The 144,179-nt window shown below is 40.4% G+C and overlaps 6 protein-coding genes across 18 annotated transcripts in view; 4 read left to right on the top strand and 2 right to left on the bottom strand.

Annotated features, from left to right (window-relative positions):
- The window catches only part of LOC126388326 (vasodilator-stimulated phosphoprotein-like), an 8,595-nt gene extending 1,839 nt beyond the window's left edge, over positions 1–6,756 (top strand). Inside the window, exons 3-14 of one of the 9 annotated variants that reach the window (XM_050041395.1) lie at positions 1,589–1,769; positions 2,355–2,403; positions 3,093–3,444; positions 3,636–3,739; positions 3,837–3,885; positions 4,016–4,058; positions 4,405–4,447; positions 4,918–4,970; positions 5,011–5,044; positions 5,728–5,794; positions 6,146–6,203; positions 6,374–6,756. In XM_050041395.1, the coding sequence (XP_049897352.1) occupies positions 1,589–1,769; positions 2,355–2,403; positions 3,093–3,444; positions 3,636–3,739; positions 3,837–3,885; positions 4,016–4,058; positions 4,405–4,447; positions 4,918–4,970; positions 5,011–5,044; positions 5,728–5,794; positions 6,146–6,203; positions 6,374–6,417 (1,077 nt within the window). In that variant the 3' untranslated portion in view covers positions 6,418–6,756. The remainder of the gene's footprint in view (positions 1–1,588; positions 1,770–2,354; positions 2,404–3,092; positions 3,445–3,635; positions 3,740–3,836; positions 3,886–4,015; positions 4,059–4,404; positions 4,448–4,917; positions 4,971–5,010; positions 5,045–5,727; positions 5,795–6,145; positions 6,204–6,373) is intronic. The other 8 variants (XM_050041393.1, XM_050041391.1, XM_050041388.1 and 5 more) reach the window with 8 other exon arrangements.
- Positions 6,757–13,296: 6,540 nt separating this feature from the next.
- On the top strand, positions 13,297–63,187 carry amot (angiomotin). 3 transcript variants are annotated; one of them, XM_050040698.1, is made up of 15 exons: positions 13,297–13,629; positions 27,959–28,249; positions 30,117–30,184; positions 30,975–31,035; positions 33,339–34,371; positions 43,321–43,954; positions 45,135–45,279; positions 48,148–48,240; positions 48,492–48,637; positions 53,563–53,712; positions 54,053–54,249; positions 54,878–55,006; positions 55,957–56,195; positions 56,333–56,587; positions 57,228–63,187. In XM_050040698.1, the coding sequence occupies exons 3-15, from the start codon at positions 30,173–30,175 to the stop codon at positions 57,359–57,361; spliced, it is 3,228 nt and encodes a 1,075-aa protein (XP_049896655.1). In that variant the 5' UTR covers positions 13,297–13,629; positions 27,959–28,249; positions 30,117–30,172; the 3' UTR covers positions 57,362–63,187. The 3 variants fall into 3 exon arrangements, with proteins under 3 accessions (XP_049896655.1, XP_049896656.1, XP_049896657.1); XM_050040699.1 differs by lacking the exon at positions 30,117–30,184; XM_050040700.1 differs by lacking the exons at positions 30,117–30,184; positions 30,975–31,035.
- A 3,699-nt stretch (positions 63,188–66,886) lies between these two features.
- Positions 66,887–81,193, bottom strand: LOC126387946 (mitochondrial fission factor homolog B). Of its 3 annotated transcripts, none has more exons than XM_050040758.1 (8): positions 81,059–81,193; positions 79,140–79,372; positions 78,289–78,413; positions 77,495–77,601; positions 74,858–75,055; positions 71,695–71,778; positions 69,130–69,199; positions 66,887–69,021 (listed from the first exon to the last, which is right to left on the bottom strand). In XM_050040758.1, exons 2-8 carry the CDS (start codon positions 79,360–79,362, stop codon positions 68,890–68,892), a joined length of 939 nt encoding a protein of 312 aa, XP_049896715.1. In that variant the 5' UTR covers positions 79,363–79,372; positions 81,059–81,193; the 3' UTR covers positions 66,887–68,889. The 3 variants fall into 3 exon arrangements, with proteins under 3 accessions (XP_049896715.1, XP_049896716.1, XP_049896718.1); XM_050040759.1 differs by having other exon boundaries at positions 74,858–75,049; XM_050040761.1 differs by lacking the exon at positions 74,858–75,055.
- A 4,567-nt stretch (positions 81,194–85,760) lies between these two features.
- Positions 85,761–100,111, bottom strand: LOC126388076 (transmembrane gamma-carboxyglutamic acid protein 3). The gene is made up of 4 exons (XM_050040968.1): positions 100,010–100,111; positions 96,644–96,692; positions 94,290–94,450; positions 85,761–90,836 (listed from the first exon to the last, which is right to left on the bottom strand). Exons 2-4 carry the CDS (start codon positions 96,651–96,653, stop codon positions 90,291–90,293), a joined length of 717 nt encoding a protein of 238 aa, XP_049896925.1. The 5' UTR covers positions 96,654–96,692; positions 100,010–100,111; the 3' UTR covers positions 85,761–90,290.
- A 6,864-nt stretch (positions 100,112–106,975) lies between these two features.
- mpp1 (MAGUK p55 scaffold protein 1) lies at positions 106,976–119,897 on the top strand. Its single transcript, XM_050040672.1, has 12 exons — positions 106,976–107,316; positions 111,979–112,107; positions 112,188–112,266; positions 113,245–113,330; positions 113,451–113,519; positions 116,264–116,460; positions 116,600–116,703; positions 116,797–116,877; positions 117,095–117,175; positions 117,263–117,465; positions 118,951–119,025; positions 119,106–119,897. Exons 1-12 carry the CDS (start codon positions 107,194–107,196, stop codon positions 119,280–119,282), a joined length of 1,404 nt encoding a protein of 467 aa, XP_049896629.1. The 5' UTR covers positions 106,976–107,193; the 3' UTR covers positions 119,283–119,897.
- A 4,457-nt stretch (positions 119,898–124,354) lies between these two features.
- Positions 124,355–139,379, top strand: vamp2 (vesicle-associated membrane protein 2). Its single transcript, XM_050040674.1, has 5 exons — positions 124,355–124,741; positions 130,317–130,416; positions 130,740–130,898; positions 131,137–131,188; positions 134,404–139,379. Coding segments are annotated over exons 1-5 (330 nt in total). The 5' UTR covers positions 124,355–124,739; the 3' UTR covers positions 134,421–139,379.
- Positions 139,380–144,179: the final 4,800 nt, after the last annotated feature.

Genomic DNA, 144,179 nt, shown 5'->3' with positions numbered 1-144,179 from the left:
GACAATCACCTTCAAGTGTGCTGGTTGTACACACATAGCACAATCTCTCTGATTGAATATCAAGCCCATCAAACCTCTGAAAGGTCATTAAACACATAAAGTTTGCTCACTCCAAGCTCAGAATTATAATCTATGAAACCACTGGACTTCAAGTGGAGAAGTTTAGTCTCACCACCTTCTTGCTATGAGCTGATCATTTCCAAATATGAGAGCAGGTCAACAATAGACATCAGATGCTCACTATACTTTTAAACAATAACTCATCACTGAGAAAAGTCACAGCTTGTACCTGCACTTTGAAATCTTGTTCTGTAGTCAGGCTGAGACCAGTACCCCATTGTGGCCTCTTACTTCCTACTAGACTCAGACACAGACATGGACACGGACACGGACACGGACACGGATACAGACACGGATACGGACACAGACACTGACACAGACACAGACACACAAGGAGGAGTAACATTTGGGGCGGCAGTAGCTCAGTCCATGGGGACTTGGGTTGGGAACCGGAGGGTCGCTAGTTCGAGTCCCCATCCGGAGCGTGGACTGGTGGCTGGAGAGGTGCCAGTTCACCTCCTGGGCACTGCCGAGGTGCCCTTGAGCAAGGCACCAAACCCCCCCAACTGCTTGGGGCGCCCCACCAAGGGCAGCCCCCTCACTCTGACATCTCTCCACTTTGTGCATGTATAGGTCCTGTTTGTGCGTGTGTGTCTTTCGGACCTGTGTGTAATTGACAAGCAAGAGTGAAAACATTGAATTTCCCCTCAGGGGGATTAATAAAGTAAATAAACTTATAAACTTAAACTTAAAAACACACACACACACACACACACACACAAACACATCAGCACATGTGAGCACGCACAAGCACAAACAAAGTTGATGTGATGGTTTTTTTCTGTTGTTATCAGCTGGAAATGATGTTTTTGAACAATACAGCATCATCACCATCTAGTGGATTTTAGTCACGTTGTAGGCAGATGCAGAGAATAACCAGCCCGTTCTCATTTCAACAAGGCCACCAGTGTCAGATCCTGATGCACAAGGCACTTGGATTATTTTGTGCCATTTTTTTCATAGTACAGGTAGGGGGGGCAGGGAGGGGACAATATGCAGCAAAGGGCTGCAGGTCGGTAAACCCATCCACAGCAATGATGTAGTATAACGAGCTAGAAAGTCTTCATAAGGTGGCAGGGAGGGGTGGTGGTTGGGCTTAACAAACATAGGACTTTCACCCAGGAGATCATTGTTTGTATTTGTTATTTTAAAAAGACAAAATGCATGAACATCAAAGACTAACACTGAAGGAGTACCTAGAGAGCATCATAGTTTGAAGCAAAGGGCTACTGGCCAAGCAGCCATATTTGTTAAGGTGGGACCGAGAACGTGTTGGAACCACATATAGTATATTACTTACAACTTACAGTCTGATACAAGAAAGCGTGAAATAACACATCTGGCCTCTCTGTCTGAATTGCACTGAATTGCATTGCATTGTACAGATGTTCATGAACTTATAAGCAATGACCTCCAAAGTCTCAGATTATCAATACAGTCACCATGCTGTGCGTCCTGTTCCTGCCAGGTGGTGATCAACTGTCCCATTATCAAAGGGATAAAGTATAATCAAGCCACACCAAGCTTCCACCAATGGCGGGATGCTAAACACGTGTGGGGGCTGAACTTCAGCAGTAAAGAAGATGCTACTCTTTTTGCCAACTCCATGATGCATGCATTAGAGGCTCTCAGTGCACCAGCAGGCACAGGTAAACATTACAATGCAAGAGGGTGCATTAGATTCAGGTCAGGCAGTGTGAAGTGTTTCTGTGTTAGTTATGTTGTGATCTTTATGTTGTGACTGTGCATGATTGTCTTTTTAACAGTAACAGCCTAACTCTGAAATCATAAAAAGGTCACCAGAGGATTTTGCAAATGTTTCTATTTTTGTCATAGTCCTGCTGTGTTAATACATTTTTGCTATGTTATGATATAGCTGTTACTGAAATATGGTTAGAAAAAACATCCATCATCAAGCATTATGTTGAGTGCTGTGCTCAATTAAAGGAGTAATCAATTATTTCTAGTCAGTGACAAATTACCGTGAGCTAAAATCAAATCTGATTATTTCTTCACATCAAAAGTACTTGTACATGTTGAAATTTCATCAGCTTGATTTCACCAACTACAGTGTATATAATAAATGTAATATATGCTCTCACAGTGGATGTGATGCTCTAGTTAAGTCTGGTGTTCTCTGGACTCCAACCCTGCTGGCATCTACTGTTTTCATTAAATAGTCTTGATTCAGAGGAACTCGCTTGTCAATTACACACAACAATGTTTTTGCTCAGGCCCGGCTCAGAATGGACCCTCTGCCCAGGAGCTGGAACAACAGAAAAGGTACTGTTCATTATAAATGACACTGAGGCTACAGCTACTCTTTATTTTTTATCATTATCATTGATTGTTGTTTTGATGTTATTTTCTTCAACTAACTGTTTAATACTTTGAAAAAAGCCACCATGTTCAAAAGACAGAAAAAGCCAAATATACACACAAAACAGCTTTTAAAGGAACAGTGTTTAAGATTTAGGGGGATTTAGTGGCATCTAGCGGTGAGGACTGCACATTACAACCAACTGAAATCTCTCCCAGTTAGAATTCCCTCAGTGTTCATATTCAAGGAGGTTTATAGTGGGAGTTGAATTATCCACAGAGGTCTCCTCCTTCCAAAACAAATGCACCCGGACATTTAGACCAGAAAACACTGAATAAAGCAGTTTAACAAAAAAAAAATCTGGGTTTTTCCAACGCTCTTGTCAGGGGGGGGCTGCTAACTATGGTGGTTGATGGGGTAACACAGATGGCCCTATCTAGAGCCTGTGTTTGGCTTGTCCGTTCTGGGCTACTGTAGAAACATGGCAATCTCTGTGAGTGAGGAACCAGGATTATATTTTCAGGTGATTATACACAAAAGAAAACATGCATATTATATCATATTCCATTTCTGCCAATACATCTCCCTAAATCCTACACACTGGGCCTTGCTGGGATTTTAACAAAAATTAGAATTATTGGTCTCTGTCCAGACTGGAGCAACAGAGGCAGGAACAGCAGGAGAAGGAGCGCCTGGAGAAAGCCAGGCAGGCCTCCGCTGCCGTGTCTGCTCCACCCGCCCCAGCTGCCCCACCGGCACCCCCACCACCTCCAGGGCCGCCACCTTCCTCAGGACCGTGCCCACCTGCACCTCCGCCACCACCAGCTGGGGGTGGGGGTGGACCTCCACCTCCGCCTCCACCTCCACCTCCACCACCTGGGGGTGGAGGTGGAGGTGGAGGTGGAGGTGGAGGTGGAGGCGGAGGCGGAGGCAGAGGTGGAGGCGGAGGTGCAAATGATCTTGCTGCAGCTCTGGCAGGAGCCAAACTACGTAAAACAGTCAAGGTAGTGTACACCACCAGTGCAGTCACAACCATGCACAGCTGCTCAGTATAAGACTGAATAAAAAGATGTAGCTTGGCACAAATGACGGAGGTTTTTGGTTTCCATGTCTACATTAATGACAAACTGAGTAAGCTGATCAATAGAACAAATTCTTTTCAAAATAGTCAGTGGAGGTGTTTATGTGTATCCAGGATGAGGGAGGAGCAGGAGCCCCACCCCCCAAACCAGCACCCTCATCTGGTGGAGGTGGAGGAGGTTGTCTCATGGGAGAAATGAGTGCCATCCTTGCTAGAAGGTACGTTCTTACTTAAAGAGACAATCTGTATAAGACAAATATGTCTGTGATGATCTGATTGGCACTTTTGAACATCTATAATAAATGTTTTAAATAGGAGGAAAGCTGCTGATAATCCTGCTGAGAAAAAGGTGGAACCTCCCAGTGTAAGTTTCCTGTCAGTGATTTCATGAACATTGATTTCCTCTCATTATTCTGTAATATCTGTAGAATGAACAGTGAGATTTAAGATATGAGTGGATGATAACCTTGGTTCATGTCTGTACGTGACTACAGGAGGATTCAGACTCTTCAACATCAAAATTCTCAGGACCAGCAGGTGAGTAATGTCACTTCCCTCCTCCTACAGGACTGTAATAAGTGCTGTAATAAATGGGCTTTCATTTATTAGTATCTCCTCGTTGTCACACTACATAATACTGTGAACAGTTCTCAAAAAACAAAATGAGCTATTCAGATTTAGACTTTATTGTCCCTGGGGGAAAGATTCTTTTTCCCAGCACTGTACATTATACATTTCTTCTTTGTCGACAACCAATACATTGACACAACTTTGGAATAATGTATACTTCATATATTAACAAATCTTCTCTGGTATGAAGACTTGGAATACATTTTAGGATAAAAAATGTGCTGTACTAATACATATATTCGTATTTTATCAGAAACCAATGGAAAGCCCAAAGAACAATCTGCCACCATTCCAAGGTGAGTTCGATCCATTACGCTTGCTCTATCCTGATGATGGATCATTACATCACATTATGTTCCACAGACACCCATCATATTTCAGCCTAGTCTCATAAACACACAAACTAAGTATAAAGAGCAAGAAAGTGTGCGTAGGGTGTGGACTTTCTACCAGGAGACTGCTTTTCATGTCCCATGTGAAACCAAAAGTCATAACAGTTATGTGACGTTATGGACTTAATGTAACTACACCAAAGTCTTTACATAGGAGTCCTACCTTACGTACATTTATGTCACTTATGTCCGATAGTTATTTTAACCAAAACCACTATCATTTCCAAAACAACTTCGGCTTTGTCCATTTTATGTATTTCTGGGAGACTGCGTTGCATATTTGGAGCTGAATAACAGCCTCCCCTGAGCCATTCATGCAAATTTAAAAACCCAATCACAAACTGCTTTAAAGGACTTGCATGTTTTTACAACAGGCCCAAATCCTTAACCAACAATCAAAAGGACTCCAGTCCCAGCTCCTCCACATCTCCCTCCTCTAACTTCACCACTAACCCCCTCCACATCTCCCTCCTCTAACTTCACCACTAACCCAGTGTCCAGGTATCACTCCCCTCTCTGTCCCCACCTGCCGCCAATGTTCTCTACTGTCTCGAGGTGCTACTTCTCAGCGCTCTCTGGTTTGTACGCTGCTGCCTACATTACAATATAAACCTGCGAAATGAGCTCTGTGCTGGTATGACCGATATTTTCGATTGTGGTGTGCTGCTTGCAAATGACTCGCTACAGCAAATTTAGCACTCGACATTTGGTGGTTTTTATCTGAGGCTGCAGTTAAAGAGACTGAAACTTGTTTCTCAGGTGCTTTGGTGACAGTCTTATGCAACATGTTGCCATGATAGAACCCTGCAACTGCATTCACTAGTTTTCTTTCTTGACAGCATGAACATAAATCATTAGGTCTGCCTAAATTCTAACTGCTTCACTGACGTGTTCAGATGTCTTTATAAAGACTTGAGGAAGTGGTCAGTCTTACTAAAGTATGAGCAGTTGTTAGGATGATGCAAGATTACATTTACTGTTAACTGTTGACTGCTGCTGCTCTGTCTCTGCCCTTCTCTCACTTTTATACTCACTTTTTTCCAATATGTATTAAGTGCTTTTGGTTGTTTTTGTCTGAAATAAAGTATGCTGCTGCTCCTGGCCCGCTCTCATATGGAAAAGACCTTCTTGATTTCAAAGAGTGTGTTTGGCTGACTGTAAACGTGGGTCTTTTTCTTTCTTAGAATGAAGGTGGTAAAAAAGAACTCCGACGGTGCGGGAAGTGATATTGATATGGAAAAAATCAAACAGGTTGGTTCCTCTACTTGAACACACAACAATATCCAATATCAGTAAAGATCTGTGTTATGACTTTTTCACAGCAGAATATTAACTTTTCATCTATGAAAAACACATCTGTTGTGGCTTCTGTGTAAAATAAAGAGAGATGTAAGCACAAAGGAGTAATGTTATCAAAGGCAGAACAGGCTGCAGTTAAAAAAGTCGTAACTTTCTTCCCAGGATGTCACTGTTGTGTCATGTTACCACATAGAGCTTTCAGGCCGTTTGCTGAAATACTGATTGGCTTCAGTTATGATGTAGGATTTTTTATGTAAGAACATTTTAACACCAAGGTCTCATGGCATGTATGTGTGTTTGAAGGAAATTATTGAAGAGGTGAAAAAAGAACTTCAAAAAGTGAAGGAGGAGATTATCACAGGTGAGTTCTAACTTGTATGCTGCCTATTGTCATTAGCACAGGTGAGTTCTAACTTGTATGCTGCCTATTGTCATTAGTTTATAAAGCTTGTATAAACTATTAACATTTTACGTTGTTATGTCATGTCATGTTATGTTATACCTGTGTATTACTCTTCTCTTCTTTTCCAGCACTGATCCAGGAGCTGCAAATGCAAAAGGGTGAAGACTCTTGAAGACTTCAAGAGAATAATAGATATGAATGTTTCATCGTGCATGAGAAATTGTGTTTCATTGTTTCTTCTTCATATGTTCGCAGAAGAGCTCAATGGATACTGGATTTTTTAAGGCAAATACAGATATTGATATTTATAAGTAAACTGAATCTGGTTAAGATATGTTGGCTGATGTTAATTTTTTTTTAAATGAAGACATAATATTCACAATAATATTTGAGAAGAATATCTCATGTTTGTTCGGATTTTCTTCCTTTTTTTTTTTGGTTTGGTTTGGGTTTTTTTTTTAGAGAGAATTGTGGTTACAGTGTGTACTAAACCTCTAAATAAAAAAAAAAAAATAAACCTCTAGTGTTCTTTGGTGGACAGGAGTAATGAAAACATGGTTTCTAAACAAAGGAATGCAATTTCTAAAGAACAGCTTCCTCCCACAGGCCATCAGGCTGCTGAATAGGTGACCCATCTCACTCTGACTAGCTGCAGCTTAACTTATAAGAGACTCTTAATTAGCATATCTTATCTGTGGACACCTGTAATGTATACATTGTATATTTTTTCAAACAGATTTTTTACAACTTCATACTACTGTTATTTTTATTATTATTTTAACTAGTATGTCATACATCTCAGGTATGCAGGCTTAAGGACTGTGTTGTGCTGTATAAATGTTTGTGTTACTGTATACAGTGTTATTTGTGTTAAGAGACCGTCCTGACCTCCCTTAGACCAGAAGCCAAATTCAGTTAAGTGGCCCTCCTACCTGACCGGTGAACCACTTGCCATCACCACACTGTCACAGCTGACAGTGCTCCCACTACAGTTCTCCCTCCTTTATAACAGTTTGTTCCATCTGTCGGTCAAAGAATAAGAAGACCCTTAACAGAACAGAATAAGGCATAAATAAACAATATTTATTGAATAGAACATATCTTCTATATAATCCTAAGAAAAGTGAATATTAACATTAATATAAATAAGAATGTTTGCTGAAGCCGGCTGTACTGGTTGGTCTTTTTTAGTGGTGGCTGAGGCTGGATGTGGATCAGCTGAGTCTGTACTTGTTCTGCCTGATGATCCAGCATCTCCTCTACTAACAAACTTAAAGCCACAGCAAGTAACGTTTTCAGCAGACAAAAAGTTATTTTTGAGAACTGTCACTATATTCTGGCAGTAATGAGACAGATAATCTGGGGAAATCATGTTCCTCTGGCTCCTCCTAGTGCTCCAAACAGCACTTGCAAGAGTACCTGAACAAACAAAACCAACCACAGAGCCAGAAAGAGTATAATGCAGAATCAATCACTGCTTGTGCACACATTTTCCTGCCAACAACAGCAGCAAAGACGATTATAAGAGAGAGACTGACGACAAAAAGCTTACTTTCACTTTCATGAAAGACGCACGCTGCAGGACTAAGAGGAGCCACACAGACATGATTTTTTTTAAGATTTTCTGTCGGACGGTTATAAACTAGACAACATCTTGTGATCACTTCAGCCATGCCACGCAACTTAACTAAAAAACGAATGTCTCACTATCTCAACCACTCCAAATGCTGGCTGTGTGGATTGAAAATCAAGCCATCAAGGCCACAGGGTGAGTACACAGACTGTAAAAATAATGTATGGAGCTACAGTGACATCACCCCTTGGTTTGTGGACTCCTGTTTTGAAGCCTCGAGTTAAGCATTTTGGCTATCTCCCTCTTGATTTTTTTTGGAGACAGAAGTGACCATATTTGGGCTAGAGGCTGGAGCTGTGGAGGAGCGATCTGACTGAGAAGGCAAACACACTATTGGCAGACAGCCTGTCACTCAAAACTGATGGCCCTTAATTATTTGTAACTTTAAGCCTGGATAAACTGCCTCAAAGGGTGAGTTGTATAAAAATTCACCCCCTGTACAGTTGTTATGAATGGAGAAATTAGCCATAGAGACCAAAACTGCTTTTTTGCACCAGGCTGTAAATTTGTAAATTTCTGCTGTAAAGTTAGGGGGTCTATGGAGAATGACTGGCTTCTGGAGCCTCAAGGGGCCATACAAAGAATTGCAGTTTTTCCGGCACTTTGATGTTGGCTTCATTTTTCGACTTCCCATTGGTGGTGTAATTAACATTTTTCACCCTGCAGTCCTCCATTGCTGCCTCAAACTCCAAACTCCACCTCTCCTCATTTTTGTAGTCTGCCTTGTTCCATTGAGGATTCTTTTTGCAAGAGACTCTGCAGAGCTTGCCCCATCACAAAACACACATCTCTAAAACATGAGGAGGTGAGCCTTGGCCTATGGAGCTGATGCCACTCCTGGTGTGCTGCCTCCTCTTGTGTTGCTGCCTCAATCTTACAGGCCACGTCCAGTGTGACCATCAAGCTTTTGAGGTGGAAGTGCTCTTACTCAGTGCACACATGCACATACTCAGTTGGGGCAACCCTATACTCCCTAAGAGGCAGCAGTGGGTTAGGTGGAGGATCTTTGAGGATCTCAATGAAAGCTCTCGATGTTATGGAAAAACGACTAGTAGCATGTGTTCCAGTGATGAGAAGGTCACTGTTGTAACCTTTGAACTCCCATACTGCCCACAATGTAGGTCAAGATACACCAAGTTCCATCCACAAGACCCAGCCCTGCTTCTATGGGAGTACTGCAGGATGAAGAATGTCAACTGTACATCCTGGCTGCGGTGTTGCCATGCACACTGATGCCCCTTGGCTCGGTATGTTACTGCTGTTCTAGGCTTGTGCCGTTGCTGCTCTGGCTCAGTGCAGGTGTGGACAAGGGGGCACACCCTGCACATTCACTTCCGATAAGTGTGCAGTTTGAAACAGCAACAGTCAGTGAGCTTGAATGTCTAGGCATTCAGAAACAGCTGATAAACCATTCGTTCTTCAAACATGTTATGTCAGCCCAGCCCATTCTCATTCCGAACTCATCAAATACCTTACGCACCTTTCGCGGCAGTATAATATGCACCCATTGAGTGGATATCCGCGCGAGATACAGACGTACAAAGCCATCTGTAGTAAAAATCCTTATTCTCTTTTAGTTTCTCATTCCTTTCCTCACTCACGTCACTTTCTTTACCTCACTTCCTTTCTCCTCCTTTCCTCATTTCTGATTGGCTTTTGTTTTCACCTTGTGTCACTCCTCGTTTAGCTGATTGAGTTCACCTGATCACTCCTTATTTAAAGCCTGCACTCCCTCTCACCAGTCTTTTCTTCCTCACCTTTGCATGGGGCGGCAGTGCTGGTAAGAGTTTAAGTTATCTGTTCTTTAGTTTTGTCCCATGTCCATGTTAGTTTACTAATAACCTTATTTCTTTAAGATGGACATGTAACCTTATTTCACTTATTATAATATAACTTTTAAGTTTTAATCTTATTTTTGCTTTCTTCTAGATTCACCACCCATGTTTTCTGTACCCTTTATTGAATTCATCATTTAAATTCAGTCAAACTCTGAAAAATAAACTTAAGTTTGAAAATTCAATTCCTGAAGTTTCTGGCTCATTGCATTCTGACCAATGCCCATGGTGATGGTAAACATATCATTTGAACCTCCTAATTAACACCACCATTAATGGTGTTATGAAATGCACTGGCTGCTGCCGATAACAACGTAATATAAAAAGCTGGAAGTAAGGAGTATAAGGAAGTGGATGGGTCTAACAAACCCTGGACTTTCACCTGGGAGCCACTGTGTGAATGCTGAACCAAACCATCATGGTTTTTCTAAACCTAACCACATACTTTTTTTGCACAGGGAAATAAACATAAATATGAGGTGTTTTACCGACAAAGTACATTTATTTTGAAAGACTGTATGCGCATTATATGTAGAAGTGAAAGTACTCTGACAACGCGGTGATACTTGAGGAATTCAGATAAGAACATGTTGGTCAGTCTCTGAAGATACACATCGAATAAGTTCATGCATTAGTAAACTAACAGTTAAATATTGTCTATTAAGAGGGGTTTGAATTCAAATGTTTTTTGAAAACATTTTTTTGAAATTTCGTTAGCCTCATAGCGTAATTGCCAAAGCCAAATTGTGATATCTGCCTAACTCTACTCTCCTAACACTGCTGATGTGTTTTTTCTTTTCTGAAAAACCTTAAAATATGACTTAGGCAATTATGCTATGAGGCTAACGATTTATTGTCTTAGCATAGATTACAAAATGTTGCCTGGGAATAAACCAGTGTTAGTGCATCTACTGTGGTGACATTCTTTAAGGGCAAGACTGAGCTTATTTGTTAGAAAATCCTCAATTAACTGAAATAATTACTACAGAGTTTTGATAATGGCGATAATTTGTTGTTGTCCACTGATGTTTGAGCAACAATATCACTGCAAAGCTACCTTCCGAACATACTGTAAAAACCTGATTAAACTTTTGCATAAACTCTTGAGTGCTTTACACATGACAGATCCTTTTTAGCCATAAGCCAGTAGCTCCCATGACCTTCACTACATTTTCTCATTTGTTGTAGGGCTGGGCAATATAGGCCTATCAATATGAAATCGATATTGTAATATGAAACTACACTATCTTAGATTTTGGATATTGTATGCAAGTGTTTGTTTACTAGTTTATACTGTAGGCTGCATTCTAGTAATATGATGTAATTTTCTGAACTTATCCGACTGTTCTAGCGGTTCTCTTATTTTCCTTTACCTATAGTCATTACATCCACATGACTGATGATTGTTCCTCAAAGATGTCATGATGTAAATTCAAATTCAGTCATAAATGTTGTGATTTCATTTTCTCCATGTTGGCCAGCCCTAATTTGTTGTTTTTTCCCCTTTGTTACTGGAGAGTGTATGGCCTATGATAGCAATACACTCAACACTGGAGAAGTAAGCACAGGGGCTAGACTTGGTCCCCCACAAAACCCTTCAAACCCCAACTAGAGCGTCCCATTTGACTTATACATGCACAGTGTGTTCAGCACAGAGACGAGATGTCAACCAGCAGCTTGCCCGACTAGCATGTGGGCACGATGGGCATCCCTCTTCGGCCCTGGAGGGTCAAAGAAGGAGGGAGGGAGGGGGAAGCACCAACAGGAAGTAAACAGTACACTTTTAGAATCGAAGAGCTTAAATTGGGAGATATATGGGAGAATTGTGAGGAGGAAATGGGAGTCTCCTGGGAAAAACGGGAGGCTTGGCAAGAATGGATCCACTAAGCAGCCTGGCTGATATCCAGTCACAAGAAAGTGAAGTGGATGAAATAGGACTCGGGCAGGCCCATCAATGGGAGATCAGAGACTGTTGTGCCCATGTCTTTGCAGAGACCTGGCTCCATCGTGGAATCCCGGATTGGGTCATGGGCAGGCCATGTTTTGTGCTGACAGAGCGCTTGCTTTGTCCAGGTACTTTAGGTGCACACAGATTTTTATTTTGTCACTTTCTTAGTGGTAGAGACCACAGTTGGGCTCTGTGCTGTTGCTGGCTGTGTGACATCCCTGTGCACTGAGACCTAAGACTGCTTTAACTGATTGTGGTGTGTAACATAATTAGCTCAGAATGGTGCTTTTTGACATGCTCCCTCAGTTACTGGGACTTCTCACATCATTTAATGAGAAGATACCACAAAACAACATGAATGTCTTTCTATCTGCTTTGATAAATATAAGTAGCTGTACAACAATGCGGCAGCTCTGCCATGACACCCCTAATAAACTTACAGCTTTCTTTTTCTGTGTTGCTCCAGAGATGATGGGAAATGTACTGCAAGATGTCAAGACACAGGCCTGACTGTAGCATTAAGATTTCTCTTAATTCAAGCTAACTTCCAAGCATCACATACTTTTGACCATGGTGTGGTTCTAGAGCAAGACACTCAACTTATCTGTGCCCATAGGCCACTTGTGCAAAACGACACGAGACCTGTTACTAAACAAATATTAATAATATAATCAGTATATACTGTATAATGAATGAATTGCCTGCTTTCAGCCTTTCAGTGTTTGCTGTTCTCACTAATCTTTGCTGAGAGGCAAATCCAGTGGCAGACCTGAACAGATCAGGTGTACGCAAGGGTGTTTCTAGGAATTGAGAACATTCGGGGTAGCCTGGACCTGGGGTCTGCCGGATCCTCCGCTGGGATTTATTTTTTAAATTAAGAAGCTTTTTGTACACTATTGTGTCTTATTTACATTCAAAGTCTAATAGTCAATTTCTTTTCATTGTGAATTTAAAAAAAATGGTCAGTGGGTCACCTGGCACCCCATCTGGAGCCATATTTGGCCCACTCCTATTGAGTATCACTACTCTAAAACAATCATCAATCAATTGGCACATGCGCTGTTTCTCGAAATTCCGACATTTCCGACAGCACACAAAGGCAGCAGAGGGGCCGACAGTCTGTGCTCAAACTTACAAAAGCCCCTTTGTCATTTTTCTGTTTTACTCCTCCTTCATATTCCTTTTTCATCTTTTCTTCTTGACTGTGAGACAGACCTAAAAACCGACAGTCACCACCTAAACTGTACAAACCGACTCACGCCAGATTTGTCACATCTCTGGGATTTACTGTTAGAAAGAGCACGTTAAAACACGTTAAACGTTTGCGTCCATAATTAGCTTTTTTGTGTAGAAATGAGCTATAGCCTACTGAAATCTGACCATAAAACGCATTACGTTATTTCACATTGAGGCTTTATGTCTGTAGTTTAGACTACATTGTGCTTAAACCCACCCTTGTCTTATGCTTGTTACTTCAATGTGCTGGGCTTCTACGCATCTGTTTTACAATAATTAGATTTATTCGGTTTAAAAACAGACTAGAGAAGAAGGCAGGAGGAGGAGGGATTACTCTGCTCCAAAACTTTTTCGTCCAGTTTCCATTAGCTGGAGGAGGGCGACGAAGAGGAGGGGGGAGGCAGGACATTCCTCTCATACTGCAGCCCAGGCAGGGTGAGCTTCCTGCCACTTCTCCTGTACCGCTTCTTTTTTAATACGGTTAAACATGAAAGTTACGGGGAAGGACGAAGACTTTGTGGCCGCTAACAAGGTCCTTTTCCCGGAGCAAGGAATAAAACTCACCGCGAGAGCCTCCATTGACCGGCGGCAGCGAGTGTTGTTGTAGAGGCAGATTTTGTGCAGCCAGAGGAGCCGCTTCACTCTCGCAGGAAAGGGGAAAAATAACACACAGAGGGATGTTTCGCTGAGTTGAAGGACCGGGAAAGTAAACGGAAGAAGCTCCATACAAAGGTAAAACTGTGTGTTTACGAGCACATAACGTTAGCACAGTTAGGAAGTTAAAAGGTTACCGACAGTACACCGGCCCACGCGCGTGCCTTAAGTGAAAACTTTGAAGAGCAATAAAAAGAGATGTCACAGAGAAAACTCTGTGTTCCAGTAGGATGTCATTTTTCTTTTGTACCATGAAGGCAACCAGAAGAAAAAGTTGCTTCAGAAAACGACTGCGCTTTTGCAACTACCTAACCTTCATGTCAGTCACACTGCTTCCACAGCCTACTCCACTCTGTGATAGGTGCTGTGAGTTAATGACTTAAGTATTTTCTTCAAATGCCGGTAACTGAAGCCTGGATAGTGTGAAGTGTAGCTGGGTGTATCGTATCATCCCTGTCTATGATGTTTCTATTAGCTGCTTTTTCAGCTTCAAGTTTGGATTTTCCAGTGTGGGTGCCCCACATGAGGTAGCCTACTTGAAGTGGTTCCAGGGGGGTCCTTAGGGACATGGAAAATCATTTAAGTTGTCACTGGTGTTGCAAACACAAGGTTTCCCTGAGAATGTTCATGTGCTCACTGTAATCTACTTAACTGGAGATTTCTATCACTGTGTTCACATGGTTCACAGTAACACGATTTTATCTGACAGGCTGGTTACAAAGGTTTGGTCTATACTGCAACATGTTGATGAGTTGGTTAGTGCAACATCCAGTTTACCACATCAGGTGACCTTCGACCCGAAGACAAAGTAATCAATACCACTGGTTAGGAGAGACAGAAATTCCATGTCTCTGTGTTTGTTAATTGCACATATGACATTTAAATTTGGAGAAATATTCTTTGTACTGTGATTTTTGGTGAAAAAATTACACAATTTGATAATTGAGGGCACCAAAAGTTTCAACGTGACAAAAGAAAGGAAAATATAGATATGAATTTAGTGTGGTATTCAGACTGGTGTGTAGAGGTTGATTTGTGAAATTCAGACAGTGGTGTAGTGGTAGTTGATGAGGTGGGTGTGCTACTACGTAGATGGGTACGTTACTGAAGAGGAAGTGGGTATACTCTCCCATATCTTCCAATGGCTTTGTAGCTGATACTGTAAACAGTGTTCCCACAGTCATGGAAAACCTGAAAAAGTCATGGATTTAGTAAAAAAATCATTGAAAGTTTTTGGAAAAGTCTTGGAATTTTGATGCGTACTGAAATTGTCACTGTAATCTTCCGTGGATAACCACCCATGTAATATAACATAACGGCAAATTTATTTTCTGTAGCTTTTGGCGTACCATAGCTCTAATATGTGATTCCTTCACGTATGCCAGCTAGCTGTAGTTATGTCTAAATAAAGATTGAATCTTACATGTTTAAAAATGTGGAGCAAGTGAAGCAAAAATATATTTCGGGTCATTGAAAAGTCATGGAAAAGTTTTAAAATTTTGTCCATAAAATGTCTGGGAGCCCTGTGTAAACAGCCAGAAAAAGAGGTGGGTATACCTGCATATACCCTCCAGTACACCCCTGGTTTATATTCAGTGACCAAAAGAGACTTTACTGGCCTGAAATCATGACACCAAGTGAAGAGGTTGTGTGACAACGAGGGACGCCTATGATATATTTCATTAATAATAAGGGGAATTTTCCTGGTAGTTTGCTGTCTGATAGCTACACTAACAGTCTTTATTTATTTACTAGCCTGTCCTGGTCATGATGCTTATAAGAGAAATGACATAACATGTTTTCATGTAACATAAGGTGAGAATACATGGAGTTCTCTCTTTTGGACCCTGTCTTTGTAACTTATTAAACAGAAAGACATATAATACACATAACACAAGACAGATTGTACGTGGGAACGTCAGTTAAGGCAGGTATTTTCTCAATAAGCACCATGGTTACTGTGGGGAAGAAATTCCGGATTCAACGTTTAAAAGTTCAGGTTCAAGTTGATTTTCCTCCAGCTCCATGCTGCCAAAGTTAGGGTGCAGTTTTAAAGGGAAATTTCAGTTTATTTCAACCTGTCTCCTATCGTCCTAAATTTGTTTCAAGTGACTAGTGACATAAAAATAATAGTTAGCATGTTAGCCATTAGCCTAGATACAGCAGGGGCGCATAGTAGCGTCAGACCTGTTAAAACGTAAGTGAACGGGCAACCTTCAAGTGCAAAGTTAGTCCACTAAACAAGATTTTTTTCCACAAAGACCGCCTCATATCGTTAGGATGAATGTCAGAGAACATATAGAAAACGACATGTAAACGTGTTGTCTTACCTTACCGGTGTGCTGCCATGTTTGTTTACCATTTAGCTCTGCTTTCCAAAGCGCTGGGGACATTCCGAGATTCCCATTCTGAAATAAGGGAGGCTGGTCACGTGAGACTACAGTTGGCATACATGGTACACTGCTGACTATTTACTAAATTTTACCATAGGTTTTTAGCACTAATACTAAAGAGCTAATCTGCTAGCATTACTACTGACTGACCATTATTGGCTGTGCAAGTGATTACTACTATGATATCTTGTTAGAGCACACAGGCTGCAGACTTTGAGTTTTTATTTAAATAAATGTTGCAAAGCATGCATTTTATTAGGAATCTCTATCTGTCCGCAGCTAATTTCACAAACTACTGAACCAACAAGCCTAATATTTTGTATGCACATTTATAACTGTGTGCTGAAAGATCTTGTGTGGTTGCGGGTATTCACATTTGTTGACAAACCTGTTTTATTTATTGTTTATAATCCCTCACTCCTCGGCTTAAAATAATAAGTTTTACCTAGTCTGTTGCAGATGATGTCGGCCTTCATCCTGGCTCAAAAACTGACATCCATGAAAATGTTTGGTGTCATTTTGAACTGGAGCATCTGTTATGATCCACTAAAGTTAGGCGCGATATGAGATTAATAAATCACAATTTATTTTTTAATCTTCGCCACAATCCTGACTGTAAGGGAGCTGTGAGAAACGATTCCAGCGGGCGTAACTGCGCCACATCCCAGCCGCCATTGCTGTGACACACCAGGAGCATTTCAGAAGAGTGTTTTGCCTTCTTGATTTTGTTGATTTGGTCATTTTTCCTTGATATTTGTGGTTCTACCATAAGAAAGTAAATTGGCGGGTTTCTTTTTTGTCTGTTTTGGGCACAGCAAGTTAGGGCCTGGTGGAAGTCCTATGCTACCCACACATTAAAGAATAAAAAAAACTGTAATAATAGAATTGTGATCCAGACATTGGAAAGTATCTTATAGTGATGGGATTTCAAAAAGGTTTTCTAAAAGTGATTAAGTCATAGTTGCATTTATTCTCATGAAGGATATAATGCCACATTTTAGAGGGTGGTTGCTACAAGTCTCTGTAAGTTTTACAGCATTTGTCCCTTAGTCTTTGACAGTGTTCTGCGCTTCTTCATTGGCCCCTCAAGAGTCTCCCTGTATTTCCATGTAGGAAATATTTTAGTGTGAATGAAAACCCTGCAGATTAGAGACCAAAGGGCCCACTGGGTTTGACTCAGAGCCTAGAAATTCCTCTCACTGCTGTGCTTCTCTGTGATATAAACACTCCTCACTCTACTTTTACCACTTTCTTCCAGCCCCTGCCTCTCCCCCTCTTGTTTTCTTGCTTCCCCCTCTCCGTTTCTATAACTTCCTGTCATCTGCTCTGCCCATTTTATTTTTTGTCTGCCTTGCTGACTTAACTAAATCTCACAGTGGACAGAATGGGACTGATGGGACAAACTTTTGAATATCATAGCATTCAGGGATGTGCATTGCATTTAGTTGAAAAGCCAGGAAATATCACATGATTGTACTAACCTTTTGAAAAATAGTCCAGTCGCTTGTGGTGGTTTTCTTTCTAGTTAGTTTTCCCCAATTTAAAGGACCATTAGGAAGCAAAGTCTGAAAGTTGCTCTGATTAATTCACGGAAAGTTGTGGAAGGTAAAGTCACATTCATGTGTGGGAAGGCTGGCAGCAGCAACAACATTCAGGTTTCCATAATCCCTCTGAAGAACAGCCAGTGAAGGCTGTTATGACTTTCATAGCATACCTCCTAATGTGTGTGTTCTGAACTAACACAAGATGGACACAGGAAGTGGGGTGCTGTGGGGACCGCAGCTCCCCCTAAAATCAGGCATGATAAAAGCCATTAGTTAATAAAAGAGTTTAGACTTAATGTTAATGTTTAATAGTGTTTCCTCCTTTTTGCTGGTATATAAAAGGTGTAGTCTATTGGTTTTTTGGTGGGAATGAGTTATTAGAGTTTTTCAATCTGGTCATTTTAAGCATTTCCATCTTTTCAGATCAGTTTTTGATACTAAGTGATTTGACAGGTAGCAGGTTTGAGCTTTTCTGTCATGTGCGATCAACACTGAGATGTTTTTGGAGTGTTAAGAATTTTTCAGTGTCCCTTGGAATCAAAAGCCCCTTTTACACTGCCTGTTCAAGGCAGAAATATTGTCTGTTTTGTATGTAAGGTATGATCGTGGAATAGGAGGACAGAGTTGTCTTGCCTCTGAGCAAGGAACGAAATGAAATGATGCCTGTATAAATGGGACAGCCAGCAGGATGTGATCATGGGAGGCATGGGCGTGATGTTTTGATTATGTGTTATGCACGTGACCCACCACGGGAGATTTAAAAGGGAGCTAGTAGCAGCTAGCAGCTAAGAAGAACAGCGTCTGAAAATGTCCGCAAATTGGGAAAACAATGGGGTCCGGGAGCTTCTCACCATCTGAGCAGAGGATGAGATCACCCGCCAACAGCAACGGTAAATGATTGTTATTGTGTTGTAAGTGCTGCTGACATGTGTGCTATATGTCACACCAGATGTCATCACTGTTGTGTAACATGTCATACCCATCATGCCTCTTTTGATTCCATGAGGCTGGGATGCTATCTAAAATGACACACTGGAGTGGCATGATGCCGCCATTGTTTGGTTCTGTGTAAAAATGCAAATGTGGCATAAATAAGGGACTTTTAGCTGCTCTGTTGTGTGTAAAAAGGGTAAAATTAACCAAAAAGGTCAGGGTCACTGTTCATCCTGTCAGACAGACCCCCGGAGAGAGTTTAATCTAGTCAGCTACAATCAGAGTACATAATGTATAACATAACTTCAAATACTGCCACTGTACAGTGACAGTCATGACTCATTTGTACATTATGATATGTAAAGCATAAACTCAGCTTAGTAAAGAGCAGCATCGTAGAAGTGCTATTTGCAGATTCTGATGGCAAAAACTTTGACACTCGTTTGCGGACATATCAGTAGTCCAGCATCACAGCTGTCTCTGCACGCTGTAGTCTGTTTACTTTTGTCTGTCACTCAGCGCTACGTCACGTTTTGTTACTTTGATAGGTTGTAGGTGTATCCAGTTGTGTCCAGAGGCATTTTGGTCTATGGGTGTTAAAAATGCCCCTTGGAAATCATAAGTGAACTGAGAGGTTAAGGGCTCAATTGCATTTGAAATTTGGTCTAGCAATGTCAGGCTATTAGACCAGTGCATTTCTGGCAAGGTTCTAGAGGAGCTGATAATTGAATTTTGCACACTGAAAAGCATGAATAAGCAAGATGGACAATAAAGATGTAAAAGAAGATAAGTGAATATTGTTCAGAAAAATTATAGCCATACTTTGTTGACACAAAGGTTGCTGGTTTGAATCTACAGGTAATTCCCTCAGCATTGACCGTCAGTGCGGCTTCTAATCAGCTAAGCCAAAGCTGCTCGGTAAAGAAGTATTAAACTGTACTGGGCAGCACCCAGGACCTGAATATGAAGCTGGGTGTTTCCTGAAAGAGAAAGTAGAAAGCAACTGAACTTTCCCTGGAGAAGAATGTTTTTTATTGTCAGAGCAGCATCATTAACTAAATATGTGGCGGGACGGGATCTTCATCCTTCCCATTGTGTTGAATTTCGGGAGTTTTCTAGTTGAACCTGATTTCTGCCTCTTTTATCGGTCAGTCCAAATACCTGAGGTTGGGTTCCTATCTGTGTAATTTTGTAATTACACCACCCAGTTTGACTCATATCTGTGTTTCTACTTGCTTCTGTCACTTCGTCACTACGTCAATAATGAAGACTCTGCACTCATCTTGACGTCATTTGTTAATGCACTCTAAGAATGTTCCTACTTAACACTTCTTGTGTATTTCTGTACATGTTTATTATCACATCATTATCACATTACCAGACCCCTAGAGCCTTAAAAGAACATTTTGATTTAACCTCAATTTAATATTCCTGATTATTATGTCTATATCATAGCATCTTGTTGACATTTTTTCACCACGGTTAATAAAATAATGTCGGTTTTCAAAATGTGGTTTGTTGCCAGAAATACCAGTTTAGTCTCCATATCCCAAACAGTGCAAGCACTGAAAATATGCCTGTGACTCTGGACTAATCATGTAAGAATTAGTGGGATTAGAGAATAGAAGGGATATTTTTATGCCTCTGCACCAGTGTCAGCCATGGCTGGAGGCATTGTTTTCAGGTTTTCTGTTTGTTCTAATGTATGTAGCCTACATCCCATTCTTATGAATGTAGTATCTTAAGAACGCCTTGAGGGAATTTCCTGAAATTTGCAACAAACGTCCAGTTGGACTCAATGATGAACTGCAGCGTTTCCCACAGAATTGAACTGTATGTGTTTGGGGGGGCACAACAGTGGTGGGCCACCACAAATAAATGAATGTGGGGGGAAACCCTGAACTGACTAGATTTTGGTGGAAGGCCAAAGGTCACTGTGACCTCCGTCCTATTCTTGTGTATGTGATATTTCAGGAACACCTTTAGGCACAAACATCCCCTGGACTCAAGGACGAACTGATAAGAATTTGGTGGTCACTGGTTCTCAACCAGGGCTCCTTGAGGAAGTTCCAGGGGGCGGGGCTTTAACAATAGGGAATAGTTTATTTTCACTATTTTATTCACTGCAGAAGTGAGCCCAATGTGAGTAAAAATTAAAAGACTGACTATTCAAATCAAAGGTTTCTCTTCCTCCATGCTTATCTCAACTGAAGGTGACAACTATCTGGTCTTAATAATATCTACAACCAGTGTCGTCTGGGAACCACTGGTCAAGGTCACTGTAGCGTTACAGAATACATTTTTGGCCATAACTAAAGAACTCATATGCTGATTATGGTAAAACTTCACACAAAAGTTTAATAGGATGTAGTGATAAAGTGATGACATTTTACATTCAAAAGGTCAAAGGTAAACTTCACTGTGACATCATAATGTTCTGCAAAAACACTCTTCTGGCCCTTATTCAATGCTGCCTTAACTCAAAAACAGAAGGGGAGACATTTGGTCAGATACTGAATTGGTGACACTGATCTTGGGTGCCCACCTTGAAACTATGATAATTGTATATATCCTTTATGCTGCTGGGGGGGAATTTGTGTGAAGCACCCACGTTTTAGAATATGTAGCCTCTTTGCAGCAACATCCATATTTGAAGCATTGTTCCCTGTTATTGTGACATTTGAGTCTGGCAGAGGCATACAACCTCGAGGTGGTAATACTAGTCTAATTTAAGCAAGTAATGGAGCATATTGCTAATACAAACTGAACACTGGTTGCATGTGAAGATGTTGTTTACAATGTCAGTGAGATGAGCTATAAATTTTAACTATAAATAAATTCTGATATAGCCTGACTGGCGCTGGAGTTGTAAGACCAGTACAAAGAACTTGAGGCAGCTTGGGAAAAAAGAAATGCAGTTCTGCAGTTTAGCGGGTGTGCTTTGGTTTGTGAACACAATGAAGAAAAAGATGCAGAGGTGAAGTGTTTAAACAGGTTACAGAAGCCTTGTACAGATTGGGCAAACCTCCAACATGAATTGAAGCTGATCCAGGGCCATTTTCCTCTGTCACTGTCCCACTGACATACAGAGAGAACTGTGCCTGTTACATGAATAACACTGCAGTAGCTTTGACTACTGTATGTGCCTAGATGACAGTATACATAGGAGCTGCAGGTCATGTGACTTGTCCCATGTTTTCCTGTCATGTCTGAATCAGCTGTCTGTGTCATCATGTTAAGGTTTGGTGACTGTCTCAAACACATGTCTAGACACTGTGTACTGCGGCAGATCACAGCACAGGAGACATGAAGAGACTAAAAAGTTGTGAGTCAACACAAGAGTGCTGATACCTCCTTTTGTTGAACTGTTGAATGCCCTCCATCCAAGATGAAAAAAACACAAGGAGAGTATTTGCTTAAGGAAATTCTCTACAGTGTAAAAAAGCTGAGGGGAAACTCATATTCTGCCTCCAACGTATCTTTTTATAATCACAGAGAAGAAGACGGAGGAAAAGATTACCTAAGAGTGCACCCTGTTGTTGTTTAAAGTCACAATCAGTGAAAGGGGAAGTAACAGTCTGGAGTATTTATACCATTGACGGTTGGCAGAGTAAATGCTGGTAAAGCAGTTACACTAGAACGCAGGTATGAGGGAGTGGCTCAGGGCTGAACGGTTGCCAGATCCACCTGTCTCTACCTCCTGGCCCCACCTGTTGGAATGAGGGAAAGGGGAGGGGGGTGTGGGAAAATGGAAAGAGAGGTGCGCCGCCTCAGATCTGTACAAAGCAGGTAGATGTTCAGTGAGAAACACAGTAACAGACAGACATTGGAGTACTTCCTAGTTTTTTACTCAGGAGTTTATTTTGGGAGAAGATACAATTTTTTTTGAGGAAAACACACAGGTAGGAGCATTTATAAAAACTTCTGAGCCAGTTTTTCACTTGTGATTCTAAAAGAGAACATCAGGATAAGAGCAGAAATCAGGTTTATGCTGTGAAAAGGAAAACAAGGTGGGAGGCGTTATTTAGTTTGGGGTTATCTAGGATGTTATTTATCTAAGGTCTTCATGGGAAGGAAATGAAAAAGCCCTAAATTAAGTGGTTTGGTCTGTGAAGAGGAGATAAAAACAATATGCATAATGCATTTCAACTTCAGCTTTCACTTAAGACAGAACTTTGTGCTTTCCTGCAGAACTGTTCTTTTCCAGCAAAAAACACGAGGACATTAACACCTTGAACTCAATTCAAGTGTTCATAGTTATGACGCTCTAAAATCCTGCTTGATTTCAGTACATTCACTTCATCTTGTTGTATCTGTTGTTACTGGGGTATTTCCTCTCCCATTCCTTCTTTGTCTATTTTCTGATTCATAAATTGAATCTTTTTCATGAGCAGTCAGCAATATGTTCTCAGTTTGAGTGTCTGTTAAAAGACAAGAATGAAAATCTACAAAGTTTTGAACAGGAACAAGAACAACCGAATAATAAGCCAAAGATTAAATGAGTGATGACCAAAGAATGTGGCAGTGTGGAAAAGCATGTGTGTACTTGCAAGTAAAGACTGCCAAACAACTGACATTGGTTTTACATATTAGATTCTGAATAATGCTTACCATACACAAGAAGACTTTGAAAAGACTTTAAGACTTAAGTCTGACACCCTTTCACATCTAGCAACAATGCGAGTACTTAGTCACACATTATTAAAATGTAAGAAAGACTGGGGATCTTGCAGGGTCACTATTTGCAAAACTACAACTAGATTCCTTTGAAAATTATTTCCCATCTTGCTCCTGTTATATTTCTTAAAGGGATGTTGGTGTAATATTATAACATGTTAATAATTCCTTATGTATCTGCAAAAACACAAGATAAAAGGTATCATATGTTGACAGTATTCTTGTTATTTTCGGCATCACTTTAATCCATAAAAAAACTATATTTGTGTAAAAACTTTTCATTTTGGTTTTTATTACCTCAACTCGCCACCAGTCTCAGTTGGTTAGCAGCACCATTTGAATGGGAAAAGAGCATGAGAATGAGAGGCTGACCACCTGAAAAATTAAGCTTTCTCACTAAAGGTAGAGCACTGTGGTGGATCAGATACACACTGAAATAAACACGGACTCTTGGTCACTTCACCAGTTTCTTCTTTTTCTACAGTCCAAGAGCACCAAGACTTGTTCACGTTCTTGCACCTCCCCAGAGTCCCCTCCATGTTTACAGTCCACCGGTTTGCTATTTGTTTGGTGCTGAAGAGAGAGCACCCATTCGTTGTTAGCAAAGTTCATGTCATTTAACTTCAGTATTTACATGAGCCAAGACTAAAAACTTGTGACGATATTAAATAGGTTTTGTCCAAACTCTAAGACGAGCAGAACTGATTAAGACAGGCTGGAATGAGTGTTCTGACCACCTTACACCAAACGATTGAGATCACAGGAGCGCCCACCAACTGAGGTAAAATTTTCATGATTTTATTTTGACACTGAATTTTTTTCTCTAACAGTAAAATTGCTTGAAAAGTCATTTGGTGTAAGGGCGGCATACGTTGCATGCCAGTTCGTAGTGTCAGAGTTTAGAGTTACAGAGTTCAGTCTTCATGCCCACCAAAGTCCATCCTTTAGAAGTATACTTCCACAGGATTAATGTTCTTCCGTTGGTTGGATTACAGAGACCATATTTGAGACCAGTGTAGATCCCTTTTAAACTCAAAATCAATGCTGGTTCAACCCTGGTTGAGCCCTCAGTGTGAAAGGGGTATTTGCTGCTCTGATCTCCTTTGTCAGTGTGTTTCTGGCCCGGCTGTACAGGATCCTGTTCCCACTTCTGTAGGCCTTCTCCTTGGCTGGACCAAGCTGCTTGAGTTTAGCTGTAAACCAGGGTTTATTGTTTTTGTACATGTAGAAGGAAAGCTGATATAAGATGTCAGAGACTTCATCCAGGTCTGTAGCAGAAGCATCAAAAACAATCCTGTCAATGCAGTGAAAGCAGACCTGTAACTCCAGCTTTGCCTCGTTGGTCCATCACCTCACAGAGCGATATAGGTACCCTTTAATGTATATCTATCCCTGCTGGAAACAGGACCTTCACTATTTGGATTGGGACTGGAACAATATCAGATTTACACTATGTGATTACCTTGGCCAAAAGAGTTCACAATACAGATATTATTGTGGGATCTAAAGAAAATTTGAAACATAAAAAAGTTATCAGTCATATTCATCTTTAATTTTGTTTATTGTGTGTTTTGTATCTTTTTTTGTCTTGAATTACAATCAAATTATGAGTATAGGGAGGTGGAGAGAGTGTATAACAGTAACTGTAGGAAGGAAATGAAGGAAGGCAAAGCGAGAAAAGGAGAAAACTGACATGGTTTAAAAGGTGCTGGATTATTTACACCGCCCCCCCCCCCCCCCCCCCCCCCCCNCCCCCCCCCCCCCACCCCCCCATATTATCATTGTGTATTAGTAACATAATATCAATATTCTATTTTTAAATATCACAGTTATCATCAATACTGGTCTATCAAGACACCCCTAATTTGAATCAAGCATTCATTCATTCATACATTCATTCATTTCCGTAACTGCTTATCCTGTTGGGGGTCACAGAAGGCTGGAGCCTATCCTAGCTGACATTGTCAAGAGTGTCAAGTCAACAATTAACCTAACCTGCATGTCTTTGGACTGTGGGAGGAAGCCAGAGAACCCCGACCTCTTGGTTCAAACCCCCAACCCCAGGTTCAAAGCGGTAATCCTTTTGCTGAGATGATTATGCTACCACTGCACCACCGTGACATCTGAATCAAGCATCTCATGCAAAATAAGACAAGCTGAATTCAGTAGTCTACAGCTGTAATTTCAATTTACCCAATAGCCTAATGTTAAATCAACATTTATGTATATGGAAATATTGGTTGCCCTTAACCCTAACCCGTGTTCTCCAATCAGGGCCAAAAAACTTGATCTTGGATGTTCCTTATAATACTCAGACAGGATTGTATAACTCTGGAAAGTTATCACAGCGACAACTGATTTTATCTTTCATCTTGACGGTCACAAGGTTAACAGTAGAAATACAGTGTTCATGTTACAAAGTAATGCTGTGCAATGCACGTCACATTGCAGCAAAAGTGGAGCATGTTTCAACTTTTTTGCAGCGTGACTCAGCATTGTTTCGACAGAGCACCCTGTGTTGGCACCCTGCTGTGTTGTAGGGGTGGCGCCATTAAAATAGAACTGGAGAAATTGATTTTTTTCATACATGACTTCAGAGTATTACTACGAGTAGAAAGGCTGTGGCTGTTTAACAGTAAACTAAATGTTTCTCCCAAGAGCCCATCTCAAATTTAAGCCACAGCCATGGAATAAAGATAGTGATGCACTGTTATATATCTCATAAATATGAATATTTAAAAATTTACATCATTTAAGTGTGAAACAGTCTTTATGAATTGTTTACCTGTTCAAGGTTTAATTGCATGAAGCAAGAAAAGGTGCATGTTATTGTTGTTCCCTGCATCTTAAGTTCATGCCATAGTGATCTGAACAAGCCTCATCTCCTCTGTAACAGATTCAGTTTAAGGGTTTAGAGGAGAGAGAGCAATCATGAGCCCCTTTTAAACAGAGATTTTGCAATACTGCTGTAAAGAAGATCACCAGCTGTGCTTTTTTTGCCAGGGGTCAGTATGACTCTCAGTATGACCCCTCTACCTCTGCTGCTGGTTTACTAGCCTAACAATAGCCCCCCATGTTTGTACATTTTGTACAGAACGACAAGATGGAATAATGGTGCCTTAAACAGCACCTGACAGTATAATGGGCTTTGGACTGTGGCATCCCGATACTGAGTATGTCAGTGAGGTTGTTGGACTGTCCTTTTTGTAGCGGCACATTCTGAGTGTAAACTTTGCAATATAAATTGTGCTTGAATTTGGTCACATTGTCAGAAGCAGTACATCCTACATCTCGGTGCAGGACAGCGCCCCAGTGTCTGGTATAAATATAATAAAAACTGTGTACTGCGTTCCAACTGTACAACCCTCCAAAGTAGGAAGTGATTTCTAGTTCAACATCACTTTTCAGTCAGTATAAAACTAGTCAGATACAGCATGTTGTACATACTCCCAAAGAAAGCAGTGATAGTGGCATGAATGTGGATTTCTTCAAATCGCTGTTGAAAGTCTTCTCAGTGTGTCTCCACACTGTGACCTCTTCATGCATAAGTACACCCAGGCAGAAATGCAGGTTTACATTCACAAACACACACTGTGGGTATCAGCATAGTATATCATGACAAATGTATAGATACAGGAACCTTGAGACGTTGGTTGCTGAGTAAACTGTTTATATGAAGGGGAGTGTGGAGACACAGGGGGGTCAATGGGGGAGGGGATGCAGAGAAGGTAATACATCTGGAAGTTAGTATTTTTTTCCTTTACAATGGGACATGGATTAGTTCTGTTGTCATACTGATGTCAGGATGTTTCATGTCACCCCAACTTCTACACTTGGATTTTGCAATATGTCAAATAGATTGTCTTGGACAGTGACCGTATGTAAGACATACATGAATGTACCAGTGACACCCATGAACCCTTTGTGATGGAAGACGTACCACGAGGAACCATTTTGGGTTATTGTCACTAAGGTGCTCTTTTATGATATGTGTTAATGGTTATTATGTTACGAATGTGGTCACAGGGTACAAAATAGCATGGAAATCAAAAACAGATGGACACGAGATGAGAAAAAGCAGAAGAGGGAAAGAGAAACAAATGACTAAAAAAAAGAAAGAGGCAGTGACCAATGGATAAAGAGGTGTGGTGGTGTGATTTGTCAAGAGCAGAAGAGTTGTAATCCTCTCCCACTGCTCTGTTTAGAAACAAACATGCAATCACAGACCTTCAAACTGTGTTACATGTCTTGCTAACAGCAGGTGGCCATAACATAAAGCTGTAGAATTATCCAGGGGACTTGTGTGTTTCAGTGTTGAGTAAAATTAAGTTTAGGTATCATTAAAAGAAAAGTTTGAGGGGGGAAAATGTTCCTGGAACGGCAGCTCTTCCGACTTTGCAGCTCCATTGTGCAGCCTGAAGTGACACCAGTTGAAAGCTAATGCTTGCTGAGCTTCCTTCAGATCACAGTCAGTGTGTTTACATGCACTGCACTAATCTGGTTACTATAAACGCATATTTTATTCATACAGCACGTCAGTATTCAGATTTCTCCTCTACCCCAACTGTATTTTGGAAGCGTGGCTCTCTGATTTTAACAGAAATATTGAGACAGGACGCACCTTCCCTCTGTCTTTGGTTTTTTAGTGTGTCAGACTGACAGCATTGTGAGGACAAAAGGTAGAGACACTGAGCACAGCTCGTCCTTCCATCAGTGTCTGAATTTAAAGTTGAATGTTAAGCAGTGGAAGCTGACTTGTTAGACTTCTGCAGGCTACTTAGTGTGTGTTTCGATTTCAGTCGGTCATTGCATGCAGTTATTTATCTAAGATGAATAAAACCACACTTATTTCCTCTGCAGAGTGTTTGGCTCCTGCTGACACCAACCAGTGCCTTTACACCTTGGAGTGCCTTGAGGACCTGCTGAGCCTGCAGGGAGGCCAGATTCTGGAGTTGAGCCACCTGCCACCACCAGGCTACAACTGCCTAAAACTGGCCCACCTCCACCCACAACAACATCATCCTCCTCATCTTCCTGCTTACCCTCACCAAGTCCCACCCTGGCCTGCCGGTGGGCCGTCCACAGCATCACAACATGAGCAGCTGTTGCCACTGAAGCTGCTGGGGGAGCGCAGTGAGAGCAGCCATACAGGTAGGTATGAGAGGGGGAAAGCTTGTGAGATTTGCGAAAGTAAGTCGGATAAGGGAAACAGATAAGGAGGAAGACAGGCAGGAAGTAAAGAGGGGAGTCAGAGATAGATATGTTAGGGAGGAAGAGGGGAGGTAAGCAAGTAAATAGAGGGACAGACGAGAGGAGGGGAGAAGAGAGGAAGGGCAGAAGTTGTGTTAGGACAAGTCATATGGCAGAGAATATTTAAAAATCCATGCAGATGCATTGTTAAACCAAGGGCACAAAAAACAAACCAACCGCTCAGTTTAGCAGTCTGTGTGAAACAATTTATAAACAGTGCACACAGATCACTTACCTGTACACACAGTTTAAAGGAACAGTTTGTAAGATTTAGGAAGATTTACTGGCATTGAGCGGTGACGATTTCTGATTGCAACCAGCTGAAACTTCTCCCGATTAGAATTCCTACAGACTTTATTCTTTGGGAGGTTTTGGGAGCCAAATTATTGGCAGAGGTTTTTTATCATTTTGTTTATCACTTGACATGCACAAAGGCATACATGCACATGTGCATGCGAATGGTTTCACACTTTTCCTCTGATCAACAGGTGGAGGTTATGTGCCCCGAATCAAACTTTGTTTCTTAACAAGAAAACTCAACAGAGCACCTTTTAATAATCAAGACTAAAAGACTTTTCACAGTCAGTATATTTACAAGACATTAGAGAAATTCGATTTATTGTGTTAGTCTGACCAAAACCAGAATTTTAAAATAAATGTTAACCAGTTAGTCCGACTGAAATCATACCAAATCGAATTTCTCAAAGGCGGACTAACACACCCAGATAATACGATTAGGAGTCAAATTACTCCAGCATGTATGCAGTCAATCGGACCCAAACTGGCTTAGTTTCTTTGCACATGCTCCACAGTTTCCGCCCCGGGCTTTGACGCGGAAGTTGAATAGCATTAAATGGCTACGAAAAAGTGTACAACACGTACAGAATGTACAGAGCTGTAAACCTGTCCACCATGGTACCAGTTTGTTGCTAGCTAACCGTAGTGAACTTGTTGGTCAATTGTTTGGTCTGTGACGTAATAGTTCAACTGGTTCAAGGTCCAATACTAACAAGCTGAAAGGAGGCATATTGGCACCTTTCGTAGCAGTGTCGGACCTACTTCGGTAAATAAATCGATTCCTTTCCCGTGCTGGTATACTTGGACTAGGACAGTAGTCCAATTAAATGCGCATGTAGATGTACTGAGTGTCTGATTTATACTCTACTCTGATTGGAGACGACAGATGTTCAAGTATTCTAGTTGTCTGACACCAATGACTAATTTATGCTTTCATTCACTGGATATAAATAACAAATGACATCACCTTACCAGCATACTATCTAACCTTCCATTTTATTTTCATGAGCTCAACTTGACTCAGCACAACCCAAATATTTTTTTCCCCTTACAATTTATTATACTATGCGCTTGGTAAATCGGTCTGTGCACTCTAAATTTGTTCTAAATGTATTTGCTTTGTTGATTTTTTTCCTACCACATGACCTCTGGCAGGCTTTATAGTATTTTAGGATACAGCACATAAACAGGGCCGCTTTAGAGTTGTTGGAACGCTTTTTTTCACCTTTCACGTCAGTCTTTGTGCCAAGATAGGCTAGACACATCCCAGACCAGTTTCTATACTGGATGCATGGAGCCTGAACTGGTATCAATGTCAGACTTTGCCACCAGCATTCTGGATTCACTAAATAGATTACACAGAGGAAATTACTGCAAAGAATGAAGTCATGCCATCTCATCCTGTTTCAGCTTTCTTTATATTCTGTTGTTTTTGCTATTCTTCTCTGTTGTCCTGTCACCCTGCTGCTAGCTGTCTGTGCAGAGAGCGAGTCAAAGAGAGAAGATTTTGGGGATGAACTGCAGGAAATGGCAGTTGAAGTATGTTGGAGAGAGTATACATCTACAGTCTACAGGGCTGGGTAGTGGAAAAACCATAAACATCAGGAGCCAGATGTATAAAACTGTTGATTTACAACTTAAACTGTGTGTATGCACAAAGACAGAAATATGCATTTGCATTCTTTTTGTTAGATTTATAAAATTGTGTGTACACCTGATTCTGTTAAATAAATCGTGGCATTGGGCACATGTGCAGGATCATCATTTCTACACCCACAGTTAGCCATAAATGGATGTAGAAATGCCCTTAAACATCCATTTGCATAGTGATACTTTTACTATAGTAAGGTATTGATGTTGAGCCATTTGGTCATATAACATGAAGGCTAGAGATTATTAAAATATATTTAGAAAGTAGAGGAACAAATAAGATTTAATTTCTATTCAATTGATTGACTTGATTTGAATGCCTTGAAACTGCAGAACTATCTATAGAAATATCTGAGCAGCTGAGCAACAGCTATGCGAAGAAAGACCACAATAGTCCAGCCAGCTGAACACACTTGCATAGTTGAAAGTGATGGCTGAAGGAACTGTTTGTAATCTTGGGTTTTTAGTTTAGTTTTCTGGGTTTTTGTAATAGGATTTTTGTGAAAGTCATATAAGTTTAAAATGAGCTTTTGTGCTTCTGATTTCCACTACCCGGCCAATATTACTCCATCAATACCTTTTTTCCACTTCTTCAGCTTGAAGTGAATTGAACATTTGCTGACATCCCACCAAAGCTAACATTTTTCCTTTTGTCTTCAATGGTTTTATTCACTTACAGATGTTTCGGAAAAAATCATCTTCCAGCTTGAGAATGAGAAGAATAACAGAAAACGCTAGATGTAATAACTTCTTTCTTTACTCTGTGGAAAAATGTGTAAAACAATGTAGTTGGTAACATTCAGTGTTGTCAGAAGAAACCCACCCCCCCCACCCCAAAAAAAGAAAGAGACAACAGACAGATCAATGTGAAAACATGTTAAATGCATACAAATAAGTCAAATTGCTAGGGCTGTAATCAACAAAGAAAATCTTGGTCGACTGAAATTCTACCTACTCTTCAAACAATCCACTGGTCGAAAAATCTGCACGTTACTTCGAGGTTAACTAAATGGCGGTATTGCAGCAAAAAAATCCCCTGCAGCCCATTATAAAAGATGAACACCTCAAACAGCAAACAAGGTCAATTATGAATCTTTCTATTCTGAATTTTTGAGCAGTGGTTGTTATATATTTGTAAAAGTTTCCTCAAGCAGAAAAAAGTGATTTAAAAATCAATGACGTCTTCACAATGTAAAGTCTACGAGCTGAGTGGGAACTAGTGTGCAGGGCCAGCAGGAGAAACACTACTGCGCATTAGGAATGCACAATAATATTAGCATGTCATTGGTAATCGGACAATATCGGATTTAATATCGTGCATCCCTACTGCGCATATTCAGTGGGCCTCGTACTGCATAAGTAAACCTGGAAGCTAGTAAACTTTTTTGGCATATGCACCAGATGAGCAGCTCCATTGGACTGTGCCATCTTGGGGTCAATTATCTAGTTATCATTAAAATCCGTAATGCTGAACAACAAATGTTATTTCCAGCTAGGAAAAGTAACATTTTTGTGGACACAGCCTCATTAAATCAACATCAGCGAATGTCTGACCAATGAGAATTTGGTTGGACAGTAGCATATCAACCAATCAATCGACCAACCAACCAGAAGGTGACAGCCCTACAATTTTTTTTTTTTTTTACTTTTTTCCAAGTACTGGAAAAAAGACATTATAAGCAGGCTCCTTTAGAAGAGAAGTTTGACTCAGATTATGACTCAACTTTACAGCAAATACATTCCAGGTGGTTTCAACTTTGACAACACTGGATGTGCAACTGAGAACACATTTCTTCTGTCTTTAACACTGTATGAGCATTTCCACTCAAATTTCTTGGGATCAGCTCTGAGAGTTTCCAAATCACTGGGTTTTGTTTCCATGCAAATGTGTATAATCCTCTATCTGTGTCATAGCCAGTGGATTGCAATTTCATACATTTTCAGTAAAAATGGTTATTTTCACTGTGATTGTGGGTGATCCTCAGCGCTTTGATTCTGGGGTTCAGACGCACGTAATCACTTAGTTCAAGTAAGCCCATAAAGCTTGAGAGAAAGCAGTGTTTTGTGACTGAAGTGGTGCCATACAGTCATATTTTGGCTGAAAACATGAAGGACTTGCTACTTTCTCTGCTTTATATCATTGTAAACTGAATGTTTTTGTTTTGGGGCTGTTGGTTGGTTTGAGGATTTTATGTTGAGATTTTGATCTGCATTTTTCACTGGTTCTTGCCATTTTATAGATCACATGAAAATGGTTAATTATCTAAAAAAAAAACATTACTTGGAGCATTAGTGGTGAAGTAGTGAGTGCAGATTTTACAGAAGTCACATTGTTGAGATGCTTCAGGCTAGTGCTTGAAGTTTTCCTTTTGATCCTGTGACACTTAAAAGTTTATGTAACATCATGTATGTGAAGTTTCTACTCTTGTCCTTTACCAACCAAAAAGGTCTTTGCCCTGTAAGCATTTTCCATTAGTACAATCCACAGATACTGTAGCCATTGTTTAGTCATCAGACCACAGTTATTTTAGTTCAAACAATGCTGATCTGTTTTCTGCTACTTTGTGTAGCTGCATTGAGACCTTTTCTTTTCAGTCTCCCAATGGCCAAGCAAACAATAGTTAAGTTGAAAATGTCAGTAAATCTTATCAGGATCCATGTTAGGTTGTCACACAGCAGTCACAGTCTTCCTTCTTTGGTTTAAATAGTTGATTTTTGTGTTGTTTGGGTTTGAGGCTTCAGGGTTTTGCTGATGGTTTGTCTCCTCAAGTTTTTGAGAAATGGTTCTTCCTCCAGTCTCGTTCTATAAGGGGTCAGGGATGGTGGTGGATGGTCCATGTGCATCTTTGACCTTAATGCTTTCTGTCCCTTTTGTCCTGTCTTTGTCCCCTGTAATTTTGTGATAAACTCACTCTTTGTGTCTTTTTAGTCACTTTCATGGATTGTTTCTCTTTACTTCACCCTACACTATTATAAAACTCTAATTCTCAACTCTGTCCCACTGCTTCCTCTTCCTCTTTCCACTTTCTCCTCCTTCTCTCAGGGAGTATTGACCGTGGGCGGAGCTTATCCTTCCATGAGGTGCGTAGCCAGCGTGAGGCAGAGATGAGGGCAGCAGCTGAGGAGTCGTCCAACAGCAGCAACAGTGTAGGAGGTGGTGGCAGCACCGTCCTGCAGCGCCTCCTGCAGGAGCAGATGAACCGGAATTACGTGCTGCAACAACAGCAACAACAACAACAGCAACAACAAGGAGGAGGGGGACCAGGGGCAGGAGGTGGAGGAGGTTACTCAGGACAGGGACAGGTAGGCCCCTCTGATGACCACTCCATGACTCCCCACATTGCCCGTCAGGAGCCCCAGGGACAGGAGCTGCAGACAGACAACGGCCTGGAGAAGCTGGGCTCCAGCAGAGTGGGAGGAGGGGGTGGGAGCAGTGGAGGGGGAGGAGGTTTAGGGACTGGAGGTGGAGGAGGAGGCAGCAGCGGAGGTGGTGGGAGCAGCCAAGGGCAGTGCCCGAACCCTGAGGACCTCCCTACATACGAAGAAGCCAAAGTGCAGTCACAATATTTCCGTGGCCATGGTCCTCCTCCTCAGCCTCAGCAGCAGAACAGTCAACCCCAGCAGCCTCCTCTACCCGCCTCGGTGGGCACCGCCTTCTACGTCACTGGTGTGACTAACGCCAAGGTGCGCACTGAGGGTCGCCCCACAGTGCAGCGAGTGAGCGGCACTGGGAGGGTGCACCAGGACGATGGGCTGAAGGATCTGAAACAAGGACACGTTCGGTCTCTCAGCGAACGACTCATGCAACTCTCTCTGGCCACCAGTGGCGTGAAGGCCCACGCTCCTGTCACCAGCGCCCCCCTGTCCCCCCAGCTGCCCCCACCTGGGCCACCGGGCGACTACTACAAGCCGCAGCATCGCGGCCCGCCTCCAGACTACCCCTTCAAAGGAATGGGCTCGCCTACCAAGCAGCAGGAACCTGCAGGCCACTTCTACCAGGAGCAGAGAGGGAGGGAGCACTCACGGGAGGTGCTCCACGTCCGATACCAGCCCCCACCTGAATATGGCTCCTTCAGGTAAAGAACACCTGCACTCACAGTCCTTTACCAACAAACATGTACACACTTTAAGATACTTGAGTAATACATTTTTAGAATATACAAATGATATACTCCAACAGTGAATCCAACATCTATAATGTGAACGGGATCTCTCGGAGTGACAGACCCAGTGAAGAGTGACCTAACTCTGCTTAAGGACTTTGTGATAAAACAAGACAAGGTCAAAATCCAGTATATGGCTAGACCATGTATGAAACAATGGCTTTTAATTTGAAACAGGAACTGGCAACATTCACAATGTTGCAGTCCAGCCAAAACATTCATGTAAATACATCTTAAAATGAAGTACAATACACTTAGACACACTTGCACAGCAGATGGGACCTGCTTCTTTTGAACCTGTACCCACTGATCAGCTCTTTTTTGCTCAATTTACCATAACCCTCCTCTGTTCAGCTCCGGTCGGTGATGTAAAGGCTGAAGTCATACATAGGCTCTACAAAGAGCCTACACTGTGGCCTGTACAAGCAGCCAACGCCATTGTCAGCATCTGTACCACAATTTATATTTGTGTGGTAGTATGTCTGTGTCGCTTTGCAATCACACCTCCAAAACGACTAGCTGGCAGTGCGGTTTCCATGTAGCTGTGTTGAGTTTTTGTGAAGTGCAGTAAAGTTTGATTAATTCAACTAATACACCTAAGATACATACAAAACATAGCTTACTAGAGTGCTCCAGGGATGACATTTTTCTGTAGTCACGGAAGTTAGCCTGCTCTGGTTCCCTCATCATAAAGCCTATGGGATTTTTCCACTGGATTTTGGATTATTGCAGAAAATAAACTCTGTGGCGAACAAAAGCTTATGATACTTAAATGTTTTTTTTCCCGCAAGACAATTTTCACAAACACTTCTTTTTTAATTTTTGAAGCCAAAATGCAATCGCCAGACATAAAAAACTAATGTTAGCTTATAAATGAACTACACTGCAGTCACATGATTTAACATCCCTACCAGAAGGATGCTGTAAAGCCATGTTCAGCCTGATGACGTTCGGTAGTGTCATTTAGCCGCTTGTCAGCAACTGTCTTTTATTTGACACTTTTGACAAATTCACGAGTGTGCTATTTACTGACAAATTTTATGTTGTAGAAAAGCGTGAAAGTCTCTTAAGCTTGAGTTAACTACAGACCTTATTTCAGGCATCTAACCAAAAACCCATTCAAAAAAATCCATTGACCTTGAGACGAGGGAACCAGAAGTGCAAAAATGCTAACTCATTTCCGGATTTTAGGACTCATTTCTGGGGCATTCTACAGTGACAATATTAAACAAAAGCACAAAATTTGTCTCTCACAAGATCACCAACAATAAAACAAATGTCTTATACCAGACAAGTTTTCCCCACTCATACAACATGCTAACATTATTAGCATGAACCTATGACCTCTCCTATTGCATAAATTAGCCTAGCAGCTAGTAGACTTTTCCACTACTCATATGAAGCCAGGATAAGTCACATACAGGACATCAGATGCTATTTTGTGTGGGTTTTATTAGCTTAACAATTTGTGTCAAATAAAAGTAAATTGAATCTTTGTTTCCACTGAGGGAAATGGTTTTCAATTCACTAAAATAAACAGGAGTTCTGCATTGCCATGATGTGTAGTTACATTTCTGAGGAGGTGCACATCTGTCCCCGCTGACTGGCAGCCATCGGTGGCTATCATAGTGTGGGATAGATTCGGGATGAATAAANAAACAGCAGCCAGAAACAGAACAGAGGGAACCAAACCCCCCCCCCCCCCCCCCCCCCCGGACTTAAAACAAGACTGTCAGTGCCTAATAATTTCAAAAGAGCAATGGCCAATGGAGAAACACAAAACACTCATGTCTTCACTGACTCTGACCAATGATGTAATTTCGTCACTCACTCACTCACTCACTGACAGACTCTCCTGTGCATAATGCTGGCCCAGCATTTTGCAGTTTAGCAAAAAATTTAGTTAGGTGTTGTTGTACAAATATTCCTACATCCTTATAATACATGATTGTAGCTGCTAAAAAGAATGTTAAAAATTACAGTAACCTGCCCGTCACCCATACGTGTTGAACACACACAACACTGCACTGTCACATCATCTTCAGAGCTCTGTCAAACTATGATACAGGAGCTGAGCCATGATAGTTAAGATGAATACAACAAGGTATGTCTGTCTGTGCATCATGCAGAGATGTGTTGAGACCAAAACCACAGAAACAGATGTTAAATTAAATCTTAAAATCAGTGTGTATTTGCTGATGTGCAAATGAATATCACAGATAAATTTAGCTAAAACTCTCAGAATAATTCAAGGTTGCTAAAAAGAGTTTAAACAGTTTGTACACTTGCATGCAGGCATTCAAAGAGCTGTGCTCAATACAGTATTACATGCTGTTTATAGTATTTCATAACTGTGCTGTATGCAGACACTGTCTGTTTGTCCATAAGACTCCTTGTATTTGTTTTACATTCCATTGCTAAGTGAGTCACAAGTTTGTTTGGGTGGTTACTTACAGTAAGTGTAACTGTTGAATAGTTTTACATCATCATGAAGCGAGAAACAATGAGCAATACAAGAGAGAATAAACTGTGCTTGAGCAACACTTTGAATCAATGCCAACTGCAGGAGAGCCATTCGGACGTCTGGCCTTCATAAGCGGGAAGGATCTCAGGGGAGATCATTAATAAATTAGCAATTTTTAAGCACATTTTTTACAGAAATTTAAAATGTTAAAAAGCCTTTTTAGTGGCATAAATATTCAATCTTTTGTTATTTAGTTTGTGTCTCCATACCAAGTCATCTGAGAGGTTTCCACAGCAACTACAGCAAGTAAATGACCACACAAATTATGTGGAAAAATGAGAAAAGCGCTGAGCTTGAGATTATCCACAAAGACACACATTCATTATTGCCTTCCCGTGATTATCACACAGCTCTGTTTTGACTTCTCCAACTTATGAACTCAAATGATTTCCAAACAGTGTCAGATTGATATGGACCCACAAACACACATACAGGTTCATGTGAAGTTCCATTGTTCAGTGAGATGTAAAAGCTGCCACAGGGTTTGTTTCCATGGGGATGCGCAATGTATTGTTTTTTAATCATTCCTGTAATGTTATCTTGCATGTTAAACACATTGCGAAAGACTGTTATGCACTTTAAATACTGGAACTACATGACATTCTGTCTGTAAGTGCTATTTTGTCTGATACATGCCATACTTTTTACTCTTTGGCCAATCAGAGAGCCCCCACCTTTAGGCAGGGCCCAACAATAAGGATTGCCCGATGGCCTGGGGCCGGTGAAAAGTTACATTGAGTCGGTAAACACAATCAGTTATCTGCCCAATCTGGCCAGTACCTGAGAAACTGAGCGAGCGACGTTGGTATGACTGCTCTACTCTCTGAGATGTCCCTTTGCTTATTCATTGCGCCCCTGAGAAAAACATCCGACTGGGTTGAGAATAATAACTGGTGTTATAAAAGTCCTTTGGGGAATAGCTCAGTGTGTAGCGAGTGTGTGACAGAGCGTGAGAGAGACGTTGGGGGAGCTCAGAGCAGATAGGTGTTGGCGATCAGAACAAAGTAGAAATTAACAGTGAAGTTGTCGATTGGTATTAATTGAATAGTGTAGGTTTCATTTTGTCCATCAATAAACACTGCAGCTCCTCAAGACCCAAGTAAAGTAAATGTAAATATACAAGCACACGTACTGTGCAAGTCTGAGTCAAGAACTGAGTACACTTTAATATCTGTTTCTTTATGGCAACTAACATTGATATCGCAATATTCAACAGCGTTATCTCATATCACATATTTTCCTCATTATCATGCAGCTCCAACAATGACGAAGACAAAATAATGTCAGAAACAGAATGCTTTTAATTTTCTTGATAAGCAAGTTGAAAAGAATAAAAACACACATTTAAAAAGATGATATGTGAGAACTTTTCATGGTTTCCCAATAGTGTTTTTCCAACTGGTGAGAAGGAATCCCGTCGGGCCTGTTTCACACGAGTCTATTTACCTCAGAGGAACCAGATTCAAACAGCCATGAATACTGTAGAATTTAAATCATCAGCACAGGACAAGTCGGGACATGATATACTTGGCTTTGATGACGTTCCTTTGAGGGCTAAAGGCAGGAATGTTTGCTCTGCAAAAAAGCCAGTTGACAGCTGGTGTTTTCCCACCTTACTCAAAAACAGGTTCCGCTCAATAAGCACACAAGATGAATCAGACTGATATAAAGGTAATTTATGTTAAATTGCATTCATTTAACACATTGTCAGAAATTAACCACAGTAGCATGAAATCTCTTTCACTGTTTTAAACACCTACTGGTGGACATCTCTCTTGTGTCTCTCCTGAGAGACAGCCATTGTTTGGAACAATACTTTAGTGATATCTCAGATTGTAAAAAAAAAAAGTGATATTAGCTTTTTTTTCCTGATGAGGATGCTATAATTGTGGCTATGAAAGTATAGTGATCAAGATATGTAGTGAGCTCGACATTTTACAGTGTAAAAATCAATGTATCACTGCTTTCTATACAGGGGCAGAAATTTCAAAGGTGGTGGGGGGCATTGAGATAGAATAAAATAGTTTTTTTTTTTGATTTATTATTTAATAATTTTTTTTGTCCCTTTCATATAATGGATGGTCGTAACAGCAAAATATGCAAAAGTGATTAAATTGTGGGTGGGGGACTAGTGCATTAAGTTTCTCCCTTTTTTAATATAATGTTAGTTTTTGCACTGTAAAGAGTGGAGGGGTCCAATGAATACTTCCTTATGAAAAAGTACAGTGGACATGTCCCCCTGTGTACCCCCCTGCACTGCAGTTTCTTGCAGTAACTTATCAACTGACATTTATGTCAATGAAAATCATCTTTGATAAGATAAAACGGGCCAATAATCTTTTTTCCATAGAACAAAAGTGGACAAAGTTGTCAAATGTTACAATAAGCAAACACTATCAGTTGTGAAAATCCCTTAATCAAATACAGTCAGAAATGAGAAAAATGCTAATTTATATTGGGAATTATCTGACCACAGAATGCGTTAGTACGATTCGATGCCCCAGACACATTTTAATATGGAATGCAAAGTACTGAGGTTTGATACCCAGCTGTAATATTTAGTTGTGCATCTGTTCCTGCAGCAGTTTAGGTGTATATATTAGATGGATTTAAGGCATGGGCAGGAGGTCATATGGTTCATATTCCAAGACCATCTGTGGACATTCCTGATCAGCTGCTTCTGTGGTTGATGGAGAACTTGTACTTCGGGTCAGTCTTCACTTAGATGAAATAGAACAAACTTGATTGGCCTCAGTTGTCCTTACTTGAATATGTAAGTTTACCACAACACAAATCAGATATTTCTGATATCTTGGTACAGCTCATATGGATAGACACAGATATACCAAAAACATTTGCTCAGCTTTATACAGTATGTCCCACCTCATACAGAATCACGGATAATCACACCACCAGGGAAGAGGAAAAACAGTGTGTGTACACTTGGTCCAGACTGTTTACCATTGGACTTGGGAACACCATCAAGGTCCTCATGTTATCTTAACCCCCAGACACTAAGAGCCTTCTTACAAGGACTACGAGGCCTCTCAAAATACCAAACTATGACAGTAACCAAATCATACATTCCTTCATGTCTAATCATAGTGGTGTTGTACCAGACTTCATTCTACTTAGTGGTATTCCTAATTTTTTTCCTTCCCATTTGCCACCACTCATGTATGAGTCAGGCAGAATATGAGAAACACCTCTCAGTATAATGCAGTCCAGTACAACACTACCACTAAGCAGGACCTCAGTACTAAAACAAGTGAATAACCGCCTCTATGGCACTGTCAAAAACATTGACAATGGCAGACGTTGGCAGGGGTGAAAAAAATTAGAAAGGGCACAAACTGTATATGGTGAGACACCATTCTCGGAACCCATCGGCTATATTTGGCGTCTGACTTCCGGCAGATGGCGATACAGCCTCTGGGAGCAGACCCCCGATTTTTTGGCAGTCCGGTTTGAGGAGGCGAATTTCCGTTTCTGACTTCCGTTTATATATAAGTAAATATGCTGAACCATTGCGATGGATTCAGATTTTTCAGTGATGCCAATTATGTTCCGCCTCGTTAATTCAGCGCACGGAACGTTTAACCTGGCAACAACTGCAGCTGGCTCAAACGTTATTGGTCAATATCACTACAAACAGCCTAGCACCGGAAACCAGGGCTCTTCCACTCTTCTTCCGGAGGCAAGATCTCCAGGGTTTGCCTACAGACTCTACATTCACTGAATGTAGAGTCTGTATATAGAGACTAGGTGAGACACTAGCACACCCAAAGTTTTTTAGCATCTAGGGTAGCCTACATGGCACTGCATCATGTTTTCTCCACTCAAAGTGGCACCTTATAGGGTACCTTATCCTGTTTTCTCCTCTAGAAAGCACACTGTCACATTTTCTTTACTGTAAGTTCATCTTAGAGGACACATTATCACATTTTTCCACTTTAAGGTGTACTTGAGAGGGCACATGATCAAGTTTTCTCCACTAGAGGGCACATTATAATGTTTAAGTTTTTAAGTTTAAGTTTATTTACTTTATTAATCCCCCTGAGGAGAAATTCAATGTTTTCACTCTTGCTTGTCAATTACACACAGGTCCGAAAGACACACACATGCACAAATAGGACCTATACATACACAAAGTGGAGAGATGTCAGAGTGAGGGGGCTGCCCTTGGTGAGGCGCCCCGAGCGGTTGGGGGGTTCAGTGCCTTGCTCAAGGGCACCTCGGCAGTGCCCAGGAGGTGAACTTCTTTTTTCTGTTTTCTCCACTATAGTTCACATTATCACATTTTCCCCACTATAAGGGCCCCCTAAAGGACACATAATCACATTTTCTCCACTGGAGGGGCACCCTAAGGGACACATAATGACATTTTCTCCACTAGAGGGCACATTGTAATGTTTTCTCCACTGTAGGTCACATTATTACATTTTCTCCACTGGAGGGTACATTATCACGTTTTCTCTACTTGAAGAGAACGCCCTAGAGGGCACGCTATCACGGTTTCTCTACTGGAAGGGCACCCTAGAGGGCACGTTATCACGGTTTCTCAACTGGAAGGGCACCCTAGGGTGCACATCATGATGTTTTCCACTAGAGGGCACATTATCACGTTTTCTCCACTAGAGGGCACATTATGACATTTTTCCACTGGAAGGCCATCCTAGGGGGCACATCATCACGTTTTCCACTAGAGGGCACGTTATCACGTTTTTCCACTGGTAGGACACTGCAGATGTCATTTTATTACCAAAGGAGCATCCAAGTGGGCACTGATGCTGTCATCCTTATCATAGACATCATGAAAGTAGACTGTGTATAAAGGACATTTTATTGACGAAATTATTAATTGATGATGAAAAGAGTCATCAGTAGCAACCCAGTTGAATATGTAATTCACAGATATGCTTTGAAAAATCCATGTCATGCTTGCTTCTATTTAGTTATGTACAAGTTATGTTGTTACAACTTTCACAGCCAGGCCAAATATGAACATCAGGTTCACATTTATTTGATAGTAGGCATAGGTGGTCTCAGAGGTACTTGTACACATGGCAACTGAAGAGATCAAGTTATAATTTCATACCAGGTCTTTGTTTGCTCCTCTAGCAGTCATTGCACTATGCCAAGGTCTAAATTAAGCTGCTTGATTGCCTGCTGCAATGATCTTTAGCCTTGCTTTTATCAATTTACTTATTAATGTAAAGCCTGAAGGTACAATCATTAATAAATTTGGGCACCAGACGCACAGTTAAGTATGGCATTAATAACTTGGGTGCACTTAAGGCCTAACACACTTCAAAATAAATAAAGGGTGTTAAGAACATTTAAGGGATAACCTCATTAGAGTGATGATAAGGAGGTGAAATGTAGTTTAAAGCAGATCGTATTTCATTCTCTTCAAAACAATTTTAAACAAAAATTTGAACAAAAGAAATCAATCTAATCTTAACAAAATCTCAAAACCATGTCTGTGTACACTTAAGTCCATTCACATTTCAAAAGAAAAACATTTAATCTGAACAAAGAGTTACAATTTCCCATTAATTATTCTGACATAGTTCTTAGTTATATCAGAGTCTCCTATACAAGTGTCAGTGGTCCAAATGTCCTAAAGAAAGGTGCTGAAACTGAAGGGTTCATGTGTGAGAGCGTATGTGCATATGGGGAGTTGGGTCTCAGTTTGATGAGACAGGAGTAGTTGCTGAACAGGGGAGAGTCCAGGCTGAGAGAAAAGTTAATGTCCAAAATAGAGGGCAGTTCTGTGTTCTTTAAGTGGGGAGAGCAGAGAGGGGTTAATTCTTCTTAGTAGTCTTCGTTGTTGTAGAGTGTGATGCAGCTCAGGAATTCTTCACTCCGCTAAAAGCTTGCTATGACTTAAAACAGATGTAAATCAAAATGGATTTAAACTTGCTTGGCTTTTAGTTTAGATTTGGCTCAAACACTGGCTTCTAAGTCATGCCACTCTTCCCCACAATGTGTCTGTCCTCTCTCAATAGCTATATCACTCTGTCCTCTGCTGTGCCACATCCACTCCCTCACAGGAGTCAGCAATCTGCACTCTGCAGAGTGCCTAGATTATTAAGGATTGTCAATATGGGGCATTTTATGGCCAAAGACACACCAAACATTTACCTCTCTATCAGTAAACAGAGAAAAGGCATCCGTGGTTCATTTTAGCCAGCTGTTCCCTCTTAGAGTTAAATGAATAAAAACCAAATGGTCAGCCTGTAACACTTGGAACATATTCAGGATTCTGTACATCGACATGAGACACCTGCTGAGGTTGAGAATTGTGTAATCACACGCCGTTGATCTCTCCTCAGGTCCAGTAAGGAGGGTTCAGCTCACTTCCAGAGGCCCCTTCATCAGCACAGTCCCACCTCTTCCGTCACCTCTGTGGGCTCCTTGTCCCGCACCCAGTCTTCCACCCTAAGCAGCGTGCTCAGTGCTTCCCACTCCTCCCATCCCTCCTTCCCTCACCAGCACCCCCAGAGCCAGGGAGAGCCCTACCCTGGCACAGGGCCCCGTAGTCCACAGGGTCCTGGCTCCCACCAAGCAGGCGAGCCCTTCCCATTGGGGCCCATGCACCCAACACCACAAAGAGGTTATGGTTTCCCTCATGACCCCTATGGCTCCACCCCAAGGATGCACCAGCAGCAGCAGCACCATCAGTATCAACAGCAACAACAGCAGCAACAGCAACAACAACAACAACAACAACAACAACAACAGCAGCAGCAGCAGCAGCAGCAGCAGCAGTTCCAGGGACCTCCCCAGCCCCAGCTGCCAGTCCAGGCAGGACATTTGCCCCACCCGCACTCCTACTCCCACGTACAAGGGGAGTCCTTTGCTATGATGGCACGCGCCCACCAGATGGTGGATATGCTGACGGAGGAGAATAGGATGCTGAGGCAAGAAATGGAGGCCTGCCGCGAGAAGGTCACAAAGTTGCACAAGGTAACATTCACTGCAGAAGAGAAGCATAGCTCCAACAATTAATGGCTTAGTTGTCAACCATTAAGTCAGTCACCAACTAATCTGATAATTGATGAATCCTTTCGAATACATTTTTTAACGGGAAAAAAATCTAAATTCTCTTATTGCAGCTTCTTAAATGATTGTGTTACTCTTCTGTGACTGTGACAGTAAACTGAATATCTTTGGGTTGTGGATAAACCAAGACTTTTGCGGATCTCATCCCAGACTTTTGAAAACACTCATAGACATTTTTCATTATTTTCTGACATTTAATAGACCAAACAACTAACAGATTAACTGAAAATAAAAATAATTGTTAGTTACAGCTTTTCTACAGAACAGCATTAAAGGAAAGGTTAAAATTTGATCAGGACTATCTGAAAAGAATGCTGATCGCCCATATGTACACAGTAAGGGGATTTAATTGCTGTCATTGCATTCTAAAGTTCAGCTGAGGCTAATTTGAGACTTCAGCAGAACAAAAGCAACTGCTAAATGTGAAGCTAATACATGTACGCTACCTAAAGGCTAATAACACATGTTCTTACAAACTATGAAAAATTTTGAAATAACGCTGTTGACACATTTTTGATTTTACGAAGTAGAGTGGAAAAAAGAGCTGCATGAGAGACATGCCATCTGTGTCCTGCAAAGATATTTCAGCACTACAACTATCATGTAAATTCACTTTGACTCTGTTGGTGTTTTTGCACGTGGGTTGCTCATCATGGAGATGTTGATGACATATTTTGCAGTGCAAAGCAGTGTGCAAAAGAAAGGTGGGGTAACAGTTTAAGTTAAGTTGAATTGAATTAACAATAATTCACTTAACAATTTTGTTAGGACAACAAATTTTGTTGCTTGTGATCTTTTTTTTGTGCTTTAGTTGTTTTCTGTTTGACGTTTAATTCTTAGTCTTTTAAGCCCAAACATAGTGACTTGGCAGGGTGACCAGGAAAGAGCTCACCTTTTTGAAGCTGAGGCTGTAAATAGTGTTAAGATGAAACCAGTTTTGACCAAAGTCAGTAGTTAGGTGTGAATATGGATATCCAGCAGTGAAATTTTTTTTATACAACATTTGGATAAAATTTTAATGCATCTACTTTGCTCTCCCTGTCTCCACTGTGTTTGACTTTATTCCCTGTGTGTCTGTGGGCAGTTGGAAACAGAGATCCAGCTGGTGTCAGAGGCTTATGAAAACCTCGCCAAGTCCTCCTCCAAGAGGGAGGCCCTAGAGAAAACCATGAGGAACAAGCTGGAGCTGGAGGTGCGCCGGCTGCACGACTTCAACAGGGACCTCCGAGGTGAGAGAGCACGGAGGTGCAATAACCATGTAATTACTTTAGGTATTACAGTCCGTCTGTAACTGACTGCAGATTGCAGTGGAACCAGCCTCCGATATGCTTTGTTTTTAGCAGAAATTGAAAAAATGTATTGGGGAGAGGGTGACGGGTTCATTGTGCCAATATAAGAAAAAAAATCCACTGCAGTCACCACTAAAAAGCTTATTGGGAGGTTTGTTGGCATGTCATTGTTATAACAGATGATGATAGAAAAACACCATAGTTTCACTGAGTTTAAATGCACATGCATATTTTATTAAAAATAGTTGATTTAGGCTATTTTATCGAAAGTGAAAGGTTTATTTTCTTGTGAAACATTCATAACACTTACTATCCCATTCCTTTCTTTCTCAGTATCTTTTTAGCTATGTCCTGCAGTTGTAGGCTACATGTGCTGCTTGTGCTGTATTTGTGGGACAGACTGATGACAGAATGAGTTCAAGTAGCTGCATCTACACAGCAAACTAATCTGTGTGACACTTACAGGAGAAAAAAAGCTGCACCAGAATCCAAATACCTTATATAAGAAAGCACAAAAATGCAATATATTATTTTATTCTACCCATAGTTGCTCATTATTATTTAGGAAAAAAATGACATGTTTGTGCATTATTTTTATTTATTTTTTTTAAACTTTATTTATTGAGATTATCCATGAACACACAAGACAGTAACATACGTTGTCATCTCAAGTTGCAGTTATGTGCAGAAAAATAAATAAATAAATAAATTAAAGAATACTGGAGACTAACAACAACCAAAACAAAGAGATCATGTTGAGAGAAAACAAAAACAAAAACCTACACATAGACAAACGAGCATACATGAAGCAAAACAAAACAGTACTAGTGCATCATAGTGTTTTCACACCTCAGTCAGACAGTCCAGAGTTTATTGTTCCAAGCCAGGTAAGCTGTTCGCTTTGTCTAATGGGTCCCAGGTTGCATTATGTTTTTTTAAACTGATTCATATCATTGTGATGGCCACAAGATAAAAGTACCCACTCTGTTTGCAACATAGGACTCTGATTTCACTAACTAGCCATTTCATTTACTGCACATTATTGAAAAGTGATGGCTACATTCTGATGGCCCCGCTGAGTCAGCGCGCAGTGGGCTGAGAGAACATTAGGAGGCGTCATGTGTAGTGATGGAGTAGCGAGACAAAAGCCCAGTGTGGCAGCTTCCCCCACAAATTATACATCAAGATAAAGCTCAGAACCTGTCGTTTTTATGCTTCTGCGCCGGTGATACTCATGCCTAAAGGCATTATGTTTTGAGGCTGTCTGTCCGTCTCTCTATCCATAGACACTGACATATGTCCCACTCTTTTGAGTGTGATATCTCGAGAACACCTGAGAAGAATTTCTTCAAATTTGGCACAAACATCCACACTAAGTCAGAGATGGACTGATTAGAATTTGGTGGTCGAAGGTCAAAAATCAGTGTGACCTCACAAAACATGTTTTTGGCCATAATTCAGGATTTTATGACTATTTGCTTTAGATTTCTTACATACAGCTCCTTTAAGAAAACAAATGTCAGATAATAATTTGTGACCTTAACACACAAAGGTCAAACTTTTTTTTTTTTTTTTTGTATTTTTACTCAGTAAATGAGAACAAGTATTCAGTAAATCAGATAACTTCAAACTAAGCACTCTTGCTCATAGCTGAACTTGTCCTGCATCTCAGCTCTGAGTAATGACTTCAAAACTATTGTTTAAAGGTCTGGTTTGCAGATTATAGTGACACCTAGTGGTGGGGTTGAAGATTGCAACCAACTAAAACTTCTCTAGTGTCCCAAGTGTGTAGGAGAACTACTGTGGCTGATGCGAAAATGTGAATGGCCGTATCTAGTCAATGTTTGGTTTGTGCGTTCCGGGCTACTGTAGATCAACAGGGTGGACTCCGTGGAAGAGGACCCGCTTTGAATATAGACATAAGCGACTCTTTTGCGGGTCACAAAAACATAAGATTCTTAGTTTTACGTGATTATACACTAATTAAAACCTAGTTAAACCTAGTTAGATTTCATTTCTGCGAATAGATGCTCCTAAATCCTACACACTACACACTTTTTTATGATTTACTGAGCAACCATCCATGTGTGAGTGAGATGGGCGGAAAGGAGTCAGAGAACAAAAATAAATAAATAAATAAATGTGTGTGTGTGTGTGTGTGTGTGTGTGCGTGTGCGTGTGTGTGTGTATTTGTTTTAAACTAAATGTTATTAAATAAATTAAATATGATCATACTTTATTAAATATATTTGCATTCTTATTATTTATTTATTTTTCACCTTTCATTTATATAATTTACACAAATATATATAATTTTATAGCTCTTTATATTCTGATTTTATTTTATTTTATTACACTGTATAAGTCTTTTCTATTTACTATTTAACATTTTTCTTGAGTGGAGCCTCCCAGCAAAAGTATTTAACACGATTGTACTTGTATAACTGGGGTGACAATAAACATCTTGAATCTTGAAAACCTTCCAGCTCCAAACAACATCACGACTGCACCTTCAAAATAAAATCCCTCACATGCAGTGGAGGTTTGTTAATGTAAAATAGTTTTATGGTTACAAACGGACACATTATCTACATGTAAAACTACCGAATGAGATTAAAGCTTACAACAAAATCACAGTACGCTGAAATTTTCTATACCTTTTATATGCAAGTAATTTTTATATTATCATGGCAAGTAATGAAGAAACGTTACTGGAAACTCACACAGATGTGCTTTGAGAGAACAATCTTTATTTTTGTGTGTTTGTCCACTCTGAACATTTGTGTGTTGTGTGATGTTGTTTTAAAGAGCGCATGGAGACGGCCAATAAGCAGCTCGCTGCTAAAGAGTGTGAGGGATCAGAAGACAACCGCAAAACCATCTCCCAGCTGCTTACACAGAGTGAGTACCACACACACACTCACACACAGCCTGGGACATTTAACATGCCACCCCCAGCATTCCTTAGGCACGATGTCAGTCTGGACAACTTTATCATCCATCTTACTGAATATTTCTGAAAAAACACAAAACATCAGAAAGTTCTCAAATCAATTTCTGAAACATTTTAAACTGTGCAGGGATTGAAATGTAATCTGAGTGATCTATTGTGTGCATGCAGTTAAGACATTGTGTTTGTGAATGTGTTAAAGACAAAGAGACACTTCGTGAAAAGGAGAAGCTGGAGATGGAGCTGAACGCACTGCGCTCCACCACAGAGGACCAGAGGAGACACATCGAGATCAGAGACCAGGCACTCAACAACGCCCAGGCTAAAGTGGTTAAGCTGGAGGAGGAGGTAAGAGCTTCACCTGTCAGTCATACTGGTTTTGATCCTGTTTGTTGGATTTGGGTTTGTTGCTTATTGGCATTATTAGAACCAGAAAATCCTGATTTAAATATAGAAGCCCAGGTGGAGCTGAGGTGGGACAACCAAGCAGCAAACAGCTTCCCTGAATGTGATGAGTCAGTACATGAAACATTTCACAAAGCGATTCCCACCATGATATTTTAATTAAACAAGACACAGAATCTTAACAGTGAACAGCAGCACTGACATCTCAGGCTAGTCATATGTTACTGACTGTATCTGAAGTTTTAGAATAAAGACGACAGATTCTTCTTTCATAGATGGCAGAAAGAGCCTCAGCTGTGAAGCTGTAAGAGGAAGGCTGTCACAAGGACTGTAAAAGTTGATTGATAGAATTGTGTTATGGCGTAACTATGGAGCATACACATGTAGCTGCACTTCAGGCTACACTGTAGCTGACACACTTCCTGAAAAATATAAATACTTGTCAGGGCTAATATGGCGATGGAGATGGCAAACACTGGATTGGTTGTTTTCTGCTACTAGTTTCTGATGCTGGTAGAGATTGAAGGGAGTAAAATATAGATCAGAACTTCTGCTGAAGGGATCTATGGCGGGACTCCTCGTATCGACTATAAATCCATAATAACAATAACAATAATAACTATTTTATTGAGATAAAATTAAAGGTTCTAGAGCATTAACACAGCAGCAAATCACTATGTGCCGTGTAAAGATGTAGTGGACAAATGGCGTCCAAAGCAGAGAATAAAGTCACACTACCTCTGTGTATGTTGTAATCTAAGCTTCTCTGTGGTTTGTTGTCCTGATATGATCTAAGATATTGGTATCAGAGCATATCAAGGCTTTTATTATTGCTTCACGATCATCTATATTGGGCTATATAGAGCCTGATCCAATCCTTTGTTTTATGATTTGACTCGCAAAGCTTTCATGCACAGTAACGCAACTAGTGCAGCCTTTGGTCACTCTCCAACTCTCCATCTCTTCTCCACTCTGCACAGTTCTCTTGTGTGTAAGAGGAATGGGTTAAGCCCCGTCCGCAGTGAAACACCACACACCATTAACGGCAGTAAAATGCAGTGTGAGGCTGTTTATTTATGTTATTTACTGAAGTTATGAGCACTCCTTTCATTTCAGTTCAGAGTGAGAGTCTCTTGCATTTTTCTGTCGTCTGTGGTGCATGGTGTTTTACTGCCTTTCTCAGAGGAGAGACAGACAGTGGTGAGAGCTTACGACACACTCACCACACAACCTGGCCACTGCAACTTGGAGTGGCTGGTTTCCCCCAGGTTAACACCATTAGCTCTGTCAGCACTGTTGTTGTTGTTGTTTGGTGCTGGTTATGGAGTTAGCACCATTAGCTGCTAGCAGCTGGTTCAGCCACTTCCACGTTAAGAACCGTGTGCAGACAACTCATACACTCTGAATTTAGCATAGAGCCCCTCTAAGAAAATGAATCGTTTGAACTCTAACTGAGGACATTGTGGTTCATACCTTAACTCCTGACAGAAGGATTTCTGTAGTGAGATGATTAAAACTCAGTAGCGACCTGCAATAAAACTCCCATCAGACTTGCTTGGACCTGGTGAGCTCCTTGGTAAAATGAAATAGCCAAAAGTTAATGAAACCTTTGGTTGGCTGCGGACTGTGGAACGTAAACAGGTGCGTGACCACACATGTGAGATCCAGGTAAACAGTAATTCCAAGCTGAGAGCAAAAGTAGCATGTGCATGTTAACACCAACTGCTCCAGGTTGGCCGTGGGTGCTTAAAATGTCTTAAAATATCTTAAATACACATTTACTAAAGTATTTTTGACAGACTTTGACACAACACCTATACACAAAGCCCTTATTTTCACCCCTCTATGCATTTAGATCATGCAGTATGTCTGCATCGTTAGCCAGCCTGCTCATTAGTTTATTTTCTTTGTGCTAATAGCAGTTAGTGTCATTTTACCTTTTTGTTCATGTTTAACTGACATCAATGTGTTTACTTGAAAAGAATATATTTCATTCATACTAAGGTCGCTCTTAAACTTCATTTAAATGGTATTAAAAATATCTTTAAAAGCCTTAAATCTAGCTTGTTTATACCTGTGGATACTCGGTGCTCTGTAAGGCTGCTTTGTCATCTAATTCTTTGGTTTTAAAGACTGAAGCACACTCGCCTGCTCTGTGTGAAGAAAAGCTGAAAATCAGGTCACTTTATTGTTTGTTTTGATTCTTGGCGAGTAGCTTGTGTCTCCTGGTTACCGATGTTTTACTTTAGAGGAAAATCTCTCAGTGTTCTGGCCTGGTGTCGGCCTGCTATCTGACACCAGTGTCTGTTTGACTTAGCGGATGTGCTGCATGCTGTCGTGTCCCCTGGTGGCTGTGGATGGGAACAGCTGCAGAATGAAATAAACTGACTGCTCTCAATCTCAACATCTAACGTAGAGTGTTTGGTAAATTTGTCTTCTCATGACTTTCACGTATTGACGTCTGGCTTATTCATCAAATGCACTAGAAATCTGTGATACTGGTGCAGTTGGCACACGCTGTGAACACTTTGGCTGGAGACATAAAACATTCAGTCCTGTGATGCACAGAAGAGGAAAAAAAAACATACTTTATTGTAAACATCTTAAACATACAGTTTTACACAACTGCCACACCTTGATAAAAACTAAAAATCTCCAAATATATTTGTCACTCCATGACACATGAGGTTATAAACAGGTTATAAACAAACCAGCAATTAATCACAGTTATCTAAACCACTTTATTTGGAGGTCAAAGTAAAAGTGAGTGGTATAACGGAGGTCCCGCACAGGACAGGAAACAGGCCAGAGCCCGAGCCAAAGCCGGCCTCTGACACACAACGCCTGCTTGTTGTCAGAACAAAAGAGCTGCAAGCTTTTCTCCTGAAAAAAAACTGAAAGAGCCTTCAGAGTCTGGGCCCTTCGCCTGCCTTCTCTCAGCTCCTCTCGGCTCTGTCCTCCTCTCCTATATTCTCTCCACCCTTTTTCTTTTCTTTTCCTGCTTTTGCAGATAGTCACTCAGTCACTCTAAATCAGTCTGCTGAGGTAAGGCTGCAGTTCAGAGCGATAGGAGAGACTTTAGGGACACAAAACCTGGATTAAGTGCTGTGAGCACGAGAGGAGTGTCATCTGTAATCTGTCCAGCAGGTTTGTGTTTGTTTGGACACTCAACAGTTTAATGATACTGTGCTGATGGATCTTCAAAAACGTGTCATCAGGGCAGATCTTTCCACCACAGTCATTCAAAAAAGTGTACCAGGTAACTATATATAGATTAATGATTACCAACATTTGCTTATTGGAGTTTATATATATGTATAATTATATAGATAGCATGTAATGAGGCAGATTATTTTACAGTTTAACATGGTTCTCACATAAAAAATGACAGTACCAGTAAATATAAAAGACAGTTAACTTCACAGTAAATCGAGTTACTCATTAGTATCTAATAAAACCAAATAAAACTAAAAGATAAATAAAAAAAGTCAGTCAGATCTAGTCAGTTATATGAATGCATAAATGTGTTCGTATTTCTTTTTTTGATATGTGTCAACATGTACAGCAGTGCAATCTATCTGTAATAAGCAAATATCCGCTCATGTCTGCAAGTGTGACAGATGTGTAAAAGAGATAGTTGATTGTAGAGTCTCATTCTCAGGTCGTCAAATACTCATGCTTTGGGTTGGCAGTTCGATCCGACTACCAACCCAAAGCATCGGTATTTGATGACATGGGAATGAGACTCAACAACCAATCAATCATCATCATCATAATCTTTCTCCAGATCATACTGAGCCTTTAAGTATATGTTCATATTATGTTTCAGCTGAAAAGATTTTTTTAATAAAGGAAAACTCAATATTGCAGTAGATTTCTGTTACATCAGTAATATCTCTTAAACTAAACCTCTGATGGCCCTTACAGACCAAGCAGGCAGTTGGCAGTCAGTCAGTGTCAAGCTAACGGTGAGCATCCGTCGCTTCAGTTTTTGCGTTGTGTCCCGCACTGTTGGTACTAGTCAGCTCTAGTCAGCTGATTCAGCCTACTAAATCAGCAGCAGAGCCAGAGGAACCTGTCACTGAGAGAAGTCACTCTGACTGACAGTTCAGCTCAGCACATGAGAGGAGAAATGGAAGTGAGGAAAGTAAACAAATGACTCAAGTCAAGAAGGGGAGATTATTTTAGGAAAGGCTATTTTTTAAGCCATTGAGCTCTTTAGCAGAAATGATTCATAATTGTTGGTGTAATTGTTCACCAGCCCACTGTAAATATCCTTTGTTCTTTGGACTCCCACCACCTGGTGCTATGGATAGTCATTTCCTGTCATGCAGGCACAGGACGTATGTGTTGGCCATTGCCTGTAGTCCTTGTGGTTTGTTCAAGTGCAACTTTTTGGCCAAGACACAGGTGATGTGAGGTGACCCAACAGTCGGCCTTTGTTACCACTAGTTCTCTGGTGTTTGTTTGGTGTGTCTGGTCCTTAAAGGATTATTAATAAAAAGAATGTGATGTTTTTTGGAGCTCCTTGAATAGACTGTCTGTGGATATTTGCTGCACTGAAACATGCTTTTGTCCAGATTTGGTCATCAAAGGAACAAGTATACTGGTTATGTGATAGCTGTTCCTGCTGAACCACTATGACTTAGGAAGTTTTTGAGATTTCTCAGTCTTGAAATAACTTGAACCTTATAATAACTTCACCGACAACAGGGGTAAATGCATCATTTTCTAATTCCTGAGATACAAGACCATGTCCCTGATGTGTTTGATATGTGGAGTTGGCTATTTGGTCCTGTGTGAAGGTGAATTAGCATAGCAGAGTTACGATGGTGTAAATCTTGTCATCTCTCTTTCTCTCTGTGCAGCTGAAGAAGAAGCAGGTGTACGTGGAGAAGGTGGAGAGGATGCAGCAGGCCCTGGCTCAGCTCCAAGCGGCCTGTGAGAAGAGAGAACAACTCGAGCATCGACTCCGTACCAGACTGGAGAGAGAGCTGGAGTCGCTACGTATGCAGCAGGTAACACCTCAGTCAGGCCTCTGCTGACTGACCATCATATAGACTATCAACAGATAAAGAGACCATCACTGTGGCTGATGCCCCTGCCCATGCTAATACTATTTATTGATTTATTTGGCAGTGAATTTATGTATTTATGAACTGTATACAGAATTCCCCTCAGTCTGTTTTGGTAATCCACTAGTAACTGCTTAAATCTAATGCTGCCCTAACACAAAATGACTACATTTGGAAGCTAGTGCCGTATTAATTTTAAATCCACAAATGACAGAGTCCCTCTTCTGTGTTCTGGCCCCCTCATTCTTTCCCCCCTTCTTCTTGTCTCCTTCGTCCCTCCCAGCGTCAGGGAGGAACTCAGAACAGTGGGGCAGTCCCATCAGAGTACAACGCCACAGCACTGATGGAGCACCTGAGGGAGAAGGAGGAGCGGATTCTGGCTCTGGAGGCTGACATGACCAAATGGGAGCAGAAGTACTTGGAGGAGAGCGTGATGAGGCAGTTTGCCCTGGACGCCGCTGCCTCTGTCGCCACTCAGAGGTACTCGTGCATTACAGTTATTGATTTCATACTCTGTGCCGTTGACTCTCATGTCTGTCATATGTTTATTAATAACTGGAACATCAGTAACTTATTCTGATTTTTGTTGTTATGGTTGCTGAAGATTCATAAAGTCGAAGATATTTAGTTTCTGAGGGAACCTTAATCGATTAAAAATTCAAATTCAGGTTTGAGCAATGAAATGAAGCCTAAACTGAGTTCAAGCCCAGCAAACTGCAGCCACAGGGGTCTGATGTTTCCTACAAACTTATAATGAAGTGTCTACCACCTAGTGGTCATTAAATGAACTGCAGCTCATTGCATTTGTTCATCAACTCTGCTGTGGTGGTACTGCTGTCTTTAAATGGTCTTTCCAGTTTGTGTTTTAGCAGTTTCAGCATTCAGCAGCAATAACCTATGTGTTCCTGCATTGAAAGGCTTTTATATTTTATCATATTTATTTTGTCATTATTGTATTTTTTAATTATATTTTGCATGCACTGTAAATGCCCTGGTGTACGGATATAGTATCCCACAGTGAGACAAGTGTTTAGAACAGGTCAGCAAGTTCGTGTTAAGTGCTGTGGGTGAACCACTTTTGAACTGCAGGTTCTGTCTTGTTTTGCAGGGACACATCTGCAGTAGTAATAAGCCATTCTCCCAGCAGCAGCTATGACACGTCGGTAGAGGCTCGAATCCAGAAGGAAGAAGAGGAGATCCTCATGGCCAATCGGCGCTGTCTGGACATGGAAAGCAGGTAAGGCACTCCCCACATACATGCAGCCTTGCTGAGACCAGGGCTTGTAAATATAAATGCATGGAGTCTAAATAACAGCATTGTAAATATTCATTTTACCTTGAAAGGTTTAAAGAGGTATGTTGTGTATGTTGGCACTTTACATAAAAAGTACAAATTCCTCGTATGTAAAAGCCTCCTTTACAGTAAACTGGATTCTAATTTTAGTGATCACACAGTAATATTACAGCACTAGATGCCTCTTTGTCATGCTGGTTCTACCTGCCTGCTGAGATTTGCAGTCTGAATGTATAATGCTCATTATCCAGTATGTCTTTGTGAGCTCTTTTTGACACCAAAGAAGATAGATAAACACATAAAGGCCCAGACACACCAAACTGACTTCAGAGAACTAGAGGTGACAAACAGCCCTGCTGCGTCCCCTGACGTTGCCTGTGTCTCGGCCAGAAAGTTGCACATGAACACACAGCAAAGACTACAGCCAACAGCCAACCAAACAGCATATATGTTCTGTACCTGCATGTGAGGAAATAACTTTCTCTCTCACCAATAGACAGTGGTAGTCTGTATTCCTCGTTAAAAAAGTGAACCTGGAAGACCGTCTTGACACAAGTTAGCCAGTTAACACAATCCAATTGATCTCTTTACTTTGATCTCTCCTCCTATGCCTGTGAAGTTCTGATGATGTAGGATCACAAAAAAACATTTGATAAATGAGTAACCTGTCAGTCCATATGACTTCATGTTGACTCATATTTGTAAAAGGCCAGCATGAACATGAAGGAGACCAGAACTAAAAGGTGACAATGTGTCATTTCTTTCCTGTAGTCCAAACCAAATGAATATATGATATAAAAGCAGTCACGTAGCTCTCATGGTCTCCTTGTCCAGCAGTAACTGTTTTCTGTTCTCCATGCTGGCTCTGTCTAATGTTTTTTTGCCTAATTCAGGATAAAGAATCTTCATGCCCAAATCATAGAGAAAGATGCTATGATCAAAGTGCTTCACCAGCGCTCCAGGAAAGAGCCCGTCAAGTCTGACGCACCGTCTGCCATGAGGCCCTCCAAGTCCCTGATGTCAATCTCCAACACTGGCTCCAGTGGTTCAGGACTGCTCTCTCACAGCCTGGGCCTCAGCAGCTCGCCCATCACCGAAGAACGCAAGGACACCAGCTGGAAAGGCAGCCTGGGTAAGAACCAGCAGTCCTCACAGACTATTACCTCATATAAGAGCAGCAGCCGAACAGTTCTGTGAGAACTGGGGATGTACAGTCACTTGTAACTACGGTGCTGCTGTGTTTATTGCTCTCTTCTCATGTTCCTTCAGGGGTTCTGCTGGGTTCCGAGTTTCGCACAGAGTCTCTCAGGACAGAGTCGATCTCATCATCCCCGTCACCAGTGCTTCCTTCCACCCCGATGACTGCAGGCCACTCAAAGACAGGCAGCAGGGACAGCTGCACACAGACCGAGAAGGGCCAGAGTCAGGACACCAGCAAGCCCAGCACTCCAGCCCTGCAGAGCATGACGCTGCCCGCTCGCCTGTCCAGCCCCAGCCCAGTCTACATCCCCGACCGCATAGCAGGTCAGTACACATCGTCTGTCAGGCCTTGTTTCCACTGACTATTAACATATGTCTCAAGTGATCGACAGTGGACAGCTTTAAGTCGGGTGTGAATGCACCCAATGTGTCCTCAGTGCGTCTTGGGATCCAGTTAAGCCATTAACATTTTTTATCATTTCCAGGAATTGACTCAAAAATATTAGAAATACAGAACGACTTTTTTGTCATTATTGGGCCAAACACTGGCACATGGGTGACAATCAGTGTTGGATGTGATAAAAAACAATCTTTTATGACATCTTGGCCAGTTTACGAGCATTTCTTTCAAATTTTACACACGCCGACGCCAGAGGTCCAGAATGTTTAATTGGTAATGCTGTAATAAATCTGGGCAAATATATCAGAATGAAGCACACACAACATGTTTCAATATTAAGGTAACAATGTTTAAAAAGAAAAAAACATTTTAATGTGATAGAAATTTTAGGTCATGTGGTCCAGGCCTGACACATCGCCAAGGATCCTCTTCACTGTGCTGTATAACAATCACAGGTTAAACTAAATTTACAAAACAGACAGGGGGGCTCATCATAAATGCTGACTCATCATTTTTTCTTCAAATTTGGGCATTTTCTGATGTTCTTTGTTCGTCTCTGTGCAGATGTGCCAGTGTTTCACAGCAGCACCCTGGAGCGAAGGCTCCCCGTCCAGTCCCACCCACAGCAACAGCTCCCTCCCCCAGCCCCGCCCACCCAACAGGAAGTGGACAACGACATGGTGGAGATCCTCATCTGACCCTGTGACCTCTGGAAAAAAATATCATCTAAACAAATGATCAGAGGGGGGGCAGCTCCATCAGATAAACAGAGCGACAGACGTGTTAATCACTCCAGCTCGTCCTCCAAACCTGCAGCTGCTGTCTGTGTGTCACCGAGCTGAGGGAGAGTAATTATACGCACATCACGCTGGTGCAAGGCCGTCAGAAACAGCGTAAACGAAGAACAAGCAACGCCTGCAAACTTACTCTATGCAGCAAAAATTTAATACACAACATTTTGATCCTGTTTGGATCTTCGTCAGGTCAGAATGTTTGAAAAGTAGAAACCAGACCCATATTTATACATACTGCACACCTGGGTGACAACCTCTCTGATGGCATCCAAACTGCCCGCACAAAGAAAAACAGTAATAAAAAGCCATACGTCAATATATATCAAACATTTATACAATAATATCAAATTCATCAACCCATTTATCTACATCGCATTCAAAAATAGATTGTAATAAGTGAGAGGCAATGTACAGAAATTAAACATCCCTCTTAAAAAGTTAGATCAAATCCCAATAAGGGAAAGAAGACACACCTGTTGTATTTATATACATTAATTCTTGTTTGTCTGTTTGTTTTGTACAATTATATGCGTGAGGGTCCAGAAAGATATACATATTTATATATAGGGAGAGCCATCATGATACAACCCCCAATATTCATTTCGAGAAAATGTTTGATGTAGATCTCTTGGTGTGGGGAGTGAAATATATAAAAACATTTCTTTTTGGAGCACGAGAGTGATTAAATCACCTTCTCTCTCTGATCTGTGTTTGACTGACCCACACCAATTAGACATTTTCATGCTCTCATGTTTACATGTGCATTTATTCAAACACTCCCAGCCTGACTGGACTTTTCCCAAATGTCCTTCATTCATTCATCCTTCATCATAGGAAAAACCAGACATCAGAAGCAAAAAGCAGAAGAGCCCCGCCCCTTCTTGTCTCATCTCAGCTTTTGCAGTTCTCCTAGATGCATGTGTTAATATGAAGTGGTGACTGGAACTTAAAAATAGAAAAGTTCATTGCCTCAAATTTATTTTACTGATGCAACTTTGGAAGTTGTCTCAGGCACTTTCTCGTTCACAGAGATGGATTCAGCTTTGGGGACTGATGCTTGAAGCTGAAGGGAAGTTTATTGATTGAGGTGTGAGACAGAACTTGTTTCTTTTTAATTCAGTCTTTCAGTTGACATTAATGATAGAAAAGTGAGCAAACCTGAAAGCCAAAATCTCCCTTGAATTAAAATTCAGCAGAGAGAACATACACATCCATACATACACACATGTATTTTTGACTTTAAGGTGAAGGATTTCTTTTTTCTTTTTTTGTCACTGTGTTATGACTCACTGTGGTCAGTGACTCAGGCTTTTTGTTTAAATGCACTATTTTTTGACCTGGGGGGGGGGTTTAGTGGCGGCATGAAACTGCAGCACCAACAGCATTTCAGCACATTTGGGAACATTTGCAGAGCTTAGCATGTGCATTTTTCCTTTCCAACATGCAAGCATTAATGAGGACCAGAACTGGCCTTGCTACAAGAGTTCAGCTGTGAGAGGAGCAGCTTGTTACTTTGACTCGTGATACAGACATGTTATCTCTCCCGCAGTGTTGGTGGAGGCTGGTTGGACCAAATGTATTGGCTACCTTTTTGTTGCATTTATTGCACTACTTACTTTTTAAGTGTGTTTCTTATATTACTTTAAGATATCTGACATTAGGTATTGTATTTATGTGAAATGTTTTTTTCTAAACTGTAGTTAGACATGGCACTTGGGTAATCATAAAGTATGTAAACTATAAAACAATCTTAACTATTGACATAGTGTATGTATGTACTGTAATGGCCTGTGTGAGAGGAGAGCTGAGCCATTCAGCTGTGTTACATTTCCAGAGCTGTTGAGTTATTGAGTTGGGATGTTGCCTTTTTGAGAGCAGACTTGTTGTGGTGCAAAGCGACAGGCCTCTGAGTAGCCCTGTTTTGTACTGGTGCAATCATCACATGGTGACTAGTACTGGGATTTTGGACGTCTAGTGTTTGCAAAGTTTGTGGCATTTTGACTTCAGGCAGAGTAAAACTGCAAAATCCGATGAGCTTTCCCTTTTTCGTCTCCCCCATCCCATTCCAGATAGATGTAAAAAATATGTTGTCATTCCCTTCAACGGGGATAAAATGATTTAATTGCGTGGCTGTTCTAAACTTTCCAAACATTATCAGACCAAACAGATCAAATTCTGATAGTGAAACGAGTCATTTTGTGGGGATTGTGATGCTTAAAAAATGTATCCACTGATTTACAGGCATCTATTTAGCCATGTAAGTCTGGGAAAAAGTCTTTTTGTGCTGCAGGACTTCATGAGTTCAATGCAATTACACTGAAAATTGGCTACAAAGCCCAGCATTCTTCCTGCGGACCTGAGTTATCCCTAGAGACTGACCTCTGGTGGCGCATGATGTGCACTACATACATTACATCAGTAATACAGCATCTCTGTATGAGTTTCATAGAGAGAGGAGCATCTCTATTTTAGACAAAATCATCCCGGAGGGATTTCTAAACACCCATGCCTAATTGGCAGTAAATATAACGGCAACATCTGCTTTAAATGACAACTTCAGACAGATATGAACGGATGAAAAAAATTAAAATATGTTCAATTTAGGTCACAGAAAAGGGTTCAACAATTTCAGAAAGATGATCAGATGATCAAACTTTCTTCTTGAAGCCTCGGCCACCTGAAGTCAAAGTGCTACATGGCTCGGTGAGAACACACAGTTCACAAGCTCTGTCTGAAACCTCCCTGGACCAGTACACCTGTGCAGGTTGCGCTAGACTACCATTGGACCGTATTCGTGTTTTGAAAGGCATTCTTTTGAGTTTTAGAGACATGGTGGCGACATGCTGTACCAATCTGGTGTTGGGCCTCAGAGACAAGAAGGGAGCGAGAGTCTGACAGTTTATGTTAGCTGCCTGGACGACCCCACTGGTTGGGGTCACTCTCTGATAGCAGAGGTCTTAAAGTCACTCATTCAGCATTTCATCTCCCGTGCTTGAAGATGGAAGGGCTTTATCTTTTAGTATGATGCACATCATGTCATTAGATTGACATACACACATATTTAAAATTGCAGACATTTGTATCACCATACCTACTATCCATCTGACTCGATATTAGATCAAAACAAGCCATAGAAAATATTGCAGGCCTCATTTAGGTGACTTTAGGTTTGATTGGAAGTTGTCCGTTTGGATGTGAAATTTATGCAACAATCGACTAAGTCTGCTCTTCCGCTGACCTGTTAAGTATCATTTTGGTGAGTTAATAAGGCTAGCACAATTTTGCATTTCTATGCATAGTGAAGTGTTGGTATCGACTGTGAATGTCTCCCATTAGAATACAGAGGTAGCCTCTCAGATCGACATCTCTTGCTTTTGACCAAAGGTGACAGAATAGATTGCTACTCATCCCTGTGAACAATATCAGTGTGTGAATTTGAGAAAAGCTCAGTCTTAAAAAGACACCACATATTCAGGCTTAAAATGAGCTGTAATAATCTTCAAGTGGGGTAAGGTTATTGCCCATATTTTTAATCTCTCCAATCATTTCAAGATATTGGCATGTTCAGAAATTTGATTGTTTCAATGGAGTGTGCATGAGAGTGTTTATGGTGGAGACAGGTGTTGCTGGTTCAACCTGTTGCAGCAAGACAAAAAAAACTTTACTTTTAAATCAAGCCACATGTCCAGAATAACCCGATTTTTTTTTGCAAAAATCAAATATTTTTTTGACTTATGTGTTTAAATATTACATTTCCAGCAAGGTTATTAATAGAGTTAGATTGAAGATGTCCACTGCAAACCAAAAATGTTGGACCAAAGACGCTAAGAACGGTCAGCTAACCAACGTTATTGCAGAGAGTCTTTAGTTTTACGTCACTAAAGGACTGTGTTTCATCAGAGGAACTAAATAAGGAATGCACTGATATTTTGTAACTACATGTACCTGACATTTTATAGAGGAATAAGGACTTCGACCACTTCTCAACTTCCAAATGAATGGTGTTATTTTTCTCCACTACAGAAATGTACAACCCTTATGTGTGTGAAATCATTTGAAAATCCAGTTGCTTTGCTTCCTGATACAGAACAGGTAGCACTCTGTATTCTGACTGAAACCTGATTATAGCTGCCGACATATTTTGGTACACTTTTCGTTTTCCTGTCAAATCCCATGTTAGTATTGGTGGATCCCTAAGGAGAGAGTTCCTGGTCAATGTAAACATGTCATTCATGGTTATGTGAAAAAGCACAATGCCAGTGTTAATAAATATGTTCACTCATTTTTTCCATCACCAGCACATTATTAAGTGTCCTTAATGCTGGTACTGTAAATTATCTATCTGCCTGTTGTCGTGTGTTTTGGTGGGCTGAGCTGAAATCTCAAAGACAATGGACCCTGTGGGAACTTAAAGGCTAGAGATATACTTGCTTTTTAACCACGTTTGCGGATAAAAACCAGCTGTGTCATGAACGCAGTTGATCACATACTTGCCTGTGTACTACACGTGTTCCTGGAGGATGCCACCAGAGAACTCAGACAGTAGAGAACTTTCATATTTGTATGATGTAAACAATAAATTGGCGACAATGGCAACGGCCACTGACACGTTATCATGGATCCCACTGCTTTTCTTGGCAAGTCCCTTCCTGTTATGCTGTGATTGGCAGTTGTCGAAAAGCAGTGGAATCAACAGTTAGCGCCTAACGACACTTTAGGAGGTTACTTTATTTATAATTCTGACATCACAGCAGAAAAAGCGACAGCATAGATGGTATGTAAGGCCCCTAAATTAAGCACATCGTGACAATGGCAAGTTTCTCACACTGTGGGTATTGCATCTTACACTTTGTGTTACTTTCTGAGGACTTGCACAACCAGTGCTCCGATTGGACGCAGGATTCATAAGGCAGCTGTAATGTGCACGTGAATGTGTAGTTAAAAGCATGTTTATCTTCAGCCTACGGCCTCAGGTGGGATCGCTGCAGATTTCTGTTGATAGACTGACGCTAGTCACTGGTTTTTAAGTTGCATTTGAATGGATCTCATGAGCCCAGTAACATATTCATATTCCATTTTAAGTAAATAAAAATACTCAAATTTAGCTGCAAAAAGTAATCAACATTTCAGCTGCTGGCATTCCCAGCCATCAAACACACATTTCACAGAAGGTTCTCATGTGACTGATATTTCGAGGAGTAGCCTTTACTAATCAGACCAGAACATTTCAAGATACAAAGATGTTTTTTAGTTGGTTGCGGAAGATGAAATGCCAAATAGCAAAAGTATGAGCAGTTGGAATCAGTTCTGTGTCATTTTATCCAACACAGTCTTGCATAAAGTTGGGAATTTAAGATCTATTCCTACATGAATCATTTAATAGTTTCTACAAGGCATAGCAAACATTCTTGTAGGTAAGGAAATGTGTTAGTACTGGTACTTAAATGAGCTGCTACATGACATTCAATCAGGAGGTCCATTTATTGTGCAGTGTTGATGATGTCTCTTGTCAGATTAGTTTTTTGAAACCACCTCAAAGTTTTAGACAGGTACTTTTTGTAGCTGACAGATTCACGTCTACATCATCCCACCTGAGACTCCCCACAGACCTCGGTCCTGCCTCTGGCCTGCACCAAAGCCCCCCTCAGCCTTCAGTCCACCATGCACACACAAACTGGAGTAACTGCTCTCTGTGTACGGATATACAACTTTGAAGCTGTTTCTCCACTCCTATGCAGTCAGTGCTTCAAAAAAAGACAAATCATGTGAACAAGCACCTCTATACCTGCCACAGTGTGTCTTATTTGTCTTTACCAGGCACTTGTCATCACATGTTTCCGTACTGGTACTTCAGTCATTAAAAGCATTGTTGTCTGTTAGCATGTAAAGCTAACCATGACCTGTCATTGCTGCACTTCGTGGATGTATAAACCGTTTTCCCGTAATGTGACAAATGCCTGGCAAAGAAAAGTTCAAATCAAACTGTTCGAGAGGACTGACCTGAAAATATAAAATTGATGCAGTTTGCAATGTTTACTAGCTGTAAAAATGACAATGTCTATTGTAGTGATTCTTGTTTAAAGCAATGTGTTTCCAGTCTGTTCATGTACATGCTGTTTCATGTTGTCATTGCTGTACAATCACAGTTCATGTAAAAGCAATTCTCTGATTAATCATCTGTTCTTACAACATTCATCTCATACAGTTTCTTATATTACGGTATGAAGTCATTTAGTTTTCTTTCTGTATATCTTTTCTGACAAACTCCCAAATAACCAGTCAAATGAGTTAAGTTAGTATTCATGTAATTCTTTTGTTAAATAAATTAATGCTGAGACTTAAAGGTTGTTCCTGGTGTTTAGTTACATCTACATGAACCCACCTACTGCTCAGTGTACATTAGTCCCCACATTACACACACTGTAGGGATACACTATTGGGAGAAAGGAAAGAAATTTGTGCTGAGTATACAATGGGTTGGTTTACATGCACGCTAATATTCTACTAATATTCAGAATATGACATTCTGAATTTTATACTAGTCATGTGTAGTCTGTTAACATATTCCAAATGTATTATTTTCTGAACAATCAGATCAGATATGACAGTTTTAGGAGCATTCTTTGGATATGTATGCAACACTTTCGCAGTTTGCGACACACAGCCTCTGCATTGTCATGGATACATTGTACTCAACCCAACCTGCCAACAAGGCTGTGAAGTAAAGATGTATGCCCAAAAGAAAAGCCAACATTTCTGATCAAAAGAGGAAACACACCTACTTTGAAACATGGTTTCAACATGGAAACAGGTTTTTGGATATGTGCAAATATCACAGCACCGACCTTTTCAACAAGGAGGCTTTGTTTGCATAGTCCAACAAGTCTGCCACTGACGGGAAACTTTGAAAAAATCCTGGCACAAGCTCCAGTTTTTCCACTTTGCCATATTTTGATGTGATAAACAAATTCATTGGCGTATGCACGGCTGTATGTAAACAGGGATGTTAGTGGAATGTTGAGTTTCATTAGCCGTGTAAACAGCATATTAGGAATATTGTCTTTTGTGGAATAAGGGCGAAAAAACTGAATCTCATACTTTTTCTTTTTACTTTTAGTAGATATTGCAGCTGCCCTTAAAAACTGTGCTGTTGGATGCAGAATGAACACAATCGGGACATGCTACTTCCTCATAACATTATGCCCTAAACTTTGACCCTCTTACTCATATATCCGTTACCATGGAGATAAAACAAAATACAGTGTAACTGAGCTTTTTAGAGACAGAGGTCAATGCAGAACTCTGATGCTATTTTGCAATTAGTAATAACTGCATACCTTTTAGATTCCAACAATTCAGTTCAAGACAATTCATTTTTGTCCTCTGTGGAGGACATTAGTCTAACTAGTGTAACTCAAGTATTCTTTATGCTATCCATTTGGGTCAAACTGTGTTCTGAAGAGGACATCCAGGGCTTTCTAATGATGTAGACATTATGTGGGTGGGGTTAACAGGGCAAACACACACCCTTTTCAAAATGGCTGCCATTACGTTTTTCTTGTTTTTTGCTGCCAGAGTGGTAATTGATCATTTTCTGGCAAAAGTTATGATTATTTTGTTAATATTTAATTAGTTTCCTGAATATAAGGGTCTTAACTTTAATTTAGAGAGATTTCAGAAATCCAGAGTAATTTTAACCTTTTCAAAATACACCTTTTATTCAGTGTCCTCTGTAGAGGACATCGGGACTTAGTATCCCCTGTTTTTTAACCAGTTTCCATGATTCAGCAGGCAGAAGGCCGTTAAAGGGAATGACGTTTTCTTTCTCATAATTTCTAATACATTTTAAAGGTTAGTCAGTGTGAAAGCATACATCTGGCTTGGAGTGAGACTCTGAAGTAATGTGTATGCAAGAATTTGGAGGTTTATTGGAAAATAAGAACACCTTAGGTGAACGTACATTCCCATGCATCTATGGTAGGATACTACCTAAGAGGAGGATTTCGAGAAACTTCTTGCTTTATTTCCTTTAAACAATGACAATTCTTGCTGAGAGTGTATTCACACATACAGTAGTATCTATAAAGCTTCCCTCCACTGTTCTTTACCCTTCCTAGGCCACCACACACAATAAAGTTTACCTGGTCTTCGGGGTCCGTCACATAGGGGTCATGGGTCAAACTATGGGGCTCCCCATCACTTCTTATCATAGATCATCGATAGTGAGGGGTGAGTGCAGTTGGACCACTAGGCCCTTAAACCCAGTGGTATCCTGCACCCTGACCGCAACGTCAGGCCCATTGGTATAGCTATTAAGAATACACTCTACCTTACTACAGATATCCATCATAGTGTTAAGCATTGAAGACAGCCACATAATAATTCCAGGGGAGTAAAAGTCCTTTGTAGCTCATATATTTAGAGATAAAGCATAAAATACCCCGTAGTCCCATTGGAACTCAATTGAAACTCATTGACTAACTCTGGAAATTTAAGACCTGACTAAGTCCCAATGTCCTCTACAGAGGACATGTGATAAAAAATAAATAAATAAATAATATTTTTGATTTTTTTTTTTTGATGCAAAATGTTTCTTTCAAGTCTAATACTTAAATTACATAAAACAAATCCTGTTATAAAAACTTTTTTCTTCTGGGTCCCAGGAGGATACTGCTAGTAAAGTTACATAGGCTATACATTTCTCTGTCATTGTTTTTTATTTCTAATTACTTATGCCATTTTGTTGTTGGTTATATTTAGGATTCATTTATTCAATTAAACAATTAATATTCATATTTTTACTAATCGAATGGTCATCAGTCACCTTAAAGTGTTGTCACCCATCATTAGGACTTCTGACAGTCAATGTGGCGTAGCTTTCGCTGCAAAGGATTGTGGGTCAGAACAGCCTGAAAAGCAAGCTGGCTTGCATACTGTACAATCGGACCAGATGTAGTAGGACATCCTGGCATTTTTGGCTGCATTTGACATGCTATGTATTGGGACACACTAACACTATATAGTATGGCAGTATGAGTATTAGCACACACAGAATATTTTGTGCCTTTATCAGTCATTGTGTGCCTCTATGGCAGTGCTTCAGGCAACTGGAGCAGGGGCTCACTGGTACTCAGTGTCAAGCACTCAGGCTCAAGCAGCAAACAGGCAACATGACAGCCAAAGTGGGTCACACCTCTGACTTCCTGTGTTCCACCATTAACTATCAGGCTGTCCTTTCAACCTTCACTGCTTTATTTTAGTGACCTCTCCTTTCTTCATCCAGTGAGAACACTGTCACAACAGGACAAACAATCCTCTGGCACAAGAGAACTACCCATTTAAAACATTATGTCCTGTCTGCACTAAAATCTGAACTGTTTCTGCATCAAGTTAATGCAACCATAAAAAAAACACACCACAATCACTGAATTTAATTTAAATATAAAATCTACTTTTATTAAATAAACAGCAATAATGGCACCGCTTTGAGAAAAATAACTACACAAACTTAGCAAGTGATGTACATGATGAATAATCGTAAACTGAAGACCAAGTGAACAAAAATTACCACCTCACGGTAGTATGCCTTCACCAACCCGTCAAGTTGCAGTTTCAACCATGTCTGTCCAGACTCATAAAATATATTTGGTATTTCCCAGATCTATACAATCAGAACAGTTTCAAGGTGGACACCCAACATTTGAGTCACAAATTCAGTATCTGACCAAATGTCCCCCTCTGGTCCTGTATGGCGCTGACTATTGGACAGAAAAGTGTTTTTGCAGAACATTATGATGTCACAGTGAAGTTGACCTTTGACCTTTTGGATATAAAATGTTATCACTTCATCATTTTATCCTGTTAGACATTTGTGTGAAGTTTTGTCATAATCAGTGAATGAATTCTTAAGTTATGGCCAAAAACGTGTTTAATGAGGTCACAGTGACCTTTGACCACCAAATTACACAGACATTTTAAAAGAAGGAAGGGTCATTATGTCATGGTGACAGCATTCAAATTTTGCATTTAGCTACACAAAGTGCACATGCTAACTTTGTTCACTGACAAAAAAAAGTAATGTTACAGGTAATGTGATAAAGGTTCGTACAAACTGTTGGCAAATAACGCCACCTGTTGACAAAGCAGGAAACATTATGGAGAGAGCTGACCAATGTTTGCCCTACTGAGTATTATTAAATATCATTGACAGCTTTAAGGTTGCTTAGTCTTTGATAATCAAAAACATGCACAATACTACTTGCTGTCTGGGGAAAAAAAGATTGACACTGATGTGCCATTGTATTCATGTCCTACAGAGTGACCTAATGACTCTTCCCTCTTTTAGTTTCCTTGCCAATTTCTAATCAGTTTATCGTTGAGTCCAAGTGGACGCTTGTGCTACATATGAACAATATCCCTGAAGGCGTTCCTGAGATATCTTGTTCATGAGAATGGGACGGACAAACAACCTGAAAACATTATGTCTAACTGCATAAAAACTGTATCTTGAGTGTTTGGGCCAAAAGCTTCACACAAGACGTCACCTCAACCAATCAAACGTGCACTGCAGACAGAAAAACACAGCAGTCTCCAAACATTATCTCCAGGTACTGAAATAGTCACTGATTTTCATGTACTTTTAGATTTGGACAATTAAATCAGTGTGGACTGTTACTGAGGACAACAGTAACATCAACACTGTAAACTGTGTTATCACTCCTACATCACACTGTTTATACAACAATAACAAAAACAACAGACTGTAGTCAAGATTACATTTACCTTTCAAACTGTGTATCTGTGTGAGGAGTGTATTTCAATGTGTCATTAGCTCTGACAGTCACTACAATGTGTCTGAATACATGACTGTCATCAAGTGGGAGTGATACACAGACATGAGGTTAGTGTCTGTGTTGTGGGAGCATTACCTTCACACAACACTGTATTTGAAAAGATCTCAATATTAGGGCAGCACAGTGGTGCACTGGATAGCCCGTCGCCTCACAGCCAGAAGGTTTTCTGTGTGTGTGAACTGACTGTTCCTATGTGTCAGCCCCATGATTGATTGTCGACCTGTCCAGAGTGTAACCCACCTATTGCTCCCCCCCGTGACCCTTTAAGATAGGCAGGCATAGGCCACATTTACAAAGTGCTACATGTAAATATGTGTGTGTACACCTGTTTGGCTGTTCTTGTGAGAACCCAGTTTTGTCACCTACAGTGAGGTTATGTTTACTAAGTGAGGCCATTTGGGCCAAATATCATGGTGATGGCAACAGTCAACCAGTTTAACACAAAAGTCTGATTTGACTTTGCTAAAACATTCCTTGAACAGCTGCTAAAATTACATTAAAAGACAATCAGTCTATTAATTAAGTCCTCACAAGTTCAGCCAAACCAGTGTACAGGTGTGTAGGACAGTGAGTTGAGTGTTATCTGCGGATCCACAGCCAGACGTTGAGCAAGCAGGCGGAGAAAAGCAGCGAGAACAGGACAACTTCAGTATTCCTCCTGTCAGCGTTGTGCCTCTCAAGTGCCGCCAGCCGGCGACTCATCTTCATTACCTACACAGTCAGAGAGAGGGATAGACAGAAGGACAGAAAGACAGTCAGAAGGATGGGCAGACAGGATGAAAAAAAGAGGAGGGGGAGACCAGACTTTTGATGGTGTACCTGTCTCCTGAGGATAATGAACTCAACTGCAGCTCCTCCCTCTTCCTCTGGGCTCCAGTTCTCCATGGCCCTGGACACAGACAGGATGAAAGAAAGACAGAGAAGAGTAAGAGAGACCATACAATGACCATACAAGCTCCGCCATAATAACCAAAGTTTTGATATTACTTCAGTACCATTACACTAAAAGCTAAGCATGCCCACTGACACAAAATGTGAGGGAGTGAAACTTCACAGGGGGGGGGGTCCATTGTGTTTTGAGGTTTTTATATCATCCTGTAGCTTCCAAATAGTGTTCCTTATCAATTCCAATCCTAACATTCTTTTTTTTTTTTTGGTATGTTTTAGTGTCGACCAGCAACTCCCCTGTGCTCTGAGGTAAAGTTACTATTTCTGTCCACAAGTCTGAGAAAATATGATATAAAACAATACAAGATGTGTGAAACAGTAGTCAAGTAATTATTTCGAATTGCAAATACACCTGATAAACATATAAAAGTAATCAAACTAACAGTACAGTGATTTCTGTGGCAGCTGTCCACGTGCATTATCCTGATTACACCTGATTTCTGAAACACAGAAATGTCTTGTGTTGCTGACAGTCAGTATTTACTACCTGTAGTAAAAAGGATGACTAGCAGAAGTCTTTTACATTTTCATAGTCAGGATGTTAAATGGGCTAGCCTCTTTGACACTTCTGCTTGCATGAAAAAGTTTTTCATTTCAACAATGTAATAAAGTCAAGCCTTTGTGAAAGAATATGATTGATTTCTCTAACAATAGATCCTCACATTTAAGATTCAAAAAAGACAAAACCCTCCTTGAGAATAAAGCACTTTATTCAGTCAATGACATGGAACTATAAATTAAGTATACATAATGCACAGTAGTAGCAACTTAAACTTTGATGTAAACTGTCAGAATCATTTCCTCCACAGGATTAAAGGTTTTCTTAAATACTGACATTTTATCAGCAGGTAATGGAGCTCACAGATCACAGTGTTCATCCTGACACTTCTTCCTGTGGATACTGAGACTTTACTGATGCTGCTGCCTGCTGTGTCGTCTTCCTGATTAAACCATGACACTTGCCCACCTGAATGAACACCTCATCAAATACAGGCTCCAGGACAGTGCACCAGGTCAAACAGATGATCTGTAAAACACGTCAGATTCAGTGTTACTTTACACTGTAACATTTTGTCAGGGCCAACAAAGTCCAACTGCAGATACATTTGGCTTTTATTAACAAAAGGCATGTGTGGTGTGTGGTGATTAAAGTACCAATATTAAGGTGATTACAGGAAGAGGAAAAGTTACAGTTTACTAAAACATCATCCCAAATCTGTAGTTGTGGCAATAGCTACAATGCAAGATATAAAAAAATCAGTTTTATGGAGAGAGAAACTAATTACACAGAACATTTGACTTCGAGTGAAATTTGTATTGTGATCAAATCCTTGTAAATTCAGTATAAGCTCCCTGCGCAAGTGAGACTCAGAGTTGTTTGAAACGCATGGAGAATACACGACTGTGACAGGAGAGACCTGGAGCTGCTAACAGTATTCTTTTATATATTACCCTGGAACTAAAGAGCTACAATAGTAGCTACTAAGACTAGAAAGTCCCACCAAATGTTCCACAAAAGGCAACATGAAAAAACCCACATCCAGCCATTCTGTCGCTATTTAATTGGCTTCAAGTGAGGTTTAATGTTCCCACAGTCTCTCTCAGTATTACTACCTGTTACTGCAACATGGATCCAATCTGTGGGCCTACAATCAAAGCTAGCTGCACAAAATGCTAATGCTAACTTCAACAGGCTGGCCTGCAGAATAAATTGTACAACATAAAAATGGAAAAACTTACAGCTTCCAAGTTTGAAGTTGAGCCACAAACAGCTGGTATCGATCCATCATTGAGCTTCAGTTTTTCTTGCTGTGCACTGACCCTCGTTGAGTTTGTGGGGGCATTTCAGTCAAAAATAAAGTGAATCCACTGAGTCTTCACATCCTCAGACAATGGGAGTACATGAAGGCTTTTCTGTTGGTTATTGCGGCAATAACAGAACAAACTGCCATGTCTGTGATTGCGAGGAAATCTATTATACACGTTTTCTGATGGATGGGGCAGGAGGAGCAGGGTCTCTATACACCCAGGGGAGACATAGTTATGTTGAAAAACCATTAAAAAGTGCTTTTTGCATGTCACCTTAAATAAATCATTTATCTTTGCTGGCTATCAAGGTGTTACTTCACTTGACTTAATTAGTTTTAATCCAGATGTTACAAGTGGATGCACTGGTGAAAGTTTCAACTAGTTGTCACAAGACAAGAACTTTGTTCACAAAGTGACTCAGTCATGTGGCTCCACAACAGTACGATCCCACATACTGTACCCAAAATGCCCCACAGACGTTAAAGCTGCAATACAGAGTTTACTTCAAAACCTAAGAGGGAAACTTAGTTGTTTTTTTTTTTTTTAAACTCTTAAACGCTAAGTATATTACGGCACAAACGTGAGGTTAGTTTTGACACATAATCACACAGTTTTCCTTTCAGTCACCTTTTGCTGCTGTGCTCCACAAGTGCTGAAGCAGGGACCTCGGTCACGACTCTCGCTGGTGGCAGCTTCTCTTGGCTGGGAAATCTTTAGTCCGATAAGATAGACAGAGAAACTGCAGTCTGCTGTGGGTCTCCAACAACATGACACGTAACCAATTGGGACCGTGCACAGATTTGGCAGCTAGTGAGGGGCGATATTAGCTGAGAGCAAAGCATGAGGCACACGATGAGAGCGGGAGGTAAAAGCTACCAGCAGTGAGTATAGACGCATCAGTCCGTGAAGCAGATATTGGTTAGTATAGCAGACAGGTTTTACAGAGTTTATCCCTTACAAAAATCTGTTGACACCACTGCATAGGGCTGAACGTTGCAGCAAATAATGGCATTCCCCCTCATATTGCCTACTAAGTAATGTGTAAATAAGTAAACTGCACTTTAACCAAGCTCTTGACCATTTTCACACGTGGCATTTTACAAGTTGCTGTCAACATCTACTCTAGCTCGCATGTGTCATGTGGAGCATGAAGCCCACAGGGCTGGGTGTTTCTGATCCCCTGGTTGGTTAGATTTTGTATATTTTAATTAACAGCAGCTGTTGCAGTTTCAAAACTGTATTTGAATTTGACTCATTGTTCAGCCCTACCACTGAGCCACATGAAAGGCATGCTACAGCAAAGCAGGTGCATGTTGTTTTTTTCCATTTGCACTTGCTGGTTAATTAACTGCAGAAAATTAGTTACAGATTTCTGAGTAAGTTATTCATCAGCGACCAAACGTCTCCCCATGCAAGAACTCTAAATCTACTGTAGGGGGGAAAGCTGTGACTGTGGATCTTTGCCAAAATTCCAAGGGAGAAAGTGTTTCAGAGATGTTAGCCAAGGAAATGTATGAGTAAGAGCATGAAGCTGAGAGTTGAAAAAGTGACAGGAAGCCAATAAGAAGCCACGAAAGAGGAAACATGTACAACTTTAAAAGTTAAAGCCAAACAAAGATGGAAGCAGGAGGGAGGGGGAGAACTCACTTAATGACAAAAGAGAGAGCAAACATTAAATAATGACTTTTTTTAAATTGTTTCTCTTGGGAAAAAATATTTGTGTACTTTGAGTGTAGAACTATTCAACACTCATTCTTGAGAATCTAGACAAAACCCTTACTGTTTTGGGTTTTTGATTTGTACTCTTCAATTAGGCTGGGAAAACATATTTTAAAAGATAAAAGTCTTGACTAATAAACCTTGTAACGGGCCAAAGTCCCAGTGATTTAAGTTTTCTTGAATATCAAACGTAATGGGTGTCAGATGTAAGATCTGATGGAGCTGATGTCTTATGGAGTTGATAGAAAGTTACATATTTATTCATTACACAGCAGTCGTAGTGAGCAGCCATTTTTTTTCTTTTCTTTTCTTTTTTTTTTTTTAAAGTTGCCAAGAGTTCTCTCAATGCGAATCTTAATCCCTTTTTTTAAACCATAATTCTTTTTTAGTTTAACACTTTTTTAGTTTGGATTTAGGAGGGCTACAGAATTAACCTGATATGGCTGAGACACACCTGATAGCAACATTATTGAATGAATTAATAAAAAAATAGAGAGCTCAGCAGTGCTTTAACAGTATTCACACCTTTTTAGAAACCAGGAAGTGAGACATGGGTCCTTAGGATGTGGCTAACCACTTTTATGTCTGATTAAATGATGTTTTTATAAAAATCTGAGTTGACAAAAATCTGGGACACATTTATTAAGGGCCAACATTTTCACAAAAAGATGTATTTTAAAACAAAGATGATTATAGCAGTACATGTTTAAACTGATGTTATCAGTATGTATTGTTAGTTTTAGATTTTGAAGGTTTTTAACACATTTTTTAATAGTTTTAGGTTGTGAATTCTTGTCTGGGACAAAGCTGTTTTCCGGCACAGGGTGAGTTTAGAAGTTAAAAAATGAAAGCTATAGGAGCCAAATATGTTATTGGGAGGTTTGTTTTTAACTGTGTAATTCACTGTGTCGGCATTGGGGGGCACTGTACTCTCACCTGGTGAGTTCAGGTATTTTAGGATGTGACCTCACTATGGTCATCAGGTGTTTGGCCCGTAAGGGCAAATGGTTTTTGACAAATATGGATGTAACAGATGGACTTTGCCATGCACACGCAAAATAAATGTTACGGTGATGCAACGCAAGAAGCTTCATGGACTCTGATTCAGCATTTGGATAACGAAGGTAGCATAGCGTGTCCAGCAACAGGCACGTCAACCCTGGTCAAATACCTTAGTAACTAGTAATAGACTTAGCTCCTTTAACAAAAGCTGATCAAATATTTTACAAATCATATTCATTGCACATATATAAATCCTTTCAAATTAATGTATCATCCAAGAAACGAAATTAGTGTGTTAATAAGTTATAATTTTAAGGTATTTGTTTGGTAGGACATGATTTGTCCCATTTCTCAAGAATGGGTGTTAAATGTTTTACTCATGTCATTAAGTTAATTTCAGTTTGTGATCAGTCTACATTTTGTTTCCTTCTGAATAGGACAAAGGTTGAAACTATAAACTTTTATTTGTGGCATCCCAGCCTGTTAAATGACCTGGAAATGTCCCACAGATCCATAAATCTGGGACATTATGACTGTGAGTTTATGGGTTAGGCTAAATTATTTTAATATATAATTCATGCCTTTTTGCACCTCTAACTGACACAGGAGTTGTGTTTATGCTGTTTAATTATTTTAAAGGTTCTTATGTGACTTTCACAGCATTATGTGGTGGTTGAGGTCCAGCCGTACATGCATGTTAGTGTAAGTGAGGCCCTGTGTGTGTGTGTGTGTGTGTGTGTGTGTGTGTGTGTGTGTGTGTGTGTATCCAACTGGCTAGCAATTAGATACAGCAGTAACTGCTGATGGGATGGCAGTGGCACTAACCCACCCTCCAGTTTCCCATCAGGTTAACAGTGTTAGCTCTGTCAATACTGTTGTCGTTATTAATGCTATTAATGGAGTTAGCACAGTTAGCTGCTAGCCTCCCGTTACATATTTTGCTGTTGCTACCCAAGATGTAGTTGCTATACAAAGATCATGCCATCTAATAAAAGGTTTGGTCTTTTTGGACTCACAGTGCAGTAACTTGGCAACATAAGTTAGGGGCTCATTGACATATGAGTCAGACCTGTACTTCTGGCTGACTGTCTGCAGTAGGCGCTGTGAGGCCTTCAGGCCCAGCTGCTTGGCTGTCTGCAGCATGGAGTGTGGAGACAGGAGGCTGGGGGAGGTGTCAGGGAGAGCCTGGGCCTGATGGTCAGTGGTCTGTGTGGAAGGAGAAGGAGTGGAGCGCTGGTGGAGTTGATGGCCTGAACCTCGACTAAAGCTAGTGCGGAGAAGTGAAGTGAGGTGGGGAGGAGGGAAAGCATGCAAATATGAGCAGTGGATGACGTTGACAACAAGAGACAAGGAAGAGAATAAGTGAGCAATGTAGGGAGGGATAGCAGGGATCAGACGGGTGGAGGAGCAGTACAGAAAAGAGGAAGAGAGAAGTAAAAGGAAAGGTGGAGAGAAGAACAGAAAGGGGAGGGTTGACAGTTTGGGACATGGAGAGAAGGGGCAAAAATTACTATGTGGGAGGTATAAGCTGATGGTATACAGCACAAAGAACTGCTGCTCATCAGCCACTGTAGCTGCTTAAGATTTCTAAATGAGTTATGACAGTTAAAACAAACTGCAGATCACCAAGACACAGTCAAACATCTGAAGGAGAACACACATCAAACCTCTCCCCTTTATGTGATGCCTTTCAGTTTTAGAATTGACCTCTACAACAGATATCAACAGATATCATCTGAACATTTGATATCTGGGGACCCTGAAGTTTAGTCCATAACAATACCAAACATCTTTTTGTTATCTAAGTTAAACATGTTGTAAGCTTTTTTCCATTCAACAAAATTCACCGTGTTGCTCAATGTGTCTTGATACTGAAAAGAATGACAGGTTGCAGCCCTAAACAAGCCCAAGAGTCTGACCAAACTTTCAACGCCAACATTCATGAACTTGTCATAAACATTATTTACATGTCATAAACGTTTGTGACTGCTGTCACTGAGTGTCATTCGTTTTTTGTCATGACAAGTTGACATTGTGTGGGTTGTCTTGATTATGACAACTTGACATTAACCAGGATGACATTACCAAAAGATGTCTTTATGTTGATGTCAAGCTGTTGTTACAAGGACATCCCAGGACATCCCAAACAAATTTAATGTCAATGTCTCATTACAAAAACCGAATGACACTTAATGACAGCAGTCATAAACGTTATGACATGTACATAATGTTCATGACAGGTTCATGACCGTGTCATGTCATAGTTATGACAGTGTCATGTCACCCTTATGTAGATACCTTCAAGTAAAGTGTTACCTAGTTTTCACATGAATATCAGTTTCTGTCATAATGGGTACAACTCAACCTGTGAAAACAGGTCTTTGGTGGCTCTGGAGAAGTTTTTGTCAAGTCTGAGAATATATTCCCTGAATGTCATTAACATCATCTCAAATTTAGATTGACAGTTCACATTTTTAAGAAAAAGCCTGTGTTATAAACCGGGGACGTGGAGTTTGAAAGGCGTGTGCTTTGACTAGGCAGAGACGGTCTATTGATAGATACTACTGAGTTGCACAATGGAAAGTACTGTGTTTTTTAATCTTACTCTAAAGCGTTTTTGAGGACTCCTAAAAGTGCTTCACAAGTGTGACTTACTGTTATTATTATTATTATTATTATTGTTATTACAGAATTCACACTAAAACTGAAAATAGAACCTGACCTTACTCAGTTGTTGCCAAACATAGCTAAAATTAGATCTTTCTCGTCCTTGGCTGATGCAGAGACCTTTATGCCACATGCTGGATGCTGGTACTTTAAATCTTTGACTGGTTCAGAATACTGCAGCTAGAATCTAGAAAATTCAACCATGTTACACCAACTTTAGCTTCCTATCATTGGTTCCTTATCCATTTCAGATCAGACTCTAAAGGTTCTTCTGACGGTTTACGAAATTGATCTGATCTTCTAAAACCTAATATTCTATCCCATGCTCTTCCTTATCAGAGCACTGTCCGTTGCCAGATTTAAAAAGTAGTCAGGTGGCTGCAGGGCCCTTTCCTTTCGTTCCCCTTTCCTCCAAAATAACCGCCCTGCTGTTATTAGATAGTTTGACACTGTTGAGGCCTTTAAATCCAAAAACTCATCTTTTTGTCTCAACTTTCAGTGAGCTGTTTATTCCTCGTTTGATTTTATCTGTTACCATTATCCTTCCAGTGGGTCAGTTTCAATCTCAATGAATCTATTAATCCTACTACTACAGTCCTTGTTTGTCCTGCCGATGAGAACACTGTTAACTTTCTGAAATCCACTGCATCTGTAACCTCTCTGTTTGACTGTTTTCCAACAAGCAGCTCTAAATGTCTGGACCTGGATCTTTGTCCTCCAGAAATACAGCCTCGCTATCTCTCTCATCTTCCCTGTCTGTCCCATATAAACTGCAATAAAGCTGAGATTCACTGACATGATACAAATGGTTAAAAGCCAATAGGCTTTTTGATTCTGATTCGGTCTTCTGGTTACTGTATCACTCCAGCAGCCTCACTTAATTTAAACTCACAGCTAACATTTATGCAGTCCATGAATCTGACTATTTATAGGGTTCTGTTCCTGTATAGTTGTAACACTAACAATGTTATCTACACTAAAAAATCTCTGGTACCATGGTCTACCACTGACACAAAGTGTATAAGCTTAGAGTACTTACGAGCTGGACGGGTGTCTGGGCAGTGCCAGTGCCTGTTTGAGCTGGGTCGGTGTGCCAGGCGGCGTTCTGCCAAAGCTTTGGTCACTGTAAGATCTCCGTATGGGACTCTGTCATACAGGAAGTGGCATCAGACAGGGAAATGTCTTAACAGCTGTGATATATCTGTAGCATTTAAAAGAAGTAACACCTGCTCTTTATAATTAATAATATAAAGCAGAAAATAAGATGTGGCGTCTAGTTTCACAGCAAGTGTGGGCGGGAGAATGGCAGAGAGACAAGCAGCATTCTGTGCATGTAAGAACAGTCCTTTTCCAAAAGGTTTCTCAGAAGAGGGACCCACATTATATGGAGACATTAAGCTCAGAGTACAGGGAAAATTAATTAAAGACAACTGTTTTGTTGTTTCTGTTTTCAATATTTTTTCTCTTGAATCAGTGAATGAATAAGCCATTTTATTTTCAAACACCATGCACAATGTCTCAGGGTAGCCGTAGCTCAGAAGGAAAAGCAGGTCGTCCACTTATCAAAGAGTTAGCAAGCACTTTGCATGATAGCTCGCTGCCATTGGAGAGTGTGTGTGATTGTGTGAATGGAAGGCAAATTGTAAAGTGCTTAGGATGAAAGCACTATATACTGTAAATGCAGCCATTTACATTTTACTAGAGCAATTAATTTTGTTGGAATAAAGACCTACAATTTCCTTTTGCATTTTCCTCACTCATCGCAGAAACCACTTTACCTGGAATCATTACAGAGGAACTCATATTCAAATTGACTGAGTGAAAACTAGCTACCTGCAGCACGTCTCTGAAGAAGACCTCTCCTGAAGGACTCTCCCAGCACGGTTCAGCACCCAGAGGGCCACAGATGGTTGGTTTGGACTGAGTGAACAGAGGTCTGGGGCTCATATCAGGGGCTTCTGTGGGGGACACATTAAAACAAATGTTTAAAAAAGAAAGAAAACATTTATCGTCACCTTTTAAGGTAGCAAAGTGTTGCTTTTTTGGTTGTTCCACTGCCCACCATTTCTGCTACTTGGAGATAACTGCAATGAACTTACATTGATACTCTTCGGTAACAGGGGGTAGCTAACAATAGCTCCAGAGGAAAGCAAAAGCACTATCCTCTTCCTGTTTTGGTTGCAGAATAGTTGATGCATTTCCTTTGCACCATAAATGTAACTGCACTAAGTCTGATCTTGAGTACACAGCTGATAGGCACATGCTTTGTTTACCTGATGTTACAGAAGTGCATATAGAACAGATTCAGTGTTGACAGAGAGCGTCTGATGTAAGGACATGATGTAAAGCTGAAGGAAATTCTTTGTGTTTATGTGTTGCTGTTGCCCCAAGGAACATAGGCTAGTGTAATATTTATTTGTTAAATTTCTAATATAGTGTTTAATGCATGTGAGTCTATTGACAGGACTTTTATTTGGAATTTTATGTATAAGCAAAAGTAACCTACTTTTGAATAAAAACTACTATTAATGACGTAATTATTTATAAAGCCTGCTTATCATTGTTTAAGCTCAATAAACACAGATAGTATTTGACTGGAATTTCTCCTATTTGTCCAGGACACGGGGACAGGAAACCTTGCTCTGCACACCAGTTTTAAAATACTGAGAGAAGTCAGAACCTACCTGTGTATGTCAGCCTATCAGGGACGTGCATGGTGTAAGCAAGTGGAGGCTCCTCTGGCCTCCTCATGGCCTCCTCTCCACCCTCCTCCTGCCACTGCTGCCCCGGGGTAACGCTCAGGCGTTCTGGGACACGCATGTTTTTGTTGATGCTCTCTATGAGCACTGGATCCCGTCCAGGGACCTGGGACATCTCGCTTGGGTACAAAGTGAACGCCATCATCATGTGAAAACACCTGTCCAAAAATAAAATTTCTCATTTACTTTGCAGGAAATCTTGAGTGTCTTTCACACGCATTAAAAGCATATTGCTTGTTTGGGTTTTATGTTGTTTTAACAAATGCTTTTAGTAACTGACTAAGGGACATTGAGACACTAAAGATTCCCTATGCACTTGCATAAGTAACTCTGCGGATGTTAATTTAAGTGTGTTGTCTGCTGTACTGAAATAAATGGGATTGGACAGGTAGGAAGATTAGGCTGGTTGTAAACACAGCTCAATCAACTGTTAAACACACATCCAGGTGGTTAAAGAGACCACAGAAGAAAAGGACAGGCTATAATGTTACATAATTAGAGTCTGGCTATAAACCCACAAACAGCTCTTTGTGTAGTAGGGGAGACCAGGTGGGTTGGCACACTTTTCACTGTGCAGGATTTCTCTGTCATAATTTATCTTAGAATATTATAACCAGCAGCAAATACAAGTTTAAGGTCTCAGCTAAAGATACATTTGTTTTATGGTCACAAATGTTTTCTATAATTAGGTGTGATTAAAGTCATGTTGGGGGGTTGGTAGGTGCACGTTGTGGGGTCGGTTGGTGCTGTGTTAAAATGCTGCAGTTACTGAAAAAAACATGAACATTTAATTAAATATCTGCCCATTTCAAAAAAACAATTTCAAGCAATTTCTTAATAGAAATCTATAATTACTTTTGCCATTGACCATTCAAAATAATAACAACTAACATTGTTTTTAATCTTTAATCTTTTAATCTTTTACAATCCTGCTCAGATTTGACCCACTTTGTGATGCCAAGTAGTGTTAGCCATCACTCATCACAGACTTTAAGATCATTTTCAAAATCTCACAGTCACAGTTCTGTAATATTTTTAGTCCACAAACCACTTTTTTTAAACTATTGTTACTACAAAACTGAAATCTCACCCTCACCAAAAAAAGTTACTTTCAGATGTTTCAACAGTGCAGGGGAAGAAAACAAACATTTTGATCTATGTTTCTGTGACCTCCAAAGGACCAGTGAATAACTACGTGCCAACCAACCCCAGTCTCCCCTATACATGTGTGTTACGGAATGATATTAAAACATTTCTTCACTGTACATTAGATGATGACAATGGTGAATTTAAAGTCGTTTCATAGAAACTTTGCTAAACATGAAACATTCTTATATTCCACCAACTAACTGCGATGCAACCACAGCAGACATCTTTATACCATTATACACAGCAGCGTCACAATGACGTCACTTAAAAACATTCAAATATGACAGTTCATGTTCTCTTTAACTTTTCTTACTCAAGAAACACACGTAATCACTGAGGCTTTACAAAGTTACTGGCGTTACGTTATTTTAGCCAAAAGTTCATGAGAACGTCACTGACAGCGTTTCTTAATCACTGGGAATGTAAGTTACCGCCCAATGCGACATTTCTAATTCGCGCAACAGCTCTGTTTACACGTAGAAACGCAGCTGATGCTAATATCACCCAATATAGCTGATTAGTTTAGCTAACTTATCTAACGTTAACGCTAGTTAGCCAGCAACCTGTTGCAGAGGATAGCTAACAGGAGGTCAAACCCCACAAGTTACGACAGAACACAGGCAAGTAACGCTGTCATGAATAAGTATGTTTAAAACTTCGTAAGAGGTAAAGTAAATCGATATGGAGTGACAAACCTTGACAAGACTTGGTCACTGTGTCAAAGTAGCTGGGAGGATATGCTTCGCTAACATGCTTCCACTCTCCGCCGGTTATTTCTGTACCTCCAGTCTCACCGGTCACAATCAGGTCAAGATCCTTCAAAATAAAAGCGTAGTGTCCGCGACTCTTCTTCTTCTTCTGTGGCGTTTAATGGCGGTTGTCATCCATATAGTTACATTACCGCCACCTACTGGAAGGTAACAGTTTCACAGCGCAAACTTCAAGTGTCCCCTCAGTGTTATGGAGCTACTGTAACATTCAGTGATTCCATTAACAACACTGTCCACACTATCACCCTGTCTGAGTTGTTACAAATCCTTCCCTCACTGTTATATCTAGATCTTCTCCAGATATGTCCACAATGTCCAAGAATTTCCGGCCAGCTTCCAGCAGCATCTCTTCAGGACCAGAACAAAATTATACTCCAAAAACAAAAAATATAATGCAATTGAAGATTAAATTCTAAATGCACTCATATATCAAAAAGTGGCAATGACAGTAAATGGACTTATCAGACCTTTTTCAACAAAAACATGAGTTTAATTATTTGCATGAATAGTTAACTCATATCAATGAATAAAATGATGCTTTAAAACACACAACATATATATTTTGTACTGTAATTGACATCACGACTCAAAATATCCTCAATCCCAGGGTACCTTCAAAAAACAGCATGTTGAAAACTTCCTGAGATTAATATTCTATACCTAAATAATAGGATGCATTATAAGCTGACTGTATCATTAGGAAAATCAAAACAGATCAGTATTTCCCTCCTCATTTTCCACTGACACTCAGATTCTCAGACACTTAGATAAACCAGTATGTTAAGTTTAAGAAATATAAAAATATGTATATTTGCCACAATATTGAATACAATACATATTTCAATAGAATAAAAGTAAGAAATATGTACAGTATGTGCATTACATGTTAAAATATACATTCAAGAGGTGTTGGTGAGAATAAATTAGTATACTGAAGAATATTGCACAGTTGTTGTCCAGAGCACTGTGGCACAGGAATTATTGCACCAGTTATTACACAGTATTGCATAATTAAAGGATAACTTTTTATATGTCAACGTGGACCCTATTTCCCCATGTAAACTGGTCAAAGAGACTGATGTGAACAACAATTTTTGTTATTGGTCCAGTACTCGGCAAGCGGACAGGTGTCATGCCAAGGTGGTCAAAAGTGACATCTCGTGACATCTCATGATATTTCACAATCAGACTTCCACTTAACGGGACAATAACAAACAGACTGATGACAGACTCTGACAGTTTGCGAGACAGTCTCCCTCCTTCACGCTTAGCTGTCCTGTCAATTAAAGCCTAAAATGCCCCCAAAAATATTATAAAAACAAAAAAATAGTCTGATAAATTAGGCTTCTCACTTGTGATGACCTACCCTAACAAAAACATTGTTCAATAGCTACTTAGATTAGATATGTGTGAAAAGAAGATAATCTACCTGTATAAGTTAAATATGTTTTTTTTCTGCTCTGATCTTTCTTACTTTCACTTCCTTTATTCTCTTTGGACTCTGTGCTGATCTCACATCATGGTTTCAGGAACTGTGCTAGTTCTGTGTCTTCTTTGTACTCCTCCTCACAACAATTTTCCTTCCAACATCTCCTACATTTTCTAATTCCTCTACATAGTGCAGCAACACATCTAGAAACAAAAACCACAGCCACACTCTTTGCTTCCCAGCTCCTGATCCAGCTCTGGACCTTGGGTGGCAGGGCTCTTTCCATACCTATTTCCTTCCTGTTGAACTTTCTCCCCAACCACTGACATGACTGCACCAATATTTCTGTCTTCAACAAGTAACTCAAAACTCATCTTTTTAAAACAGATTGTCAACACAGCATTCATCATTTAATCACAGATTTATTATTTTTTGTGGGTGGCATGATGGTGCAGTGGGGAGCACTGTTGCCTCACAGCAAGAGGGTTCCAGGTTTGAGCCTGCTTGGTGGCTTGGGCCCTTCTTCGTGGAGTTTGCGTGTTCTCTTCGTGTCAGCGTGGGTTTTCTCCTGCGTCCTCTCACCGTCCAAAGATACTCAGGTGTGGTTGACTGTAAATAGCCTGTATGTGTGATTGTTAGCATAAATGTTTGTCTGTGTCAGCCTTGTGATGATCTGGCGACCTATCCATAGTGAACCCCGCCTCTCACACAGTGTCAGCTGAGATAGGCTGCAGCCACCCAATGACCCTGAAGAGGACATGCAGTTACAGATGAGGCTTGTTTGCTCTTTATTCCTTGTGGTCGTGTCTGTGGTGGACATTTATCACTATTATTATATTTATCATTACCTGCAACACAAACTGATTATAGTGAATTGTTTTTTTTCTTCTTTTTTTTAACAGAATGTAAAATAAAATCCCCACACTGTTAAAATATTATATCAAACATCAACTGTAGGTATCCTTTATTCATATGCACCAATACAATATGGATACATTACATATGAACACTGAATATAATAATGGAGATCACTGAATGAGAAAGACTTTCATGTGGAGGTGGACGTGTTTTTAGCATGGAGACAGTTGAACAATGTGCATGTTAACACACACATTCTAAATGCTTTATTTGAATCCACTAATTTCATTACAACTGTCTACAGGACTGAAATATAAACAGAGGTCTTCTACATTCTCTGACACTCAAGAGGAAAGAAAACGCTGCCTGCACCACACAGCTACTGTACCCGTTACAGCTGAGATGGATTAGAGCTTCCCCAGCTGTCCAGCTCTTTGTTGTAAGCCAGCCAATCATAACCCACCAACAGTCAGTTTGTGAACGTGTCCAAGGCTGCAAAACACATTTATATCTTAGCTCAGTGATGTTTGTAACCAGGGACTGGTACTTGATCAGTTTATCAGAGAAAGCTTCGACCACGTACAAGTGGAAAACAATGACATTAAACATCCTGACGCTTCCCTGACAGCAGCACGCACACACACACAAACTCTCATAAACCTGTACACACATAGTGATTCATTTTGCTTTGTGAGCAAAGGTGAGAAACTGGTGGCTTTAGACTTAGAGTAACAATCAGGAAGAAGGAACCACAAAATTAAAGGTCTACAGTAAGTGACTGTGAAAAGCACTGAGGATTTCTCCTGAAATACAATAAGAAACAGTAGATATGTCCAGAATATAAAGGAAGACTACAGGGCACATGCCAGCTCACACATCACACACCCAAAGAAACATGGACACAAAGTGCCTCCAGTGTGCACCCATCCTCATTCTCTCTCTCTCTCTCTCTCTCTCTCTCTCTCTCTCTCTCACTCACACACACACACACACACACACACACACACACACACACACACACACACACACACAGAAAACAATACTTTTAACAAATTGAGTGCTGGAATAAACCCAACAATCTATTTTACTTTCTTGTTGTCATTACACCGTGTACATAATTAACCAGTAATTATACAAATACACTACACATAATAAACCAATCTTACCAGGAACATTAATCATATTTTACCCTTTTGAAAGGTAAGTAAGAAATATTCCTCAGCCAAAATCTGTCCATCTTACATTTTTTCAGTTAGGTGTACAAATTTTCCAGTGTTAAAGCTCTGATGTTAACTTTAGGGTGGCCAAAATTAAAGAAACATCTTTTGGATGTCACTGTATGCACTGCAATAGAATCAGTGTCGGGGAGAAACTAGTTACATGTAATTAAATTACAAAATAAATGTTACTATAATCTGATAGTTACCTAGCAAACATGTAAACTACAGTCACTAATCGAATTTTTGGTGTTTACAAAGGGGTTACATCAGAATATATTCCCCTCGGTACAAAGTTTATATGTAGAATATAACATTCATTGTGTTGCCTTGCATCTTTTGCCCTGCAGGAATCCCCTCTTCTGGCAGAGCCTATTTCTGGACTTTTTTTTAGCTTTAACTCTTAGTCAGTCTTGACAAAAATCTTAAAGTTAAAAACCTTCACTGTGTTAGTATTGATTGCAGGATTTGGGTAGCATTTATGAGCCATGTGTGCATGGGGCGAAGCTTTTTCTGACGACGCTACAGGCTGCCCACTTTGACATATTAGAGCAGAGCAGGGTGTTACAGTGGTTTGACTGACAGAAAAGTCACTGGTTGGATCCCAGTCACGTTGATCTTTTTGTGAGGTTCCTACATACTTGGCGGTGCCAGAGTCCTGACACTTTCACACATACTGGTTCTTTGTTGCATCTAAACTAGCTTGCGGTGCAGTAAACTATACAGTGGTAAACACCCCAGACCATCATGCTGCATTATATGCTGCATTTGTACACCTAGATTTTAAAAAAAATCCCTCTTGCGCTTAGAGTGACAGTAAAGCAGCAGTGCAGGGGGGGATATAACAAGATGGTGTTCTTCGCTGGTCACACTAGAATCTGTACTGAAGCTGGTGATGCGGTCTGGCTAGACCTGCACAGACAGCACAAAGTTGGCTGCTTGTAAAGGTGGATGAAGTACAAAATTTCATCCACACAGCTTTGGCTGAAAAATATCTAAAAAATTAATTTAAGTTTTTAAAAAAAGGCCAAGTGAAAGTATACAAGAGAGCGGTACAGTTATATTTAAATATATAATACATCCATTTTGGTAGAAAGAAAAAATCAGTTTTAAGTGAAACATACAGAATCAATCACTCATTTATTATATTTGAAACAGTGAATACTTGGTTTTGGAATGTGTTAAAACAAAGGCTCATGTGAAAGAGTTGCAGTCTGTAGAAAAAGGCAGTGAATAACTTAGCGTACAATAGGATACAAAAATAAGCCACTGGCAGAAAGCTGTAAGTGCACCTTATCAGACTCGGTGAGGTAAAACTCCACTAACATGTCACTATAATGTAAACATCACTCGGCAAAATATGAACACTCCTTGTTACTGAAGCACAGACTGAACATGTGACTCTTAGTGAATGTGAAGAATAGGGAACCATCTAGAAACCATGGCAGTGTTGGTGCCTTGCAAATACAGCGTAAACACAACTAATCCTGCTGTAGAGCATCATTTGTTTTTCAGTCATATACATCCATTTTTCACACATCAGTAATATTTAAAGCTGCAACAGGAGCATTTTACATTTGTATGCAAAATTATACCATACTGCCTCTCATGATTTATGAATGAGGCCTAATCATGTGTACTTTTCATCATGGCTAACCATTTTGCAAACCATGCTGCTGTTTTAGATTTTTTTATGTTTTTTTCTTACCGCTCCCTGCATGTATTGGTTTCTATCAGCGGGCGGAGTTAATTAAGACTTCGGACCCCTGAGAATGTTAGAGGATACGACTGAATATGAACAGACAGGAGACGTAGCCTACACTGGTGCTGCTGCAGATACACATACCGGGAGCGGCTGTTATTCTGTAAACTGTTCGGCTACAGGTCAAATTATATTCCACTCTCCTCCATATTTAACAAACCTCATTGATGTCTTATATCATTATTTATCCAAAGCAAAAAAAGTCTTGATCAATCCTTCAAACTAGAAACAAAATACAGTTTTGAAGATCTGAAAAAGTGTGTGTCAAAAAATTCAGTGTTGCAAAAAAAATACAGTGTGAAATCAAAAAAACATCAAAAAATCTAAAACTGTTCAGCTTGAATGTGAAAATGGCCTGCAAAAATCTAAAGAACACATTATTTAAATTTTGTAAACACTGCAGGAAAAAACTTACATGGTTCTTGAACAGTGTTAATCACACAAGACAAACCCTCCCTTCCTTTTAGTATTTATCCAATGTGTCTCCTGACAGGCAGCAACCAAACACCACATCCACTCTTCATCAGTTTTCCTCATGTTAAAAGATTTATAATCAGGAAGAAGTACGTCAAACATTTAAAACTTTAAATATCTGCATCTCATCCCAGTGCAGCTCTAAACATCTGTCAGCATTACAGACTGTCATGTCTCCAGTGATGGTGAGACCGTGTCTTCAGACTTTGTAACATTATTATTTACAGTTATTTACTTGTATCTGTTGTCCACACAACTATACTGTTACACTAACTGCAAAAACAAAATACAGCCGCAACCGGCGACTTCAGGGTTCAAGCCAACATGGACCGTTAAGAGGTTAAAAGCTGCAAAGTTTGACAGTTTCTGACACCTGCATTAAAGAAAGCTAACAGGTTTTATGACCATCAGACAAACGCTCATTCATTTACAAACAAATCTGTGCTGGGCCACACTCTTCTTTGGCAACACTGTCATCCCCTATTGAGCAACTGCAAAAACATTTCAGGGACATGCTTCAACAGCTTAATTAAAAATATCCACCGAGGATGATGTTTGGATAAACTGTCATTGATTTATGGTCCAATGTTGCGCCAGACCAATGCACTTGTTTGGAACCGGTGGCATCCCCTATTGGGCAATTTCAAAAATATTTTACACACGTGTTTAAACATTGTTATGTAACATATCCTGAGAGTTTTGCAATGATTGGACAAACAATTTCTGATTTGTGGCCTGATTTGTGTTACGCCACACCCACTTTTTGTAGTTGTGGCGTCCTCTAGTGGTCAATTTGAATGTAACTTTCGGCGTATGTTTAAGGTACTTATGTGGACATAAGGCCAATTCACAGTTTCCACATGTGTGTGTCCCTGGAGATAAGCTTTGGTCCATGGAATGTAAATCTCGTCATCAACCCTAGTTCACGAGGGTCCATGCAGACCCCTGTGGGGATGTCCAAATGCAGCCCATTTGTTGTGACCACGAGGACTGTAGGCATAGTAAGCACGGCAACTGTGCATGCTCCAATCTCTTGCTCAACAGTCCAGTCCAGTCCAGTCCAAAACACTGCTTTCAAGCCAACCACAATGAAGTTAGTTTCAAGTTAGATATCTGACAGATATTCACTCTAGACCCAGCAGCATCACTTAGTTTCACTTTCACCCGGCATCGTCTGCAAAAGGAGGGTAAGCTCCCCTCCCAGCCTTTCTGTTTACCACCGGGGGCGGAAGTAGATTGTCAGTTTCACTAAAGATAGAATTTAGTTCGTGTCGGTGTGACTGCACCTCTCCATGGATGTTCAATGCAGAAAGTATGTCCGAGCCTATATCATGCAAGTTTCGTGACGACTTGCCCAATGACTGTGGAGTTAGGTCTGTTAATATGCTAAGCCACACCCCTTTACAGTTCATTGGTCTAAATCTTCAGAACAAAATGTGATATCAATAAGCTTTTAAAAAATTTGATAAGCTTGGTCCAATAATGATCCATAAAAAATTTGGTACAAATCTAACCTGGGAGGAGATGCCAAAAATGGCAGAAAATCTAGTCAGGTGGACTTTTGGGCTTGAACCCCTAAAAGAAATCCAATAAACTGTGAAATGTAACAACTATAAACAAGCTAATTTTATAATATCAGGACTGAGGCAAACACAGTTCAATCTACTCAGCAACTGCAACAAAGGTGCTCGACTGACTCATCGTACAGTGGAGTGTAACAGAGCTGGGACTGCTGATTGTGCTCTTTGTGAGCGTGCGTGAATGTGCATGTGTGCATCTACACACATACAGTACATGAATTTAAATGCACATAGCACATACACAGACTTAGAGCTGTATATGTCTGAACTACCAGGACAGTCATTTACAGAGAAGCTCGGGGATTTAGAGGATGAAAGTTTTGTGACTGTCATAAAAAGATAGTGATTCTTCTCACTGTGTCAGAGTACCTCAGAGGTCCATTCATGTTTTCATGGTAAGCAGGAGTTTGATTCTCTACTGCTGTTCAGCTTTGTAGGGCTGAATGATGTATTCACCCTTGCCTTGGTTATTTTCATTATGAATTATCATATGAATCAAACAGTCCAAAACCCCAAAGATATTCAATTTTTGAAGATATAAAACAGAGTAAAGCAGCAAATCCAGCCTTTGGAGAGACTGGAATAAGCATGTGTTGGAAATTTTGCTTAATTAATGACCTATCAAAACTGGTGTCAACTAAACTTTTCAGCAATCCTAACCCATACTGCAATCACAACAAGTTTGCAAGAATTGAGAGGGTTGACTCAAAACAACAACCCTCCATTAAACTTATCAATACAAAGCTCCCACCATAAATGTTTGGTCAAATATTAACACCGGTGGTCACAGTAAGGTAGCAGGTATGGTTAAGTGTTAAGACAATGAACATTTGGCAACAAATAAACCTGCCTCTATATGGCACAGCGCTGCTGAAATGATTACTAAGAACTCATAGGATCAGTCTACACACATTTGTAGTCGTAGTGATGGTGAGGTTGTGAGAAGGAAACACAACTGCAGGGATTTCCTCTCACAGCAGTGAACAACAGCTGGTGTGTGGAGGTGGTCAGAAAACCTCGCAATGATCGACATAGTCAATAGTGCAAGTATTAGGAAAGTAAATGAGCTCAGTCTTGTTGGTAGCTGAATGATCTAAAGTGGAATAGGGATTTAGCATTAGAAGATGTATCTTATGGGTCTTTCCTTTAAGGTTGAGAAGTGCTTTTTAATCTCGCCTTCACACGAGAGTCACTTTTTTATTTTATCTGCAAAAACCAAACTTGTAAATGATCTAAAACAATAAACCATGAGAATTTCCAACTAAACAACAGCTGTGGCTCAGGGTCCAATACTTCCACTACTGACTGTGAATATACAGTTTAAAGTCATTAATGCACACTGCCAAGGAAACCTTACAGTCACAGTGACTGCTCTGCAAGTGTAAAAGCCCAGCTGCAGCATGGAGCTTCATTGCCACCTCAAATTGTCCTGTTCGCTTTTCTGGCCTGCTACAAGGGCCAAAGATGGATCAGTGAGCATCCTGCTTGCCAGACCCTCTCCATGTATCTCGCTGCACCTGCACCCGGAACACAGTCTGCCATTCAGTTTGCCAAAGCAAAATGAAGACAAAGAAATTAAATATCTGATTAGGTGTTTAGGGTCAACTATGAACAATAATCCTGGGTGGCACATATAATCATGGCAGTGACTGGCTTTAGGTTGCACCTATGAGTGAAACAAAGGTATGGTGCAGAAAAGTGGGAATTACAACATGGGTTACAGCAACCCACAGCCAGCAGCACCAACTGAGGCAGAAGCTGCTCTTCTGGCAGCGCTGACCGCCTTCAGACACAGCGGGGGAGCAACAGCCATGGCAGCATTATTGTTGCCTTGGTTTCATTTCTCCTTTATAATCTCCTCATATTTGGGTGGAGGGTCGCTGTATGAAGGTGCTGAGGTCTCGTCACCACTGCTTTCCAGGTGTCCTGTCACCTCTTCATAAGATGGAGGTGGTGTTGCGCCGGACAGCCGTGAGGCCACTGACATAGAGGAGTCCTGGACATAAAGGGCACAAGTGTTCTGCTGGTGGAGGCCACGAGAGTCCGACTGGGAACCTGCTCCTCTCTCAGCACCGCTCACCACCACAGTGGGACGTGAACTGGACTCCTGGTGTGAGCTTTCACTATGTGCTTCCCGGTGAACCAGAATTCGTGGCAGACTGCGGGTGTTGCGGTTGTTGGCCAAGTAGCGGTTTTGGGTGTAGGCGGGGCGTCGACGAGTGGCCTTCTGAAGCTGGCACCTCCAAAGGAGGAAGAGGCCGATGATGATGAGCAGGGCCACTCCCAGCAGAGGTACCACCATGTAGACGGTGTCGGCACGCTCAGAGCGTCCCTCGCTGTTGCTGCTCACCGTGTAGACGCTGCGAGTTTTCCAAAACTCCATCTAGGAAGCACAAAGGAGAAAAAATTACACATGTTTACTTCCTGGGTAGATTTTAAGCTGTTTGCTCAATTTAAAGTAAGGATAAAACTGAAACTAACACTAAAGTCAGAATAGGGGAGATTTTTATCACTGATCAGCATGTATACATGGACTTTACAATAACCAGAGGGGTGCTTAATAAAGCACTGCATTACAAATTTGCATCCAACATTGGCATGGGATTAGGAATATCAACGGTTAACCATTAACCAGTCAAAAACATTCGATAGTTAACCGCCAAGAACATTTTTGATTGGTTATGTATCAGTCTATATGTTAATTTTGCTACTCTTCAGTTTACTGCACTGCCTATCACCTGGGTCTGGTGGGAGCTAGCTAGGATAGGATAGGGAAATGGTCAACTTCAAAACCACTTTGAAAATTCTCCTCCTGCCAATTCTGCTACCTGGCCAGTCAAGGTTTTCAATGTAAACATCAGAGTTAACGCAAAGGAAAAAGCGGAGAAGATAGGCACCAGCTATGACCCCAACCACACAGAAAAGCAAGACTATGGCCCCTTTTACACTGCCAGATTTTTGGCGAATGTTGGGCCTTTTTGCCGGAAAGCTGCAAGCGTTGAGACACACAGAGCTGGATTGGCGAGTTGATCCGAGGTGCCCAATTTTCCGCCTTGTAGGGTAGTAATATTGGCGAAACCTTTTTGGTTTAAAAAGAACGAGGCGCCCTTCCGCCACAGGAGGGGCTGTTGATGACTTGTGGGGGGCTGTTGATGACTTGTGGGAGGAGCTGTTGATGACGCCGCACGTGCGATCCACTGGCGGTGGACTAAAACAGCTGATAGCAGGAATGAGCAGCTATTAGCAAGAGGGAAACGCAAACCTGACAGACACTGTAAAGATGAGCAACTGGGGAGACAAAAACCTNGACTAAAACAGCTGATAGCAGGAATGAGCAGCTAGTAGCAAGAGGGAAACACAAACCTGACAGACACTGTAAAGATGAGCAACTGGGGAGACAAAGAATTGCGCGCCCTCCTTGCCCTCGCAAATGAAGAGGCCATTACCGGTCCAATGACAGGAACGGTGAAGGATGGGCCAACTTATGAGAGAATCGCAGAAGGACTGACCAGCTGCGGCTTCCCTCGGAGTACGTCACTGTTTACGTCACACGCTGAGCTACACGTTTTGTTACTTACTCATGCCCCCCATTGCCCCGAGAAAGGCACATTCTGTATAAACAAAAGTAGGCAAGCAGCATTTCGCTGCACTCCCCGATTTTGTTTTTATACTGCCAATGCTGAAGGAAGACTGATTGAGCTTTCCTGCAAATTTGCACAATTCCTACTTAAAAAGGGGTTATGTCTGTGTTCATTTCTGCATTCATCTCTACATCGGAGAAGGCAACGAGACAAGTGTAGAGGAATTAAACACCGGCTGCGATCCTGGCCACATGGATCCTCTCTACCAAGCTTTTAGCTGATGTACAGGCATTGGATAATAAACTGGATGACCTCTGTGCCGGCATCAGTTTCCAACTGGATATCAGGAACAGTAAATCCTTTGTTTCATTTAACTTGCCTAAAACCTGGAACACCAGACAGCGACATTCAACCAGGTAACTCTTTTTCTATATGCTGATCTGACAGAACTGAGGGCTCTGGCAGGAAAAGAGGAGGAGGCGTGTGCTTCATGGTGACAAAAAGTGGTGTGACAGTTAAATATAAAATGCTATCCCATTCCTGCTCACCTGACCTGGAGATATTGACAACCAAATGCAGACTGCAATTTCTACCAAGGCAACTGACATTGGTCAGTATTACAGTGGTCTACATTGCACCATAAGCAAATACAGAGGCTGCCCCGGAGACTTCAATCAGTCTAATCTTAAAGGTATACTTCACTCGCCAAATGACCATTTGTATATCAGTCTTTCATCCCTTTGGTGAACCTGAACTAACCCTTTAAAACAACAAAGTCACATATTAACACAAGCTGACTAACTGATCGAGGCAGTGGTTTATCAGCAGCTTCCTAGTTCAGCAAGGTAAAATTACTGTTGTTGTTGTCTGGCTTTGAAGAGAGCAAAGACTTTAGCTCAGTTCCTGTCGGAAAGGTCTGTCTGACACCCGCTGGTGTCAGGACAACAACCTTCTCCTGATTGTCAACAAAATTAAGGAGATGATGGTGGACTTTTCAAAGAAGCAGGGAAGGAACTACGACCCTCTTAATATTAATGGGTAATTAGTAGAGAGGGTGGACTTCAAGTACCTTGGTGTCTACATCACCAAGAGCCTGACCTGGGTGCTGCATACTGTCTTAAGAATAAGTAAGGCAAGGTAGAGACTGTTTCACCTCAGGCGCTTGAGGAAATTCCAGGTATCCCCTAAAATAGTGAGGAATTTCTACTCCTGCACCATCAGAAGTCCTAACAGGGGACATCACTGCCTGGTATGGAAACAGCACTGAACAGGACCACAAGGCCCTGCAAAGAGTGCTTCGTTCAGCTGAACATAAAATAGGCACTGCTCTGCGCCACATTAATGATGTTTACACCAGACGCTGCAAGAAAAAGCCCAGGAGAATCATTAAAGATCTCAGCCACCCAGATATCTGCCTGTTCTCTCAATTGAGGTCGGGAAGAAGGTACCCTATGTGATTTCATGTGACAAATAAAAATGATTCATTGACATTAGAGCAGGTAGCACAATAAGAACAGTTGCAAGGAGGCATTAAATAACACTTGTCTAGCAAAACATCTCTTTTTGTGCTGTGTTGACCAGAGCCGTATCTTCGGCTGACTTAGGTAATAGGTCTTAAAATCTTTTAATGCTCCCACTGTGGATGATTTAGTGGTCGGGCGGCAGGGATTTTATGATTAGGCTTTCCCAACCTTTTTGTGATGTTGTATGTGGTTGTACATTTGCTTTTGACTGTCATTATCTATGAATCCGCTGCCATACAGCAGACTGTGCAAGTCTTTACAGCAGAGCATTTCTGTTAGAAGTCAGGGCAGATAGATAAACATCGTTCTTCTTCGCTTTTACTGTGTTTCCTGCTCTAATACATTTTTGTTCTTCCTTAAAAGCTTGTTCTGTCACTGCATTTTACTTTGCTGTCTCTCACACACATTAGATTTTTTAAATCAGTGTCCTTCCTTGTAACGTGGAACGTCATTTATTGATATAAACATGGCACAGTCATTGTTACTGTAAAAAACAGATCACAAAGAGGCCTGAATTGAGTTCATGATTACATTTGGATTAATTGTGCAACACGTGTGCAGTGTTCATGTAAACACAGTGGCTATTGAAGGGCTTTCATTTCTACAGTTATCTGACAAAATGGTAATAGTTCTGTTACGTAGATGCTGTCTCTACTCCAGCCATCACTGTTCAAATACATTAGCATAATTGCTGGAGGAGTTGGTGCACACGCTTGCTGTGCGCTGGCTCACCGTTCTCTCTTTGTTCTCAAACACTTCATTGGCCTCTTCGAAACTGCAGCTCTCCTCACCACACTCCCTCTCAATGTTCCCCTGTCTCAACTCCTCAAGAAAGCCATTGGCTCGAGGGAAACGCTTCAGGATGGAGTGAGCATCCTTACCATCCAGGAATGCTGCAACACAGACATGAGACAAAATCCAAAGTTCACTAATGTTACTCAACAGCACGTAAGACTTATTTACATAGAAAAACTGTTTTTTTTTCACCCCTGTACCTTTCAGAGCTCCCACACATTTATCTCAAATGGAGCGAGTTACCACTTTTTGACAGAGTGGTGATATTCTCTTGTACTGCTCTCCATCAATCCATGTCCTCAGCCAACCCACAAATGTTATCATAGTGATCATCGTGACGAACCCACACAGAATTATCACCAATTCTTCAGTGCCTCTCAGCTCTACAGATTTTCTTTGCCTCTTTCAGCTCATTCTTTTGATTTTGCAGCCCACAACTTTAGTAGTTGGTTCAGTCCTACTGCTTTCATCAAGTAGCAGGCAGCTGGTTTCAAAGACAAAACCCACTGTGCACTACCTACTCAGCACCAAACAGCATGCAGACAGACTTAAAGACGAGCTGTTAGTAGAGCATTTAGCAGCTAAATGGACAGATATTCCCCCAGGCACTGGTGAAGACCAAAAATAGGAGCTAAAAGAAGAGTACATTTTTGGTGAACACACACTGCTCCAAATGAATCCTTATGATGCTCCTTAACTGCTGGATGTGTAAATAGGCAGCTGTTTACCAACACTTCTCTATATTAGCTTAAAAGTGATGTCAGCTTTGTGTTTACAGCTTGTTTCCACTGCTAACTAAATAACAAAATATAGGTTTATATGCTCATTTTTCACAGTCAACTCTTCAAATGACAAGAAAACTGTTTATTATGAACACTTGAGTTTAAAGGACATTACTTCAGATTCCGAATTAATTTATATCCAGACTTCCAATGAGTCAATTGTCTGAATCCAATAAATTTAAAGTGAGAATAGCTGTAACACATCTAGCAAGAAGGTCAAACAAACCGAGTTGGCCCAATTCCAGCACAGAGGATCAGAATTTTTTGACTTCATCAGGCCAAACATAATAAACCAGCAAAAGGAAATTCCATGCAATACAATACTCATCTTGACATTTATTATAGTCAAGATAAATGTCACAATTTATCATCATATCAATTTTAGGTGTCCAGCCGGCAGGGTATCATTTAAAAATTTACAATACCAGTACCCTTAAAGTGATACCAATACCAATAGTAGGCCTACCCATCATGTGAATGGAATGGCGTGTAGCATAGCCATACTTTCAACTGTTTTGATGGCATCTCAGCGCGTTAACTGCCAATTCCATCAATTACACCGTGCTTGACTCTAACATGCCATAGACTATATGGATTGTAGCTGCTGCTGTGTGAGTGTGAACCCTGCACTGGAGACAGTTGTGAGAGTCTGCCCAGCCTCACATACACAGTGACAAGGCTAACTGTTAGCATCATAAGGCTAACATTACCTGTTAACTGGTTTGTTTGTTTTTTAAAGATTATTTTTTGGACATTTCTGCCTTTAATCGATAGGACAATTAAGTGTGAAAGGGAGAGAGAGAGAGAGAGAGAGAGAGAGAGAGAGAGGGAGTGACGTGCAGCAAAGAGCCGCATCCTACATGGGATGCCTGCTCTATCTAATAAGCCACGGACACCTGTTGTTAACCATTGTTAATGAGTTGAGTGTTGGTGTGAGTTTGTTGGAACCCTTTAATGGCACAGTGTTGGATGTTAGCTGCTGTTTGCTGGTGCAAAAAGGATCGAATGCAGGTGTCGTTTGACTGGAGTTTCAATACTACTTGTTACTGGGTTTTTTTGGTCAATACCTTAAAGGTATCAAGGACTGATACCTGACCCTACCAGCCATTACATGTCAAACTATAGCTGTGGAAAGCATCAGATTAGTGGCAATTGGTAAATCTGGCCCTGAATCAGGTTGTGACAGGTAATGGTATTTTTGTTTACTGGATACTACAAATGACATAATGACCAGATCCACCACTAAAAACCTGCTCCCACTAAGTGATACACACAGAGGAGCTGCTTCTGTTGGTGATGTTAGAGGAAGAGGCAGACAGCCAGACAGGAAGACTGATGGACAGCAACAGCTGTGTGTGTGTTTGAGAAGAGGTTGACCTGTTTGACAAAAACCAAATATACAAATATTAATAATCTGAGCCAATGGATGTGTGTGTGTGTGTGTGTGTGTGTGTGTGTGTGTGTGTGTGTGTGTGTGTGTGTGTGTGCGTGTGTGTGTTTTGTTCTCACCAGCAGCCATGCTTCTGCCCTGTTACTCACACTCCAAAAGACAGCAGACCTGCAGGGAGAACACAGCACTGCATTAGACACCATGACTGACAAAATTATTTAACAAAGGGACTGGATCACTGTCCAGCAGGGTGATACATCCTCCACAAGAAGAGACAATTTTACCATCTCCACTTGGATACAGTAATAATACATTTCCTGGCATCTAAACAGCCTAACTTGCCCAGACATATAAGCTGATATTCATGTTTAAGTGTAATATCTGTCATTTTAAATTTGGCTTACACCAACAGCCCAAACCCCCGCCTTCCCACAAAAAAGCATGTTGGAGTTAAAGCTTTAGTTTATAACACTTATAAAAAATAAGTTCTTGTCATATTTGCTATAATGGTCCCAACAGTAGTACATGAGACAGATAATCTGTGGAAAAAATCATGTTCTTCCTCCTTAGTGATTCTAATGGCATTTGCAAGAATCCAGTGCAGGTAAAGGAAACAACCACTTAGAGCTGGGAAGGTTGATGTCAATCACATCAATTACTGCTCATGAACTGCTGTCAAACTGTCAAACTAGGCAGCAACAGAAACATATTTCAGTGTACTGTTTAGAACCGGTGACTGTGTTGGAAACAGTCTAGCCAAAACAAAGCATCACCCATCGGCCAGAGCAGCTTAACAGTACGCTAAAATATGTTTCTGAAAACATTTGAGGTCAGAAATAGTCAATGCAGTGACAGAATCTAGACTCACGTTTGATCAGCGCCGCCTAGTTTGAAAGTCTGACCGCAGTTCACGAGCAACAGTAATCATAATGGACAGCTGCTTTAGAGACTCCTTGGTACTGACTGGTTGTTTGTTCAGCCATGGTGGGTCCTGCAAGCGGCATTTAAAGCACTACGAGAAAGAGGAGCAACATTTCTTTTTAACAGATTATCTGTCTCATGTACTACTGTCAGGAGTGGTTTTCTTTTACAACTTAGTATCGAGAGTTTCACAGTTTTTGACCAGTCTCTCATGACAACGACTTTTCTTTTATATTTTATGACGAAAATTAGATTATTGTAAACTAAGGTCATTTCAGCAGGATGCTAAAATACAAGTGTTTGTAGCTTTCAGTGGCTTTATGGAGGTCATAGTTTGGCTACTAATGCAAAGTTTCACTGTAAAGTGATAAATAAAGCAATGACACAGATGACTATTGGAATTTTGCTATGTTGGTCTACTCTGTAAAAATAGCATCTATCGCATGTCTGTCCATCTTGGGGGAAAAATCCCTCCCTTCCTAAAGTTTTTTTTCTTTTTTTTTCCATTTTAGGGGAGTTTTCTGTTATCTGAATTTAGGGTTGGAGGACTGAGGATGTTGTATGCTGTACAGATTGTCAAATTTGTGATAATGAGCTAAATACATAAAATCAACTTCAATGATGAAAATGAAACTGCAAAATTTGTGAACCATCAGCCTGCACACACATTAAATAGTATTACACTTTGTACAGTTATTATTGGATAATGTCATAACAACACCCAGAAACCTTGAGAACAAGTCTTGACTGAAAAACGCAAGACACTGGCACAAAGGCTAAACAGTGCTGATTAGCACAGGATTAATACACAAAACAGTTTAAGTGTTTCTGTGATCATATGGTGGCTCAAACAGCTCATATGCTCATGGTAGAAAATGTATCCTGACTGCCGTCAAACACTTGACCTGTTTCCAGTTTCAGAACAGATTACATCAGACACTTAATTTATAGCCTGAGAGTCAGATATGGCCTTTGATATGGTGCCGGGTGGCCCGCCACCCATTTTCAAATTTACATTAAAAACCAACTGATTCACACTTTTTTGTACTTTGAATGTCAATAAGGTTCCATAGTAAATTAAAAAAAAAAACATAAAATAGTGCTTGTTTTGTGTGTAAGGGGAGGATCCCCCCTGACAGAGGTTGGGGCAAAGCCCTAAATAGCGTCATATCCTGGAAATGTCCCTGCATACAGCTGGCCTGTGCATGGCTGCTGTGACTGGATTTGCCTCATGTTAAAGATGAGTGAGGACGGCAAATTTATAACAGGCAATTCACGTATTACATATACTGATTATTATTTTGAATGTTTGTTTATTAACTGGTCCCTGGCCTTCCAAAATTTTCCAAATTTGGCTCCCAGGCAAAGTAAGTTGAATATCCCTGGATTACATTCTGGCCCCAGCTGCTGTTTGTCAGGTCTCCTAAAGGAAAATTCTGCAGCGATGTAAACTAATACCACTTCAGCATCATTCCTGCTAGTAGACATGTAAGCAACCATGTAAAAAACACCAGCATAGTCCTTTAAATTGGGACAATTCACAAGAAACATCAAGTCTCTTGAATTTAATTTTGAACAGAGTGAATCATACTTTGGGTGCTGAGTCAAAATGTAACACGTCTTGCACAAATCCACTTCAGACTGACTAGACAGGTGGCTTTTACTTACAAATAATCCCATAATGAAGTTTTCAGATTATGTGGCCTAATTTTTTTTTCAGATCCGGGAGACATGCTTGTGTGTCATATTTTCTTTCTCTCACATTTTTGCATCTGCTCCACTCTGTTCTTATTTATTATGATCTTTGTTAGGCTATTATTTGGGGTAACTGAATGACCCCAATTTTGGTCTGCCTGGCATGTAACACCTGGGAAACAGATAGTTTTGATTAATGCATGTCACTGCTCCCTGAAATATTGCAGGGAGGTTTTTTTTTTTTTACATTTAGTCGTACCTCTGACAAATATAGGCTACTATAAATATAGACAGAGAGGGACGGGGTTGGGGGTTTCCATAGCAACAGAGACAGAGATATGGGAGGCTCTAAATCCAGACCAACTTGAGTAATTAGGATACAGGATACTGTTTTAAACAGGATATCTATTGTAGCACATTTTTTTTAAATTGTCTCTGTCCTGGAATAGCCTATAGAGAGCACACAGATAAGGCACACACACACGCATGGACACAATGCTGTTCATCAAGTAGCATCCTGTTTCTACAACTGCAAGCCAAAATACTGTTGATATAGTTAAATAATAAACCCTCGTGTTGAACCCAAAACACAAGGAGACATTTTTTAAATCAGAGGGATATAAACAGGCTTCTGAAGTCGTTCAGATGTCAGCGCCTTCTCGTGCTTTTGTAACGTTGAATGCATATAAAAAATTCATCAAGACTCATGTTGACTTTAAGTCATTTTTTCTCCGCCGAATTGTGTCGACACGTTATGTCCCACTTTTATAAACCACATAAAGCTTGAGAATAATTATTTTTTTTAGGCACGTAACGGTTCAGTCCTCTTTCTACTTTAGTAGTAAAGGGAAATATAAAATCTTTCTTACCTTCATTCCGCTTGGTTGAAGCCTTTCCCCTTCCATCTCCAACTCAAGGGAACTCCCACACCAGTCATGCAAATGCCCGTGATTGACGTATCAGAGAGCCAATAGAAGAGGAGGAATCCCTGAGACTGGCCAATCAGGACCCCGATAAGTATCGAATGACGCACGAGGAAAGGGCGGGGGAACTTCTGGTGAAAAGAAAAGGGAAAAATGAGAGAACGGTATACAGAGGTCTGCCGGGGGCGGAGGCTGCCTGAACTGCCACTGGGGTTTAATAAGATTTACGGAGCGGTTTTTAATTTGCCACCGAGGTCACAGTTAAATTTGTGAAAATTCTTTAAATGACGGATTTCCCGCCACTAGACAGATAGTTTACTGCGAGGAATGTGTGTACATGAGAGAGACAAATAAAACTCCACAAAGCCACACCTTACTCTGAAATACTCAACTTCCCATCATCCTCAGTGCAGGTCTGACCACGCGCTCATACGGAAGAGGATTAGGGCCATACGTGAAACCGTTATTTGAGTTGTGAGTTTAAAATGAATTATGACTTTATTCTTAGAATTCTGGCTGTAAACTCAAATTAATTTTTCACATGTGACCTTTATAGGCTCATGTGCAGTGTTGTGCTTGAACGTGCCAAAAGAGTGATGTTATTGAACATGCTCATATTTTTGTGTGTGCGATTTATGATTTATTGTGTTAAAGCTCCAAAATTTTGATACAGAATACCCTTATTTGTCTTGTACAGGGCAGTGCAAAGTTTATCAGACTAAGGACCCCTTAGCTGAAAGAGAGATGAAGCAGGGACCCCCTTCTACATACACAGTATAAAATTTATTTATTTATTTATTTTTATTTTATATACTTTATTAATTCCCAAGGGGAAATTCAATTGAGTTGCATGTTAAATTGTGCAGCCCATGTGCAGCCCTGATTGCCATAATGTTACACTTTTAAGGTGCATACAACACAAAGCTATTAAAATACATCATCGTCATTTGTTTCTGAGGTGGACGGTATTTTAGAGTCTCTTGCTCTCGCTTATTGTAAGTGTTAGCTAACTGTTTACTGTTAGCTAACAGTTAACTGTTAACTTAGCCTACTATTGGTGTTCGCTAGCTAACATGTTTGCGCAAGGATTTATGGGTAACAGTTAGCCTGTCGATAATATTATGTATTGTAAATTATTATTATTAAATTATTTGTTTTTTAAGAATAGGCCAATTTATTTTTGCTAACTACAACCTGGTTCCACTCAAATGTTGTCGAATATCGGCATTTGGGCATGACGTCTGCATCAGACACAGACAATAAAAAGCTGTCCTTTCACGTGGGCATGATACACAGCCGGGCGCTATCAGTGTGTAACAGTGTGTCAGGGTATACAGGCAGCCAAACAACAACATAAGGTAAAGAGGCCAAAACTCTAACTAGGGCAGGTGGGAGGGGTCCAACAATCACTGACTTTCACCCGGGAGGCCGGTGTTCCCTTCCCGTATGGCTGTAAATCTAAACCCTGTTATTTTTTTTTTCGAAACACAACCACTTGCAAGGAAAAAACATCAATTCACATTGCTGTACCGGCACAGTTTATTTTGAAAGAGACTGTGTGCTAACTGTGTATGTTGAAGTGTATGTTGAAAAGACACAATGAACCTAACAGGCTGAAGTTCACACGGCGATCCAGAGCATCCACAACAGACGCATCCAGGCTACTTTGCACGTCATATGTTGATGTGGAAAGTCCACGACCAAGCAGTGATAAGTGACAAGGTCAGAGCGAGAACGTGTTGGTTTATAATATGTTGTATTCATGTTAGTATTCATTTTTTAAATATATTTGAATGAAATTTGAATTAAAACATATATTAAATTACCAAACAAAAATCGGATGTATAATACAAGAGGCTCCACTGTTACAACCTGCCCCACTGCTGAGGTAAGTTGTAAGTTAAGAAGAATCAAAAGTTACTCAATTACAAAACATACCCTACACATTAAAATCATATACACTGACCTTTTCCTTTAAGGTCTACATTTCGAAGCTGTACCTGTCAGAGATTAGTGCCTCACATGGAGTTAGTCCAAAAAACAAGTCTGTCGCCTCACTGAAGTAACCAGCTAACACATCCTCTTGCTGTGCATTGAAGACTTTTTGACTGCTGTGGTAGCCCACACAGGGCAGCTGTGTTGAAAATGGCAAAGCCCCCTTTTTTTATTCATTCATCCATTCATAATCCGCAACCACTTATCCTATTCAGGGTTGCGGGAGGGCTGGAGCCTATCCCAACTGGGTGAGAGGCGGGGTACACCCCAGACAGGTTGCCAGACTATCACAGGGCTGACTCATAGAGACAGACAACCTTCATGATCACAGTCACACCTGTGGACAATTTAAAGTCACCAATTAACCTAACCTGCGTGTCTTTGGACTGTGGGAGGAACCGAGAAAACCAGGAGCAAAACCAACAACAAGGAGAACATGCAAACTCCGGACAGAAGGGCCCCTGCTGGCCAGCAGGTTTCAACCCTTAAACCCTCTTGCTGCAGTGCTACAGTACTAACCACTGCACCACCGTGCCACCACTAAAGCCCCTTTTTCTCCAGCCAAAATTTAGCCTAATTTTGGAGCAATATTTAGCTTCTTCCCAACAACATAGCATGACATGGTTGGTACCGATGGATGCCTTAGGTCATGATTAATATATCTTCAATCTAGGTTTTCGCCTTTGCTACATTCAGCTTCGCCTGTCATTGTTACCCATAGGTTGCATCTTAACCACCATTTTCACTGGTGTGACCCCCAGCGCTGGGTTATGTGCTGGCTGTATTTGAATTGCTACAGTTGCAAACTGAAGGTCCATCTTTGGAGCTCCTGCCCACTCTCCTCCTGGCAAGGTAGTTTCCTAGTGGTGGGGAGTGAGGCGGTAAAACTGCAAGGTGTGTTAGTATTGTCTTCAGATGTCTCTCACTTATGAGAAATCAATGCCTACCAAACACTAACTTGATATTTATATATTTGAGACCCCTCTCAAAAGAAAATTCTATGAACCTCTCCCATGTGTGTGTGCTCCAAACATCCATGTGGTTGTTTCCATGGTGCCAAACTGACCCGCAAGTGTACATGGTCCAGTGACTCAACTGTATGGTCAGTTCGGACACTGCGGTTTGTGGTGCTGTTGAGCAGTATTGTGTTATACTATGGTAAGAGCTGTTATTTAGACAAAAATAATAGGAACACCTGTCAGTATAACAATGCATGTGTACTTGCCCACACAACCCATTGAGGAGGTCTAATCAGACAAAATAAGTAAAAACATCTGTGTGCACAATGTGTGTGGCATATTAAAGTTGTGCCTTTTGGCTTAGACAATGGAGCTCAGGCAGACTCAACAGACAAAGCAGAAGAGGATAAACCAGTCTTTGTTTGGTCTAAACTCAAGCTTATAGTCAGCAACAAAGAAAGAAGCAGGCAGGCATGAGATTAGATGAGGAGAGTGGCTGATAGCAGGTGACAGATGTGTAGGCAGGTGAGCAATCAGATGACTGGGGTTTCCCTCAGGGAATCATCAACGATACCCACCGACAGCAGCCTACACAATAGATCTTCTTCACAGCAGACATCTTGACTTGTCATAGCAGCACCAGCACGGGTGTAAGTAATAACATCAGCGATGGCTCTGTGTCCCAGTGAGCCAGCATTCACAATAACAGGACCCTAAAACTGAAGCAGCTATAATGGAATACAGCCATTATTCACTGTATTAGTTACACCTGTGCTTTCCCTCCTGTGACATCTCAAAATGACTTGTGTGAAAGCGGGTCATAATAGCACTCATTAAACATATGACATTTTCTGTGTGAAATAGCACCTTTGCTCTTTTCTCTGAAGGTTAATGTTTTATGACATAAGAGTGTTTTTAGGTTTCCCATTAGGAATGCAACAAGACAAAAAAGTAGCCTAACTTGAGGGTCACTCACTCACCCATCGTGCAGGCTGGAGCACAGGGCAGCGTATTAGAAGATAAATCAGGTGAAACTGTCAGAAGTTGTGTGTCTTGCTCACCTGACAGCATGAAAGGCGTTCTCTACCTGACAGCGAGATGAATGAGAGGCAGAAGTGAAGCCAAAGCCTTGTTAACATTATTCACGAGGAGCCAGACATGTTAGTGGTGGATGGATGGCTGTTACAAATGATGCATGCTGGCTCCCTCTGGAGTCCCCTCTGGAAATTGGCTGCTTATCAGAGAGCAAACACTCATCACCTGGCTGAATACCTCTTTTCTTCTTCCCCAGTGGACGGTCTGTTTTGATGTGCTCCACAATGAAGAGCAATGGGGCCCAGCTGTCTGCACAGAATAGCCTCCACCCTACTGCACACTGGGGTATCCCAAAAAAACAAAAAACAGTTAGTCTAATGGAAGAACGACAGTATATTATACATGAATCATGATGGAGTATCCAAGCAGTTTGAACTGTAACAATATCTGATCATGATTTGTTATGAAGTAATCATTTTTATAAAACTGTTAAACAGACACAAGTGCTTTGTCAATATGGTCATACACTATATAGTCTAAGTAAAGAATGTCCTTTACCAGAAACTTTTCTGGAAATGCATGAAAGGCATTTTCTGTGAGCATAATCAATTTGAAAACCAGTCTTTTGTGATGTTAGGAGCCTATAGTGCAGGCTGTGTAAATGCATCAGGGATAATCACCAGGGTTTTATATTTAAAGGTGTATCTATACTAACACTCAGCCCTTGTCATCAAATAAAATGTTGCTTTTTAATATTGCATCTGTGCACATCATTAGGCCACATGAGATACACATACATGGGAAATATATGTTATGGCCCCCAGATGTTTTAGGGATTTAATTTGCCATTTAGCTCAACAAATCACGTGACCGAAGTTCTCACAATGCTGATTATTAATTAGCAGCCATACAAAGATAGTGCTGGCTGGCGCGTTGTTTTCTAACAGACATCTGTACAAGTCAGCTGCTGGGATCACCATTCGTAGCTCTCCGTTATTATTCGCTTCCTTGTAGCATGATGCGGTAATGCCGCATTCAATTGCTGTCGGACATTTGAAAATTTACGTCTGGTGTCCATTAACTGCTTGAAATGTGACATATGAAGGTGGAATGTTTACCAGAGTGTTTTATTTAGGGGTCCTACAACACGGTAGCGACACTTCTGTTATCTATGATTATTGAATTCCTCCATCATGCCTTGTCAGCTCTCATACTTTATGAAAATGAGATAAGGGTAAAGTTTCATTGGAGGACATTATTAGCCTAATTTGAAAATAGTAAAACGTGAAATAATAGAGTAAAAAAAAAAGACTAAAACAGAGCAAGGCAACCAAACAGTAATGTATAAATGTGGTTCCAATAGACTATTTATAGACTAGATGTCATAAAATCAAAGTATATTTTTTTGTTTGTTTGTTTTGGTTTTTTTCACGTCACTGATCCTCACCTCTATGCCAGTATCTGGCCCAACAATAAGAAAACGTATTTTGCTGGTATTCTTAATGGTATTTTAGAGTTTGTCATTTCCCGGAAACAATAGAAAATGTTGATGACTCATCCTTGGAGGTGTACACTAATTTTGCATCCAATCAAGTGTTTTCTGCGTCCCCCATGACTGTAAATTCAGACAATACCAACTGGCATACAATTATGACTTGTTACGATGCCTGCCGTGCCAACTCCTGAGGTTACTACTTATAATGAGGGCAGGAAAGTATCATCGCAAAAGCCTAACGCCCCCCCACTCATGACTTTTGTCAAAATATACCAGCCAACATTTATACATGGGGCCCATGTGGGTGGTAAATGAGCTGAAAAATGGGCCCTGTATGGGATTGTCCACTGGTTCCACACTGGCCCTGATGCCAATTGCCCACATGGGTTCTGCAAGGGCTACTTGGATACCAAATGGGCACGGGCCTAAAATGGGCATCTTATCTGGAACCCACTTGGGTAAATCCTCCCATTTGGGCAATTGGTATGGGGCCATTGTCCACCCTGTGGGCAGTTGCACACAGCCCATTTTTCAGCCCATTTACTACCCACATAGGCCCCACATACAAACACAGTGTGACTTTGACTTTGCAAGTCCCTCCCTCCCTAGATTCCTGTTTTTATAGCAGACATGTAAATAAGCTGAATCATATAGCCATCTGCTGGCTGTTACTTTAGACTTTAATTACTGTATGGATAAATACAAAGTAATAAGTATGTAGTGCGCACAGGTAACGCAGCGCAATCCTCACAAGATGGTACTGCTGTCCCAGAAATGTATCATGATGTCAGGTAGACATTCTCTATTAAGACATAATGCTATAATATAAACACAGCAGTATATTGGCTAGTCCAGGCCGTGTAAATATAGACAGTGCAGGCAGAGTGGTTGCACTGGGGCCCATGGGGTGTGGGGGCCCATAGAGAAAGTGGGCCCTCCAACTGTATGTTAGGCAAAAAAAAAACAGGTCCTTGTGAGTAATTTAGATGGCTGCCTTAGAAATATGCCTGTGCTCAAAGCAAAACTCCGTTAACTATTTGCTATTTATGCCTTTGAAAAGGCAAACCCATCTCCATTATGTTTTTCTTTCTTTTTTTGTTGTTATAAATAACCAATAACAATCTATAACTACTACAAATTATGTTACAGAATATATGCTTACCCTACAAGAGCTATAAATAAATTATACAATCAAATGAGTAATCCCTAATTTGAGGCACTGAGGCTCGTTGTTACTACCTTACGCCTCTGGGCTGGCCTATCATGTATGTTACAAAAATAAACCTGTCACGTGGTCTATTGTGCTTTAATTTCCGTGTGGGGACATTAATAGGCAGTATAGGCAGCTGGAGTACTAGGATTTCCGAGCTTACAGTAGGTCATTGAAGGCGTCATAAGCCTGCCCCTCTGAGCAGCACTCAGCTGCATGTTTACTTGCTTTGTCAGCGCTCCCCGCAGCAGATATCTCATGAACCTCATCTGCTGCTGATCAAAACCTTGGACTTTTATCCCTCAGAGTGATTTATCACACCGTCAGGCCTCCTTATCAGCAGTTTCCTCTCTCGCAACATTTTGTGACTAGCCACTTGCGGACCTTGAGCCGGGGCTCACCGGGTTCACAGCTTTTTTTTCTAGCTAACGGAAAGATGACGTTAAAATCCAATAAAAACGAACCCGCAGTCAAACTGGAGTCGGTGAACAGCGTCCGGACAGCCCTCTCCGACCTCTACCTGGAGCATCTCCTTCAAAACAAACCAAAGACAGACAAGGTAAGGTGTCGTTTTAACCGTCCTTTTTATTTTATTTTTTATTTTTGCCCCCAACATCTTGGTGTTTGCTTGCTTCCCGGAAGCAGAGGTGGGACACATGACCGTTGTTTGTCCCTCGACAAGATCGTTAAAAATAGACCCAGTTGTGATCTGACGACACAACTTAGAGCAACTAAATGTGTTGATCTCTTAACAAAGAATTATACGTATAGATGTTGCTTCACAGATCAGCAGGTCTGTGTCAGTAACCACTGCATTGCTCACTACTGCTCAGTCAGCCTTAGTTAAGTCCCAGTAGACATTACATTGGCAATTTCACTTCTCCATTCCTCCCAAAACTACTTGTTGGAATCATCTGACAAATTCCGGTCTTCATCACGTGTCAGGCTGTTTAAATGTCTTGCTGTGATTACAGGACAATGAGCCTGTAAGACAGTGGCACACACTCCATTATAAAGTCATGTTTAACTGTGACAGTAAAGTCATCTTAGAGAAACATCTGTAGTTTCTGGTTTAATGTCATGCAATATAAAAGAAGATAAACAGATGGGAAATTAAGTTTTTAACTATGCTGTGTAACTTAGCCTGCAGCTATGAGTGCTGCTGATGAATCAGTGTCAACAGTCAGCTGAGGCCAGCCAGGTTGTTTACTCCATCACAATGTACCAGGTTATTTTAGGTATAAACTTGTTTTCAAGTGAAGGCCGGATTATGTTGAGAAACCACTGACTTAAAGCCGGACAACACCTGATATGTGTGACCACGAAGTACTTAAAACAGCTGCAACTTTTCAGTGATTGGGAAACTTAAGCACTTGACAAACCCCAGACCTCGACTCTGGCAGCCAGTAACGCCGAGGGAACTCTTTGTCCTAAAGTACTTCTCTGAAATTGAAAAGTCAGCACTGAGCTGCTGAAGGAAACGGCCAAAGGAGGAAACTCCTTTCCTGACATCAGCAGTTTGCAGCTCAATAGCCTTGAGTTACAGTCTTTTGCTCGGTGCCATTTGTGAAATCAGTGTCTTGAAGTGGGGTCACACGGTTCATTATCTCACAGTGCAGGCTGCAGTGTGTAATGCAGCTCCTATTGTGATACATGAGTGTATATTTTACCCGACACCTAGCTTATGTACTGTATGTTCTGGGTTCTTAAGATTGATTATGTAAAGTGAGTTCTGCTGTTCCAGCTCAGTGGTGTTGTCTACTCCACATACCTACTGTGCCCTGCCTCTACATAGAAAGTCTCTCATGCATTTCAACTCCAGAACAACCCCTTGTCACTCTCTGTCATGCTGAGACCCAAACAAGTATATGCAAGTCTGGCTTAAAGCAGCTAAAATCTATCATGAGATGGACGACTGGAGGTATTACTTCTTCAGCAGCCCTTCCAGCTATTTCCGTATACTCTATCCAAATTCTTCCAGTCCCATATAGGTCAAGTATTGATCTCCTACTGTGTTCTTTCAAGAGATCGATGCCTCTTAGCCTTTTGGCAGGAGACCCACCCTAAATCCAACTGGGGGAAAGGATGAATTATTAATATTTCTGGGCAAAATCATCTCAGGAGAAGGAACAGATGAGGAAAGAGACAGATTGTATTATAATGTAATCAGCCTTATTAGATCATGGTGCTGTGTGGTACAAAAAAGCAGGCAGAACAATAGGACAATCACAGTGCATTATCTTATCGGAGATTGGCTCACTGAAATGCACTCACTGTTTGATCTTCTTCAAATAAACCTAATCCACCTTTAGATGAGACGACAATGGCTTTCTCTTGGGTGTTTGTCACAATGGCTGCCACAGGAGAGATGTTGGGGGGTCATGTAGCCTCTCACTCCCTCCCAACCTACTAAAGACTAATCCAAACACCCTCATCCTGGACTCATACACCTTTTGTCCTCTTTTAAACCATCTGATCAATAATCATACTGTAATCTCACAGTAAAGGTCGCACTACTTGCACTGCGTCCATGGCACACATGTACAGTTTACAATTTAGCATTATATAAGCTACGTTGATAAGTGTGGTATTGTTGTTGTTTTTTTACACATGATCTTTCTTGCTAAACTGCCGTAACGGTACAGATGTCCTCTGAGATTAATTAACCACATTATCTCTACTTCTCCTGCTTATCCTGTTTATCCTGTTGCTTGTCCACACCCAAGACTGGCATTCACATGTCTGAAAGGGCTTCCTGACCTTGGTTATAATAACATGTGTTGACTGTTACCAGTGATTGGAACCTGTTGTGATAATCCAGATGAATGCCTTCAATCATTCATGTCGTTACACTCTGATAGTGTGAGTGATAGAGCTCATTGTCAAGATCCTGATGAGACGTATTTAATTAAAAAAGGCTCTCAGTGCCAATCCAAATCTAATCACGTGACTGTTTCAGCATTCAGTGGACAGACATGTCACCTCTATGGCCTGCTGTGTGTGAGAAATCTGTTATATTCTTCAGATAGCTGCAGGTTTTGTGCTGGAGCCTATAGATTTAACTTATGTCAGTTTCCTTCCTGCTCACTCTGAGGGTCAGCACTTTGTTGAGAGGGAATAAAGTCAGCTCTGTGCCTTGAGGAGAATGACCCTATGTTTGTTAAGATAGATTTCACAGTTAGTCCTGCCTCTATAGGGCCCTTAAAGAAGTTTCTCTAAACTGGGAAAAACCGTAAGCGTCATTATAAGATCGCCCGGCTGGTGCAGTCTCTGGTACTTCAACACACTTTTATCCAGTCAATTTACAGTAGTCATACGATCACAAATAAATGGATTCATAAAGTTTCTTTCACACTGCCTTTGGAGCCAATCTGCTCACCAGAAAATGTTTGCATCGTACGTTTCTGCAAACCATGGATACATTACATTTGTATATTATTATGTTAAAAAAAACACTTGGTTATGGTTTGGAATAGATCATGTTTTGGCTTGAAGTACTTGGTTTTGGGGGCACAATTCAGCCTAGAAAAGCAGCAATGTCTCTGTAAAAAAACAACTGCTTTTCATGCCCTAGTGGAAAACCAGCAGAGAGGTTGCTTAAAAAAACACACAGGCTAAAAAGCTGCCAGAAAAACAGCAATAACTCACTAAAACACAATCAGTTTTGCTGTTTGTTGGTCTTGAACAGTGGTCTGCAACTTTGCAGGCGTCTCACCAAGGTGACACACCATCCACCATCCCCTCCACCCAATGACAAAATCAGCTCATAAACTATGTCACTTTAGAAATGTTGATATGATATTGCAGAAATATACAACTTTTTTTTCTGGCGACTGGGCTGTTGGAGCAGTTCTAACTGAAAATAAAGTTTATGCCATCAGGCGTAACAAGTAAAAACACCTGTCGGAGCTCAGAGATCAAAATCAGTGTGTGGTGTGTTTAAGAACAAATTTACATGTGGTGATTTTATCTGGAGCAACATTGCTGCACAGATTCCTTTCTCAGAGGATGTATAATTTCATCTGTTCACCATGGGATCCCATCCACTCCCCCCTGGCTCTGTACAGTCCTGACACATAACAGCCCAAGGCTGGTAAATAACTATCATGTTGCACAGAAAAGCGACTGCTTGGCTTTCACTGCTGCTGCAGCTGAGCACTGTTTACTCAATGATTATTAAGTTTTCCAAAGGAGCCAAAATAATGTGAACACTGACACACAAGCTACATATTGAAGATAATGTTACCAAGAATACATATTTTTAATTAAAAGGGGCTTGAAAGGAATTCATAAGAGAAATAAAGGGAGTATAAACTCCTGCCTGTGTGACACACCAAACTGCTGTGACAGTACGTATAGTATTTTAGGGCCGAGGTGATAGGCAAGAGGGTGATAATGACATTTATGGGTTTATTGTAGTGCTGATGCAGGAAGATAGATAATATAGTTTTTTGCTGAAGCAGTGCTGAAAATTTGTGCTGATGCAAGTAATTGTGTCTCTGATGTCACTTTGGTGACTAATTTATGGACCTTTTGATATTGTGCAGTACTTGTTCTATATTACACATGGGTACTAGCCACATAATGCCAGTTTACTCCTAAGGAATCCTTATAGGGTGTGTTATATATTTAATGTGATTTCTCAATGATGGAAGAGGAGCTTTTCCTCACACATATATTTCCTCTTCGACAGTGATCTGCAGCAGAGACCATCTTTGTTGACACTATGGAAATAGCCAGGAAATTTTCCAGGGATATGCATTTTCTGTCTTTGGGTTAAGTGTAAAAGCAGAGTGCGACTCCACAGAGTCAGCCTCTGGTTGCGTCTTTGATGTCTGTGTAACATTTGAAAATCCATTCACACTCCATACTGTGAAGAGCTGGTTTCCTTACATTAACGCCTGTCTTTGATGTGATCACCTGATGAGACTGCTGGTATCCATGACCACATGAACCAGGTGGACCAGATCACTGGACGTGACTAATGAGGTGTTATAACACCGGGTTAATTTTCAACCTTGAACATATGTTGAAACTGCAAATGAAACATAGCTGTTGGCACACGTTAGCAGAGAGCTTCCACTGCAGTGATTGGAAATACCAGTGTGATAATGACCCGACGTGTCCAGGTGCACTGACTGTAAATCTGGGGTTAAATGATTTGCATAAAGGGATGTTTTCAGAGTTGATTTCATTTTGGTTTTTTTTGTTTTTTTGACAGGCTGCTATGCAAACCTACGAGAATAAGGGGGCTGAGGTTTACAGTAATGGCAGTGCTGGACACATGAACGGCACAGAGCTGACCAGGATGAAGGAAGTCGAATTTGAAAAGAATTCTTCAGAACCACTGGTACGAGTATCTGCCTCCACACACACAATGTTGATGAAATGTGTGTATTTGTGTGTGCTGACTGTGGTCTCTGTCTGCAGGGGGTCACTCTGAAGCTTAACGACAAACAAAGGTGCACTGTGGCCAGGATACTGCACGGGGGCATGATCCACAGACAAGGTCAGTAATCACATATTGATCTGATTTGAGTGTTATTGTATGCTGACCTGGTGTGTGTTGGAAAGAAAGCTCTCTGCCCAAAAGGTCAACGGTTTATCCAATGCAGTCACAGCAAATCAAGCTTAGCATTAGCAACTGTGTATACAGGAGGAGGTCAACACATAATTGTCTCAGGCCATACATAAGATAAGCTGTAAAATGATGAACTATTACAAGGATATGACAAATATATTGTTCACATGACTCTGTTATGATTTGAGATTCAGATTGCCACTCGATATTATACATTTTAATACACTGATTCAGCATCCTACTTGTATCCAGATAGGCTCTGTAAGCTCTATACGATGTTACAGAAATGTCACTAAACAACAATGTGTCGTTCTTTGAGGGGCTGCATTCATGTGGTGTTGGAATAATCTTAAAAATGACTTTCTAATCATATTTCATGGTTCACTTGTTCCGTTTCCTTTGCTCTTCATCATTTACATGTTGTTTAAACACTCTGAGCAATAGAATACAACACATCTTCTCTGTAGCATGTTGTTTCCACATTACAACTGAAAGCTCATGAACACAACAAAGTCAGAAAAACAACCAACCAAGAAGTAACAAAAATGCACCACTGCCCTTGACTGGTAGAGGGCTCCACTTGAGTCTGCTTCTGTCACTTTTTGTTCACTCATCATAGCAGGCAGCGTGAGCAGTTCTCTATTATAATAGTGAGTGGGCGAGCACTTGGACATTTGACAAGCTGACCCGGTACATACTGGACACTAAAAAGACCTGTTCAAAAGATTCATTTTCACCAGTTGCTATTTTCTTGTCTTTAGATTCTCCCTTAGGAGAATAAAAGTTACTTCAGTAGCTGCAAGAACATTTTAGCACTACAATAACTGCAAAATAGAAACTGAGCTGGAACACAGAGGAGCATTTGTGAAATAACTCCACTTATCCCGGTTTTCTTCCTCTTTCCAGGATCCTTACATGAAGGGGACGAAATAGCAGAAATCAATGGGAAAAGTGTGCTAAACCATACTGTAGATCAGCTACAAAAGATCCTGGTAAGTTCACACCTAATCACTTAGAATTTGATTTTGACACTAAGGTCAAAGCAAATCTTTACGTAAATATCACACCTATGCAACTAGATATGAGTAAAGCTGTGTCATCTTTCCTTGCAGAAAGAAACAAACGGAGTCGTCACAATGAAGATTATTCCCAACACGCAGAGTCGATCCCGCGTCTGTGAGGTAATGACATGACCGGCGCAATGTGCACTCAGCTGTGGTATTGGGGTGAATTTTGTTTTGTGTATCACACACGAGTGCACGAGTAAACCAAATAAGCTTTACATTCAAATCCAGTGGTACCCTATAGAGGTGTAATCTACAAAGATGGGTTTGCATTGCATTTCTTTCAGTTTTTCCTCCACAATTTACTCTTTAAAAGCATTTTGTTCTTTATTAGGTGAATCTTCTGTTAGTCAATGAACAACTCAGGTGACTATCAAGTAAATTCAAATCCACATTAGTTTTGCTAGTTTAACTTGAACCACTTTGGTAGTGTGTTTCATTCTGCCATCTACTGGCCACAACTCATCACATTCTCTCCGGCAGTATTTTCATGTGCTTGCTATAGATGAAAAATGGCTGCTGCCTTCATTTTACAACATAAAACAATAGTCTTTTTTGACCACAAAGAAAAAGTACATTACATTAAGTGATGTGACTCCTGTCTCAATACAGTCTATCACTGCATTAAGTTCCGACTTTGCTGTGGTCAGTGATGGCAGTCTACTGAAAAGCTTATAGTCCATTAATATGTAGGCGTAGTTAATATGCTCTTCATTGTTTAATGCTCACAGAGCATCATTTTTGGTGACCCAGAGTACTCCAGTATACCCTTACTACACAATGGGTATATTAAATTGTCTTTGTACAACAACCACTGGAGTATCTGGGGGAAACCACTAATGTTCATGACCTCTACTAACAATAGTAACATTTTACCCTGAGGAGAATTTACATGTGTTCCTGCTGTGATCTTTGACAGTTCAGGCAAAAAACCCCAATGTGAGCAGCTTCTCAACTGGATGTTAATTGGATACCAAATTAGTGATCTGTGGGGATTTTCCAGAGATCTGTTCTATGAGAAGTTCTGAAGATATGATGTGTTTTCTGCAGGTCAGCTGCAGGACGACAATTGATCATTTGATAAATTAGACTTAAGGCCTGGACCTGGGAGAAAATAATTCATTTTCACAACATGAATTGAGCTGTCTAAGATCATATCGTGAACATGTAAATTCTATTAAAGGGTGAATTTCCCATTTAACTTTGTGTTAGACATTCTCAATGTGAGTATTTATTCTTTAGAATTTGGATGTATGGACAAGAACTGTAGATCCCTGAAATCCGACAGTTGCTGGTTCATACATGTTCGTAATGATCGTCTCTCATTACAGCAACATGAGTATGTTTTGTTCACTGCAGTTGTCAGCAAGCTGTTGACAGCTTATGATGTACTGCTACTTATGGCAATGCACTTAAGAGCAATCATGGTAGAGCTGAGGTTAAGATTTTGAACATATACTCGAGATGTACCACTTCTTTATGGCCTAAATATTGAAGAAGAGCAAAATGTTGAATATTTAATTTCAAGCTTTGCATGAGCTTACTTAAAGGGACAGTTCACCCCAAATCAAAAATACATGTTTTTCCTTTTGCCTGTAAAGTGTAATTTGTCTATCTAGATTTTTTTGGTTTGATTGAGGAGTGTTGGAGATATCTGCTGTAGAGATGTCCGCCTTCTCTCCAATATAATGGAACTAGATGGCACTTGGCTTGTGGTGCTCCAAGAGCCAAAAAGGTAGCCTACATTTTAAAAAAGAACTCAACAGCAATGTCTCTTTCAAGAAATCATGACCCAGTTACTCAAGGTAATCCACTTGCCTTGTTGTTAGCAGTGTCATTTAGGAACTACTTTCTTTCTACAGAGCTACACCTGCTTAATGCATTACCATGCTGAAGGAAGCGAGCATCTACTACTAGCTCACCACCAGAACACCACTGACCTAGCTAACGCTACAGCTCAGCTGAGGAGGACGCCATTAATGTTACATCTCACTCTGTCACGAGCACGAGCCTTTTGGCCATGAGTAGATACACACTTCCTTCTGTTGGGTGATACAGTTGGCAGATGTAGCTCAGTAAAAAGAAAATAGTTCCTACATAGAACTGCTGAGAACAAGGTCTTTTGATTATGGGTCATTATAACTGGGTCATAATTTCTGGAAAGAGGCATTGCTGTTGAGTTTTTCAAATGTACTTTTTTGGTGCTTTGAGCACCACAAGCCGAGTGCCATCTAGTTCCATTATATTGGAGAGATGGCAGACACCTCTAAGGCCGATATATCCAACACTCGACAACTCGCACCAAAGCAATCTCAACTTATAAATAACACTACAGGTAAGAGGAAGATATGTATTTTTGATTTAGGGGTGAACTGTTCCTTTAAACCCCACAGCGTAAACAATGACTGTCCAACATTAGACTGATTAAAGTGTTTTTTCAGTATATTACTGAACTGCAAAATATCTGTTTCTTTTATAACAACTATTCATGTATTCATACACTTAAAAACAATGGCAGTCATGCTCAGCAAGCATCAGGTGCAGCAGTACGTCATTTGTGACAAATATCTCAGAACGGATTAATTGAAAACTGAAGAAATGTCCTCATAGAGCTCAGAGAATGTGTAGAAGGTTTTCTGTGTTTCAAAGTCCAAGAGTAGCTGAAAGATACTTTTAAAAAGTTTGTCCTCAGCAGCAATAAATAAACGCACATCAGAGACTGTTACAATGGGAGATTGAACATGCTGGTAAAGTCTTCAGATTGTAATTAACGTTCAGTAACACCAAATACATACCGTAGTGTTTATGAGCTCCTTCTGTTCCCAAAAAGTGAATACAGCATATTTACTGTTAATCTACAGATGTACATGAGGGCCCAGTTTGACTATGACCCCATCAAGGATGACCTCATCCCATGCAAAGAGGCAGGTCTGAAGTTTCAAACTAATGACATCATTCAGATCATCAACAAGCAGGATCCCAACTGGTGGCAGGGCAGAGTGGAGAGCAGCGCTTCTGACTTTGCTGGTCTGATTCCCTCCCCAGAGCTCCAAGAATGGTAAACAGCTCTGTCATACTATCTGACAAAGAATCCTGCAGTATGAGGTCACATGTACCATGACTTGCCAAAGACTGACACAAAATTATCTGCATTATCATCAGTATGGACAAAGTCTTAACCTTAATCTCTTTGTCAGGAGGGTGGCAAGTAAAAGCAAGGCCAGAGAGGGCAGTCAGTCCTGCAGCCCATTTGGAAAGAAAAAGAAGTGCAAAGACAAGTACCTGGCTAAACACAGCTCGAGTGAGTGCCACTGGAATCATGTTTCCTGGATGTTTTTATTCTCAGTTGCACTGTTATACAGGTTTGTCCAAAACAAAATCCCTTCTGTTGCAGTTTTTGACCAGCTGGATGTGATTTCTTATGAAGAGGTTGTCCGGCTGCCTGCTTTCACAAGGAAAACACTGGTGCTTATTGGTAAGCTCAGTTACATTATTTACAGTGGTATCAGCTAAAGGTATAATAAGGCATTTCTGATCATCCATACTGATGCACGTTCTCACAAACATGCTACAAATCTTGTAAATTTAAAGGTAGTTTAATTCTGGGCGTTTTCCTACGACCAGATAATCAGACATAAAGGTTAATGCCTGATTAAAAAGTCCTTAGAAATTCAAAATTTTGCTGTGTTTAGGTGCACCTGGCGTAGGAAGGAGCCATATTAAAAGTGCACTACTGACCAGATACCCTGAGAAGTTCTCCTACCCTGCACCACGTGAGTAGATGCAGACACTTATTCCATTTATACACCGACCACGTTTTCTGGATTGTCCCTTTGCTAAGTCTTTAACACTCTACACAGACACCACCAGACCCCAGCGTAAGGAGGAGGAGAATGGACAGGAATATTTCTTTGTCTCCAATGAGGCCATGACCAAGTTCATCTCTGGGAATGAGCTGTTGGAGTACGGCAGCTTCCAGGGGTATATGTTCGGTACCAAAATCGAGACCATCCAGAAGATCCACGACCAGGGCAAAATCGCTCTGCTGGATGTAGAACCACAGGTTAGCATTCACAGGTTGTTCTGGAGAGGTGATATGAAAGGACCAGTCGTGATTGATGGAAATTGTGTGATTATTTGAGGGTGGCTTTTTATGACTCTATGAGCTGTTTGAAAGTATTTTAAATGTTAAGATTAACCTACATAAACCTGAGCAGCAGCTCTTTTTTGCTGCTGTGGCTGTTAACAGCAAGGGGAATGATGGATGTATTTAATCTTACTTCTTTCATTAAAAATTAAGGCATAAATAAGCAATGTGAATTCATAAATCAAAATCAGACCCACACTCTTAGAAATAAGGGTTTCAAGAGCTTTTTTCATGAAGGGCTGAGGTTCTACCCAGAACCATTGTCTTCTAAAGAACCCTGTTTTTAAAGGGTTATTCAAGAGTTCATTGTAAGACTAAATTTTCCATTAAGGACCCTTTTCATCCGAAGAACCCTCTTTTGAAGGAAGAGTTGTTCATGGATTGTTGAAAGGATCCTTGCTTTCAAATATTCAAATTGTTTCAAATGGTATTTTTAAATGTAGGGTTAGGGTTAGGTCCTCTCTGCCACTGAGCATCTTGGTAGAGTTGAGATCCATTGCACCATTGAAATAGTAAAGACTGTAGTGGCAGTGATTGCACCATACTTTCGCCTCCTAAAAATGTGATCATGAACCGTGTTTGGTTCGGGTTGCGCTGAGGCACATCAGCCCTGGCCCTTTGAGAGCCTCATTAAACCCAAGGCTGCTGGATGCGGTTCCCCTGACCCAAGCTTAACTTGTTAAATGAAAAACATAATAAGCGGAATGTTAAAGGGTTCTTGGAAACCTCCTGGGTGGGTTGTAGATGAAACCCTTGGAATATAACAGGGTTTGCACCCTTAAAAGGTGGATTTGTTTTGGATAGAACCCCCAGAGAGTTATAGGTGGAACCATTAGACCATATAAGGGTTCCTGGTTAAACCTTTCTCTTGCCTCTTCTCCACCAAATTAGCTCTGGTCCTTGAACTTTTTTGTCGAAATCTGAATGGTTCAAAATCAGGTGCAGAAACGGGAACGGAACCATTTCCATGTTGGTGGAAATGGGCAACAGATGGTTCTGGGTAGAATCCTTTATGTTGGTGTCTAGGTAGAGCTCTCTGAAAAGGTTCCAGATAAACCTTATATAAAGGGTTCTACCATAAACCAAAAAGGGTTCATATGGTGCCAAGCCAAAGAACACTGTATGGTTGTAGTTAGCACGTCTTGTTCTAAGACTATTCTCTGTCTTTGGTGAAGTAAAAGGTTTATTCGCCTACATTGAGCTGCTACCACTTGTCCACTAATATACTGTATACTACAGACTGCATACAGGGACATAACAAAAGTATCTGTCTCACTCTATTTAGAAAAAGAGATAAAGATGCTCTCCTAGGGGAGAAGGTGGTAATTTTATCCTTGTACAAACTGTATCTGTCGTTAATCACTCTAATGCAATTCTTCTTTTCTTCCACAATTAATGTAGACCTTGAAACTCCTGCGAACAGCTGACTTTGCACCTCTCGTGGTGTTCATTGCTCCGACCAGCACGGCTCCCCAGGTAGTACATTTTTATTGAAATAAATAAAAAAATCTCCATCAGCCAACACCTGCTGACCCTTTGTGTCTTGTCTCTTATAGACGGAAAACCTGCAGATGATCCAGAAAGAGTCGGACGCCATTTTAGCCACATATAGACACTTCTTTGATGTGGTTCTTGTCAACAACGATGTGGATGAAAGTGTGAAAGGTGTGGAGGAGGCCATGGAGCATGCCAGCTCCACCCCACAGTGGGTGCCTGTATCATGGGTGTACTGACAGGCCCCTAGTGTAATACCTTTCTGTTTGTTAAAAAGCAGTGCAATATCACTCCTTACACAAAACAAGTTAGTAATGTCCCAGGTGTGTATGGGTTTACTTTTGGTTCATGTTAATTGTCACTGAGATATTTTGCACATATGCATCCAAAAAATGAGCAATATGTAGAAGAGTTTATTTTAGAAAGTTGAGAACCTCACCGACGGTGTGTTATTTGGTTGTTTCGACATTTGTGCTTGAGGCTTTTGAGGGGCTAAGGGATCGTTTTGGTGCCGCACACCTTCTGTGATTGTTGGAATGTGAGCTAATGCAAAATAGGACCACAACTGTGAATGAAATCCTCCCTTTGAAATGACAGGATTTTATCATGTAAAGCATTATCTCGGGATTCATTGTGTGTTTTTCTGTTGTCATTAGATTGTGCCATGAAATTGAGATTCTGAAACTGTTTGTTCTTGCAATATATTTAACTCCATACATCATCCTCTACCCCAAATCTTTCAGTCAGTCATAGACAACCTCACCTGTGTCATCTCATCAAAATTGTATACCTCATGGGGTACTGTAAAGGCACTTTTAAACAAAAAAATAAAATTCCCAGCTCTGTTGCAACTACTTCTATGACTGTGTTTCATGTGAAAACCTGTTCTCTAAGGTCCTGAAGGAAAACTGCAGCAGATTTATGTTTTAGTGTTCATATCTACCTCACTTTATTCAGAAGAAGTCTCGGCTCAAGGCTTTTATCAATTATAGATCAAGACTTTCTGTATCTGAGCTGTACAATACAAATAATGTACCTGTATCTCCCACACATTACAATTCTTCCCTCATCCACAGTGTGAGAGACATCGTTACAGGTTATACATGACAATGAATTTGTTCACAGTACTGCACAGTGTCCTTGGTGCCTTGATGGAATTATGTGGTTAATGAAATCAAAATATATCATGAGGAATATCGCCTCATTCTGTGAAGTGCACAACCATGTAAATCATTTAACCTTTATACATTCCCTCTCTTTAATATCCATTTTGAATACAATATATCAAAATAAGCATATGAGTTGAATAAGCAAAAAATGCATCAACAGAACAGGCACATTGAGTGGTGGAAGTGAGAACATCATAGAGCAACTAAGCATTTTTGGTGTGGTGTACTGAAACCTTAGATGGGCTATAAACAAATGGGCAGTGACAAGGCATACAGTCACACATTGTGATAATTCTTCCCTGATCTACAAATTTGATTATTATCATCAGCTCAGAAAAAGGGATCATGAGGAAAACTGTGTGTCAATAAGACCTACGAATTTAAGTTTTTTATATATAGACTTTTTAAAAGTCAGTATCAAAATTTTGCAGGATAATTACAAAAAGAATGAGTGAAAGGGTGCCAAAAATACAATATAAGAAACTTTACTTAGCATGAAATTATAGTTTCCCACAAAAACATAAGTGCAACTATCTCTGCACTTGTTTTTTAGGGATGTTAGCCACAAAACAAAGTTGTCCTATGGCACCATCATGTGGGCTGCACCAAATTAACATCACCCTATGAGCTTAAACAGGGGTCTGCATTGTTTCTCAGGCCAAGGACCCCTTAACTGAAAGAGAGACAGGATAGGGACCCCCCTACTACACATGTTGTGTAAAACTGAATTGAACTTGAGATAATTGTGTGAATATTTTCAGGTCTTCTCTCGTTTGTGCCAGCCTGTAGCTGCTATGTTAGCATCAGTTGTAGCATGGCTAGGTGTGTTAGCCTCACCTTCTGCACTTTAGATGATGGTTTCTGAGGTGGACAGTGTGTCAGAGTTTCTTGCTCAAAAAGTTACAAAAGGATCCATTGTGGCTCACAAGAATGTCCATACACTTGGAATTAGAATATACAGCTAATTGGCCATTATGTTTTAATAGTACATAGAGTTAGCTAACTAGTTCACCTCGCCAGTATGGTGAAGCCCTGCACAGTGATTTAGCATTAGCTAGCTCGCATGAATGTAAAAGGATTCATGAGGAACAGTACTGTAAACTAAATGTTTTCTTATGTTTTATGAATAGGGCGATTTATTTTTGCTATTAAGATGTTGGATTCATGTTAATGTGTCAATCTTAGACATGTTTTAGTTTTTGAAAACAAATAATAAAGGAACAACATAAAATTTAAATTATCAAACAATAACTTGGCGGCTCCCTTGCAGTAACTGTGATGACTCCCTTGGGGTCATGAACCCCTCGTTGAAGACCCAGGAAATGAAAGACTGAAGTTATTTACTTTTTGGAAAATAGGCATACATAGTTTGCACATACAGTGTTCAGATGACAATTTCATGAGCTCTGTAGCAACATGATCCATCATACAACATGTGTAAATCACATCAGTTGCAGTGAAGATATGTAATCATACAGTATGGATTATACAGTCATATCAGAAATATGTGGTGTTTTCACATGAGTTCTCCTGTCTGATTTTACTTTCTAATGCTACTCTGAACATGCAATGTTGCTGTGTCCCTTCAGAAATGTCTAGTTATTTAATCTATAGCCACAGTAAATGCCACTTAATGCTTATGTTTATGTTTGTAGGAAAAGATTTTGGATAAAGATGTTCAGTTGGGTGCTGCTTCTTTGAAAGGCCCAATCTGTCATTTTATTCAATGTGCCTCATCCATCCATCGGCCCATTTTCTGTAACTGTTTACCCACATAAGGGTCACAGGGGGCCTGGAGCCGATCCCATCTGACACTGGACGAGAGGCAGGGCACAGCCTGGAAAGGTTGCCAGACTTTTACGGGGCTGACACATAGAGACATGGAGACATTCATGCTCATATTCACACCTATGGTCAACAATTTAAAGTCACCAATTAACCTGCATGTCTTTGGACTGTGGGAGGAAGCCTAAACCCATGCTGTTGAGAACATAGAAACTCCACACAGAAGTTGGCCAGTGGATTTGCAGGTCATTAGGAAAAGCTACACATTAATACAATGGGACATTTTGTTTTTCCCCTCCCTACCCCTCAAAACATTTAGTCCATTCCAGGCTTCCCTAGCATTAACAGAACAGAGCTGACTCTTTACCATATCTTTATATTTTGTCTTATTCTTCTTCACAATTTCTCTTTAGCAGAAGGTCCAAATCCTCATGACTAAAATCACGTCACCTCTCCCTCAGTCACCATCACATTTCTGCAGAAGCCTCTGTTATGTCATGAGGCTACACTCTAATGGTTTCCTTGGTAGTAACATTAACCTTCCAAAACTTCATGCACTCGGGTCATTAGTGTTACTACAGCAATCAAAAAACATTGGTTTGACTATCCAAAATAATGAAATAAAACAAGAGATTATATTTTCCACTAAACGAGAAAGAAGGAACAATTCCAGAAAATATATAAAAAGAATTTTGATCCAGCAGGAGTTTTTTGGTGATGAGACTGAAAGTGGATTTAGACACTCATATGAGATTTAGCCTGCGTAATTTACTTGCGCCTACGGGACTAATGCTGCGCAGAAAGCCAATTCATGTGTCAAGTGAGGTCAAGTGAGGTTTAGTAGGATGAATATGTAACTGGATGTTTGAGTGATTGGATTAAATCTGAGAAGGGATTCGTCCGGTGTCAGTTACCAGCAAAACAGTCAACACTGAGACGCTCAAAACAAACATTAACAATATCTCTTCAAACATCAGTAGGATTATACTGCAACTTTTTTTTTTAAAATGAGAGACACAGTATTTGATGCATTCAAAACTCTGTTATGAAAATCTACACCAACAGGACAGAAGCTGCCCTCAGGACTATAAACAAGTCAAGGAGCTGTAAAGCTTATTATTCATTCTTGTTGCAGATGTGTTAGTGAAGCTTTTTCACATGAAACTGAATCAAAGATAAACCCCACTGAAGCCTATTCATTTATTGATTATTGATCAGACCCTGTATTAGGTGACATTTGCTTCCACTTTTTGGGTTTCAAAAAAATTCTACCTCTTAAAAACATTATCGTGATTCACTCTTGTCTTCCTGACATTATTTGTAAAAAAAAATAATAGATTCAAGACCAACATCAGGATGGAAAAAAAAGAGTTAAATTAAATGGAAATTTAATTAACACTTAAAAATCTGGAAAAATTCAATCACATTTGAATATATTTCCTTATTGGCTTAAACAGCTGTTAACAGAGAAAGCTAAAATGATGTTATGGGTCATGATATACTTACTTTGATTTTGTTTTGTTTTGTTTTGTTTTTTGTTATATTTTGCACCTTTCTGTTATCTAGTTTATATTTAGTTTTGCATTTTTTATATATTGTATTCTATATCTGCTATACATTACTTTTCTAGTTTGTTTTAATCCTTGCATATTACCTGATTTGTATCTGCAGTCCTCTAACTTTGTATTGCAACTGCTGCACAGCAATTTCCCTCAGGATATGTAAAGTTCTATGTTATGTTATGTTATGTTATCTTGTCTTAATCATTTTAAAATCAATTTTTTGGTATGTATGAATCATATGATTAAAAAAAGTATCTATCCTTTGGTTATTTTGTAATGATTTGGATTTTTTGTTTTTACTTTGCTAGCCAGAATCTTCCCTTCAGGAGGTAGCCTCCCAAGGGCCCCAGGGGCCAAGCTTGAGAACATATGCCTTAGAAGCCCCTATCCTCACATTAATTATATCAGATTTGTAAAATATAGCACCATACTGAATGTAATGCAGATTAGTGTCATCCTGAAACAATAGTAAAACCTTGTTCCCCAAACAAAAGGCTGGTCAAATGCTCTCAGGTGGGTTTACTCTCCACTACATCCCTGTTTCATATTTACTATGAATGATAATCAGACACCTACTGCGAAGCTCGCCACACCCCCTTTCGAGGAACGCCATTTTGTTGACACACAGACTTGCAATCAAAATAAGCTTCTTTACTGAAGCTTTAAACCCAAGCATGACCATGACATGTACTGCCTGTAAAGGAAATACGCATAGAGTCCCAAAACCAGCATCTATATGTGAAAAAGAGGCTGTCCTGGGCTTTAAAACAGTGTGTTTGAAGTCTCCGGTCACCCATTTCAACATGAAACTCGCCGCGATTGACGTCACCGAGCCATCTTTGTCCACCTAATCCAGGCGGCTGTTTATTACACCTTCATTACCGCACGGACTCTGACAGCGCCGGGCTCCGGTATTAGCCTGCAGGTGCCGCATCACCGTAGAAAAAGGAGGAGAAGAGCAGGTTTTGTAGCGAGGGGATACATCTCGGTGTGGCAGATACAAGCCAGTGCTCCTCCTAGGCTATATAGGCAGGGAAACGCCACAATAAGCAACCAAAGGGTGCCAGAGGGTAGAGAGGAGCGCAGAAGGCAATCCACATCCATCTGCCAGCCACTTAGTACGCGCTAACATTTCCAGTCCGGATCTCAGCACAGCTGTCCAGCCGATACTACCAGGAAAATGTGAGTACAACACCATTAAAGCTCCTTATTTAAAATCCTTATTTATTAATGAACTCCAATTTCGTCCTCAGGACTGATGTTGGCAGGCTGTCTGGGATTAATGGTGTCTGAATGCTCTCTTGTGTGTCTTTGCCATCAAATACTGAGATTATTTCACTGAAATCACGTTAGGCAGTATATCACTGATATACACTGCTTTTAAATTTCATTTTACAGCTCTTATTTCTCTGTTAATATGGCACAAGCGTTAACGTAGAGGCTAACGCGTCGGCCTAACCTTGGAGCAGACGGAGGGTTTATCTCTTTTAAATACATTATTAGCCGTATTTTCGGCTTTTACACGGTAAACGAGCTCCATGTTTATCGCGTGCCTCTTTTATTTAGTCGTGTGGTGCTTTCCACCGGAGCCAACACGCACGCATTTTTTCCAGTTTGGACTGGTTTGATTTGAAAAGGACACCGTCTGTGCGATTACCCACAGGCTAATTAAAACCACATGAAGGAAACATATTGTATAATAAAGCCTTTTTGTCCTCAGCGAACATTTACAGGCCTTCATTTTTGTGTCGCTGAACCACAGGTGACAACACTTGAAGAAACAGCAAGGACACACTGTTGGACATTTAAAGCGTCGACATTATTCGACGAATACACCACAGACCTTCTTATAGACGATGATATTATTAGCTCTGAGGTAGGCTTAGGCCTAGTTTACGTGATATTTGCAACCCATAGCGGGGGGTGGGGATAGCCTAGCCTCCTACTGTATGTCGTCGATGGTCGTGCGAGGGCGGACAGCTATATATCTCACCATATTTCAAGCTGTGTGAGACTTGAGGGGCAAATGAACCCAGGAAAATGGCCCTCCCCTTGTGTCCTATTTGTCCCTTTCTGTTTCCGATATACACATATATAAAAGGTTACCCTTTATCTTTCCTGAGGGTACGCTAAGGAAAGATAGCCGTGACAACCTCGTCTGTCAGTTTTTGCATAGCAGGCAGTTAAAACGCTGCTGCCAACACACATGTCATTGAGCCATGGCGACATGTTTGTTAACACTCCCTCTGTGGGCTTTAAGCTACATTTGTCACCAACGTTTGGTTATAATTGTCATCCAAGTGCTTAAAATCCACCACCCCCTCCCCATGAAGGAGCCTCCCCGCCCTCGATGTGTGGTAGGCTGCCATTATATTTACAGGCCCGTCGTGCTGTGGTGAAACGTGATGTCTTTCAGGACGTTATGTAGGCCTGCTGTTACCGTGTATATGGTGAGAAATGAAAGGAGGTAGTGCTGTGGGTCAGGTTCCACTTCAGTAACATCAAACGGAATGGGACAGGGAGGCTGGGATCAGACAGTTTCTGGTCTGGGCCGCTGTGGCGCTGTCCAGTGCTGAAATGTCGTTCTCCAGTGCTCAAAGTCAGACAGCGTGCTTATTCACCACACTGACCAAACAAACAGAAATCCATTAGTTTTATATATTTTCTTTAATGGCAGCCTAGTATATAGTTTAATTAAAATGTAATCTATCTATCTACTTTTAGGGTACATACACGTGTAAGGTTATTATCTAAATGATTCATCATTTCATCAGGGACCTCTGCACAGACCTCTCAATGTGGCAGAAGCCGTCTTTGGAAACCACATGGCGAGACTATTTTTATAATCTCTGTATTGGAGGAGGGTTGAACATATTTAGCTTTCATGGCAAAACTGACATTAGCAGTGCACTGTAGAGAGAGGGGACGTGAAACCTCACCAATCCAGCATGTTAGGCTAGCTGCCTTTATTAGATAATTGTTATTTCTGATGTTTGATTGAAAAGTGAATTCTTGTTACCTCAGTTCTGTTGTTTCTCCTTGTTATGTTGTGAGAATAGGGTGAAACTAATGTGTGTGGTCGAGGGCTGAGCAGTATATCAATCTTATATCGATATCATAATATGAGACTAGACATCGTCTAAGATTTTGGATATCATAATATTTTAAGTGTTGTTAAGTGATGCAGTTTTCTTAAGTTATTAGACTGTTCTAGCAGTTCAGTTATTTGTTGGTAACCCTTTACCCACTTCGTCATGTCATTGTGTAAATATTTTGTGAAAGTACCAATACTCAACCCTACAATATTATTGAAGTATTTGGTCAAAAATGTTGTGATGTTTGATTTTCTCCACATCGCCCAGCCCTAGTGTGGTCTCTGCATCCTGTTAACTCCACAATTCATCAGCAGGTAGAGAGCTATTGTCAAAAAGTAGTGTCTTTTTTGAGATTTTGAGACAAGTGAAATAGGTTTGCTAGTTTACATTTGCCACCAGTTTCTACTGACTGCATCAATGAAATCAATGAATCTATCAGTAAACAGGTGGAGATATCACCACGCCATGTGCCATAACTAGTGGAGCATGTAGTAACCGAATTCAGTTTATCATTTTTAATTAAAGGGGAAGATTATCTGTTAGCAACAGTGATCCCACCTGTGTGTGGAGCTTCCAGTTTGCTCCTCCATTAAACGTAGTGGGCTGTATTCATATGATGTGGAGGGTGGGGAGAAATCTGTTCGCTGCACAACCCTTCCTCATTGTTTGGGGTCACAGTGCCAGTTCAGAGATGACGTTAGCAGGAACCTCAGCACACATTACACCTCTGTGCTGATAGTCGTCACTGGAAAGTGTGAAAAAGCATACAGTAATGACAAAGACGTCACATAGTTAAATATTAACACAGCTCTGATTTGTAAATAAGCTGTAAATGTAGAAGGATAATCACTGTAGTCTCATGAAATAAAACAATATAACATATACTGTTTTATTTCTTGAGACTACAGTGCTTATATAATAAATATCTCTGTTCGAGATACATGGTAATAATCCACCATCATATATATAGCCTTGGATGTTTTATATTGGCTGTTTCTATGAGGGCTGGCTGGCAGCTGACAGGGACCACCAGCACCATAAGGACCGACTATTGAAAAGGATTTGTTGTTGTTGTTAGAGGATTAGTGATGTGAGAGCGTGTAAAGGTGACCTTTATACAGAGTTCTGCCTCACACTGGTACAGTGGCTGAGTTATACTACGGTAACTCTGTCAGAAGATACTACAAGCGTAGTCAGTTCCTCTTTTTCATTTTAGACACTGTCACTGTCTAAATGTATTGATTTCTCCAGATTTATGGATAGCAATAAAGCATGCTTAATTAAGCATGCTGAGCCTCTCCACACTACATGCAAAATTTAAATAGCCTTTTAAGCATGTGTTTTTTAATGTATGGGCTGCTAAACCAAGTTGCAGAATCCTTATGATTCAATGTTGAGACTGTGTTAAGACTTTGAATTGATATGGGTTCATATTATAATTGAAGATAAACTGATGTTAGTATGTTAAGAGAATCATATTTCATTTAAAAGACTTTGAACCAGCTTGTTGTCCCTTTATGATTGTGGTTCATCAGTCACACTGTTTTTGTGCTTGCTTTGTGTAGTTGTTGTGCCTGCTGTCTGTTCTGCATCTCAATGATTATGCAGGGTCAGATTATTCACTTTACTGGACTCCAAATTTTTCAAATTAAACAGTGCTCAACATTTTAGAAGGAAATGCACTAAGTTAATTTCTAGTATGCTTTTTCCTTTTTAATGATTCAAACATATAGCCTTTAGAATTAGGAGAAAAATGCGGATTTGGAAATTCTGACAGTTCTGTTTCTTTAGGCAGGCTGTGGCTCAACTCTTACATTAAGTTGTGCTTCATGTTTCTGATGAGCCTCGCATCACTCAAGCCTGTATGAGATATATAGTTGCTACATAGTTTTTGCTGTGTGCCCTAATGCTGTCACTCAATGCAGGTTTTGTTCATCTGTCATGTAAGATTCATACAATCAACAACATGCAGGGGCATGATGGAGCAGGATTAGCATTCAACTTGCAACAAAAAAAAAGAAAGAAAGAAAGAAAGAAAGAAAGAAAGAAAGAAAGAAAGAAAGAAAGAAGTGATTTGTAATATTCAATTAACATTCACAAATGACCATATACATGTTTAATAGTTCTGGTGTATTTCTCTGTAAATAGCAGAAGTAGAAGTGTGTATATGAACATGAAGATGAGACAGAGCTTTCACTTTTCAGTGGTAAACGACACTTTTACTTAAACTGCCCGTCTCTCCCTGAGGTCATTATTGTTGCACAGTGCGTCCAAAAGAATAGGTCCATGTAGGTCGCAATGTAACGTGACATAACAAATCAACTTGACATGTGCAAAACGGTCAGTAGTTTATTCTCTTTGTGATAGAAGGTAGTGATGTCTAAAATATAGAGTAATTGATACACATCGATTGGGAATATCGGTCTAATACTTATTTTTTGCTGTACACCGCTACCAGCTGTGCTTTCTCACTCTCTCTTATTGTTAACGTTTATACAGTCATTCTGCTGTTCACTGCTAATAACCGAGGAAACAAAAGTTAAAATGTTATAGCCTCATTATATTTATGTTAAAATAAAAACAATAAATTGTATGCCCTTAATGTCAATTTTATTCTGTGGTGGTACTGAATATCAATATTTTTCAAGGTATTGTATCACAGTTAGTAGTCCAGTATCATGGCAACACTAATAGAAGGTAGTTATCTGCACTTTCCAGCTGTATCATATGGAAATGTTAATTTTCGGGAAACATAGTAAATCTTCCAAATCTTCCAGATTAGCCTACATCTGATTTTAACTTGGATTTCAATACCCTCCATCAGCATAGCACAGTACCAGCAGTGTTTCCATGACATTGCTGTTATCTCTCAGCTCCAAGCGTTGCTCAGATAACTGAGATAGGCGGAGTTAGACACGTAATTTAACATTGCAACAAATTAAATTGACTTTCTGGTAATCAGTTACAACATTACATATTTAAAATAGGTTTAAATGTTAAAATGTACAATCTTTAACTGATAGCGATGCTATTCTCTTACTTCTTGAATTGTTTTTCAAGTCAAACTACTTTCTTTTTTTCCTTTTTTATGCAAATGGAGAACATTGATTAGTCTTATAGTTATTCTTATACTATGTATGATTGTCAGTTACTGCTTGTAAACATGCTCACAGTGAAGGTGGAAGTAAAAACCAACTCCAGATTTACTCTGGTTTGGTGTTTCACCTCCCTACATTTGTGTTTCGGCCTTGTGTCTCTCGGATGCCTGCTGCCTGTTCCTGTACCTGGTCGCTACCTTTTTGTAAAGCTTTGACCTCACCTGAGCGCTGTGGGAGTACACACCCATTACCATCTCTAACACAGACAATAAGAAGAAAATAAGAAAATATAGGCACAGGGCAGAGTCTCTGCAGATAAATACACTGCAACACACTTCTTAACGTGGATTATTTCTATATGTGTCAATACACTGGTTGCTTTTTTTGTATAGTATACCTTTAAAACAGAAATCCTGTAGTATGTGTATTTTGTATTAAATAGAGTGCTTCTGTCATGGGGGGTGGGAGGTTGCTACTGTGTTTTCAAAGCTTTCTTTACTTTTTCTAGATGGTAATGCTGTTTACTGTATAGTTACTAAATATTTGTTCTGATTTTATCATTAGGTCTGCCCCAGCTGGAGCCCCTGCACCAGAGGGAGGGAACCAGCCCCCCAACCTCACCAGCAACCGTCGTCTGCAGCAGACACAGGCACAAGTGGATGAGGTGAGTACACACCTCTCTGCAAACCCAAGGTCGTGTTGTCAAGCTCAGATATAGACATTTCGGGTTTTAGCATTGTTCATTGGTCACTTACTGACAAGTCAGTCTTCTCTGCTCACTCTTACACAGTGCAAATTTCAAACGTAAAACACAAATCATTGTTTAGGGGGGCTTTGACTCATTTCTGTAAAGCTTGATACCATAATTTGACGTGTAACCTAAACAACTTTTAATTGCGATCCTTATCCAGCAGGTCCTGTGGGACCCTCATACAGAGCCATTCTGTCCTGATAGCTGATTACATTGCTTTGCATGTCTTTCCCCAGGTGGTGGATATCATGCGTGTAAATGTGGATAAGGTTCTGGAGCGTGATCAGAAGCTGTCAGAACTGGACGATAGGGCTGATGCCCTGCAGGCTGGAGCCTCTCAGTTTGAGACCAGCGCTGCAAAACTGAAGAATAAATACTGGTGGAAGAATGCCAAGGTGAGGACATGCAGACGTGCTTACTTGAATAGCAAATTTGTGTATAAAGGCAGTCTTAACTTCCCTGTTTACTGACAAATGAAAAAAAACATGACTAATATTACAGACAGGAGCAGGTGAAACGTTGGTGTGATTTTTGGTTTACAAATACTGAAAGTGTGGCAAAATTGTAAAAATGATTTTTTTTTTTTTGCTGCTTTTCTAATGACTGTTTTTTCTTAATATCTCCTGCCTTCAGATGATGATTATCCTGGGTGTGATATGCGTGATTGTCCTCATCGTCATTATTGGTAAGAATCCTTCTAACCTTTTTGCGCACATTGATTTGTCATTGTCATCTGAATGGACTTAAACAGTCTTTCACACATTCTATAAATATACGGTATACTATGAGGCATATTCCTGAATGAAAAATGAATTTAATATCTATGAAAGTTGTTGGCAGGTGTTTGTTTGCAACCCAGTCGCCCAAATAAAATGTTGGCATTGCACACTTCTACAAACAACAAATGCAACACTTTTGCATGTTTCATATGTATAAAAGCAACATCTCTAGAGTGACGTAGTATATGAGCTACCTTTGTCATCAGGAGGTGGAGAGAATGGTGGATGGCGTGTCACCTAGGTCACCTAGGTGGTTGGGTCATCTACCAACCTGCAAATACCAACATTCGAGACCAACAAACAACAAACCAGTTGTGTTTTAGTGAGTCATTGCTTTGTTTCCAGCGGGTTGTAAGGCTCCAAACATGGGTGTTTTTAGCAACTTGTTGCTATTTTTAGGAATAGTGCCACAAAAGGCGGTTGTTTTTTTCTAAGACATTGCTGCATTTTAATTGTTGTGCCCCCGAAATTGGATATTTCAAGCCAAACAAACTAAAACACGATCTGTTTGTAACCATAATCAAATGTTTTTTGTGCAAAATAACGTGTAATGGCAGCGATGTAGCTAAGTACATTTAACTTCATACTCCTACTCCACCACATCTCAGAGGTAAAGACTGTATTTTTTACTCCGCTACTTGGTGAGTTTTAATTATTTTGTTAGTTTGGAGGATTAAGTGTCCCTTTCTGGGTTGAGAGAATCCTCCTCTTTAGCTAAAATAACTCTTTAAAAACCCTCTTGGATCACCTGGAAAATATACTATCACAAAGCTGAAAGCAAGGCTGTTTTTCTAACATCGTGAAAAGTTGACTTTGTAGAGATACGTGGTTCTCACAGGACAGCCACGTTACAAACATATGATGAACTTGTAGAATATGATGCATTTCTGTAGATGTAACTACCCAACAGTGTATAGAGTTTAAATTAGAGCAACCTTAAACATCTACAGCAGTAAAATCCAACATACACATTAATGCAGCAGGAATATTAATCCAAAAACACTGAACAGAATAGCAAAACATTGACAGGAACTATTTTACTGCAGAGTAGGGGTGAGCAATATGGACCTAAAATAATGTCACCATATTTCAGGGTATTTTTGCGATAATGATATTCTTAACAATATGACAGATTAGTTAAAAAAAATCTATTATTAATTTAAAAACATAAAATTGCAACAAAATAAGTGATAAAATTGTACATGTCAGTCTAATAATTTGGCCTCAAATATTCACTAAAAACAAAACAAACAAAATAAACCTCTCATTTCTTTAGTTTGTGAACAGCAACAGCAACTCCGAGTGAGATTAAGATTCTGTATACAGTATTTACAGTTCAACAAAATAAAATCTACCACAGATTAAACAGCTCCCATATATATATATATATATATATATATATATATATATATATATATATATATATATATAACCTTTATTTATTCTCGAGAGACATTGAGGTTACCCTCATTTTCAATGCCGTCAAGTTGACAAGCCATTAAAATATTGACAGTGATTACACACAACAATATACATTTAACAAGAAAGACAGTCATCTGAAACAATTACAATTAGAAACACAGTTATCTATGATTAAGGTCCTAAACTCTTTGAGTGAAGGGAGTGTGTCTAATTTCAGGATGTGTTGTAGTGCGTTCCAAGAGCTAGGGGCATCATAACAAAAGGCAGTCTTACCAATACTTGTACAGACTCGAGGAACTTTGAGTAGCAGCAATTCAGCTGAACAGGCCATGTAAGTGCCTGAGTTCCACTCCAACAAATTTGCAATTTGCCTAGAAAGGCCTTAAAAATATATAAAAGCCAGTGCCTCTTGCGCCTTTCCTCAAGAGAGGGCCAACCAACTTTTTCATACAGAACACAGTGGTAAGTATCATATTTATCACCAGTAATAAATCTAAGGGCTGAATGATAGACTGATTCCAGACGCTTCAAAGTTGAGGCAGCAGCATGTCTATAGATAATATCACCATAATCCATAACAGACAAACACTGCTTCAATTATTACTCTTCTTGAGAGCACTGGGAAACAAGATTTGTTTCTGTACAGAAAGCCAATTTTTTGTCACAACTTTAAAATAAGTTCATTAATATGATATTTGAATGAGAAATCCTCATCTAGCCAGATGCCAAGATATTTGTACTGTGTGACTTTCTCGATTTCTGAGCCAGTTTTGGTGTATAAATGCACACTATTGAAATCAATGTTTTTGGCTTGGGTAAACAACACGTATTTTGTCTTATTTGCATTAAGAAGTAGTTTATGTTTGATTAGAGATTCTTGAAAAGACCACCTGGACCTTTATGCTCTGCCATTTCTCCTCCAATCATCATGCCATAACCTGTGACAGGCTGTTATGCTACGATGACTATTGCACACTGGAATTTCTCAATTGTGGGATCAATAATGGTGTATCTTATCTTATCTTACATTCACATATATGTAGTTTATTTGTCGCGTAGGTTTACATTACTAGAGGTTTATGACAAAATCACTCGATGACACTGACTCCCGTGTGCGCACAGCGAGATAGGAGAGGGAGAGATGCTGTGCTGCTGCCAGAGGAGCCACTGAATGAGTTCCCTCTGAGCGATAACTCACTAAAAGAATCTGAGAAGTCTGCGACTGTTCATAAGAGATTTAAGATGTCCAGGCCTCATGACACCACAGTTTATTCCACACTACTGAAGCTGCTCCTCTTTTTGGAAACACCGCGGAGTCTGTAATAATTTCACTTTAAGCCATGCTTTTGTTGCTGTGCATAACAGTATGATGTCACTGTGTTAACAAGTTGAAATGTTGCGATTATCATGATGTGAATATTTCATATGATATTAAAAATTATATCAGTATTATTGTGGACAATAAGAAATGACACACCCCTACCACAATGAGTTCTTTTAATACTTCAAGTACACTTTGCTAATAATACTTACAGTACGGTATTAGTATATTTACTTAAGTAAAGGACCTGACTACTTTGCAGAAGTGTGCAATGCCAACATTTATTCTGGCGATTGGGTTGTGGTTTAATCACTTGTGCAATACTTTAAACATTATAAATGAGACTTTCTTTCTTTCTTTCTTTCTTTCTTTCTACAGTGTACTTCAGCACCTAAGAAGAGTTGCTCCTACCCCAGTCTAATCCTTCCTTGCTACAGAAAAAAAACCTTCAAATTGATTACAAAATTAACCATGATAAATAATTTACTATATATATCTCCCGATTAGCCTCGATATAACACCCCTAAACCTTCAGGGCCCCATGGCTCCCCCACTTCCACCACTTCGCCTCTGGACCCCTGTCAATATTTGTCCTGTGAGTGTGTGGCCCTGTCTCCTTTCTGGGTACTCTTGGCTTTTCTAACCTGCCATACTGAGAACCAAACACTTGTGACGATGCAACAACAGAAAAGGAAACAACGATTGGCGATAATTGTTACATAACTGATATATATAGTTCTTTGTAGAGTTTTATTCTGATATATACTGTTTTGTAGGTGTGTGTGCGTGTGTGTGTGCATTTTGTATTTTTTAATTTTTGTATTAATTTTACGTATGCTTCAGCGTTAACTACTGCCTATTAATCAAAGTGTGTATTTTGCATGTTATCATCATCCGTCCGTCCCCTGCTAACTCTCTCTTTTTGGTGTATTTTTGCACAGTGGAGTCAGTCTCCATTTCACTATGGAAATACCATTTGATTTTTGAGTTCATCTGTGTTACTCATGCCCACAAAGAGAGTCCAAAATAAGCCAGAGAACTTATACTTGTACTGAGAAAATATCATCAAGTTACAAAAATTTGAGCTATCACAAAACTGCCCTTGAGAATTCCCCAGGTAACTCTTACTCCAGCTTCAGATTTCTATAACTTGATGCCATCAAAGAACTCAAGTCTTAGCCTCTTTGCCGGCTTTCTGATATTGATCAAACATTCAAATAATGCATGAATTGTTTAACTAACCCCCAGTAATCATCATCCCCAGTCCTTTCCATCTGATCCTCCCAGTATCTGTGTCATTTCTCTTTCTCCATTTCACCCCTCTAATAACTTTCATCATCAACACCCTAACCCTCTTCTGTCTGTTAGCATGCTTGAACACCTCAATTTCTTCTGATGATTTCTAAACTGCCATAGTACAGTTGGACCAATGTCTGTAGATGTTTCTTTTTTATTTAAATATTACGTAGTGTCTTATTTCGAAAACATTCCTTCATTGCAGTCTAGTGCAAATGGTCTTACCGTAGCACATGTAAGTGTAAGTATCTTTAAAAAAAATACATGCGATGAAACTTGTGTCGAAACCGTCGGTCATACAAACCATAGGAGAAAATAGTTCTAGTAAATAGCTGTAAGGGTAAGTTTTGGATAGACAGGATTAGATTTTCAATCTGTCCAAATTCTTTTCTTTTGTAATAGGGGTGATGTTATCTTAACATTACACTTACAGTATGCTGTGGAGATGTCATCAATGTCAAACTGTGGATATGGCTTTGAAAATACTTCTAATGTCAGGTGATAAAATGGGGCCGTCGCATAAACTGATTAATTTACATAAAGCAAAAGTTAATTCTTACTGGCCTATGGCCTACATGGACACTGAAAAGCCTTAGTCACTTCTATTAGTTACTGTAGAATACTTCCAGTCAAACACACCCTTACATCTGTGTGAAGGGAGTGGCTGACTGCAGAAAAGGAATCTGTTTAAAATGCACAAATAACCTTGTTTTTGATGGCGCTGTCTGGCTGGTCAATAGCCTGGCCAAAGGAGATCCTCGTGCAGCAAAACCTCTCCACATGAAGAGCACATAAAAAAAGAGACAATTCAGCCTTATTTGCAAATCCAGGAACAGGGACCGAGGCTAATGAGGAAAATGTCAAATTCACAGTTGAGTTTTAGGTCAGCAACTTTGGGGTAGGCTACAGTCAAACGTTAGCAACAGGAAAGCAATTATTTAAAAAAAAATAAAAATAGTAGCACTCCTAAGAAGAGTGTTTTGCTAGCGCAGTGGTTCTGTCTCAGTGTTTCTCCCTATAGTTAAGGCCTTTTTTCTTTTTTAAATATAATAGATTCTATTTTTTATTATAGTATATTTTTGTGTGAAACAGACAGGTAAAGAGGAAGTGGGCAATCAGTGCTATTTGCTGCCGACCGCAGCGAGCTCCTCTTTACCTCTGTCTGCTGTGTTTTTTGTAATTCAGCTCTGTGCGTTATACACTGCCAAGCAACAAGGGAGAGGCTTCGATTCTTATTGCAGTTGTTTCTTTCATTGGTGCCCTCACTGGTTTGCTCTTAAAAACATTCTTTTACATGTGTCTGGCATCTGCTCCGGTGTGTACTAAACCTTTTGGCTACTTCATGAGCAGGAGAGCAGGGCAATATGATGCACTTGTTTTTTAATGCTCTGTCAAACTAAGGCCTTGTACACATGGACATGAGATGATGTAAACCTAAAATTCCTCAATCTGAAACAGTTTTACTTTCAACCATGGAGGGTCTTTATTTGCTTGTGGCAAATCTAAGCTCTGAAGTTGTTCAGCTTGTGTGCAGGCCTGCGTTAATAAATGCTGAACAGGAAGCAGCTTAGCTCATGCTCTACTGCCACTAATGTCACTAACAATCCTAAATTCAGATCTTACAGAAGGCTACTGTCAGTGGAAATACAAAGACCACAAAGCCACCAATATTTCAGAACAAGTGTGTGTAAAGCCTTAGTAGCCTTACCTCTCTTCAACATGACTTTTTATCTTCCCCACCAACTGAGTAGACCAACCTGCCCCCCTTTTGCTCAACTCACTGATTCAGAAATCTACAGTGTGTTTGTGTGTGTGTGCGTGTGGGTGTGTGAGTGCAGGTGCATCAATGTTTGTATGTGTGCTAGAATAGCTCTGTGTTGGGAATATCCCTAGTTTATCCCGACAGATTAGGCCGCTTAAATCTCAGCGAGGGCACGTTGTTTCCTTGACCACTGAAGTACACAAGCAGACAGGTTACAGATCTGCCGTCCGGTTCTATTAGGAAGGACCCTAACAAACCCCCTTCCTCCCCTTCCCATGTTTTTTCTCCTCCAAACAGAGCAAAAGTAAACTGCAGAAGATTAACCAAAGACCAGAATTCCATGCTTACGCTGCCAATTGCCATCAAAAACAAGTGGAGAGAAACAGGTTACCCAAACTATCCGAGTCTGTTTTAAATAGCTTATACCCTTACCCTATTTACCAACAGATAACAGGACCTTTCAGCTATCACACGCTATTTATACGGTGTGTCAGTTTGGCTTGTGAGTGTGCCATTCTAACATATGCAAGTTAAACCAAAACATAAGGGCCGCATGCTTCAAATCTCAAATACAGTCTGCCCCACCACGTGTATCCAGGTCTGAAGAGCCTCTTTAATCTGGAACAAGTTTGTGGACACATGATCCTATAACTAATAATAGCACAACTCTTCTTTTTTTGTCTCCATAGTGCTGCCAAGTTCTAAAATGAAAAGAAATCTAACTATAGCTGTTAAAAAATAAACCTAGAAAATGTTATAAAAAATCTGCATTGTTTGGTGTTGTAATATGGGGGTGTTTTGGGGGGTAGGGGGTCCTATATCCTCAGGTTTAACATATTAGCAACTTACCAAAATATATACGAGGACAAAACTATATTAGCAAAGTGTAAAATTGGGTTTTTTGGCAATAGGAAATCATTATAGGGTGACAAACGGGGTCCTTTTAGCCATCCTACAGGAGTTAACCACACAGTGGGCCCAAGTGAAATAACACTACTGATTGGGGTAGGACTTCTGTGTTATCCAACTGTTGTGAGCGCTCAGCCAATTTGGTCACAATAGTGAAAATGAAGTGAGTGCTCTCTTTTCCTGTTTGCTTTACTGTCTGTATGAAAAGAAGTGCGTATATATTTTAACACCGTGACACTTTTTCTGTTGTGATTCATTCATTGTGGTGGGATGGGAACATGATTTGGTGGAGAATATTGTTTTGTGTCAGCCTCAAGAATTGTTCAGCGATCTCAACTTGCTGTGTTCGGGTCATTTAGGGGGGTGATACAAACGTTGCTGACGTGACGATATACTCAGACCCTCTTCCAGGTTTGAATTATAACTCATGGACTTATAATTCAACCTTGGAAGGAAACGAGCAGAAAGAAGAAACCAACAGAAGATCTAATCCTTCGACAAAGCGTCATGTAAAATGTACAGAGCGGGAAATGTTCCCCAACATTTACTGTCACCCCCCGAAATGCGCTGAATGCAGCAAAAGGAGGGAACCTTTTGAGTCTCTGAATGTTCACTGGATGACTCTAATTGTACAATATTCTGCTTAATGTATGTTTTATTTTTGAACCAAATATTGTTTTGTTTTTTTCATTTGCATCAATTTAGTAATAATTCCCGATGTCACTGAATTGTTTTTATGTAAGCACTGATGGGTAAAGGTAAAGAAAAGGGAAGTTATTGGGAAAAAAAGTATTTTTACCTTCAATTGTCCAGGATGCTTAGAATGATTCTACAGTTTACATCAGATTGCCGTTTGTATCTACAAGATATATTTTTTTGTTTAAATCTGTTTATTTTTGAGGAAAGATTTCAATTCTTTTTGGGACTAGAGTTTCTGGGATGAAGGCCCATATTGCCCCTGGTCGTCTGGCCTTACAGGAGGGACAGGACTGGAGGATCATGGGCAATGTGCTCAGTTTTATCTCTTTTTTTTTCTTCTTCTTTTTTTTGCTTTTATTTATTGATAGATTTATTGTGCTGTCATTTGGTATGGGATTAGAAACTAAACAAGATTGATTCAACATAAAGGAGAGGAGACTGAATGAAAAACTAAAGTACATAAAATAATTGTAGTGTAAATCTATCAATGTCTTATTATATTGATGAACATCATGAAATATATGTATATTGGAAAAACAGTATCTATGACAACTTGTACTTTTGTGTGTGCTTCATGTGCTTTGTGGGTGTGCAACAATGGGCAGATGCAATTTTGACCGCAATTCTGGGACCTTATCTGACCTGTATGAATAAGCATAAATTTATTATCAATACAAAGATAAACTTCTTTCTTCAGTTTGTCCTGATTACATGTAAGTGTGTATTGAAAATACATGGAGACCTGGAGCCATAAAAGTGCTCATGTCTGCATTCATCACACCCTGCTTCACACTAACACACAGACTGACACAGGCACCATTAAAGGGACAGTTCACCCTAAAATCAAAAATACATATTTTTCCTCTGAATTGTAGTGCTGTTTAGCAGTCGTGATTGTTTTAGTGTGAGTTGCTGAGTGTTGGAGATATCGGCCTTAGAGATGTCTGCCTTCTCCCTAATATAATGGAACTAGATGTTCTCAGTTTGTGGTGCTGAAAGCAGCAAAGAAATACATTTTAAAAACTCAACCACAATGTCTCTTTCCAGAAATCATGACCTGGCTACTCAGGATAATCCACAGACTCTGTTGTGAGCAGTTTCATGTAGGAACTATTTTCTTTTCACTGAAGTACACAAGAATTGTGCATCTACTCATGGTTGAGAGGGTCATACTTGTGACAACATGAGATGCAAACATTATAGCATCCTCCTCAGCTGAGCTGTAACATTAGCTGGCTCAGTGGCACCAGGTGAACTAGCAGTAGATTGCCTCTGTGCAGTGATACTGTTGGCAGGCGTAGTTCGGTAGAAAGAAAACAGTTCCTACCCTAAACTGCTCACAGTAAGGTCTGTGGATTATCTTGAGTAATCTGGTCACTATTTCTGGAAAGAGACATTGCTGCTGAGTTTGTCAGATGTATTTCTTTGCCACTTTGAGCACCACAAGCCGAGTGCCATGTAGTTCCATTATATTGTAGAGAAAGCAGACATCTCTATGGCGTTTATCTCCAACAGTAGGCAACTCACACCAAAGCTATCTAGACTGATTCAAAGCACTACAAGTGAGAGGGAAAATACGCAATTTTGATTTTGTGGTGAACTGTCACTTTAAGTTTACAAACTGAAGCACACAAATGTATGTGCACTTTAACCACACATCACTGTGAAACATTATTAACCCTCTGTAGTGGCCCATGCAGAACATTTATGTTGAAAATACTGGGTGGATAGTTGTTATCCTAACATTTCCTCTCATGCAGAGTAATGGAGCAGTGTCCTGGTTCCTACCATTACTAGTCAATCACTAGGCATAGTAAAAGCTGTAGTGATATGCACTGTACGGAATGCCACACACAGGGTACCTAAGCTAGCTCTCAAACACGCTAGTGAACACGGAAGGGAAGGGTTTATTTAGAGCATTATTATTTTTCGTGCTTGGTGAAGGACAGCTGACACATTGCAGCGCTGGCATTTCTCTTATCTTCTTTTTTTAGTTGCTTGGTCAGCGCAAAATATATTTTCCCTGCGCCCACGACTGACTGAATGACAACACCAGCTTCAAATCAAATCACTGGTCGGTCCACAGCACACCGGCCCGCTGGGTAACACTAAGTGACATTAGCCGAAGTCTACTGAGATAGCACCGCTGTTTGACTGACTGTGTCTGCTCTGGTTGTATCACATTACCATTAGTGGACATATAGAACCATATTTTAGGGGGAAAGCTTTGTCCGTAGAAAATAATAACACCGCACAGGGACTGTTGGTGAATACAGTGAGTGAACCCACCTCTGACACAGCAGCTCTGCACCCAAAGTTGTAGTTCCACGTTTTCACCACCAGGTGTCACCGTCACAACACTATGGTCATGTACACATTATGGACCGACTCACACAAAAATGGATAGCTGCTACGTTGTCCTCACTGAACGACAGTGTTTCGCCTAGTCCCGCCCTCCCATGCTGTGATTGGCACTCCTGACCACGACGGGCCAATCACAGCTCTCCGTGCGAAGGGGAACATTCTAGAAGCAGAGTGGAGGTTACTGGCACAAGTTCACCTACACCCAAGATGCATGGGGAAGGGAGGGAAGTGTGGAGAGGTCAAAACACCAGCAACACTTGCAGTAGATAGAACAATGAGGCCACAAGCTGAAATGCACTGGTCTTACAATAAAGTTGTTTTATATAGGCTACTACAAGTGTTACTGTCATGACCTTTTGACATTCTAGCATTTACCATAAAACTTTATATCACACAGACACTATCACATATCAGCACTGCATATAAACATTTAATTCTTGATGTGTGAATCAAGTTATTATGTTAAAAAGACATTTCTCTATATATAACACATAATAAAAAACAATCTAAAATTGTTATCATGGGCAGATCAAGAGACAATTGGTCCCTGGCCATGGCTATCAAAAAGGCCCCTCCACCTCTCTTAAATAGGAGCAAGACACACAGACAATGTGGAGGTTTTGTCTGTCTCTTTTTGCTGTCTCTGTCTCTGTAGTCATTTTGTGTCTTCTTGTGGTTGTATTGTGTTTCTTTGTGGTCATTTTGTGTCTCTGTGGTTGTTTTGTGTCTCTTTGGAGCCATTTTGTGTCTCTGTAATAATTCTTTGTCTCTTTTAGATCATTTTGTGTTTCTTTGTGATCATTTTGTGTCTCTTTCTAATCGTTTTGTGTCTCTTTGTGGTTGTTTTGTTTCTCTTTGGGTTCATTTTGTGTCTTTTTACAGTTGTTTTGTTTCTCTGAAATCATTTTGTGTCTCTTTGGGGTCATTTCATTTCTCTTTGTGGTTGTTTTGTGTCTCTTTGGAGTCATTTTGTGTGTCCTTGCAGTTGTTCGTGTCTCTTTGTAATCGTTTTGTGTGTTTTTAGGTCAGGTTTTGGGTTTTTACTTTTCGTGACAACACATACCAGCAGTTGAGATGTTAGTTCAGTTGCTAATATTATTATTATTAGTTATGTTGGTAATGTACTCTATATTTGGTATACAGTAAAAAGAGTGGGGGAAGGTCTTATCATATTGCTTTCATTTGTATTTTCAAGTAGCAAACATACATCAATCATTTTCTTTGACCACAGTTTTTCCGGCCAGTTAGTCATCCTTAGAGTTAGTGAGGTCATGCATGACTATGAGGATGTCTAAAATTTCCACTGTGCTTTTTATTTTTGACAGTACACAGCATATTTGTGTCCATGCTGTTTCCACTGTAAAAGGGATTTACTTTCCCAGCTATGCTATTGTCATTACCATCGTTGCACTTACTGGCAAATGATGATGTGTGTCCTGAACAGTTGCCATGCAAAGGGAGGGAAGGCTCACAGCTTCAAGTGTGACAGTGTACGCTTCATTTTAGCTGCTGTTAGACAAACGTGCATCTGCAGCGTGTTTTAGGGTCCTTATTACAAGATTTCACTTCAATCTAACATCCTGTTAATGCCAGATGAGGTGCTATGAGCTTTTTAGCACGTTGTCTGTACACTGAGCGCACAATATCACACTTTCTCATGGCTTGCACAGTGAAGCGTATTCCAGGAAAAAGCTATTATGCTTTAATTCCTTCCTTCTTTAAATATAAGAGGAGCAGATGAGCTTTCTGAGACAACTCACATGGTAGAAACTGCTGACAAATGTTGATGTTTATACAGTTTGGAATTTTCTGGTGCCTGGCTCCATCTGTAAAGCTCTTGTAGGATGTCTCTGATTACCACTGAGAACTTCATTTCTTGTAAACTCTTTACCTCTTTGCATGTGTTTCTATTTATTGCTGAGGTCACATGATATTTGCTCAAGTACTGCACTGTATAATTGGAGGACTGATCTTTTTTTAAACTGCAGAGAGTGAATATGAGAGGAACCACAATTACAGAGAGCACATGGGTCTGTGATTGTAATGAAATCATCAGTTTCAGTCCGACACCTTTCCAATTGGATTCACACAACTTAACATATTCTGTTTTCCACCTCTCCAGTGCAGTTTCACAATGAATAGTGGTTTCATCAATCTGATAATCTTGGACATAATAGGAGAGTAATTTGCAGGGGGAGTTTGTAGATTACAGTCATCTGTTGGCTCAGAGAAGCTTTAACATGACCTAACACCAGGGAGCATGAAAAACAGCTTTTCACTCTGTTTAACTGTCTCTCTGTCAGATCGTTTTAAGTTTGTTTTCCATTTTTCTGATTTCTCTAACCCCTCCTCTCCTTACCCATCCGTCTCCCCTCTTACAACAGTCATCCACTCCCACACTGCTATTCCCTTTGACTCTCCAAAAGGAATGCTCGTCCAGTGCGAAGGGCTCATCAGGAGTCACTGCAGAAACCTACACCCTCGGCTTGGATTCCTGCTGAGTGTAAAGGTCACTGTTACTCCCACACATAATGGCAGTGGCTCCACAGTTGTGCACACTCAGACGCTGTCCGCCCCCAGCAGACTCTGCACGTCACTGCATTCCTGCTTCTGCTGCCTCTTATCGGGACTTTGGGTTAACACAAACACAGCGCAGCAGGACCATGGAACGCTCATTTCTCCAGCTCAATAAGAGCAGCTCAGTCTCAGTGTAGAAAAGCTGCTAAAATCATATGCCACATGTACCTGGAGACACAGTTGCTCTGTCTCGCTGCTTTGTGCTTTTATTAGCTGTCCATCCTGCCTGCTCCACACTTTGATCAAGGTGTTTTAGCTCTGTAGGCTGTTAAAGTAGCTCATTTTATAGCATAATTGAAACAGTGTCCCCTCCACAGGCCTTAGTAATGTAGGCCAGAGGGTTTGCTCTTCAGTGAATCTCAACGGAGAAAGATAACTCCCCCCTCTTGAGTGTTATTCTTCCCTTGGTGGATTGCAGGGGCAAATAGACACTCTCTTGCTCAGATGTTTTGGAGCCGAAGGAGCCCCTGGGGCTTAGGGAAATATGGTAAAAGGAAGAGATCATTAGTTTTATGAGATTTCTTTATCTAAATCCTACTGGAGCTCC

This window comes from Epinephelus moara, chromosome 3, assembly GCF_006386435.1.
Source record: "Epinephelus moara isolate mb chromosome 3, YSFRI_EMoa_1.0, whole genome shotgun sequence".
Lineage (NCBI taxonomy): Eukaryota > Metazoa > Chordata > Actinopteri > Perciformes > Serranidae > Epinephelus > Epinephelus moara.
This window is presented reverse-complemented; position numbering and strand designations above follow the sequence as displayed.

Bases quoted from the DNA above. Each gene is read 5' to 3' on its own strand.
- amot (XM_050040698.1), top strand. The intron at 34,372-43,320 runs GTAAAGAACACC...ATCTCTCCTCAG, and splicing joins CCTGAATATGGCTCCTTCAG to GTCCAGTAAGGAGGGTTCAG. The intron at 53,713-54,052 runs GTAACACCTCAG...CGTCCCTCCCAG, and splicing joins AGTCGCTACGTATGCAGCAG to CGTCAGGGAGGAACTCAGAA.
- LOC126387946 (XM_050040758.1), bottom strand. From the start codon at position 79,362: ATGATGATGGCGTTCACTTTGTACCCAAGCGAGATGTCCCAGGTCCCT. The intron at 75,056-77,494 runs GTAAGTACTCTA...TCTCCGCACTAG, and splicing joins CCCAGACACCCGTCCAGCTC to CTTTAGTCGAGGTTCAGGCC. The intron at 69,022-69,129 runs GTACACCATCAA...CTGACTGTGTAG, and splicing joins TCATTATCCTCAGGAGACAG to GTAATGAAGATGAGTCGCCG.
- LOC126388076 (XM_050040968.1), bottom strand. The intron at 90,837-94,289 runs GTGAGCCAGCGC...TGTGCTTCCTAG, and splicing joins TTGAGAACAAAGAGAGAACG to ATGGAGTTTTGGAAAACTCG.
- mpp1 (XM_050040672.1), top strand. From the start codon at position 107,194: ATGACGTTAAAATCCAATAAAAACGAACCCGCAGTCAAACTGGAGTCG. The intron at 107,317-111,978 runs GTAAGGTGTCGT...TTTTTTTGACAG, and splicing joins ACAAACCAAAGACAGACAAG to GCTGCTATGCAAACCTACGA. The intron at 113,331-113,450 runs GTAAGTTCACAC...CTTTCCTTGCAG, and splicing joins ATCAGCTACAAAAGATCCTG to AAAGAAACAAACGGAGTCGT.
- vamp2 (XM_050040674.1), top strand. The intron at 130,417-130,739 runs GTGAGTACACAC...GTCTTTCCCCAG, and splicing joins CACAGGCACAAGTGGATGAG to GTGGTGGATATCATGCGTGT. The intron at 130,899-131,136 runs GTGAGGACATGC...TCCTGCCTTCAG, and splicing joins ACTGGTGGAAGAATGCCAAG to ATGATGATTATCCTGGGTGT.